The following is a 144,179-nucleotide window of genomic DNA, read 5'->3' as shown; positions in this document are numbered from 1 at the left end:
CGTGGGATTGTGCTGATGTATCAATTGGGCCAGTTGAGAGGTGAGTCAAACTCATCTCCATACTGGGCCTGCCCCACAGTGAGGAGGCAGATGGTAGAGAGAGAAGCACAATGTCCATCAAACCCAGATTTTCACTTGTGTGTTTAGCCATTCAACTCTGAGACCCTGTGTGTTAGGCCAAGCTGAGTAGAGAAACAAATTGAGTGCCACTCATATATGCACAAGAAAGAGCTTTATATCAAAGAGTAATTGTATATTAAGAGAACAGCCCAGCCCAGTCCAGATCAAGTCCATAAGTTTGACATTAGCCCCTAAGTCCAATACTAGGCCATAAATCACTTTCACACTCATGCAGTTACATGCAATGATGCAAAATGTAGGAAGATCACAGGTCAGTGGTGAATCCAATGATGACAGTGCATCTCCAGGGCTCTTGCTGCCATCAGCATGGCTCCATGTGTCAACAGGGATGTGAAGCAGAGAGAGGGTGTGGCCCATCTCCAGAGAGAAAGAGAGGAAGTTCCCAGAATCCTCATGAGAAGGCCACACCCACCAGGAGGCATCATCAGGTTGTGACAGGCTAAACTCCACCCCTTCACTCTATTTATCAAGTTGACATGAAATTATGTAACTACCACACCCTGGTTCAAGAGTATATTGTCAGAGTTTCCAGTGATTCTTATTGAACTCATCTAAGCCAGATCAGGGGAGATGATTCTTCTCCTTTCTCCCGACTGCACCACATTTCCCTGCCACTGGGCTGGAGGTCGCGCATTTCCTGCAGATGGAAGGTCTGTGGATTTGAGTTTCAACATCTGCCTCCCCTGTTGGAGGAACCGTGATTCTTTCCTCAGAGAAGCAAAAGGAGGGAGCGGGGAAGATTGAAACATGACATTGGTTCGCCATAGAGAGAAATGCAGTCCTCATGCACAGCACAGCATCGGTGAACCCCGAAAGCATAGTGCTAGATGAACTAAGTCATTCAAACTATTTTTAAACTACTGTGTGATCTCATGTATACGAAATAGGCACGTGTGTATTCACAGTGGCCGACTTCATTAGTGGTTACCCAGCCTGGGAGGGGGCAGGGAAGGAATGTGAGGTTGAAAGTCCAGCATAGAGGTGACACCTGGAGCGAGCCTAGCCCCTGTCCCGTGAGGTTGGTTCTGAAGAGGATAATACAGCAGAGCGGTGCCCTCCCCCACCAGGTGCCCTCCCCCACCATGGCCACCCTGCCCTGAAAGGGCGATTGTTCTAGCTGTAGCTTTCAATGATTTCCCTCTGATGCTATCTGGCTGAAAGAAAGCACGGGCCTGGAGTGCATTCAGTTTAGCAGCTCAGAGGAGAGCGGAGCATAAACTGAGCAACTCAGAAGTCTGAGACCTCAGGCCAAATGGGAAGCTTCCTGGGGCTGAGACATCAGGTCAATAAAAAAACGGAGTTCTGCGCTGTAGTCCCGAGGAGGGCTTCAGGAAGCCTCATATTTATTTCCCTCTTTCCTGGCTTTCAAAAGGCAGCTTGCGGGTGAGAGAGAACCCCAGGTGGCATTGAGGGGGTGTTCTTCTGGGAAGGAATCGGGGAGAGTAAGGCAGGCCCAAAATTTCCCAGCATTCATTCTGGCAAACATCTGAGTGCAATAGGGCTGAGGTTCTGCCCAGAGCTATTTACCACTCTTAAGCCCCATCAAAGGGCACCAGTAGGATGACTTCTCTTTAGCATTCACTGTCCTTGGGCTTTTTGCTTCTTTCTTTTCTTTTTTTTTTTTTGCAAGGGAGCCCCGGGTGGTGCATGGGCTTCCTGTTCAGCCTAACAGAAAGGCCTGCAGGAGAAAGCCCTGGCATTCTGCTCCAGGAAAGGTGCCAAGCCCCAATCCAACCCACCACAGTCAGATGGATGCCACCTCAGCGTGAGCCTCTCAGACAGAGTACAACTGCCCCACGGGGTTTCCAAGGCTGTAGTCCCCCCCCCCACCCCCATTGTGATTCGAGTGGAATTTTACAGAGCAAACTAATTTCCCATTCAATAATTCATGCACATTTTGCTTTGTGACACTGGTTGTAATTCCCTCAGTGTAAGCACACTCATCCGATTCCCTCCCTGAGTTTACCATTTCCAGTCCTTTCTCCCCTATCGCTTCCTGCCTTCTGGTCTTTACCCTTTGATCCTGTATAGTTGACTGTTCTATGGAGCGCACCCCTCCCTGGTGTTAGTCTTCATCTTATGGGGCTCCCTAACCTTTAACTGAAAGTTGAGCCAGGGTGGTGAGTTCAATGGCAGGCCTGCAGGGTGGCTAAGGGCCATATTCTTGAGGGTTACACCAGTCTCTATTAAACCAGTAAACTTGGTCGTGTGTGTGTGTGTGTGTGTGTGTGTGTGATTTTGAGTTTTGTTTCACATTTCTCTCACACTCTATTCAAGGAGCTCTGATAGCATAGTAGTTACACATTGGGCTGCTACCCAAAAGGTTGGCAGTTCAAAACTACCAGCCATTCCTCGGGAGAAAGATGAGGCTTTCTATTCCCATTGAATTATAATCCAGGTTCAAGATAAACAAACAGAAGTCTATCAGACTGCTATATACATTGGACAAGAGCACAGAAGAGGAGATAAAAGAGGTAGTACTCTTCTGAATACTCAAACACAAACTGAACTATCTAGGGGTATACCTAACCCCAAACCCAAAAGATTTGTATGAGAAAAACTACAGAACACTATTACAAGAAACCAAGAGTGACCTCCACAAATGGAAGAACATCCCATCAGCATTCTGGTCCATCAGAAGACTTAATATACTAAAGATGTCAGTCCTGCCCAAGGCACTATGTAAGTTTAACACTATCCCAATACAAATACCAACATCTTTCACCAAAGAATTGGAAAAACCTGGGTACCAACTTCATCTGCAGAGGGAAGAAACTCAGGATTAGCAGAGAACTCCTCAAGAAGGACACCGTGGGGGGGCTTGCTTTACCTGACTTTCGCACATACTCTACAGTCACAGTGGTCAAAACAACCTGGTACTGGTACAATGACAGATACTCAGACCAATGGTAAAGAACTGAAAACCCAGAAATGAAATCATCGGCATACAGACAACTGTTCTTTGATAAGGGCTCAAATAATATATCAAAATGGGAAGTGGATGTCCTCTTCAATAAGTGGTGCTGGAAAAAAATGGATATCTAACTGCAGAAAAATGAAGCAAGACCCTTACATCACTCCATGCACAAGAATAAACTCAAGGTGGATCACAGACCTTGAGGTAAAATCCCAAACTATTAGGGGCAGTAATGAGGGATTGGGACAAGCCTAAGTACTTTGGCTCAGGAAATCCATAGGCTACTGGAAATAGGGATAGACACAAACACCGAGGAAGCATAACTTGACAAGTGGGATATACTGAAGATAAATCACCTGTGTACATCGAAAGAATTCGCCAAGAGAGTAATGATATTCTACCGACTGGGGAAACATCTTTAGCAATGACACATCAGACAAAGGGCTTATTACTAAAATCTACAATACTCTGCTAGCTAACAATGAGGGAGAGGAAAAAATAGCCCATTGAGGAGGTGGGAAAAGGACCTGAACAGAAGTTTCACAAGAGCGGAAACCCAAATGGCCAGTAAATATATGAGAAAATGTTCCCAATCATTAGCCATATGGTAAATGCACATTAAAACAACTATGAGACACCACCTAACACCCTCAAAGATAGTCCAATTCCAAAAAGAAAAAATCAGAAAGCAGCAAGTGTTGGAGGGGGTGTGGTGAGATAGGTACTCTCATCCACTGCTGGTGGACCTACAGGTATGTGGAGTCCTTATGGAAATCAATTTGGTGATACCTAAAACAAATGGAAATCCAGCTACCATATAACCCAGCAATCCCCTTACTAGGCATATACCCAGAAGAGGTAAGAAACAGTCCACAACCACACATCTGTGCCCCAATGTTCATCGCAGTGCAGTTCACAATCGCAATGAGTTGGAAACAACCTAAATTTCCATCAATGGATGAATAGATTAAAAAACTGTGGTACTTACATACAATGGAGTACTATGCATCCCTAAAAAGTAGTGGTGAATGCATGAAGCACACTGTTGCATGGGGAAACCTGGAGGAAATTATGCTAAGTGAAATAAGCCAAGCACAAAAGGACATGTACAAAATGAATTCACTGAGGTAAGCTTAAAAAGCACAAGGGGCATAGGGGAAAGGTCACTCAATGCATAAATTCCTGGGGTGAGGCCCAGGCACTCTGGCAGGTTCAGACCCCACCCAGGGATGCAAATGGAAGCCAACTAAAAGGGAAGGGAAAAGAAAAGAGAGGACATGGCTAGTGGGGGAACAGGGTACTAACCCATCCACAGGTAGGGAATCACTTATATCTCCACAGGAAAGAGAGAGGGAACAGACGTCAACCTGCTGTGCCAATCTTTGCAAGAAACATACCAGCATGAAGCAGTGAACTAACAGAGAGGTCTGTGGAGCTGGCACCAATCCCACCTGCTACGTTGACCACCTCCCCAGAAGATTGCTCTACAGAGGACAGCACTGGAGATACAGCCAGGGAGAGTAGTGGGTCTGCCCAGACCACGTGGGAGCCAAGTAAGCGGGAGAGAGAGAGGAAGAGATTGGACAGCATCCTGCCCCACCAAGCCCTGAGGATGACACTCCTGTTCAGAGCAGTCAAGGCATGAAGAGGACTGGATGACCAGTCCCACCACAAGACACAAGTCCCCTCACTGACCCACAGCGCTGCAGGGGACAGCACTGGAGACACAGTTCGGGAAGTATGCCCAGTCTGATCCCACCACACCAGGTGAAACACTGAGGTTGCACAACAGAACAGCAAGGGGCCCAAAGCATAAATGTCCCTGATGAAGCCAAAGAATAGACTTCAGACTCAGAGAGCAGGGCTTGGCACCTTATCAGACGCAATTGGAAAACATACATAAGGGTCAGCAGACAGACCAGGAATTATTTATAACGTCCCCCTCCTTCTTCTTCTTCTTCTTTTTCTTCTCTTTTTTCCCATGTCTACCTGTATAAGATAGGCAAGATAAGGAGAAAATAATGGGACTGACAGTTCCTGGGGGACAGGAGAGAAGGGGATGGGGAGAATGGGAGGGACCCCACAAACCCAGGGACAAGGGAACAATAAGAGATTTAAAATCAATGGTGAGGAGGGTGTAGAATGCCTGGTGGGGTTTGATCAAGGGCAATGTGGTCAAGAGGGACTACAGAGAGCCAAATGAAGGTCAAACATGATAGTGGGACAAGAAGAAAGTAAAAGGAAATGATTAGGAGGCAAAAGATATTTAGAGAGGTCTAAATACAGGCATGTACATATGTAAATATATTAATATATAATGATAGGGATGTATGTCTTCTGTACATATATTTATATTTAAGTATTAAGGAAGCAGATGGACATTGGACCTCTACCCAAGCCCTCCCTCAACACAAGAGCATTTTGTTCTATTAACCTGCCATTCTGTGATGCTCACCTTCTGGACACAATCACTGAAGACAAACGGGCGCATAAGCAAATGTGGTGAAGAAAGGTGATGGCGCCTGGCTATTAAAAGATATAGCATCTGGGATCTTAAAGACTTGAAAGTAAACAACCAGCCATCTAGCAGGGAAGCAACTAAGCCTACATAGAAAAAGCACACCAGCCTGTGTGATCACAAGGTGTTGACAGGATCAAGTATCAGACATCAGAAGACCCAAAACAATCATACCAATGTGAACATGGGGAGTTAGAGCAGAAACCCAAAGTCCATCTGTAGACATTGGTCACCCCCTCACAGAAGCGTCACAAGGAAGGGTCAAATCAGCCAGAATGCAGCATAGCATTGAAACACACAACATTCCACTAGTTCATTAATGCTTCCTCCCCACAACTATTTTGACTCCAGTTCAACCTTACAAATCCAGCTAGACCAGAGCATGTACACTGGTACAGATAAGAGTTCTTGACATATAGAATCCAGAACAGATACCCGCCCCCAGGAAGAGCAATGGACATAGTGATACCATGGGGGTAGGGAGAACATGGGGGGAAGAGGGAGAGGGGGAACAGATCACAAAGATCAGCGTATTACCATCCCCCCACCCCAGGGGGACAAACAACAGAAACATGGGTGAAGGGAGATAGTATAAGATATGATAATAAAATTATTTTTAAAAAGATATGAAAAAAATAATAATTTATAATTTATCCAGGGTTCATGAGGGCAGGGAGTAGGGAGGTAAAAAAGAGGAGCTGATACCAAGGGCTCAAGTAGAAAGAAAATGTTTTGAAAAGGATGATGGCGACATATATAGAAATGTGCTTGATACAATTAGTGTATGGATTATAAGAGCTGTAACAGCTCCCAATAAAATGATTTATTTTTTAAAAAGAGTTACAATCCAGGAGAGGTAAATCTATAGACACGGTAACTGGATTAATGGTTGCTTGGGGGCATGGCAGGGGAGGTTGGGGGGAAATGGGGAGCTAATGACAATGAGTACAAGAATGAAGAAAATGTTCTAAAACTGATGGTGGTGATGATTATACAACTCTTCCTGAGGTGACTGAACTATTGAATTGTATGATTTGTGAATTATATGCCAATAAAACTGTATAAAAAGAGGGAGAGGGGGTTGAGGAGACTCACAGGGGCAGTTCTACCCGGTCCTAGAGGGTCTTATGTATCTGCATTGAGGAGACAGCAGTGAGCGGGGCTTATTCAGGACCTTCTAGTATGTTCCTTTTCAGAGCAGTCAGGGGTGGTAGCCAAACACCATCTAGTTCTCCAGGTCTCGGGTTAGTGGGGGTTGGAGTTCACATGGTCCAATAGGGTTATAAGGCAGTGCTTTTCAAACTCTCATGTGCATGTGAATCCCCTGGGAATCTCACGAAATTCGGATTCTCGTTCATGCTGATGTTATTGGTCTGTGGACCACTCTTGAAGTGGCAAGGCCTTCAGGTGGTCCTTGGCTAGATGAAGTGGGGGGTAACCACTGAAGACTCACAGAGCAGAGCAAACAACCTTTCAAACATAGCTCCCTGCCCCAAGCCTTTCTGGAAGCTTCCCTTTGTTATGAGGGCACATTGCAGACACCATGTTATGGCAAGGTGTTGGGTGTTGCCAAGTCAGTTCTCGGCACACAACACATGTTAAAGGCAGAATTGCCCCCAAAGTATTCCCTGGGCTGTAATGTTTACAGTAGCAGATTGCCTGGTCTTTTCTGTCACAGAGCCCTGGCTGAGATTGAACTGCTGACTTTCATCCCGACCGGCAGCTAAGCCCTTAACCATTGTAACACTGAGCCTCCTTGCAATGGAGTTGGTGTGTAGTTGTCAAGCACTGAGCCAATTCTGCCTCATAGGTGACTGCTGAGAGATGGTACTTTCAGGTGGAATTGTTATATCTAGTTCCCTTAGTAGGTCACTGAGATGGTAAGGAAAAACAAGGGACTGGGGCCATAGAACTGACTAGAACCAGATCAGGCCCACCAGTCCTGAAGAGAGTGACCAGCATCCTCTCCCTAAACTTTTGATGTCAGAAGGCACAAAGCACATCTCCATCGATGCCCTCGATGTGGGCCCAATGCCCGCTTTCCCACGGAGGATGTGCGAAGACTCATTCTGATGCTGATTCATGCCCAGATCAACCCCAGTCAGATGTTAGCTACCGCGCAAGAAGACCCCAATCTGAGACCGCCTAGGGCTCAGAGAATCACCGTGGCGACACAAGCTCTGGCACTCTCCTTTGCTTGGTCAACCCAATAAAGCTTCTGTTTGGGCTTTAGTCATTTCAGGTTTCTATGGCTGCACAGAGCAAGACCTGGACACTACAGTAACAGAGGAGCCCTACGTGCCGCAACGCCGTCCTCACGATCACTGCGGTAGCGGAGTGGTGCAGTGTGGCAGTCACTGTGTCAATCCATCTCATGAAGGACCTTGCTCTTTTTCTCCTGCTGGCCTTGACCTTACCCAGCGTGATGTCCTTCTCCAGGGAGTGTGCTTCCCAATAAGATGTCCAAAGTACATGAGATCAAGTCTTACCATCCTTGCTCCCAAAGAGTATTTCAGCTGTACTTTTTTTCAAGACGGATTTGTTTGTCCATGATGTTGTCTACATTCTTCAGCAGCATCATTGAAAGACGTCCGTTCTTCTGTGGTCTTTCTTACTCATGGTCTAGCTTCTGCATGCATACGAGACCATTGAAAAGGCCATAGCTTGGAGTCAGGCACACCTTCATCTTCAGAGTGCCGCCTTTGATTTTCAGCACTTTCAAGAGGTCTTGTGCAGCAAATCTTCCCGATGCAAAACACAATTGGATTTTTAAAAATCACTTTCTTGGGGGCTCATACAGCTCTTATCCCAAACCATCCATCCATCCATTGTGTCACGCAAATTTGTACAGATGTTGCCATCATCATTTTCAAAATGTTTTCTTTCTACTTGAGCCCTTGGGATCAGCCTCTCCTTTTTTCCCTCCCTCCCCCATCCTGCCTCTATCATGAACCCTTGGTAATTTATAGATGATTATTTTTTCATGTCTTGCACCGACTAGTGTCTCCCTTCACCCACTTTGCTCTTGTCTGTCCCCCTGGGAAGGGGCAACATTAGATCATTGGGATCGGTTCTCTGTCTCCCCCCACTTTTCCCTCACCCTCCTTGTATCGCTACTCTCATTGGTCCTGAGGGGCTTATGCCACTTGATTTCTTATGCTACTGCTTCCGTGAGCATTTATTGTGGACCAAAGAAAATGAAACCTTTGACAACTTTAGTTTTTTTCTCCATCTACTATGATGTTGCTCACTAGCCCAGTTTGAGAAGTTTTATTTTCTGTGTGTTGAGGTGTAACTAATTATTCTGAAGGCTATGGAATCCTTGATCTTCATCAATAAGTACTTTCAGTCCTCTTCACTTTTCAGCAAGCAAAGTTGTGTCGTCTGCAAATCGCGGGTTGTTAATGATCCCTCCTCTGATCTTGATGAGCTACTCTGCTCACTACAGTCCGGTTTCTTGGATGATGTACTCAGCACACAGATTGCATAAGCATGGTGAAAGAACACAGCTCTTGACCACATCTTTCCTGAGGTTAAACTACCAGGTTTCTCCTTGAAGACAATCTTATAGTGATCGTCTCACGCTCTATGGACTGGCTCCGCCTGAGCACAATGACATGTTTGGAAAGACACGCTCTTTGCATTGTTGCCCACCAGGTGTTCTGATCCACGTCACTGAATGATTTTGCATAGACAGTAGCAGACAAGACTCTAATTACATTAGAATTATCTCATGACCTTGTTACAAAACATAGATGATAGAGGTCCTTCACAGCCAGGCCAATTAAAAATCACAATCCAGGGTGGGCCTGGACTTTGGTTTCTGGTTGTTGTTTGTTTTTTCCCCGAGTGTATTAATGTGCACCAAGGGTTAAGGACTCCTGCCCCACTTCATCTGGATCTTGCTTAACTATCCCCATTCACTCTCGTGTCGGAATTGATCTTTCAGCTCCTTAATGCACTGCTAGTCTTGTGGCCCCGGGCCTTTGCACATGCTATCACTGGGCGAGCTGCCTCTGTCTTCATATCTATAGGAAGGATCCTCTCCCAGATCTCTAACAGCTACTGCCCACCAGCCCAGCCATGGCTGACTGAATAAGGCAGCACTGCATTGACACTACACCACTGGGCCTTATATGGATTGAATTGTGTGTCTCCCCCTCCCACACCCGGCCCCCCAGATTGTGTTGTAAATCCTATTCCTGTGGTTATAATCCCACTTGGAATTAGGATTTTCTTTGTCATGTTAATGTGACAGCATTCGTATGCTATTGTTGTTAAGTGCCATAGAGTTGTTCTGATTCATAGTGACCCTATGACCAACAGAACGAACACTGCCCAATCCTTCCTTCACCATCCTCAAACCTGTCCATTTGCCTGAGCCCATGGTGACAGCCCCGGCGTCCATCCATCTCTTGACGGCCTCCCTCCTCTCCACTGCCCCTCCACGTTACCAAGCATGATGTCCTTCTCCAGGGACTGGCTCTCTCCTGCTAATATCTCTGCAGGGGGCAAGGTGACATCTTGCCATCCTCACCTCCAAGCAATGCTCTGGCCGTGCTTCTTCCAAGGTAGAGTCATTGGTCCTTTCGGAAGCCCGTGGTCCTCTCAGTCTTCTTCACCAGCACCATCAGCCAAATGCATTCACCGTTTTTCTGCCTTCTTTAACATCTAACTCTCATATGCACATGAGGTGTTGAAGATATGACTTGGTCGAGCCCACCTTCTGGGGGGGGTGTATTTGAAGCCCACCTCTTTTGATACATAACAGAGTCACCTTAAACAGAGGTGGGGGAAGGATCGGTGTCAAGCCACCAAGGAACAACAGCTGAAAAGAGACAAGGACCTTCTCCCAGAATGGGCCAAGAGAAAGCCTTCCTCTGGAGCCGGTGCCTGGAATTCAGACTGCCGGCCTCACCAACTGTGGGAAAATACATTTGTGTTTATTAAAGCTACCCGTTCGTGGTATTGCTGTGACAGGACTAGACTAGATCGTCTTCCCTGGGGTTTGGGATGTGATGTGCAGATTGCAGCCTGGTCCGGCTGCCTTTGCTAATTCATGGGGGACCACTGACCACCGTTTCCCACCAAACAGAACAAGAAACAGGAAAAGATGGAAGCTGGGCTCTGGCCGGAAACAAGAGAAGCAGCGTAGGTAATCATAAAGCCCAGCTCTCCCACCTTGAGGCTAAATCTTGGCAAAGTGAGCCTTGGTAACCGTGGTCCTTTCTCGGGAGGAGGGTCCATGTCCAGCTTTCTACAGTTGCCCTTGCAACCTGGACCGTCTAATGTGACCAGTGAAACTCTGAAGACATAGGCAACCTCCCTCCCCGTGTCTCCATTTTTAACATTCACAGCAAACGAGAAGACACTCTCCAAGTTTCAAGAATGAGAGCTTTGAGGTTCTCTTGCTGGTTCTATTTGTAGAGAAATCATCCGCCTTGAATGTCTGCAGCTGTGGCTTCTAAATGGAGGCCTTCTGCCGACTTCGGGGGTGTAATTGCTTGTCTTGCCTGCTTTCTCGTCTATAAAACGTAACTCACAGGACCGATCTCGCCAGATTGCTCTGAGGAGTAACTAATAAAAAGGTTATGAATCATGACACTGGTGTAGAAATGCTGCTGCTGACTGAGTCACCTTCCCCACAGATGTCACCGTGGAAGAGTGGGAAGGCTGGTTGAAATCCCAGCCTATCCACCTGCTCACTGTGTGCTCATCAGTGACTTAGCCCCTGGCAGTCCCAGTTTCGCTCGCTAACAAGGCCTACTTTGCAGGATTTTTTTGTGGGGAGGGAATGGCCTAAGGTAGGACGACACTGAACATATCGTAGATGCTCAAAGGGATGTTTCCTGAAGGTCCCTCGGTGGCTATAATGCTTGCCTGATTCTCTTCCCACCTCCTCTAGTTGGCCCGTGCAGGCATGGGAGGGACAACTCCTGTCCCTGTCCAGCGACCTAGCCCCATGTGATCAGGGTAGAACCCCTCAGCAAGGTCTAAAAGACGGCAACTTTTTGAAAGCAGATTGCCAGACTTGTCTTCCAAGGCACCTATAGGTGGATTCACACATCGACCTTCAACTTCACAGTCAATCTCCACCTGCCGGCACCACACAGGGACTTTAAAGTATATTGTTGTTGTGAGGTGGTGCTGACTCGTAGCCTCTCTATACCGAACACAATGAAACACTGCCCAGTTCTGCACCCACCTCACCAGTGTGACCCGGGAGCCCATTGCTTCAGTCACTGTCTCAAACCATGTCCTGGAGGGGCTGCCTCTCCACTTTATCAAGCCTCAGATCTCTCCTGATCTCACCATCCTCTCTTCTAAGGAGCATTCTGACAAGATTTCTTCTAAGACACCCGTGTTTGCTTTTCTTGGCAGTCCATGAGACCTTCAATATCCTGCTCTAACACCATCATTCAGAAGCATCGATTGGTCTTCAGTCTTCCTTTTGCGGTGTCCGACTTTCGCATGCAGATGAGGTGATTGAAAACACTCTGGTTCAGTCAGGCACACTGTAGTCCTCAAAGTAACAACTGTGCTTATCAATAATTTCAAGAGATCTTGTGGGTGCAGCAGATTTACCCCATGCAAACGCATTGTTGGATTTATTCACGGCTGCCCCCATGAACCTACACTGTGGATCTTATCAAGATGAAATCCTCGACAGCTTTCATCTTTTCTGCATTTGTCCTGATGTTGCCACTTGGTTCAGTTGTGGGGATTTGGGTGTCCTTTACACTGAGCTGTAATCCGTCTTGAGGACTGCCATCCTTGATCGTCATTAGCAAGTGCTTCAAGTCGTCCTGGCTCTCAGCAAATAAAGGTGTGCCATCTGCATCACAGATTGTTCATAAGCCTTCCTCCAATCCTGGTACCACATTGGGTAAGCTATCGGCATGGCTGATGTAGCAAGGACTCCCCTCTCATCCACACCCCACATAACAATCTGTGAAGTCAGCGGGAGCTGTCTCTCTGTCCTGTAGCTCTCTGAACATAAATAGTCCAAGCTGATAAGCTAACTGCATGGCAGTGCACAGCAGACTCCTTCTCTTTTTGCTGCACCATCCGTACTCTGGGGCTTCTAGCTTGTTTAAAAATGGGGATTTTTTCAACTCACTGGAAAGGAAGAGGGACAATGGAGAGTAAGCCCCTCCCCTTTGAGAGTAGAACCTGGAAGTTGTGCACACTGTCACTTCTGCTCCCATCCCACTGGGCCGAGTGAGAGCAAGAATTCTAACTCTGAAGCCCACCTTTTGGGCTGAAATCCCAGTTCTACGATTTACTATTTCTGTGGCCTTGATCAACTCACTGAATGTCTTTATGGCTCTGCTTCCAAACCCTCGTGGAGTGATTGTGAGCATTGTGTAAACAGGTTCATCAACTACCTAGAAAAACACTTGGCTGTAAAACTGTGTAAGTGGTTATTATTTTTATTTGTTTAGCCACAATACCACACATAGCTGCAAGGGTGTCAGAAATGTCATTAAAACCAGTGACTCTAGGTCTACGAAGAATCTGTGGGCGGCATAATTTCTAAGACCTTGGCTCCTAGCCAAAAGGTTGAGAGTTCAGACTGACCCAGGGACATCTCAGGACAAAGCCTTGGTAAGCAATCTGCTTCCAAAAGTTCGCAGTCTTCTAAACCCTGTGGGCTCTGCTTTGCACACAAGGGGTTGCGCCATGAGGGGGAACCAATTCACTGGCCAAGAATAACTAGCTGGTGGTATGTGTCCAACTTAAACTCCACAGCTCCGGGACAAAAGAAGAAGGGCAAAGTGTACACTAGGACACAGCTGGAGTCTCCACCGTGACAAATTGCCACACAAAATACTAAGGAGGCAGAGGAAGACACTGGGACGTTTGCAAACATTAAAGGCAGCATAGTAAACACTGCTGTACACACAATCCTGCAATAATGCTCCACTCGTGCGTGTTTAGGAAATGATGGTGGCAACATACATACAGATATGTCTGATTCAGCCGATGTACGGATTGTTACAAAATCTGTAAGAACCCCCAATAAAATGATCTTAAAATTTTAAAAATAAACTTGTTTTTTTAATGTTTGAGCTCTTTATTGCAGCTCTTTATTGTGTCGATCCATCTTATAAATAGACTCCCCACTTTTTTTTAGGCCTGGCTTAGGTTTCTTTGTACCAATAGCACCAGAGGACACCAACTCCATGCACATAGCAGCCCAGGCGTCACTACGCCCGATTGCTCTGAAAACGAGAAAAAGTGAGGAACAGAACTCAAAACCATGGAAGAGACCAGGCTAACTGCCCAGATAGATGCTGGTGGGAATGGAAATAAACTCACTCCCACATTAGAATCATCAACCCTTTGAGATCAAAAGAGTAGCATTGATCCAAGGACAGAGTTCAGAAGGTTAGGAAGGAAAGAGGAATAGACAGGAAAATAGGGAGGAAGGAGGAAGCACACCAGCCTGTGTGAAGGGATGAGGCCCAGGCATCAAAGAACAAAAAAAAATCATATCATTGTGAATGACGGGGAATGCAGAGTGGAGACACAAAGTCCATCTGTAGGCAACTGGAAATCCCCTTACAGAAGGGCCGTGGGGAGGAGACGAGCCAGTCAGGGTATAAATTATTAAGGGTTCATGAGGCATGGGGGAGTGAGGAGGGAGGGGACAGAAATGAGGAGCTGATTCCAAGGGCTCAAGTAGAAAGTAAATGTTTAGAGAATGATGAGGGCAACAAATGGACAAATGTGCTTGACACAATGGATGGATGTATGGATTGTGATAAGAGTTGTATGAGCCCCCAATAAAATGATTTTTTTTTAAAGGGAGGAAGTAATACAAGCGATGGTACCTTGAAGAGATTATAAGGAATAGGTCGAGAGAGAATATATACAATTTATTGAATGGAAAACTAATGATCTGTTCTGAAAACCATCACCTAATTCACAATATATGTTTTGTAAAAATTGACACAATTCCAGAAACGAGGGAAAAAGACCCGCTGAAGGAAAGTGATTATAATCTCTAATATGTCTTAAAAAACTGATACAAATGACCTTTTGTGTGGTGGGGTAGACCCCCATGCATTCCAAGAGATGGAGAAAGTAAAAAAGTTAATAATATTACGCGGGGTTCTGTCTCAGTAGTCCCTGATGATATTTCAGTTGTCTGAAAATGATCAGTCTTTTTTGCCAAATTACTGCCCCCACACAGCCCTCAGCTCTTTAATGAGTGCTCATGCCGGGGGCTGCTAACCACAAGGTTGGCACTTCAAAACCATTAGCCACTCAGAGGGAGAAGGAAAAGGCTCTCTACTCCCACAAAGAGTTACAATCTTGGATGCCCACAGGGCTGCTCTACCCTGTTCTGTGGGGTGCCACGAGTCAGAATCAACTCAATGGTGGGAAGTTTGGCAGCGTTTCCTGTCTGCCAGGCCCAAGGCTAGTTGTCCATGTGAGTTCTGTTCCCTCTAGTTCATGGTGCTCTCCAGTGATGCTGTGTTTGAGGTTGTCCCAGTCAAGGTTCCAGGATTTCCCACTCTGCAAAGTGCAGGTCCCATTGTGGCTGCCCATCTGCTCCATCTCTCGCAGCCCTCACCCTCGGAGCGTGCAGGCAGCTTTAACCGACTTTGCTGGTGACCAGGTCAGGGGAGGGGAGGAACTGGAGTGCAGGTTGTTATCCAATAATAGCCCCACACTAATACGACTTCAGGAGCCCTGGTGGCGTGGCAGTGATGCACTGGGCGGCCAAGCACAAGGTCAACAGTTGAAAAGAGCTTCTGCAGGCCCCAGTGCCTCCCAACTCCAAAGCAAGCAGAGGCTGCAGCTGAAGGAGCACTGACCCAATTTCTCGCAAAGCACATTGGGAAATGAGTATAAAAAATAAAATAAATAAGGGTGTGGCTCTTTGCATTATAGACTGATAAATAATAAAATTGCCAGAGCAGCCCCATAATGGACTTTACTTTTTGCTCTCAGCTCTTCAAGAACTGAAGCATATACGTAAAGGTAGGGATTGGGGGTTCAAATTTGGCAGGCTGTGTGTGTTTCCTAGTGATCATTCTTAAGCTGAAAACCCTACCCACCTTCCAATTTCTCAGTTTCATCCTCTTTCCTCAAAGAGTTAATCTTTTGTAAGCAAACATTTAAGCACTCCTTGGCTTCTGGGGCTCCAAAGAACCCTCCAATTAATTCTTTCCCAAGTAAAAGAGTACTTGGTGAGCAAATAACCACTCCCTAAATTGCTGTTTAGTGCGTTCCTTTCGGAGTGTCTTCGGGGAAGAACATTACAGTATAATTACAGTTTTTCATCTCTGCTGCTCCGCTTCTTGGTGTTCTTCTGGTTTCATTCTGGAAGGTTCCTGGTGCTTCGCTGGGTGTAGTCAGCTTGGGGGAGGACAGGTCCTTGCTCATCCAGCACCTTGGGCAGAGGAATTTACACGTGGGCGCCCTAATTAATGCTAATGAACAAAGAATGCTGGCATTTGGACCAGCCCATTCAACTTAGTTTGAAGTCTTCCGAAGAGAACCTGCACATTCCATCCGCCCTACACATAGAGCCTGTGGGCTTTGGCCCTTAAAAGCAGAGCTTCAACCCAGTTCTTTCCGGTTCAATCCCATGATGAGAATTTACATTCCCACCCCCAACTTATCTGAATCGGAATCGTATGTAGATTCAAACACAAGAATCACCTGGGGATCTTGCTACAATATTGATTTGGATTCAGTCGATCAGATGTGCACATTCAGCGGGTGGTGGAATGAACAGGAAATTGGTCCCCACCCTCCTCCACTGCCCACCTTGCTCTCTGTCCAGCTCATTTTGAAAGGCCCCTGAAGTCAGTCGAATCCGCCTGTTCCTTGAGGAAAATACTCTCTAAAGCTTGCCACCCTTTCCCTCCTCCCCTCTGTCAAGCCAGCCTGGCAGAGCACATTTCCATCACTGAGGCCCTGGCCTCTCTCCCGTCCTCTGGTAGCTGATTCATTAAGGGGCAATGCCTAGGGAACTGTGTCTCTGACCTACCTACCGTTCACGGCCCACTGCAGGTATTCAATTCATATTGGATCAAGCAGTGTAGCTACGAACTTGGAGGAGTCTATATTTTCTCATTGAAACCAAGCCTTTTGAGCGGAAAATTTTCTTTTGGAATCTTTGAGTTAATAGAATTATCTTAAAAGGTTAGAACCATGAAGGGAGATATCGGACAGTGTACGATAGGACAAAATAAGAATTTATAAATTATCAAGGGTTCATGAGGGAAGGGGGAATGGGGAAAGACAGGGAAAATGAGCTAATGTTTTGAGAATGATCAGGGCAACGAATGTACAAATGTGCTTGACACAATGGATGTTTGTGTGGATTGTGATAAGAGTTGTATGAGCCCCCAATAAAATGATTTTTTTTAAAAAGAACCATGCAATAGGCTGTCAACAAATTAGCTATTCTTATCATGTCCTCTAAAATCTCCGACTTCTAAATAAGCTTATTGTTAATGTTCCTTTATCGTTTTCTAATCTTACCACTCCTTGAAGTCAAAAAGCCCTCCTTGCCCTTCACCCCAGCCATGGATTTCACGTTTATCCTCCACTCACCTCCTGATTTCCTCCGCTACTCCGCCCTCTCCCCCTAAGCTCATTGCCCTCGGAGGGCCCTGCAGAGACTCTTGAGGAGACCAGGAGTCTGAGAAGTCTTCTCCCATTGCCTGAATCAAGTGTCCAGCGGATGCTACTCGGTTGAGGGTTGTTTGACTTGAAGTAGTGCCCACAGCGTTTTCAAGAATGGTCATGAGTTGTCAACATTTTGAAAAATCTCAATGGCTGGTTTGTTCACACCCCGCCCAGAATTCCTACCTGGCAACAGTCAAGAAGCAGAGGCCTGGCTGACCCCTCCCGTCCAGGGCTCGGAGAGCTTTTGCGACAGAAGAGCCAATCCTGTCCCTCACAACTTAAAAAGTATTCGAGAGTCATCAATACATTTTCACAAACCAATGAGCTCACCATGATCTGAATAACCGTTTCAATTGCATTTTCAGTTTTACGTCAGAGTCGCATGGATGCACCAAGAGAGCTGCCTCGGGCCCTGGGGCTGCAGTTTGCAAACCTCCCTATGCTGGGGGACAATCTCACCGCCTGCCCGCACTCCCTTCAACTCGATCCCCCATGGACCACGTTCCCTGTGGAATGAGAAAGCGAAACGTTTGTTCCAGTATCTCAAACTAAAGCAGACCAAGGAAAGTGAGGACCAGCAGGGCCCAAGTTTCCAGAATACATGGAGTGAATTTGTGTAAGTGAAGCACTTCCGACAAAGTCAATATGTAAACCCAAGGCTGTCTGGATCACAAGGAGACAATTCAAGGAGCCATTCTGAAACAGGTCTACGCTGATTCACCTGCCCGTATATACTCGAGTATAAGCTCACCCGAATATCAGCCGAGGCACCTCATTGTACCACAAAAACTCCATTAAAAATGTGCTGGAACACTCGGTTTATACACGAGTATATGGGTAACTATCTTATCAGCCTAACCGCAGGGATTGTTTGGATGTAAGACCGTAGGCAAGTGGATCACAATCTCTTGGAGATCAAAGAGACCCCAGGCCTAGCAGGTTTGGAGGCACTCCAACCAAAACCAAACTCTCTGCCATCGAATCTATTCCAACTCATTGCAGCTCACTAGGACAGAGTAGAACTGCCCCGGTGGGTTTCTGAGACTGTAACTCTCTCGGGAGTGGAGAGCCTCATCTTTCTCACACTTGGGCTGGCTAGGCAGGGCAGAAACAGCCCTGGTCTGTAGTGTGTTATCCTTTGGCCTGCTAACCACAAGGTCAGAAGTTTGAACTCAGCAGCCACTTCACAGGAGAAAGATCAGTCTTTCTACCCTCATAAAGATTTAGCATCTCGGAACCTACTAGGACACGTCTACTCTGTTCTATAGAGTTCCCGTGAGCTGGCATTTCACTGGATGGCATTGAGTTTGGTTTTTCTGGTTACTAGTCAAAAGTTTGATGGTTTGAACCCACCCAGAGGTCTGGAGAAAAGGGACCTGGAGAAGTGCTTCCAAAAGGTCACAGGTTTACAAACTCTACAGAGCAGGTTAGCTATGCACAGTTCAGTTGCCGTCGTAGGAATCAGCTCAGTAGCAACAAGAAACAACTTGTTTTCAAACTGAGACAGTGTGTCAGTCTGGGTAGACCTGAGAAACAAATCCATGAACAGGAGAGAGTTTTATATAAAGGGTAATTGTACTTTGACAAATCATCCCAACCCAGTCCAGTCTAAGCCCCTAAGTCTGATATTAGCCCATATGTCCGATACCAATCTACAAAGTTGTCTTCAGATTCACCCAACACATGCAATGATGCTGAATGTAGGAAGCTCACAGGCCAGTGGGTTGAAAGTCTTTTGGATCCAGTGGCGTTACAAGCATCTCAGCACTGGCAGGGATCTCTATGTGGCTTCTCCTGTTCCCAGGGCTGCATCAGGGTAGGTCCATGTGGCTTCTCCTCAGGGATATCTCACAGGTAGTCAGCCTTGTCAGTAGAGTCTCCAAGGGAGTGAGCAGTTTGAGAGAGAAGTCTCTCCAGACTCCAAGGAGGAAATACCGGAGTTCTCAGAATTCTCAGGAGAAGGCCATTCCCACATAAAGCCCTCATTGGTTATATCTTGATTGACAGACCAGACTCCACCCCTTGACTCACCCTTTCAGATTGACACCAGATTATGTAACTACCACAGACTGGATGCCTGGGGGCTTTGAGAACTGAAATGGGAAAAGCCAGTCAAGCTCCTATGTGACCATCATCACTAGTAATATAAGGAGAGGGGGGGCATCATAAGAGTGGAACAACAACACACCGAATGTGCTTGGAGGCCTGGAGGACGTAAACTACAACTGGAATGGAAGACGTCTATTTTATGTTAACTCTTTGTTGTGAATTAGGCGAAGGTTTACAGGGCAGCACAGGTTGGCAAAAGTCACGCACCTTTTGTTCCAGGTCCTTGTTTGCGGTCGCCACAAATATAGCATATGGCTGGTCCCACTTCCTTACCGGTGTCCAGTGTCCATTCCTTGTCTTCCCTAACGCTCCTGAAGGTTGCCCTCAGGTAGATGATGCCCTTCTGATCTCAAATGGTCTATGATTCTAAAGAGTGAGTACCCCCCCCACCTCCCCCAGCACTATTGTTTCCCTTACAGACCTGTCTATTGTTTGGCTGAAAGTTCAACCATGGGGGTGGAGCTCATTTGCAGATCTGAAAGGTACCTTAGGGCCCTAACCTCAGAGCTTAGACCAGTCTCACCTGAGCAAGGACACCAGATTTTTTTTTTTTTTAATGATTTTGAGTATGTTTCACATTTTCTTCTCCTTCTACCCACGGCCTTTTAATGTGGCCCCTTTCAAAGCAGTTGGTAGTGGCAGGAGGGTACCATATAGTTCTGGTTGCAGAGTTGGGGGAGACTGTGGGGCTAGGGTTCCTGTCGTCCATCCATTGAGGAGCCCTAGTGGCGTAGTGGCTATGCATTGAACAGCTAACAGTCAGCAGTTCAAAACCCCAAGCCACTCCTCAGGAGAGAAATGAGGGTTTTTACTCCCATAAACAGTGACAGTCTTAGAAACCTGGAAGGGCAGACCTACCCAGTCCTATAAGGCTGCTGGGGTCGGAATCAACTTGATGGCAGTGGGGTTTGGGGAATTATTAGAGCATTGAATTGTTTCCATGTGTCTTCCATTTTCTTCACTCTTCTCTGCTCCCAAGAAGGAGAAACCATTAGCTGTACATTAGATGGTTGCTAACCAACAAAGCGAGATGTAGAATATTGCCTTTGTGGATCATGTTAGTTAACCAGAGCACATTCATTGTATTGCATTACATTTCATTTGAAGGCCATCTGAGTTTGTTTAAGGTCACAAAAGGCATAAAAATAATTGCCATAAATCTTTGATGCAGATTTTTCAAATGTTGACATCTTATGTAACTATGATAGAATGTTGTTAATAGTGATACAATGTGGTTACTAATATATTCAGTCTTCACCCAGCATCCCAGTAATGTTCTTTTTCTAGTTTACAATCCAATCCAGGATTTCACCCTGCATTTAGTTGCCCTGTCTCCTTACTCTGCTTCAGTCTGGAACTGCCCCTTAATGTCTCCTCGGTCTCTGCGGCCTTGACACTTCCTACAATCTTTCATTTTTATCTTCTTGATTCAGCTCAGGTTGGGCTTTTGGTGCTCAGTGGCGTGAGTCAATACTGACTCACAGTGACTCTGTGTGCGTTCCCGGGAGACTGTAACTGTCTGCGCGAGTAGAGAGCACAGTATTTCTCCCTCGAAGAGGCGGCTAGTGGTTTTGAACTGCCAACCAGGCAGATCACAGCCCAACCAATAACCACTTTGCTACTACAGAAGTATAGTTTTACCTTTCTCGGGGCCTCATCACCAGGAGGCACGTGATGTCCGGTGATGCTAACTGCTGATGCCTGGTGATCTCCCCACATTTCTCCATGAGAAAGTTCTTGACTCGTCATAAAGAGAAACATACAGCTTAGGTGGAGCTGCTTTGAGCTTATGGAGTGATCCTTTTACTCATACTTTCATCCACGATCTGAGTACTCCTTGAGGGTTCCGGCCTGAAACAATGCTAATTAATGCAAAACAAAATAAGAATGAAGGGAAACGTGGTGGGTGAACCTATGAAAAAACAACAGAATAAACCAACTCCCTGCCGTGGCGCTGATTCTGACTCAGAGCGACCCTACAGGACAGTAGAGCTGCTCCTGGGGGTTGCTGAGACTGAAACTCTTATGGGAGTAGAAAGCCTCATCTCTCTCCTGTGAAGCAGCTGGTGGTCTCAAACAGCTGACTTCATCTCATGTACTTGGGATATGTTGTCAGGAGAGACCAGTCCCTGGAGAAGGACATGGTGCTTGGTAAAATAGCAGGGGCAGCGAAAAAGAGGACGACTTTGGGCATGAGGTATTGACACAGTGGCTGCATCGATGGCTCTAACATTGAATGATGCTGAGGACGGCACAGGGATCAGGCAGTGCTTCAGTCTGTTGTCTATAGGGTTGCTATGGGTCGGTGCCTGACAGCACCAACGGCAGCTCAGTCCAGCCACCAGGTAGAAGCAGCCGAGTGATGACACCAGTCACCACACGTGGAGGAGACACTGCGCTCAGATTCTCGACCCACAGAGCCAAGAGCAAGTCACAGGGTTGTTCTTTTAAACCACCACCATTAAAAAAATATGTAATATTTTGAAGTCTTTATTTTTTTATTAAAAGATCATTTTGGGGGGCTTTTACAATTTTTTTAAGGATTTCTCTTTTTTTAATTTGCTCTTACAATTCTTGTAACAATCCATTTATCAGTTGTATCAAGCATACCACCACCATTTTAGGAGAGTCTCTTCCATTGTAACATATAATCCAAACATACTCAGGTCATTCATATAGTCTCCTTGCAAAAAAGGCATGTACTTGATTTCAGAGTAATGCTTCAGACTTCATTGAGAGGCCTGTGGAATATAAGACGCAGGGACATTTTACCTTTCTAAATAAAAAACCACAGCAGCAAAATCAGGATTCTGAAACCCATCTGATCCCAAGGGTTTTGGAAAGGGACTACTCTTTGTGCTACAGAAATAGGGCTGTCAAGACTTCCTTCCTGGTTTCCTGCTTCTTCAATGTTCCTTCAAATGCATTATCAGTTTTTCCCAAACCAGTAGTTCTCTAACTTAAGCGACATCCCAGTCTCTCTGTTCAAAGACAGCTTCCTATCCGCCCCCCACCTCCCTGGAGTTTCTGGCTCAGTGCATCTGGGGTCAAACTTGAAAACTTTAATTTTGCTACTGTTATGAACTGTAATGTAAATATCTGATATGCAGGATGTATTAGGTGACCCCTATGAAAGAGTTGTTCAACCCCCAAAGGGGCCACAACCCACGGGTTGAGAACCACTGCTCTAGGAAAAGTGTCATTTTTACTTTTTGGTTGTTTTCACCCACAGGCTTCTGGGACTTAGCAAATGGCTCGTCGATCTTCATATTTTCCTATTCTGAATACTTTAAAGTCTTAATTTTTACCCTGCAGGCCCCCCAGGATAGGCTTTAGGAAGAAGAATTCCGTGTCTTTAAGTTAGATTGTATCTTTTGCTCCTCCCTCCCCCTCCCGCGGGCCTCAGGTGGTAGTACATCATGGCTAAAATTTCCCTTCTGACTCTTTTTTTGACCCGTGTTGGAACAGATCAAGCATCCCTGGTGGCACAGTGGGTTAAGCAAGGCCCCTGGATCAAGCTCCCCCGCCCTTGTCTGTTCTTGTAAAGATTTGCAAGTCTCATGACTTTTGTACAAATCAACCATTTCAGGGCGACTGGGCAGCATGTACCTAAGGACAAAGTTCAGAAGGAGGAAAAGGCAGGGGAGATAGTGATGGTGCGTGTGGGGGTTGCCTGAGACAACATGTGCGTGCGCTGCTGGATGGGAAACTGATGATCTGCTCTGTCACTCTTCATCCAATTCATAACAAAACACCTCGAAAAAACTAACACCAAAAGAGTGAGAATCTCAGACATCCTGAGCAGCAGTTCTGTTCAATGGAGCAGTGCTCCTCCATCCTTATCCGGCAGGAACCCACGGGCTGGTTTTGTCTTGGCTTTGTAGCCCATGGGCAGGAAGGCCCCGCTGGAACCTCAAAGAAACAAACCCTCGATGTGTGGCCGATCTTGATGTCCCATTCCTCACAGTCGTTTCTGTGTAACTCGCGTTTCTTGCCGCTCATTCACAAAGCAGGAGGAAGGAATGTTGAGAGGTACCTCTGCAGGGAAGAAGCAGCCCATCATCAACGCCTGCATTTTACAGATGTCGGGAAGGACACCAAAGAGGTGTGGCCACTGCTCACGCTCACTCAGCCAAGACATGCAAGGCCCGCGCGTGGGAAGTTCAGGTCTAACCTGACCCTTTCACAAGCTGCCTCCCTAAATGACTCTCCCTCTCCACCTCCCAGTCCCAGGAGAGCACAGCGCGTCCAGTCACCAAACGTCCTCCGCGCAGCCCACACCTTTCAAGCTTTCTGCAAACCTTTCTTTCCCGGCGAGACGAGAAGGGCATGCCATTTCACCCCGACAACCTCCCTCCTCCCCCCTTCTCTGCCTGTGGGACCGCCCCGAGCGAGCGTCTGACCCCCCCATCCAAGCCAGAGATTAAGTTCCTCAAGTCGTTCCCACGGGGACGGGCAGGAGACAAGGTCGCCGCACTTTTGTGGCGGCCACAGGAGGGGAAGAGCAGGCCGCTGTCCGGAGATTCCCGGCGGCCTCCTCCATCTGGAGTCGAAGGTCCGGCTGGGTCGCCATTTCAGCCGCTAGGTCCCCAGTTCAAGCCATCCCCCCGGCCCCTGCCTAGCTCCTCGCTCCCAGGGCCTGATTCCAGGGGCTACGGAACCCCTAGAGGCCTCGATTCCCGTAGCAAGCCCCGGCCAGGTGGAGGGCGACAGGTCAGCGGCGGTCACACACCGCCGAGGCGGAGCGCCCGCGCCGGCCGGAGGTGGCGGTGCAGGCTGGGAGGGAGTCAGCTCTGGCCCGGAGCCCCTGGCCGTCGGTCCCCACCGCGCCACCCGCCGGGCGGGCTGCCCCCGCGATCCTGGGCGCGCCGTGGGGCGGGGTCGGCCGGCCGAAGCGTCGCAGTCCCCCGCAACAGGTGAAGCGGACACCGGCCCCGCGACGCCTCCGCGGGGCGGTCCTCGGGCTGCCCGCCTCCCGCCCGCCCCTCTCCACGCCCCCTCCCCTCCTCCCGGCCTCCGCCGCCAGCCGGGGCCGCCCAGCGGCCTCCCCGCGCTGGTTCTCCGCCACCGCCAGGCCCGCGCGCAGCCCCGAGCCCGCGAGCCCCAGACCCGGGGGCGCCGCGCACCCGCGGGACAAGCGCCGGCACCGGGCCGTCTGGCGGGCGCCCCCCGCGCGCCGCTCCCCGCGCCAGCCGCGCTCCCCTCCCCCACCCACCCCGCCCCCCGCCGTGTCCCGGGGCGCAGGGCCGCCGCTCCGGCCCCGCACGCGCTGGGGGTCCCCAGGGAAGGGCCGGCCCGGGCGGGGCGCGACGATGGAGGAGCCGCAGCGGGTCCGCGCGCACACGGTCACCACCACCACCAGCTCCTTCGCCGAGAACTTCTCTACCAGCAGCAGCAGCTTCGCCTACGACCGCGAGTTCCTCCGCACCCTGCCGGGGCTCCTCATCGTGGCGGAGATCGTGAGTGCCCGGGGACTGGGGACACGGGGGTGGGGGGGGCGCAGAGGGTGCCCCCGCCTGCCCCTCTAATGGAGCGCGTTCGCGACTTTGAGGGGCTGCAGGAAACTTCCAAGCCCAGCCTTGTCGTTTTTCCAAAGAGTAAAACTCAAAGACCCTCGCTCTGGATGGGGACCAGCCGGCACCCACAGGCTGGCTGGCTGGCGGGTTGGGGCGGGGGTGCGTGTCCGCTCCCCTTAGCGTGCCTCTTGGGAGAGAAATCCAACGTGCTGGACTTCCGTGGCGGCGTATGTCCCGGAGTCAGAATGCCTGCCATGGGGGCACGGGGTTTGTGTTAATACTGGTCACAGGAATACCTGATGTCCACGTGACTGGCGGCCTCCGTGAGAGCAAAGCGTTCCCGCGGTCTGGGGGCGCGCAGGCAGCGTGGAGACAATGTTTCTAATCGTCCCTCTAGCTGTACTATGGAACTGAGTTTGGAGGATAAGTTCACCGAATGAAATCTCCGAGGGCTTCAGGCTCTCTGAGAATCGAAGGCTCTCTAGCCTGGGGGGTTTGCACACACTGCTTTAGGCCGCAGACCTTCCTGGGGAGGAGGCTGGCCAAGTGCCAGGAGGCCAAGAGCCCAAGTGATTGCCTTAGAAGTCGCGCGTCTGTCACGTCTTCGCTGCTGGGAAGGATTGAAGCCCCATTCACAAACCGGTGGTGGGCACCATTTCCCAAGCCTTCCCCTAATGCTCCTTAGAAACCTTGATGCCCACCATGCCATCCGCACAGCTATGCCAGCCTGCTGAAAAGTGCTTTCACTTGTTATTGACGAGAATAAAAGGAAGCCCAGCCGAGGGTGGGATTCGAACTCAGGCCTGACGGGTCTCCAGAGCTCTGCTGGAAATTGTGAAAAGTCGTTCCTTCCAATGCCGGCCCAGTACCTTGCTGCTTCTGGAGTTTTTAAACATTTGTGAAATCTAACTTCGGTTGGGGCCAAAGAATGGGAGCCAGGATGCAGATGGGACTGAGAAGTCGGTCAGTTCCCTTGAGTATTCTTTAGCAAAACCTACTCACATCTCCCAGTAAGCTTCTTGCTTCTGTGGAGTTTCAGATCCCGCCCCAGACCTCCTGAATCAGCCCCCCTCTCCCTCTGTGGGGTGGTTTGTGTGCTCAGAACCTTTGAGAAACACTGGCCTCCTCCATCTCCAGCTGATTGCCTCAGCTGGTTCCCTGGGACAGTGGGGAAGACTTGCTGGTAGGAAATGCGGGGTCAAGAGACCAGTAAAAGGCCTTCAGCTGGAATCACCTGCAAGGATTCCTTAAGGGATCGCTGGAGCTCAGCAAGTGTTTGCTGTGTGAATGCTCCTGGGGAGCAGACCAAAGCTAACATGGCAGAGGAGGGGCTCCTATGGTGGCAAGTATATGCGCAGTCTGTTCTGTGTTACATACACACTTGCTCAGAAATTCAAGCATTGCATCTTTGGAAATATCTTGATTCTACAGCTTTAGAGCATTTGTTCCTGGACTAGGTAATGAATATTTGATTGGAAACTCTTTTTCTTCAAACTTTTGGAAAGTGAAAAAAAAAATAGAGTTTCCTTATGGCTCATAACCTGTTTTCCTTTACTACCTCATGAGCGTTTTTCAAGGTGTCAGCTGTCTTTCATTCTTTGGAGTTTTCTGTGATACGGAAATACCACACTTGAATTCTTCAGTCTTCCGTTTTAAGACTAGCGTGTGTCCAGGTTTTACCAGTATCTTAGCTATACCCCAAGAGGAAAGCTTTAACAAACAGGGGTTTATTCTCACCTCCTTTAGGAAGCGAGTGTTTGATTCCCTGGGAGCAGCTCTAGGGCATGTGTGCTCTATGTTGTCTCTCTGGGAGCTCTGTGGGGAGGGCTTTGCTTCCTCTCAGCATCTAGGGGCCCTGCCTCCTCTGGAGCGCTTCAGTCTTCCCCTAGGTCTAGGAGGGTCTCAGCGCATGGGACCCCAATTCCAAAAGAATACTGTACTCTGGCTCTTCTCTCTTGATGGTAGTCAGGCCCCTCCCTCTCTTCTCATTTCCCTTTTATGTCTTATAAGATGAAAGGTGACACAAAGGCCACCTCCCAAGGAAATAACCCCATTCACATGCGATCTGAAGAAGAAGGATGTTTCAGCTCACTCTAAAATTGCCTCATCCGCATCACCTCATCCCACCACTGTACCACAGAGGTCAGAATTTACAACACACAGCAAGTGGAGGATAATTGTATCAGATCACAGCATGGGGATAATGGTATCCACATGTAACATCCAAGTTACCTCATTACATAACAGCCAAACAACATCACTACTTAACTAACCAAACCACTGAAAACCACGGCTCAGCCAAACCGACACATACAAGCCATGACACCCAGGAGAGCCAAGCGCCACAGAAAGCTTTCTTTGTCCACCTTTCCACATTGAGAAGTTTCTTAGGATAGAGTTGTTGCATCAACATGTAGGCAAATGTAGGGGGTTGTTCCATATTCAAAGTTGTGCTGCTCCAAAGTTCTGCTGGTTTGAACTGATGTCAGCAGAGTAAGTTTATTAAAAGTAAAAACACCTTTTTAAAATGAACTCTTCTAATTAGAAATAAAATTAAACATGCCCTTAAATTATATACTGTTTTATTAACCCTAGGATATCATTTTTGTGTTTTAACACCTGAAATTAGGACATGCTTTACAATGAATGGCTGCTTAGATGCAATGAAAGATGCCTCCCCTGATTGTCTGGGGGTGCAAGGCTCAACGTGATTGCCTTAACCTATTCACACATTAAGATGTGTCCCCCTCACCCACAGCCTATTGAATGCCTTGTTCTTCCCTGTAAGGACAAAATCCCCAGACAAAGAGTAACTAAAGGCCCAGCTTCCTGCTTGAGCCTGGGAGAAAGGAAATAATATAGGAAGTAAAACACAATGTTTTCCCAAATCGCTTGTCAAAGTTGCCAGTGCTGGTTTTCTCACCAGGCTGAGCAGGGAGTAGGTCCTCCAACTAGAGCACTAAGGCTTTACCAGTGTCACATCACATTGAAACCAACGCACATGCTTTCCTTTGAAAGGTTTATCATAAGGCCGCAGCAATCTGGTACTTGACCTGTGAATTGTAAGAAGCTGTGAACCTTGGTGACATAGTAACACAAGGTCAGTAGTTCGAAACCACCACCTGCTGCAAGGGAGGAAGATGAGGCTTCTCCTTCCCTAAAGAGTTACAGCCTCAGCAACCCAAGGAGCAGTTCTGCTCTGTCCTCTAGGGTCACTGTGAGTCAGAATGGACACTGTGGCAGTGAGTTTGTGTTTGTTTGTTTGTTTGGATCCCCTAAGAATGACCAGTAGTTACAGAATAACTGAGTTGGTTACATCCATCCTGTTGGTGATTTCCATGTAATACTGCCAAGTCACCTGTTATTCCCTTACAGTGTCATGAACAAGCTTACTTGGGGCGGGATGAGTAGGGTTTACTGAGAGCTGGAACTTAGATTATCCTGATGAGTTCCATTTGAAAAATAGTGGGCAATTTCTGTTTCATGACAGCAATATGCGTTCTTGTAGAAAAATGTAGATAAAAAATGTATAATCTGAGACCCCACAGTGGTTCCGAGCAGGTATAATTAGGGTTATGTATTTATCTTTGGTGATTGTAACGATTGGAATTTCTCCTGGTGTGTAGTGTATGGGAGCAGTAATGCTGAATGCCCTGAAATCTATGGGCCAGTCCTCGTTGGTGAAGAATTGCCCCATCCTGAGGAACTTTGAGAAAGCTATTATTTACATGTTGGGGTAAATAGATCCAGAATTTTCTCAGTGGTTATATTAAACTAAACCCAACTGGCTGCTGTTGAATTGATTCAGACTCATAGCAACGATAGAACAGAACAGAACTGCCCTGTGTGGTTTCCGGAGAAGCCCTGGTAGCATAGTGGTTATGCATTAAGCTGTGATCACCAGGTGGTCAGTTTGAAATCACCAGCTGCTCCTCAGGAGAAAGGCAGGGCTTTTTCCCCCTTTTTTTTTAATTGGAGGCTCTTACAGCTCTTATCACAATCCATACATTCATCTATTGTGTCAAGCACATCTTTACATGTGTTGAAAGCTTTCTTTCTACTTGAGCCCCTGGCATCAGCTCCTCAAGACAGGGCCTTCTACTCCCATCAACAGTTCCAGTCTTGGAAACTCCCAGGGGCAGGTCTACCCTGCCCTAGAGGCTTGCTAGAGTAGCATGGCCCGCACACGCGGCGGTGAGTTTGGAGAGTTGGCATGCGGTGTCCCAGGCTGTGAATCTACGGGAGCAGATTGTCACATGACTTCCTGGCAGAGCGGCTGCTGAGTTCAAACTCCTGACCTTGGCCAGCAGCTGAATCCCACCAGGGGTTATTTCTCACTGCCGTCTTTCTCTGTATCCTGGAGGCTGACCTCTCGCAAGTGCCCCTCTGGTATCCCAGTGATCCACCAGGAATGGCGTCAACAGGAAGGAGATAGGGTGAGAGGAGGGCACGGTGTGAGTACCCATGCCGGGATTCCTCCCACCTGGGTCTCGGCACAGTAGCTGTGTCCCTCTCTGGAAGTCTGTTCCCTCTGGCTCTGGTAGCTATTCACGCCCTCTGCCCACTAGTGCCCAGGTACTGCACAAAAGCCCACGTGGTTTTCCATCTCTCGGTTTCAGAAACAAGACCCTGTTAAAACTCTATAACAATGATCTAATTGGGATGTGCCCGGTTCCCTGCTGAGACCCTCTTACCTTTCCACGTCAGTGATTCATTTCTTAGCACATTCTTCAGGGACAAAAATGTCCCAGCTTCTCCCATTCAACATCCTGGTCATTGCACGTCTATCTTCCTACAAACCATCCTGTCAGCTAATTCTTTTGCACTTCAGTATTCTAACAATGAGCGCTGACATCGAATGAAAGGGAAGAAGAGCTAAGAAACCTATTTCTGAAAAGGCAGCTGTTGGGAACCTGCCGGAGCACAGCTCTACTCTGACATCAACCAGGTTGCCACCAGTCGGAATCACCTTGAAGGCCAGTGGTGACTGACACCTTCGTTAAAGCCAGGCTTATTGTGTATCCAGTAAAATCCACCCTCATTAGTGTAGTCGCTGATGACTTTTGGCACATGCTTTCATAACTAATGTTTTATGGAGATATAACTCACGTACCATAAATGTGGTGTTTTGAAAGTGTCCCGTTGTCTTAATACTTCTTCACAACAAGGCGCCATGAGAGCATCTTTGTTTCCCTCAAGAAGACTTATCAAGTCCCCCCATCTGGGTTCACAAAAGAGAGTCAGCATAACTTTCTAATCTGAGCTCTCTGTGTTGAGCTTAACAGGTCCAGCCGTTCCTGAAAAGCAACTGTTTGGATGGAACTTTTCTTTTAAGGCCCCTAACTGAGGCTAAGACAGGTGTTCCGAGAACTTGTTTGCAGCCATTCACTTCTCATAGAGATGTCTTTGGCGTGTTGATTTAAAATACCATATATACTTGAGTATATACGGTAATTCCTTGCATGTATGAACAGGAATCTTAGCAGCAATACATTTGAACTTACCCTAGCAAACAATCACAGGATATTTAATATATTCACAGAATTGTACAGCCATCACCACTCTCTAGTTGTAGAATATCTTGGTCATCCTCAAAAGAATTGCCCATTTCCTTCCCCTCTCCGGTCTCTACCAACCACTAATCTATGTGCACTTTCTGTGAACTGGTCTCTTCTAGACATTTCACATAAATGGGATCATATCATTTGTGGCCTTCGTGTCTGACTCTTCACTGACCAGAATGTTTGTAAGAGCCCTCCATCCTGTAGCATGACTTCTCAGTACGTCATTCATTAGATGAGCCTCCCACCCCTTCTCCCCATCCCTGCACCTCCAACTCAGAGCAAGCCTATAGGACAGGCTAGACCTGCTCCGTGGGGTTGCCAAGGCCAAAGAGCTTTACGGAAGAAGCACAGAGCCACGTCTTTCTTCTGTGGAGTTGCTGTGGGTCCGGACCACCAAACTTCCAGTTAGCAGCCAAGGCTTACCTAAACCACCAATGCCCCTTGTTGGATGAGTACCTTCCATATTTCATTTATGTTGTTGTTGATAGGTGCTCTCAAGTCAGTTCCGACTCATGTCGCCCCATTGTACAACAGAATAAAAATATCGCCCGGCCCTGCACCATCCTCACAATTGTCCTTGTATTGAGCCCATTCTTGCAGCCACTGTGTCCATCCATCTCCGTGAGGTCCTTCCTCTTTGTTGCTGCCCCTCCGCCAAGCACAATGTCCTTTTCTTCTTTATTTTTATAACAGTTTTATTGGCACTTCACCCACATATCAGACCAATCAGAGCAAGAAGAATTGTACAATCAATTTTACAACATTTTCTTCTTTGCACTCATTGTTATTCATGTAATCATTATTTTTAATTGTGGGAAAGATAAACACAAGACATTCTCAAGTCAACAACCTCTATAAATATAACTCAGTACCATTGGCTTTACCCTTCGTGTTGTACAACTATTACTGACATCCTTTCCCAAATGATTCCACCACCATTAACGTAAGCTCAATGCTCCCTAATTCTAACCAAAAACTCTCCTTCCTTCACCTATGGTAACCGTAGGTCAAGTTTGGCTTCTTCCTTTTTTTATTTTCAGTAGTTTTTGGATATAATATTCACATATCAAACACATGCCTAGTTAAATTGCTTTCTCGAAGAATTGTATACACATCATCACTATCAGTTCTAATGCTCACTGATGTCCTTCTGCAGGAACTAGTCTCTCCTGACAATATATCCAGAGTACTTGAGACGAAGTCTCTCCACCCTGGCCTCTGAGAAACATCCTGGCTGTACTTCTGCCAAGACAGGTCTGTTTGTTCTTTGGGGAGTCTGATATTTTCAGTATTCTTCCCCAGCACCACAGTTCATACGCACTGTGTCTTCCTTATTCCGTGTCCACCTTTCGCAGGCTTGTGTCCACGTGCACATGAGGCAGTTGAAAATATCACGGCTTGAGTTAGGTGTACTTTAACTACCTTGCTTTTCAACACTTTGAAGAGGTCTCAGGCAGCAGATATACCCAATCTTTTCATCTTTTGGCTGCTGCCTTCGTGAGCATTGATTGTGCATCTAAGCGAGGTGAAGTCCTTGACAACGTCAATCTTTGTGGCCTCCCGGTGCAGTTGTGAGGATTTCGGTTTTCTTTACAGTGAATGGTAGTCCGTTCAGAAGGCTGCAGTTCTTGAACTGCAGACTGCTTCCAGTTCTTCCTTCCAGCGAGCCAGACTGGGCCGTCTGCGTGCCTCAGGCTGTTAGTAAGCCTTCCTCCAATCCTGATGCCACGTTCTTCTTCCAATCATCCAGCTTCTCTGATAATTTGCTCGCTATACAGATTGAACAAGTAGGTCAGAAGTTACAACCCTGATGTACACCTTTCCTGATTTTCAACCATGCCATATTCTTTTGTCTGTTTGTACACCTGCCTTGTGTTCCAAGCACAGGTTCTACATAAGCATAGTCAAGTGGTCTGGGATTCCCATTCTTCTCAAGGCTACAGTTGATGCATTCATCCATTAATCAAAACTGTCGTTTCTGCGTATTGACCATTATGAATACTGATACTGTGAATGTTCACACATACATTTTTGTGTAAACTCTTTCCATTTTCTTAGATATTTATAAGAGAATCGGATAGCTGGGTCCTATGGAGACTCTAGGATTCCTGCAACCTTGTTGCCGATGTTTTGTACCTGAAGGCCTGGTGGTTGGCTTCTATGAAGATAATAGCCAAGAAAGGTGTATTCTACTCTATAAAACACGGGCTCCCAATGAGTCAAAACGGGCTTGATGGTAACAGGTGTGGAACAGCCAAACTGTGTTCCACAGTGGCTGCACCATTTTACGGTCCCGCCAGCAGTGAATGGATGAGCGTTTCCACTTTCCCAAATCCTCAGGGACACTTGTCATTATGTGTCTTTAATGATCACCACCATCCAAGTGGGTGTGAGGGACATCTCGTGGTTTAGGTTTGCATTCCCCTCACACTGATGACGTGTGTGTGTGTGTGTGTGTGTGTGTATGCATGTAACCTACCATTTCTTAGGTTGTCATTTTATTGTTGAATTGTTAAGCGTTCTCTATATATTTGAGATGCAGTCCTTTATCAAATATATGATTTTCAGATCCTGTTTTCCTTTTCGTGGGTTGTCTTTTCACATTTTTGAAAGAAAACAAATTAATTCTGATAGTGTCCAATTTATATATCTTTCCTCTTTTACTTGTGTTTTGGTGTCATATCTAAAAACCCTATGGTCAACCCAAAGTCACAAAGATTTAAAAGCCTCTGATTTCTTCTAAAGGAAGCTGGGTTACATATGGGTTACTAGTTAGACTGCTAACCACAAGGTCGGTTATTCAAAACCACCAGCCACTCCAAGAGAGGAAGATGAGGCATTCTGCATCTGTAAAGAATTAAAAACTCTGGTTTCTCTTCAGATCATATAAATCTTTCACCTTTGACTACCGAAGTAAAACCCCAGAAACCCAAAGGGACACCTCTGCTCTCCGATAGAGCCACTTTGAGTCAGGATTGGTTCAATGACTCGGAGTTTGGTTTTCGTTTTAGCTCTTAAATTTAGGGGCTTCAATCCATTTTGAGCTGAGCTTGCATACGGTGAGAGGGAGGAGTTCAGCTTTGTTCTGTTGATTGTGGAGCTCTGTTGACTGATCCTGGTCATAGGCTGGTGGTGGCTAGTTTTCACCATTGAATTATGGTGCCCTTGTCAAAAATCAGTTGATCATTGACATTAATGTAAGTTTACTCCTGGATTCTTAATCCGATTTCATTGATCTAGTAGATATCTATCCTTGTGTTATCATCACACTGCGATGATTACTGCAGCTTTATAATAAGGTTTGAAATCGCAAGTATTAATTTTCCAGCTTTGTTACTCTCTTTGGTTATCCTGATTCCCTTGAATTTCCGTAGGGATTTTGGAATTAACATGTCAATTTCTGCAGACACACACAAAAAAAAAAACCAGCTGGCTTTTTTTTTTTATTTTTTTTTTATTTTTTTTTTTTAACAATTTATTGGGGCTGATACAATTCTTTACACAGTTCATACATATACATACATCAATTGTATAAAGCACATCTGTACAGTCTTTGCCCTAATCATTTTTTTTTCTCTTTTCTTCTTTTACATTTTATTAGGGACTCCAACAACTCTTACCACAATCCATACATATACGTACATCAATTGTATAAAGCACATCCATACATTCCCTGCCCCAATCATTCTCAAGGCATTTGCTCTCCACTTAAGCCCCTTGCATCAGGTCCTCTTTTATTCCCCTTCCTCCCCATTCCCCCCTCCCTCATATGCCCTTGGTAATTCATACCTCGTTATTTTGTCATATATTGCCCTATTCGGGGTCTCCCTTCCCCCCTTCTCTGCTGTCCCTCTCCCAGGGAAGAGGTCACATGTGGATCCTTGTAATCAGTTCCCCCTTTCCAACCCACTCACCCTCCACTCTCCCAGCATCGTCCCTCACACCCTTGGTCCTGAAGGTATCATCCACCCTGGATTCCCTGTACCTCCAACCCTCATATGTACCAGTGTACAGCCTCTGTCCTATCCAGCCCTGCAAGGTAGAATTCGGATCATGGTAGTTGGGGGGAGGAAGCATCCAGGATCTGGGGGAAAGCTGTGTTCTTCATCAATACTACCTCATACCCTAGTTAACCCATCTCCTCTCCTAAGCCCCTCTATGAGGGGATCTCCATTGGCCGACACTTGGGCCTTGGGTCTCCACTCTGCACTTCCCCCTTCATTTAATATAATATATATATACACATACATATATACATATACACATATATACACATACATACACACACATATCTTTTTTTTTTTTTTTGCATGATGCCTTATATCTGGTCCCTTGGGCACCTCGTGATCGCACTGGCCGGTGTGCTTCTTCCATGTGGGCTTATTTGTTTCTGAGCGAGATGGCCGCTTGTTCACCTTCAAGCCTTTAAGACCCCAGACACTATCTCTTTTGATAGCCGGGCACCATCAGCTTTCTTCACCACATTTGCTTGTGCACCCATTTGTCTTCAGCGATCCTATCATGGAGGTGTGCAGTCAATGATATGATTTTTTGTTCTTTGATGCCTGGTAACTGATCCCTTTGGGACCACTCGATCACACAGGCTGGTGTGTTCTTCCATGTGGACTTTGTTGCTTCTGAGCTAGATGGCCGCTTGTTTATCTTCAAGCCTTTAAGACCCCTGTCACTATCTCTTTTGATAGCCGGGCACCATCAGCTTTCTTCACCACATTTACTTGTTCACACACTTTGGCTCCAGCCGTTGTGTCGGGAGAGTGAGCATCATAGACCAGCTGGCTTTTGATACTGAATTTGTTAAATCCGTACACATCGATTGGGGAGTACTGACATTTTCTCGATCCTAAGTTTTATTGTCCAGGCATGCCAGTTCTTTGGTCTTTATTTTAGCATATGTCGCAGTTTTCAGTGCACTGCTTCATGGGAGGCTAAATTTATTTCTAAGTGCTGTATTCTTTTTGATCCTATTGTAAATAGAATTTCTTTTTTCAAAATCATTTTATTGGGGGCTCATACAACGCTTATCACAATCCATCCATCCATCCATTGTGTCAAGCACATTGGCACGTGTTGCCATCATCATTCTCAAAACATCTGCTTTCCACTGGAGAATTTATTTCTTAATTTCACTTTCAACCTGTTCAATGAAATGCTACTAATTTTTTTAAGTTTTTTTAAGGTTTCTTTTCTTTTTTAGGTTGGAATTTAATACACATAGCCTGTCATTCCAAATGTTACTGAATTTTAAATATGGATTTTGTATTCTACAATCCTTTGAACTTGTTTATTCTATTTTTTCAAAACTTTTCCATGTATGTTTTTAGCTTTGGCTATTACTGCCAAGCTGTACAGAGAGGTTCGTACCAATTTACATTGTTCTCTAGTGGCGTTTCAATGTGTACTTGGATTTGTTTCTGCAGATATTAATACTTTCTTTTAAAAGTCTGCCAAATTGATCAGAGTAGGAAGGAGGATTTTTGCGTTTGCTCTTTAAGAAAGGAAAAAAGCAATACCTGTTGGGCATGGACACAAACTAACCAGAGAGGACACGGTCTAGATAATTTTCATCTAATCCCTGGACATGTGAAACAAGCAAATTGTGTTTAGCTGCTCTTCTGTGCTTAGTAGAGCCAAACATTTAAAATGTGCTTCTTCAACAAAGTCCACATGGAAGAACACACCAGCCTGTGTGATCGAGTGGTCCCAAAGGGATCAGTTACCAGGCATCAAAGAACAAAAAATCATATCATTGACTGCACACCTCCATGATAGGATCGCTGAAGACAAATGGGTGCATAAGCAAATGTGGTGAAGAAAGCTGATGGTGCCCGGCTATCAAAAGAGATAGTGTCTGGGGTCTTAAAGGTTTGAAGGTGAACAAGCGGCCATCAAGCTCAGAAGCAAAAAAGCCCACATGGAAGAAGCACACCGGCCAGTGCGATCACAAGGTGCCAAGGGACCAGGTATAAGACATCATGCAAAAAAAAACAACGATATAAGTGTGTGTATGTATGTGTATATATGTGTATATGTATATGTATATATATACCATATTAAATGAAGGGGGAAGTGCAGAGTGGAGACCCAAGGCCCAAGTGTCGGCCAATGGAGATCCCCTCATAGAGGCGTTTAGGAGAGGAGATGGGTTAATTAGGGTGCAAGGTAGTACCGATGAAGAACACAGCTTTCCCCCAGATCCTGGATGCTTCCTCCCCCCAACTACCATGATCCGAATTCTACCTTGCAGGCCTGGATAGGACAGAGGCTGTACACTGGTACATATGAGGGCTGGAGGAACAGGGAATCCAGAGTGGATGATACCTTCAGGACCAAGGGTGTGAGGGACGATGCTGGGAGAGTGGAGGGTGAGTGGGTTGGAAAGGGGGAACTGATTACAAGGATCCACATGTGACCTCTTCCCTGGGAGAGGGACATCAGAGAAGGGGGGAAGGGAGACTCCGGATAGGGCAAGATATGACAGAATAACGATGTATAAATTACCAAGGGCACATGAGGGAGGGGGGAAAAGAGAGGGAGGGGAAAAAAAAAAGAGGACCTGATGCAAGGGGCTTAAGTGGAGAGCAAATGCCTTGAGAATGATTGGGGCGGGGAATGTATGGATGTGCTTTATACAATTGATGTATGTATATGTATGGATGGTGATAAGAGTTGTATGAGTCCCTAATAAAATGTAAAAAAAGAAAAGAGAAAAAAATGATTAGGGCAAAGACTGTACAGATGTGCTTTATACAATTGATGTATGTATATGTATGAACTGTGATAAGAATTGTATGAGCCCCTAATAAATTGTTAAAATTAAAAAAAAATAAAATGTGCTTCTTGCTTGAGTGGAGAGCAGATGCTCTGAGAATGATTGGGGCAGGGAATGTGCAGATGTGCTTTATACAATTGCTGTATGTACATGTATGGATTGTGATAAGAGTTGTATGAGCCCCTAATAAAATGTTTTTAAAATGTGCTTATTAGCATTTATCTATCCCTTTGCCAATTGTCTTTTTTCCCCCTCTCACGATTTAAGAAAATATAACTATTTTTGTTTAAAAATATGTTAAAGATACAAAAGGGGGTGTGGAAACATTCATGAAAATTAATTACCTCCCAGGAGGGAAGAAAGGGCATCAGAGGAAGGGGTAGGTTTAAATAGGGAAGCTCACTTTTTAACTCCTTATATTTCTGCATGGTTTCATTTGTCTTTGTTACTTTTTATCGTGAATTAGGTGGAGGTTTACAGAGCAGATCATCATTTTTACATCCAACAATTCATACCCATTTTGTTTCGCTCACCTGTTGCAGTTGCCTCCGAGTGTTAGGACGTATCCCATCCTCTCCCATTATTTTCTGTTTCCATTCCTCTTTCTTCCCTGACCCTCTGAACTTTGTCCTGGGCTAAATGCTGCCCTTTTGGTCTTAAGTAATTGATTATTTTAACCCAGGGGTGATTTCATTTCTCGACCTGAAGAGGCTTTGACCAGAATGTTCCGCAGTGATAGCTGGGCACCATCTAGCTTTTCTGGTCTCGCTGCAGAGGAGGGAGCTGCTCACGGGGGCAGTTTTCTATATCTGCTCCCTCCCCTGTTGCTCCAGGTCAGTAGAGACCAAGTGCTTGCCTTGCATGGCTGCATGCAAGCTTTAAGACCCCGGCACTGCACAGCAAACTTGGAGAACGAAGCACTAAAATGTAGTTTTAGGCCAATTAACTGGGGCATCCATGAAACCATGGCTCTAGGCCTCCAAACCAAGGAACTAAATGTCAGAGGGAAGGTTGGCTTGTAGGTAAACAGCCTCAGCAGCTGCTCTGTTTTGTTTTGGGGGGGGGGTGGTATAAATATATCTATATACAACTTTTTCCAGGTGTACAACTTATTGACAGCCAGTACTTTAATTGGTTTTGCCACCCTACCTTTAATCAACTTAAATTTTCCACCGCCGTAAGGCAAATCTTGGTTCTCCACAGTTCCTCCTTGCCTCCAGCTCTTAACCAACCCCCAACCCACTGATATTGAGTCATTCCAATTCATAGCCATCTCACTGGGCAGAGTAGAGCTGCTGCTCGGAGTTTCCAAGACTGTAAGTCTCCTGTGGAATGGCTAGTGGGTTTGAACCACCAACCCTGTGGCACCACCAACGCTCTTTCTCCCAGCCCTGGTTACCACCACTTCTTTGCTAGTCTTACTCACTTGTACTTACAGATGAATTTTAGAATCAGTGTTGTTTAGGCCCCATGGCTCCGCTGACTGAGATCGTTTACCATTGATAAATTTATGAGATTGAGACTTAGTCTTTAGGAATATTAAGGTCATTTATTTAGATAATTTTACATTCTTAAAAGCCTATGGTGTTTTCAAATGAGCTCTTGTATCTCATAACAATCGATTTCATTATTTTCAATTTTGACAGGGGGATTTGGTGCGAATGGGGTTAGGATAAGGGTCTCGGTCTTAAATCTCCTTTCACTATCTCTTTGAAGCGACGGCTCCATTGGCTTCTAGTACTTGGTGCTGCTGATAGTACAGTCTTTTTAGGCTCTGCCTCTCCTGTCTTGAAGATTTGGAGCCTCACATCCGCATAACTTAGTTGCAGCCTGACTTTGTTGAGCAATTGCCCCATGGTAGTATAGGAAGACAGCTCCTGGTGTTAGGGCAAGAAGCCTGAGGTGGAGTGCCATTGGTAGACTTGGGGAAAGGCTCATGGAAGACAGATTCGTCACAGGACAAAGTGATCCGACTGGCGTTTCAGGTCGATGTGGATGGGATGGAAAAAAAGATTGGTACGGTGAAGGCTCAACTTTTGAGATGTTGATTAGTCATTTAACCTGTTGAACATAAAAATGATGCTCCAAATGTAACCCCCTTCCCAACGTACAATAATCTTTTTAAATTAAAATTTGAAACAAGAAGATTGGTAAACCCCTGCTTGGGAGTTACCTGAGTCCTGGTAGGCTCTCTCTCTGTATGTACCTGGCGGAATGTCCTCACTCCAACATGGGAGCACCAGAAAACCCTGAAGCCCAGGGCCTGATGTTCCTGCTGTTCTCTCTCTGCGGAGCCCCTGCCCTTTGCATATGTTGCTTCCACGCTGGTTCTCGGTAGGGATCAGGTTCTCATTTCCTTTTAGATAACCAAATGTGTTCTCTCTGCAGCTGCTGCCGCTCCTCATCCTCCGCTTCCTCCCCCTCCTTCAGAGAAGCCTTTAGACCAGTGCTTCACAGGGGTCACCCGGTTCATCATAGTAGCAAAATGACAGTGATGAAGTAGCAACGAAGATAATTTTATGGTTGGGGGGATCACCACGTGAGGAACTGTATGAAAGAATTGTGGCATGAGGAAGGTTGAGGACCAGTGCTTTAGACAGTCCTCCCGGTCTTCAGAAGTCATGCACATCACCACTGTGTGTCTTGAAGGTGATCTCTTTATTCATTTTCCTCAGTGTTCTTTGCATCTTTGAATACAATTAAGATAAAAATATCCTCCAGACAGGGAAGCCTATTTTGTGATTCTAATTCTTTTCTCTTCCAACAATTATCTTAAAGTTTTTTATATAAATTGTTTTATTGGGGGCTCTTACAGTTCTCATAAAAATTCATACATGATGTTCAGCCTTCATTTGGGTTTCAGTAATTCCTCTCAGTTACATTGCCCTTGATCAAGCCCTACCTGATAGTGGTTGTCCCACTAAAGGGAAATAGAGGAAAGAACTAGGAGGCAAAGGGCATTTATAGAGGTCTAAATACAGGCATGTATACATGTAAATATATTTTTATATGATGATGGAGAAACAAATATATGCATATATTTATGGGTTGGTTTAGTATTAAGATAGCAGATGGACATCGGGCCTTTACTCAAGTACTCCCTCAATGCAAGAACACTTAGTTCTATTAAACTGGCATTCCATGATGCTCACCTTCCCAACATAATCACTGAAGACAAATGTGTGCAAAAGCCAATGTGGTGAAGAAAGCTGATGGTGCCCGGCTATCAAAAGATGTAGCGTCTGGGGTCTTAAAAGCTTGAAGGTAAACAAGCAGCCATCTAGCTCAGAAGCAGCAAAGCCCATATGGAAGAAGCACACCAGCCTGTGTGATCATGAGGTATCAAAGGGATCAGATACCAAGCATCAAAGAACAAAAAATCATATCATAGTGAATGAGGGGGAGTGCAGAGTGGGGACCCAAAGTCCATCTGTAAGCAACTGGACACCCCCTTACAGAAGGGTCGCAGGGAGGAGTCAAGCCAGTCAGGGTGCAGTGTAGCACTGATGAAACATACAACTTTCTTCTTGTTCTTGAATGCTTCATCCTCCCCACTATCATGATCCCAATTCTACCTTACAAATCTGGTTAGACCAGAGGATGTACACTGGTGCAGATAGGAACTGGAAACACAGGGAATCCAGGACAGATGATCCCTTCAGGACCAGTGCTGAGAGTGGCGATACTGGGAGGGTGGAGGGAGGGGGGCGTAGAGAGGGGCAACCGATTACAAGGATCTACATATAACCCCCTCCCTGGGGGATGGACAACAGCAAAGTGGGTGAAGAGAGACGTCAGTGTAAGATATGAAAAAAAAATTATCAAGGGTTTGTGAGAGAGGGAGGGGGGAAGGGGGAAAACAGACCAAATTTCTGTTCTCAACCTGCCTATTTTTCCTGCTCTTCAGCCTCAGCTAAGAAGCGTTTATAATTGGTGGTTTTGATTTTCAACATTTCGACAGTCTTTGTTCTCTCTAGTCACAGCTCTTTTTGTATGGAATCGTTTGAAGACTGTTCAGTAAGTTGAAGCTCTCCTTTGTTTGTGGAGGGGCCGGCTTTTTTAACTTACTGAATCCATTTCTTCTCATGCAGCCGTTTTCCTTACTCCATTGGAGATTGCTGGCTGTCCGTTGGTGATAACAGATGTGTGTCCTGGGAAGTGGTTTGTCCCACCACCGTGAAAATCCCCGTGCGTTGGCAGTGAACACAGGTTCTCATCACAGGATCTGCATCTGGTAGTTTGTCAAAGAAAGGGCAATGCCCACACAGGTGGTGCTGGTGGGCACGGGATTCCAGCCTGAGCTGCCCTTGCAGTTTTATCCGGGGGCCCTTTCCAGAGGTGGCTGCTGGGGGCTTGAGGAGACTGTGCCGCTTCTGAGCTGTTGGGTTTCCTCCTGAGCAGATCTCCCTAGTCTCTTCTCCCCTTTCCCTGAGGACCTGCTCGTAGACTCCACTTGTCAGTGGGCCTCAGTTTCCCTGCCCAGTGCTTCCTGTCCGGAAGCTGCTCTGGCAGGTCCCAGGAGTCCCTCGCCGCTCTCCACTGTGCTCGCCGGTCTCCCTCCAGCTGCTCAGAACTGTGATGCATTTGTTATTTTATGCTGCTGGGGGTCATTTTGTGAGGTTTCTAGAGAAAGAAGTCACGCCGAAGCCTGGTTTGTAATCCAAGTGAGTTTTTATGGAGCATGGGAGACGTTTCAGGGTTTCCAGTCTCTAGAGTACCCGCTATCTCAGGGCAACCTCGTGGCACTGCGCGCCCACCCTGCGGGACAGAGGCCTTGGCATGAGCGATGCATCGGGCGACCCCTATGAAAGGGTCGTTCGCCAACCGCCCCCTCCCCCCCAGGGGTCGTGACCCACAGGTTGAGAACCGTGAGTCTGACCAGGAGCAGGGTAAGAAGAGACCGGCCTTCCCTCTGCCAGGGTATTTCAAGATTCTGGTTGGGTGGGATCATGAGCCTGGGCCTAGTTTGGGCCACCCAGGTGTACGGCCCACCTGGCTTAGGGCTTGAATTTGGGCATGCCCATTTCCAGAGTCTTCATGGGTGGCTGATGCTGGCCTGATACCTTCCCAACTCCTGTATCCAGCACCTTCACAGGCATGGGAGGGACAACCCCTGTCCCTATCCTGGCTGCCCAACAATTTCAGTGGGATTTGAGGGGAACAGAGAAGTAAACCTACCGGACCAGTCAGCTATGGTAAAAGAAATGAAAAACAAAACAAAAACAACACACTGCCCAGGAGTCAATTCCGACTCTTCCTGCTCCTGCAGGGCTGGGTAGAACTGCCCCTGTGGGGTTCCCAGACTCTCTATCACCGGGGTGGGGGGTGTAGCTGGTGGTTTTGAACTCCTGACCTTACAGTCAGCAACCCAGCACAGAACGACTACGTCACCAGCTATTTAAAAAGTTCACTGTTAAGTATTTAAATAGATACAAGTATAAGGAATGTTACTGTGTATTGCAATTTCTTTTTCAGCTTTTCATGCTTTAATCTATTTAGGGTGATTTTTATTTCCCAAATCTCTAAAATTTAATTTAACTACGGATATCAAAACTTGAGACCAAATAGTAGGCTGGTCCAGAAAATGTTGGACTCCACCCAAGGATCCACAAGAACAAAGTAGCTGTGGGGCAAGGCGGACAAGGGAGGCAGCAGACCCACCTGCCACAGGGCTGGCTTATTACAGCCCTGCAAGAGGGAGTCAGAGGGTCCCCAGGGTCTCCACCGAAACGGGAACTCTCCATGGGAGCAAATCGCCTCATCCTCTTCCCATGGAGAAGCTGGTGGCTTTGAAACGCTCACCTTGCCCAGTGCTTCACCCACTGCCCTGTCAAAGCTCCTTAAATGAAGACTTAGATTTTATGAATGTATTGGATTGGGACAACCAAGTAGACATTTGGATACCAAACTACTTGAGTCTAACGTATTTTGTGCCAAGATAAGCGCCAGTATTAAGGTTAAATATTAAAAAGAAAGAAAAATATTAAAAGCTTTGTAGAATGAATCTGTAATTAATTACATACAGTTTTGTTAGTGAGGTAATATAATCTGTCAGTCTTCTTTTTTCCTACCTTTGGTGTCATGCATAAAAAGTATTACTAGGATATATTTTAATATGTAATAGGGTAGCGCCTACTACCTCAGCCATTAAATTTCCAGGGTGTTTTTTTTTCTCTCCCATTTTTCACTTGTTTATTTTTCTGGTTGACCTTTAGAATTGCTGTTGTTTTTTTTTTTTTTTTTAGAAGTTGTACCTTACTTTGTCCCCACTTCCCTGTCAAATTATATTGGCTTTTGATGATTGGATTTTTACTTAATGCATACATTAATTTATACAAAAGGAACTGATACTGCGTCCTTCGAAAAACTCACGCTGATTTCCTTCTAAAGGAACTCCTAATTGCTCTTTGGTCTCAGTATTGAGTTCTGAAGCTCTACGAGGCCTTTTAAAATCCATCTAAAACACTGTGAGTCTTCACTGTGGATTAATCATTCTGATCTTGCTTACTCATTCATCAAATATGTTCACTGTGGGCCCTTGTCTCTGTCTAGTGCTTAGGAGATAGTGGTACATGGCACCTGGCAAGTTGTGTTTGAGCAAATGATTAGGAGTTGTAAAGCTACAAGAAGGGGACAATGCTGAAACACTGTAAGTAAAAAGATTCAAGCTTTGCCCCTTGGAGTTGAACTTCAAGAGGTATTTATTTGTGGTAGGCGTTGATCCTTCCTTCATCTCACAGAGGTAAAGCTCAGATGGAAGAGACCAAAAATACATTTTGTTTCCCTCTTTTACCAGCATTTGTGATAGGAACCATCCTCGGTGTGAACATTTTACCCTTTAAAGTACAGTCACTTTCGTCATCTCACTTGGTAATCAGCCAGCCTCAAATTTGGGAGATCATTCTCTCTCTCTCTCTCTCTCTCTCTCTCTCTCTCTCTCTCTCTCTCTCTCTCTCTCTCTCTCTCTCTCATGTCCTTTTCGTGGAACCATAATTTGAGAACCCTAACGAACCGCACCCAGTGCCGTTGAGTTGATGCCCGCTTCCAGCGACCCTCAGAGCACAGAGCAGGGTCTCCGCAGCGGCCGTCTTTACGGAAGCGTACCACACGCATCACCCTTCGGTTGAGTGGCGGGTGGATTCCAGCTGCCAGCTGTTCAGTGAGCAGCCCAACCCTTAGCCTACTGTCCCTAAACCCTACACCAATGCGTCAACCACACCTTTGCACGGGGCAGCTGATCCCATTTGACCACCCATCCCTTCCGTAGCCTCCCTGCAGACCAGCCATGCCTGTCAAGGTCACCACCCTGTAGCATCTCCCTCCCATGGGAAAGTGGGATATTCCTTGTCCTGGTCAGGGTTCACTTGCAGAGGACAGAATTCCCTCACTCCTGCTGGTGGCAGTGGCATGGGACGCATTACCCAGCATTGGGTGGCTTCCAAAATGTGGGGCAGGAGCAGAGGAGCAGGCTCTAGGCTGAGCTTGGGAAACACCTCCCCGACTCACACCATGGAGCTAGCCTTTCACAATGAGGAAGCTGAGCAAGCAGCTGCTGGGTGCTGGCCCTCTCCTGTGGCCACTGTGACTCAGGGCATCGAATGGTTGCCCTTGGCTCTGCTGCTTAACACTGACAAGTCAGGGCTCAGACACTGGGATTGTAGTTAAGGCTGCCACAGAAAAACCAAATATAGATTTAGCTCTTCTTCCCGCAGAGGGTCCTGTCTTGGTAGGTTGTTAATTCCACTCACATAGGGCTGCCTGTGGGATGAGCAAATGGCTGGACCTTCTAGTGAGTTTTCATCCCCCAAGCAATGAGTTTGAGCATAGCATTTAGCTTCTCTGATACGCATGGGGTCAGGGTTAAAAACAAAACAACAATCAAATGTGTTGCCATCAAGTCGATGCTGACTCACAGCGACCCTATAGTACAGAGTAGAGCTGACCATCTGAGTTTCTGAGACTGGAACTCTGCAGGAGTAGAAAACCTCTTCTGCTAAGCAATCCGTGGTTTTGAACTGCTGACCTTCTAATTAGCAGCCCAACTCGTAACCACCATGCCACCAGGGTTAGGGTCAGGGTCCTGTTTTTGACTAGAGAACGTTTAAGAAATATTTTGAGAACCGGGAAGGCCTGTTTATTTTAACTTTTTTTTTTAATGATGATTTTGCTGTAAGTTTACAGAGTATTTTTCCATGGAAGTATTTTTCCATTGCACAATTCATACACATTTTGTTTCCTAACATTAATTGCAGTCCCCTCAATGTCATAGCACTCTTCCGGCTTCCTCCCTGGGTTCCCCTTGGGCTTTGTTTGGGGATGGGTGCTGCTTTTCTGGCCTCCTGGCGTTGGTTGCTGCCAGGAGCGTGCTCTTTGGCACGTTCCTGCTCATGTTATAGGCCTGTCCGCTGTTTGATGCAAAGTGATGGGGATGGTGGTGTGGAGTCAGATTTGAAGGATGTCTGAAGGTCTCAGGCATCCCAGCCGTCTCAATCACAGCAGTCAGTGTCCTGTTTATGATTTTGAAACTAATTTTTAACATGGTGAACTCGTTCAGACTTTTACTAGAATGAGCTAGCCACTGTGGTGACTGATGGCAGCTTGGGTAGGTTCTGTGGGAGGATTTCATTGACTTGTGCGCCTGTTGGAGACCTTGTTCAAAGAAGACTTTAAAAACCCAAGGTGTGGGGTCCATTCTCCTGAGGTCCAAGTTGAGTGGCATGGAGAACATGCAGAGGTAGGCACTTGCTCTTTGATCTTGCTTTGCCCTGGTGGCATGATGGTGTTTATGCTTTGGCTGCGATCCCAGAGTTTGAAACTTCCAGTTGCTCCAGAGGAGAAAGACAGAGATTTCTACTCCTGTAAAGTGTTCCAATCTTGGAAGCTCACAGGGGCAGCTCTGTTCTGTGCCCCCATAGGGTCTCTGGGAGTCAGTACTGACTCAGTGGCAGTCCGTTGTTCATCTATCCAGAATCTAGTGAGAAGCGGGACCACTTTCAGGGGGGAAGGGAGGAGTCAATGGAGAAACCTGCTTTGTTTCCAGAAAGGACTTGAGGCAGGGCAAAAAAATCTTTAAATTGAGGTTTTTCGGAGGCCACGGGAAATCTATATCAGCAAAGAACTGGCAAGCATCAATCACTGAGAAACATGAGAACTTTATCTGGAGCATGAAGACTTACGCACACTTAAATAACTCTCTTGAAAAGGATTCTTAAGAGACAGAATGCAATGGCTGGGTCTCCTGATATCAACGGGACAGTTGAGGGGAGAGAAGATTGAGAATTTGTCATCTTTAGTTTTACTTCAGGGGATTTTATTTTAAAGACGGCATGCTTTGGGGATCTGTCTTTCTGACTGCACAGCCCCAGAAATCTCCTTAGAAGTGGAGATCTTGGAGGGGATCTGAAATAGCTGCGTGCCATAGTCTACTGGCTTCTACTTTGAAAATTATGTCCTAAGGGTCCTTCTGCAACTGTGACATGAATCCTGAGCGGGTTGTCCTTCTCATTCACATTTCAAATCACAAGCATCTGTTTGCAGACTGTTCTGGGAAGCTGATGTTGGATTTTTTTTTTTTTTAACTTTCCTTCTTGGATTAAGTTGATTTAGTGAAAGGTGAACGACCAGAGCTCAGTTAACTAGGTCACTGTTTAATACCAAATTGACTTAACAGATAGCTATGGAAGCAGTGCTCAGATGGAAGTTTGTGTTTGGATTTCCCGGCTTCTGAGGCGCTCAGAGGTGGAACTACAACTGTCGAGTCACTTCTTGCATGATTGGGAAGTAGGGAGGTACGTTCTGGAGGCCTTGAATTTGCCTCCAGAATGAAGATTCCATCCTTTTGGAATCCTTTTCAGAGGATTAAAATTGAAAAGATTTTTAAAGTTTAGAACTTTGGGGGGCAATATCACGCAATGTTAAACCCTGTACACAGTTTAAGAACAATGACATGAAAAGCTCACGCCAACCACCGAGCTTAAGAAGTCAGCCTATTCTTACCAGAGGAAGCACAGGGCACTGGGTTTTGGTGTATTGATCCCTTGATTTTCTTTAAGGTCATACACAAACACACACACACACTCTATATTCTATAAAATGCAGAATAAACTTCAATTATTTTATATTTGTACAATTCCTTTAACTTTTCCAAATCTGCTATGATCCTCATGAGTCTCATTTTTGGAAACGTAGTAAGCTTAGTTACTTGATGCTGGATTTCTATCGACCAGGACTGAAGCTTTGGAAGGGTTTGGTTCTATTGTCTGCTTGTACTGCCGTCCGCTATGCTGTCTTGCTTTCTGGTGGGGTGTGTGTTTGTGTGTGGGGATGTGTGTGTGTTGGGTTTTCTTTGTTAGGATGCGTAGCCATGGCAATCTGTGCGGCCTTCCCAGAGAGGACTGGCATTTGCTTCAGCCACTTGACTGGGGTCACTACCCTTTTGGAGACACCGCATACCAACTCTCCACTCGATAGTTCATACCGCCTGGACTCAGACCCAAACAAAGAGTGTGGCGGAATGTGGCTGTCAGTGGAAAAGACGATTCCCCCTCTCTAGCCCTGGCTAAGACTGAGGTAGCTAATTCATCTTACAATTCCCTCTGGGAAATAGCTTCATTCTGATGTTCCCCTTGTATTAATATAATAGGCCTTTAATTGTTGGTATGGGAATTACATGCTAATAAAACTGCTTAAAGGTCCTAGTGCTTTGGGAAGGGATTCCTTGTGGCCATTTCATCTTGGGTGGGCTTTGGAGTTAATTGCTTTCTACCTTGTAGAATCAAGATGAAAGCACAGCAAAACACTGAAACACACTTTTCCAAAAAGATGTCTGAATGGCCATTGAGCACCACAAGATGCTCAAGATCATTAATCGTTCCGGGGAAACAACTCACTGCCATCAAGTGGGTGCAGATTCTTGGTGCCCCTATAGGTCCGGGGCACTGCCCCTGTGGGATTCTGAGACAGTAACTGTTTACGAGAGGAGAAAGCCCCATCTGTCTCCCACAGGGCAGCTGCTGGTTTCAAACAAGGAACCTTTTGGATTATGGCCCAGTGCACAACCACTAGGCCACCACGGCTCCTGCTCGTTAAAGTGTCAAGCAAGCCACAGTCTGGTACTATTTCACACCCACTACAGTGGATATTATCGAAAAGGGACTAACGCGTTAGCAAGAAGATGGAGAACCCATACATATTGATTGCTGTTGGGCTTGTAAAAGGTGGAAAACGATCTGACAGTTCTTAAAAGGAAAAGCATGTCTTAAATGGAAAAACTCAACCATTTCATTCCCTGGTAGACACACAGAAGAATGGAAAACATAGGTGCCTACAGGAATCTGTAGCTGAATGTTCACAATAGCTCAAAAAAATACAGAAACAACCCAAATAGCTGGTGTATATGTTTGTGTGTTTGTAGTTTCATTTGGGTAGATGCCTAGTCTCTCACCATAAATTTAAGGTAGAACCCCTTAAAGTTGTTTTTTTAATTTTAAAAGCTTTCATATGGTTAAGGAACGTTGTCAGGCCAGTGAATTTCTTCATCCTTTTCCTTCGGTCTCTCACTGTACATATCCTGTTTCTCCTCCCTTCCCTGTCTGCCTGCCTGCCTCCCTGTCTACTCAAGACCCCTGTGGAACTATTTGACAGTAGGTTGCGTGCATTGGGACCCCAGATACCACAAATATGCATCTCCTAAGGGCATGAGTAGTTTGCTTAACCACTGTATAACTATCAAGCTTATCCTTGATACGAATACAGTCCATAGCCATACACTACCTAGTATCCCAATAATATCCTTTCTATTTCCCCCCTATTCTAGAAGGAGCCCTGGTGGCATCAGGGTTACAAGTTGGACTGCTAACTGCAAGGTCAGCAGATTGAAACCACCAGCTGCTTCTTGGGAGAAAGATGAGGCTTTCTACTTCCTTAAAAGTACAGTCTAGGAAGCCTATAGGGACATTTCTACCCTGTCCTACAGGGTCCCTATGAGCCTGCATTGACTTGATGCAGACAGCTATTGCTTTCAGGAAAGGGATTCTGGTTAGCATCCTTCACCACAAGTCACACCCAATATCTGGGCCACCAATGAGCTGCTCCAAGGAGGACACAACAAGGTCACTTCAGTGCTGTCCCCTGCCGACAATTCACAGGTCAAATCTACTCTCAAAGGGCATGTCAGGAAGGCCCATGCTGAGAAGCATTCCACACAATAACCTACCTGGAACCTTTAAAAAAGTCTAGATCACAAAACACCAGGAGAGACCCAGTCACTGACAAGACATGACAACTAAATGCAAATGCGATCCTGGGCTGGATCCTGTCACTCTGTCCAGTTGATGCCAACTCACTGCAACCTGCAGCGATGAGAGTGGTGGCTTCCTGAGCCAAATGCCATGGAGTTTGGGGCCAAACAGATCTGACTTTCAGCATTATTACTTTCAAGGGCCTGAATTTTTTTTTTAAACAATTTATTAGGGGCTCATACAACTCTTATCACAGTCCATACATATACATACATCAATTGTATAAAGCACATCTGTATATTCTTTGCCCTAATCATTTTCTTTTTTTTTCTCCTCTTTTCTTTTTTTACATTTTATTAGGGACTCATACAACTCTTATCACAATCTATACATATACATACATCAATTGTATAAAGCACATCCATACATTCCCTGCCCCAGTCATTCTCAAAGCTTTTGCTCTCCACTTAAGCCCTTTGCATCAGGTCCTCTTTTTTTTTCCCCTCCCTCCCCGCTCTCCCCTCCCTTATGTGCTCTTGGTAATTTATACATCGTTATTTTGTCATATCTTGCCCTATCCGGAGTCTCCCTTCACCCCCTTCCCTGCCGTCCCTCTCCCAGGAAGGAGGTCACATGTGGGTCCTTGTAATCAGTTCCCCCTTTCCAACCCACTCGCCCTCCACTCTCCCAGCATCGCCCCTCACACCCTTGGTCCCGAAGGTATCATCCACCCTAGATTCCCTGTGCCTCCAGCCCTCATATGTACCAGTGTACAGCCTCTGCCCTATCCAGGCCTGCAAGGTAGAATTCGGATCATGGTAGTTGGGGGGAGGAAGCATCCATGATCTGGGGGAAAGCTGTATTCTTCATCGGTACTACCTCGCACCCTAATTGACCCATCTCCTCTCCTGAACCCCTCTGTGAGGGGATATTCATTGGCCGACACTTGGGCCTTGGGTCTCCACTCTGCACTTCCCCCTTCATTCAATATGGTATATATATATGTGTGTGTGTGTGTATACATAGATATACACATATATATGCATACACACATATATATACATATACACACATATATCTTTTTTTTTTTTTTGCATGATGCCTTATACCTGGTCCCTTTGGCACCTCGTGATCGCACTGGCCGGTGTGCTTCTTCCATGTGGGCTTTTTTGCTTCTGAGCTAGATGGCCGCTTGTTCACCTTCAAACCTTTAAGACCCCAGACACTATCTCTTTTGATAGCCAGGCACCATCAGCTTTCTTCACCACATTTGCTTATGCACCCATTTGTCTTCAGTGATCCTATCTTGGAGGTGTGCAGTCAATGATATGATTTTTTTGTTCTTTGATGCCTTATAGCTGATCCCTTTGGGACCACTCGATCACACAGGCTGGTGTGTTCTTCCATGTGGACTTTGTTGCTTCTGAGCTAGATGGCCGCTTGTTTATCTTCAAGCCTTTAAGACCCCAGTCACTATCTCTTTTGATAGCCGGACACCATCAGCTTTCTTCACCACATTTACTTGTTCACCCACTTTGGCTCCAGCCGTTGTGTCGGGAGAGTGAGCATCATAGAGTTCCAATTTAATAAAAGAAAGTATTCGTGCATTGAGGGAGTGTTTGAGTAGAGGCCCAAGGTCCTTCCGCCACCTTAATGCTTAACCTATCAATATAGACACATCGATCTATTTCCCCATCCTCCTATATATATTTGCATGTACATGTCTTTGTCTAGACCTTCATAAATGCCCTTTGACTCCTAGCTCTTTCCTCCATCTCTCTTGACTTTCCTCCTGCCCCACTACCATGCTTCATCGCCAGCTGGGCTAGAGTATACCTCTTCTCTACGCAACCTTAGCCTTGATCATTCCCTACCAGACCTGCCACTCCCCCCTCTCTACCTTTTGGGGTCCCATATTGTTCCCTTGTCCCTGTGTTTGTTAACCCCACTTCCTTATCCCCCCTACCCCCCCACCCAAAGTCCCCCCGGAACTGTCGGTCCCATTGTTTTTCCTCCAGATAGTTCATCCAGCCTGTCCTATTCAGACAGACCTGTGGAGACACTAACATGCACAAAAAGAAGACAGAGGAAAACAAAGCAACAGTATACAACCAGACAACAAAACAACAACAACAAACCACTGACAACAAAACAGAACACTTCACAAGAGAAAAGCTTGTAGTTAGTTCAGGGATCATTTGCTGGCCCTTAGGATCGTTTTCTAGTCCAGTCTGTTGGGGCACCACGCCCTGGCCCCAAAGTCCACTTTCAGCATTCCCTGGGGACCTTGCCACTCCATTCCCTTGCTGTTCCACTGCACTCCCTCAGTGCTTCGCCTCGGTGTGGTGGGATCAGGTCAGGTGCAATTCCCACACTGTGTCTCCGGTGCTGTCCCCTGTATCGCCCTTAGTCACTGAGTGGCATCATTTCTCATAGTGGGGCCAGCCATGTTGTTCTCTCTCTGAATTTTTTTAATTGTAAAAATAATACAGCATTTCCTAATTTTACTTAGCCTGGTGGTGTCATGAGCCATGTATTGAACTGCTAACCGCAAGATGAATGGTTCAAGCCCACCATCTGACATTTTTTCCTGTGTACAATTTAGTAGAATGAGTGACATCAATCATGTGTCAATTGACCGTCACCATACACAGAAACTCAGCAGTCCCTACTCAGGAGGCCCGTTTCCCGCCCTCCCACCGTGCGAGCCGCTGGTCAGCCTTGATCCGCATACATTTCTTTGTTCAAGCCTCGCCTTGTGAAGGAGATCATTCAGTATGTGTCCGCTTGTGGTCGACTCTCTTCACTCACCAAGGTTCCTCCAGGTGTAAGCACTGTCATCTTGAGCAAAAGATGTCATCTTTTAATAGCACCTGTACAACAAGGCTGGCAATACCCACCTCTGGGGATTGTTGAAGGCATTGAGTAAGAATTGATGTCAGTTGCTCAGCACAGGGCCTGGCCCGTAGTCAGGACTGGTCATTCTTGTTTGGGCCGGGAAGGGGAGGCAACCCAAGTGTCCCGAAGGCCTATCTGCCCCTTGAGGTATCCGTGCAATGCTTCAGAATCTCAGTACTTCTGTCTGAGGGGCCTAACAGCTTCCCATATGGTTCTACCAATGGCCAGCGAGTGAGTGATCTCCTGATTTTCTCTGCCTTCTTACCCGCGCCCCCTTGCCTGGTGCTGTCGTCCACCCTCCCGTGCTCATAAGACACCTGCTCACCCCGAGTGTCGGGTTGGTGTTCCATACAGACCCTCGATGGGCCAGAGGAGCCTGGTGAGCGCCAGCCCCCCTCCCACTCTGTTTTCTTCTCCCCTCTGGGGATTGCCTGTCCCACTCACCTCCCAATGCTTTGTCCTCGATGACAGCAGAGAAATCTCTACAGCTGCTGCTGCCGAGCTTAACCTCTCTCCGTCCTGGAGCCGCGTCACAGGACAAAAGCTCTTTCATAAGATGGGAGCCACGCTCCGGAGGGGGTAGGTGCAGATGGGTGGCACCTTCTTTTCCCGGGCCTGATGCTTTGCATCCTGTTCCTGGTGCGACCTGTGCAGCAGCGAGGCCGTGATATTTCTTTTATCTTACCTAGAGCCAGCCGCTAGCATGTGATCTGAACCTGTACGGGCAGTAGCTTGCTGGAGGCCCTGGCCTGGTGATAATTAGAGTCGTTGCCTGTGGGTAACTTACCCCAAGCCTTTATGTACAGGTTTTATCAGAATTCTTGGGGAGAAACATGGCCGCAGCTAAGGATGTGTCACGTAGGATCTTGGTTTGATGTGAATTATAGTGACTGTGCCCAAGCCAGTGAGGCTGTTAACCAGCCTCATCAGTGGGTCCCACAAAACGAACAGCGGACGTTATAGCTTCAGCATCTTTCATCCACCACCTCCCACTCCTTCTCCGAGGAGCTGTCTGTGGGTGAACTTGTTTGGCGAGGCTTCTGTGAAGACCGGCGGGATACGTTTGCCCACTTCCCGTTTTGGCATATGCAGATGCTTGTCTGGTCCAGCCCTCTCTCCCGAGAATGTCTTCCATCTGGACAAGGAGGGAGAGACACGGTTCACTTTGTAGAGGCCATTGGTGTCCAGGGCAGCCCTGGCATTTGGGTCGCAGGCTGATGACCTCGTGGTTGTGGCTGCCCCTGCTTTATGCGGTTGGTTGTAGTCAGTTCTACAGGGAGTGGGACCTGCCTTGGGGAGCACATCTGAGGGTGATGCAAAGTCTTAAAAGATTGTCTGAAAAGACAATGAAAGGTTGAGCAACTGGTCTAGATGTAAGAACTGGGGAGAAATGTGACAGAGAAATGTCAAATGTCACCCTGGGTTGTACCTTCTTACTCCATCCAGTCGCTGCCAACTCTTAGCAAGTCTGCACACTCTGAGGGTGGAATACTTGCCCTAGGTCCCCAAACTCACAGCACTGGGATTTAGACTCAAAAGTAAAATTGTAATGACTTAGGAAGAAAAACAGAATTAGCAAACCATACCAGGAACATCTTCGCACCATTTCCATCCTGAATTAGACATTTGTTCTCATGAAATGTCTTTGCTTCAGAGACGCCTGGGGAACAGAAATCACACTGGCCCCAGACCAGCTGTGTTGGCCTGTGCCATGTTGAAAATCAGAATCCGTTGTCAATCTGTAAGGGACAGGAAGTCCTGGAGGAAAATCTGGATTTATTGATTCTCTTGAAAAATGAGACACGTGTAGGACACCGAGCCCACACCCCCTCAGAGCAGTCCAGAAGCGATTGCCAACTTCATTGACGACCAGAGGTCATGACACAGGTCTGACTGTTAAGTCAGACACCAAAATGAGGGACCTAAACAAGATAGAAGCTCAGCCCCTTCATTTGCTAATAAAAGCATTAGTTGCTCAGGGCAGATAGGGTGGCTCCGGGGTGTCTGAGACCCAGGCTGCTTCTGTCTCCTTTCTGTCTTCTCCTGTGGGTTTTGCCTAGTGGTCCATGATGATGCTCTGTTCTCCACCATCAGGTCTGCTCCCGCCTATTGTAGGAAGTCGGAGAGGAAGTGGGGGATGTATACCTTCAACTTCCAAGTCACACGTGCCACTTTCTCTCACATCTCATTGGCAGGCACACAGGAGCATGGTCACCCACCTCTGGCTACAGATACAGGTGGGAACATGTGGTCTCCGTCTGAATGGCTATCACCACGTGAATGACTGAAACCCAGCTCTTACTAAAAGGTGAAAACGAGAATGACTCACATGCACGCCCAGCTTTCTGTTGCTGCAGTGGGCCACGCACCTCCTTGCTTGTTGAAGACCCCAAGTTCTCTTTAATCACCTTTGACCACGGCCAAGAAGCTCTGTCATTTCCCCCATAACTGCCCTGTTGTAGTCAGTTATGTTACCTGCTTGGATCCTGTGGACATTTGAGGTAGCATTGTTAGCTGTGGCCTGATTGCTAACTGTAAGATTGGTGGGTCAAATCACCCAGCCTCTCCGGAGGAAGATGAGGCTGCTTGCTCACATAAATATTTATAGTCTCCAACCTTCCATAGGCTCACTGTGAGTTGGAATTGACTAGATGGCAGCGGGTTTGCTCTGCACTTACTATTTCCTCTGCTTGGAGTTTTCTGTCCTCACACTCCGACTTGGAAACCTTCTCATGATAACTGAGGCCCCTCCTCACCTGGCCAAATTGGGGCTGTGTTAGACTAGGTTGACTAGAGAAACAAATCCTAGGAGACTTGTGTATATATAGGAAAGAGCTTTAGAGCAAAGAGAAGTTATATGTTGAGAAAACATCCCAGCCCAGTCCAGATCAAGCCCATAAGTCTGATATTAACCCACATGTCCGATACTCGTCCATAGATTCCTCTTCAGACTCACGCAGCACATGCAATGATGCTGAATGCAGGGAGAGCACAGGCCGGTGGGTGGGAAGTCCTGTGGATCCAATGGCGGTGGCTGCGTCTCGGGGCTTTGGCTGCCATCAGCGGGGCTCCGTGTGGCTTGTCAACAGGAAGGTGAAGCAGAGAGGGAGTGTGTCCCACTTCCAGGGAGGAAGAAAGGAAGTCCCCAGAATCCTCTTGAGATGGCCATGCCCACAGGGAGGGATCACCTTGCTGGGACCTGATTGACAGGCTCTACCCCTTCGTTCTCATTTATCAAGTTGACATGAAATTGTGTAACCATCACAGGTTCCCTCTCCTTTGTTCTATCCTAACATATTGCTAATTTAACATCATAACTTTTTTCCCCCTTCAGTTTTCCTAGCTTTATAGCCTCTCTGCCCGGCTAAGCAGTTGATGCCTAATAGACCAGTAATGGGCACCATTTGTGGAGTGTTTCTCCAGGGAAAGACACGTACTAGAATTTTACCCACATTTTGAACACCTCACAGCGACCCAGGCCTGTCTCAGTTGTGGCTAAAGGACACTTCATGCAGCCTGGCGTCCACAGCACCAGAGGAGCACCACTCACTGGCTCTTGGACCTGAGAAGTCCTGATGTGAGTCTAGCTCTAGGTCTGGCTAGAACCAGGAGCTCAGGTGTCATCAGACTAGCTTAATCTCTGACAGCTTTCCTCCCCAAGTCTTGGCTAGCCTTTCTTCTGTGTAGGCGTCAGGCACAGGGAGGTTTTCTTTGCCTGATGACAGAAGATGCCGCCTATTAGTGTGTATTAGCCTTATCGTGACTGGGCAGAGGAATCCCTGCCTTCACATGGCAACCAAGTCCGGGCGGAAGTCCCTGCTTGGTTTAGCTTGGGCCGCATCACCAGCCTGGTCTAATCAGTGTGGCCAGAGGGATAGAGTAACCTGGCCACGTGTGGGCCGCCTGTGCCGCTGCAATGCAAGTGCCGTGAGTGGGTGGCTCTACAGAACAGAAATTTATTTTCTCTCAGTTCCTGAAGCTAAAAGTCAAAACCAGCGTCTTGCCCTTGTCAATTCCGTCACTGTTGAGAGCCCCAGGTGTTTTTCCGTTTCCCTGATTGGTCGACAGTTGTCCCGTGATGCCTGTCCGCCCCCAAGGGTGCTGTCTCTGTTTACTCTGGACTCTTTCTACCTTGAGAAATGATTAGGTGTCCGATCGACCCGACACTGGTATGGTCCATGAACACAACAGAAGGAACATGTCCAGGGGGATCACAGTGGCAGGTACAAGAGCCAGAAAGTCGACGCGTCCTGTAGGGGACACAGTCTGTTACGGATAATGTATGTAATGTGATTAGCAACGTAGTTAGACATTGTAGGTTTTCTTTCCCACTCGTGAGTCAGAGTGCGGGTGGGGGTCCGAATGTTGGTCCTGGGGGAGTTTATTGAGAGGGCTTTCCATGCTGGCTGCTTGGGCTGGACCATCAGCTGGCCAGAACAATCCAGTGTGCTTCACTCCCACGACTTTCTTCCCCCTGGGGAGCCAGGGGCTCTGGCCTGGCTCGGGAGGCTCTGAGGAGCAGGCACAGGAGACCTGGGTCAATCCTGAAGAAACAACAATGAAGGATTCCACACCAGCTCTCAAACACGCTTCCAGTTTATGGACAGAGGAGCAATGCTGTGGGCCTAGTGAGGTGTCTTCAGGCTCTTCCCCGAAACAGTTTGTATGGATGTTTTCTTTATAGTCCACATCTTTCTCAAAAGATTTTGTGGTTGTGAATCGGGCTGCCGTGGTGTCATGGTTACCCGTCAGGGTGTAGTCCGCATGGTCAGCAATTCGAAGCCACGGGCAGCCTAGAGGGAGAAAGAGGGTGTTCTCGCAGACCCTCTGGGTCGGACAGTGACAGTCTGGGAAGCCCACAGGGGCCCCTGTGGGGCAGCAGTGACCTCACGGGGAGCCATGCTGATGGCACAGTGGGTTACAAAGCGGACTGACTGCTAACTGCAAGGTCACTTTGAAACCACCAGCCGCTCCGGAGCTGGTGAATCTACTCCCATAAAGGTTCTGCCTTGCCTATAGGGTTGCCCTGAGTTGGAATCGATTAGGTAGCAGTGAGTTTCATTTTGATTGATGTTGTGTAAACCCATATTAGAACATGCACTTAGATTTAACAAACTACAGGTGAGAAAAAAAAATCTGTACCGACCTGGCGTGGCCAGGGGAAGCAGCTACGGTAGAACAGAGGGTGAGGACGGAGCCTGAGGTGAGGAATCTCCACAGCCTGAAGCTTTCTGCTACCCAGGAGCAGTGGGCACGGTTGTGCACCTCTGTGTTTCTGCATCTATGTGTGTCTGTGCATCTGTGTTGTGCCGATGTGTGAGTGCATCTGTATGTGCATGTCTTTGTACGCGTGCCTGGGTATGTGACCGTCCGGGTATGTTTATGTGAGTCTGTATATGTGTCTGCATGTGTGCCTGGGTGTCTATGTGTCTGCATGTCTGTCTGGGGGGGGGGGGTGCGTCCTTCCTCTAGATAGCTGCACCCCTCGCACTGGCCTTCCCCCCCCCCCCCCCCCGCTTTAGTCCTTTAGTGATCTTCTTTATTGAACAATCCAAGTAACTGATCATCCAGCATGACTTTAAAAGTGGGCAGGCGACATGTAGTTGAAATTGGAGATGATCTGTGCTGCTTCCACCACCAGCCTGTGATCATAGCTCACAAAGGGCATGAACTGTGTCTGTTTATCTTGGTACGCCTGTACCTGGAAGGCAGAAGGGACTCCATGAATATTTTATTGAATAAATAAATGGTGTTACCGTTCTCCTTACCGGAAAGGAAAAAGCCTATCAGTTATCCTGAGGGGAAGTCGTTCCCCCCCCCCCCGCCGCCCCCCTCCCTTCCCCCCTTGCCCCCCCCCCCCCACCCGCTGGCCTCTTTTACGAGGTCCTCCCATCAGCATCGTTGGCTCAGGAATGTTAGGGGTTGATTGTTGTGAGTCTTGTTCGCAAGAAGAAATGCAGGCACGGGATTTATGTGGCCACTTGGGGAGGGGCCTGTTGAAGAGCTGCCGTGGAAGGACAGACAGAGGTGGATGGAGGGCAGCATGGGAGGCCCCCGTAAGGTGTGGGTACCTTCTGGTCATCTGACCTAATCCTAGAACTAAGTTTAGAACCCTTAGGAGAGGCTGGGTGTCAAGGTACCGCCCCCCAACAGTTGAATGGGTCCTTAGAAAATAATATATATTGACAGCGAGTGGGGTACAGGGCCTCCTTGTCCTTATGTCAGGACCAAGAGAGGGGATGTCTTTTCCATTGGCTATCTCTAACCACAGCGTTTAGAGATCTTTCAAAAGGCATACGTGTAATACAGTGACCATATTACACAGTCCATCAGTAATATCATAAGTGGGTAACAGAATACACAGACAATGAAGTGAGTCATCGTCCTGACCTCATGCTAGTTGACCCCAGGTGCCTGTCAGTCCTCCCCAGGAGAGCTGTCTCTGATCCATATCAGAAGAGAGTTTGCTCCACTGTAGGGGGCAGGCCGTCCCATCCGATGGCACTTATCTACCGATAACCCGCAGGCCCAGACGAAGTGATGAAACATCTTCATGGTAGCTCCTTTATGACAATTCCTTTATTGGGGGGGCGGTATTGGAGAGACTGTGTTCAGTCATGAGAATGTGTATTCAGATTTATTTCTATAAATAAACCGGGAGGGCTTTCCCCCGCCAGAGTCAGCTTTCCAGACCCGTAATTATGAGTATAGAGAGTTTGTTTACATTCTCATTCAGTCCCTCAGTTTCCCATGGTTGGGTGAACTACCTTAAATCTCAATTGCTCTCAGAGCAGCTGAGGGTCTCGGAGGGGGGGATGGATTGTAGCAGTAAAAACAAGTGTGTTCTATGTTCTAGTGCTACTCGGACAGAGATCATCCTACCAGTGGGTCACTGTAACAGCAGATTCGTTTTCTGATCATTCAGGAGGCTAGAGGGCGGAACTTAAGGCCCCAGCTGTAGAGGCATGTTCTCTCTCTGCTGCAGGGCCTTGGGGAAGGCCCTGTCTCTCTCTGCTTCTGTCCCTTGGTTCCATGGTGTAGACATCTACAAGTGGCATCCCCTTCCCCATTCGTCCTTGCTCAGTTCTGTGTCTCACCTGCTCCCTGGGTACCTCAACAGTCGTTAGTTAACCACCCAAACTACACTGATGGGGCTTCCACAACCTAGCAGAGAAAACTCTTTTCCCAATGGGACTGCATCCATAGGTTTAAGCCAAAACCAAGCCCACTGCCAGGGAGTCCGTTCTGACTCAGCGGCCCCTCTAGGCTGTAACTCGTTACGGGAGTAGAAAGCAGCTGGTGGTTTCGAGCTGCTGACCTTGTACTTAGCCATCGTAGGCCTACTAGTTCACCACCAACGCTCCTCTTCCATAGGTTTTGGGGATAGAATTGACAACAGGTATTTCCACGGGACACAGCTCAATCCCTAACAAGCAGGGACCTTGCATAGAAGTAGATCCCACGACATACTGCCTCCACGGGAGTCCACGCGAAAGGGAAGGGCACGCACCTAAGCTCCGTCGAGCCTGTAGCACAGTGTGCCACGTCTGTTTCCAGGTGATGCTGCCGCCGGGGGAGCTGGGTGATGGCTGCGTGAGACTTCTCCGCACTGTTTTTGCAACTCCTGTGCAACGATGCCACGATTCACTACAAATCAATTGAAAAATTAAAAAAGCAGGGACCTTGCCCTCCGAGCTGGATTCAATCCCGTACTACCCAGTGTGAAATGATTTATCGCCTTTCTTCTTCCTCGAGTTACAAACGCTCCTTGAACAGCTTTGCCGGCAATTCGTCCGCATAGCATGCGATTCAGTAGTTCAATCACATCAAGCAGAGTTGTCCAGTCATCACCACGATCAGTCTTAGAATACTCTCCTCTGCCTTGTACTCATTGTTATTTGTGTAATTTTTTTCACTTGGGGCAGAAATGTATACAGCCAGACATTCTCCAATTCGACGACTTCTACCTGTGCAGTCAGAGCCATTGTTTCCGCCCTTTGTGTTTACAACCAATTACTGACCTCCTTTTCCAGGTGACTCCACCACCAGTGACATAAACCCGGTGCTCCCTAAGCAAAGCCTCTGCCTCGTTTAACCCATGGTAACCGTAGTTCAAGTTTGGTTTCTCGTTTTGCTATTTTTTGTAGTTGTCTTGATATAATGTTCACACGTCATACACTTCCATCGTTAAATCACCTTTTTAAAAGAGTTGTATGTTCATCACCACAATCAGTTCTAATGCTCCCTCCCCCTCCTGCATTCATTGTTTGCTCCCCAAGTCTCCTCCCCATGCCCCGCTCCTAGTCAAAAGCATAAACCATGTCTGTTTTGTCGCTATTAAACCCTCAATACCAAGTGCCTGGGACCCAATTTTTATCATCAACATGTTGCCTGTAGAAATTATTATTGGCAAAGGTGACTTGAACTGAGGCTGTTTTGCTCCTACTCCAGTGAGGATCATGCCACCTTTCCAGAAGGTGGTATCATGGGTTAAACATTGGGCTCTTAACCTCAAGGTCAGTGGTTCTAATCCACCGGCCTCTCTGCCAGAGATAGATGAGGCTGTCTTCTCTGGTAAAGATCCATTGTCTTAAAAACCTTGTATAGGATCAGTATGCATCAGAATCAACTCAGAGAGAGAGAATGTGTTGGGTTTCTGCTATGTTTGAATCAAGGAGTTCCCAGATAACATGTAATAATCTAAGATCATCTCCCTTGTTTTATACACACACACACACACACACACACACACACACACACACATGCTATGCTGGTCACTGAATCCAAAATTTTTCCTCAGTGAGGTACTATGAACCAGAGTCATAAATTAAAATTAAAATTTTTGCAAATTGAAAATTTTCCTCACATTTTGCTTTTTTAAAAATCCCAGATACTTTCTTTTTAAACCAGATTGGAGATCAATGTGATGTTGCCTTTACTCTTAAAATCACGAGACATTTCAGCTGTTAACACTCCTAGTAGGTGAATTCCTTTCTTAGTGTTCAAGTAAAGTTAGTATGGGTTGAGTGGGAGAAGTTGAGTAGTAGAGTGTTTTATTTTGTGTTTGTAATTTAATAGGAATACTCGGCTCACTGTTATCAAGTCGATTCCTACTCCGCCTGACCATACAGGACAGGGCGGAACTGCCCGACCTTGAAATCTTTCCCATAGTGACAGCCTCATCTTTTTTCCTTCAGAGTAGCTGGTGGGTTTGAACTGCTGACCTTGTGGTTAGCAGGTCCATGAATAGCCCACTGTGCCACCAGCTCTGCCTTCGTGGGAATATAGGATGCATCAGTTCAGAGAAGGTTCGCTTGACGGAGATAAATCTTCAGTAGAATTATGGCCGTGGTTGTCAGCTGTCAGGGAGTCACTGTCCGCCTCCACAGCCACCTCAATTCATGGCAACCCACACATCACAGCACAAAACACTTCCTGGTCCCATGATCACTTGAAGAGCCATGGGGTTGTCATAGGCGGATTTTGGGAAATAGGCCATTTAGCCTCTCTCCCTACTCTGTCTCAGTCTGGGAAGGCTGCTGCCACTGTCCAGCATCCTAGCACTGTGCAGTCCTCCCCTGGCAGCTGGGTGGCTGGTGGGCATGAAGAGCATTGGCCACGTCCAGGTGATGAGTGGAAGGTGAGAATGCATGACGACAGCACCTGTACATGCTTGCTGGGGAACGTTCAAACCTGACTGGGTAGAATCAGCATAATGGTTTTAGAACATTATTCTTTGAATAGATACTATCCATATTATCCTAGATATTATCCAAACTTTATGGAGATGGTTAAATTAAAAAAAAGATGGCAGAAGAAATGTTGTCTCAGACTTCGGTTGCAAATGAAGAAGGTATTAAAATTATATGGAGGTGGTTGGTAGAATTAATCATTTAGGGAAAAACCAGAGAAACTGACATCTCACCTGACTCTCACAAAGCAGTATTCCATGCTTGAAGTCTGGCAATGAGTGGGACGCTCTGTCCGTGGATTTTTTTGAAAAGTATTTCTAAGATCCCAGCTCACGTGACAAATGTTATTTACCAAACATACTTGCTTATGGATCATCAAGCTAAAGTTCTGGAAGGCTAAGCCCCTTGGCAGATACATAGCTCGGTCTGGGATCTGGGCCCAGGTGGCTCAGTTCTGTGACCATCCTGCTCTGACAGCACCTGTGTCTGTGTTTTCAGAATGTTAATAGAGCACCAGGGGGTGGTCAGCAGTGTGAAATCAGAATGTAATTACTTAGTGAGAAGCTGACTGATACATGGGGGTGGGGGGGGGCGGAGAGGGTCACTAGCTGCCGACCTACGGATCTTAGGATGTAAGCTTGCCAAAGTCCCTGACCTGCCACCTGATGTGTGGATTTTCTACCTGCCAGCCCCATGGTTTGGGGAGTCAGTTCCTTGAAGTAAATCCATCTCTCTCTGTTCCTTTCTTCCTGTGTCTGGATAGCTTCGCTTGGGTTCTCCAGATGAGAAAAACCAGGGCGACGTGTATGTATGCTCCTCTAGAGAGCTCAAACTAAGATAATAACAATACCTGCAGGGAAGTCAATGTACCGTCAATGTGTTGGCAGTGAGAAAGCCAGTTTGTGCTGGGTATAAAGAAAATGTGGACCCGTCCACCAGAAATGTCCCGTGAACGTCATCCTTAGAAACAGCCCTGCCACGCAGATCAGGAAGCTTTCCCTGCAAAAAAGGATGCTCATCATCCCCATTTTAAATATAAGTAATAGGAGCTTTAATCAAATAACACTTAAAAATAATTTTATTGGGAGTTCTTATAGAAATTATAACAATCCATATAATTCAATTAGATCAGTCATAATTGTATAATTGCTACCACCATCCATTTTAAAACATATTCTTTCTTCTTGAACTCTTTGATATCAGCTCCCCTTTATCCCCTCCTTCCCTCACCCTACACCCCAGGAGCCCTTATTATTATATATTGTTGTTAATATTTATATACATGTATTTTTGCTGTATCTTATACCATCCAGTGTATCTGTTCACCTATAATTTTGTTATTCGTCATTATCTCCTTTTTTAATCCTCATTCCTAGTCAAGGTAATAAGACACAAAGATGAAAGAAAATGTCATTACTCATGGTCAGTATAATTGTCTACATAGAAACCCTAGTTCAGTGGCTCTCAACCTTCCTAATGCCGCAACCCTTTAGCACCATTCCTCATATTGTGGTGACACCCCCAACCATAAAATTGTTTTCATTGTTACTTCATCACTGTCATTTTGCTACTGTGATGAATCGGGCGACCCCTGTGAAAGGGTCGTTTGACCACCAAAGGAGTCGCGACCCACAGGTTGAGAGCTGCTGATCTAGAGGAATCTACAAATGATTAGAATTACAGTACCCTGCAAGGTTTCTAGATAGAAGATCATAAGACAAAAATCAATTGCAGTTCTGCACATATGCAATAAACAGTTTGTAAATGTAATTTTTAAAATTTCTAATCTACATGACCTTTATGGCGAAAATGATGAAACTCGGTTGAAAAATAAAAATCTAAATAACTGGAAAGCTAGACTTTGTTCAAGAATGGGAAGCATTATTAATATCAAGATGCCAGCTCTCTTCCAAGTCAATAAATTCAGTATAAGTACAATCTCGTTAGGTGCTGGGCTGCCACCTGCAAGACCGGCCGCTCAAGCCGCCAGCCACTCCTTCCGAGAAAAGCGAGCGTCTCGGCTCCCTCAAAGATGCGCAGTCCTGGAAACCCCACTGGAGTTTCAGGGAGCCACAGCTAACTTGCTGGCAGTGGGCCGGTGAGATGTGGTTTCTAGCCTTTATAAAACAAAACCGTGCCAACAAAGTGAATGGTGACTTATGACATATGTTCTTGAAATAGGCACAAACTAGTGTGCCTATTTGGTTCCAAGCATTGATTTATGAGCTAAACAAACCTCTCTGCCTTTGTGGAGATTGTGTTCATTGTGAGACGCAATGAAAAGAGGGGAATGATTGAACAGTACATGTAGATCCATCTACTTTATATTCTCTTGGAAATCCTATGGCACTACCTTTTAAGGTGATGTTCACATCTTTTCTTTTTTTTGCAGTATTACTTAATGACTACAGGTGTCCTGGGATCAGGATCAGGGATAGCGTCATCCTTAGTCCTAGCAGCTCCAGAAGGACCTGTGCTCTCTCATCTCTGCTTCCTGTCTGTGGAGCCTCCCCCAAACCTAGTGCCACCCAGACCAAACCTACTGCCACCAACTTGGTTCAGACACGTAACAACCCCAGATAGCATTTCAGAAGCTATACATCTTTAGGGAGCAAATCCCCCAAAAATCTCACTGCCGCCGAGTTGATGACCCTTAGGACAGGGTAGAACTGCCCCTGTGGGGTTCCCAGACTGAAACTCCTGACAGGAGTCGGAAACCTCATCTTCTCCTGAGGAGTGACCATCCAACACGTAACCCCTGCACCACCGGGACTTCTCCGTGGGAGCAGACACCTTCGTCTTCCTTCTGCAGAGCAGCTGCGGGGTTGAACCACCAACCTCGTGCCACCAGGGCTCCAAGCCTCTTCCCAAAACTCCCTGCTGTGGGGTCACTTCTGACTTCTAGTGACCCTGTGGACAAGAGTCCAACTGCCCCATGACAGAAGCAGAGCCGCATCTTTGTCCCATGGGGGTGGAGTTGGGGTGGGGGCTGGAATTGCTAACCCTGCAGTTCGCAGTCCAATAGTCATCCAAGCCTGGTAACATGTGTAGACTTATTAACAGCTCCCTGCTGCTCAGGCCTCTCAGTTGCTCCTCATGACCTTGTAGGGAAGGTCCAGATTCCTTCTGTAGCCCCACCCTCCTCCTCAGCCTCATCTGAAACGTGGCTACCCACCCCCTCTTGCATCCTAGGCTCTGGCTCCTGTGCACTGACTTCCCAGTTCCAGAATGCCCCATGCTTTCTCCTCTCTGCTTCTTTGTTCATGCTATTCCATCGGCCTCGTTTATGTCCCTTGCCACCCCCAACCAGCCATACTGGCACACCCTTTTGGTGTCACTTAGCTGTCCTGCCTCTCCTCAGGGCGTCAACAGATCCTGCACGCCAGGCTTCTGCCACCTCACAGGTGAATTGCTGATTTACTTCTCTGACTCTCCCTCAACTTCAAATCCCCCTGGGACCAGGGATATCATCTTTCTCATCTACTGATATATCTGTAATGAGTGCCTGGCACAGTGATGGTCAATACTTACTGGATCCATGTTTGGAGAGGTTCACCTGTGCACAGGTGGATAGGTGAAACAGGTGGGTTATGCATTCCTGGTCCGATTTGAGCAGCCTCGTGGCAGCCCAGGTGGGAGGGTGTGTACCATTGGAGGAGTCCAGAGTCCCGGGGGCGCTCCCTTGAGGCAGGCAACGCATTGCGTTTGGGGTCTTATCACTTACTCTCCCGAGACAACGCTCCAGTGACCCCCGGGGATGCAGTATTGCCCAGCCCTGGGGCTCTGCAGATCTGTTTCCCATAGGTATGGCATCGCGGAGAGTTGTGCACGCTGCCCACTCTACTTCAGGTGATCCCACTGGGTTTGAGAGTGTACGGATAGACCCTCTGCCTTTTACACCCTTTTCCCTTCCCCTCCTCTTGGTAACCAAAACCAAACTCACTGCCATCACGCAGATTCTGACTCACAGAAACCCTGTACAACAGGCTAGAACTTCCCCCAGTGAGTTTCCGAGACTTTTTCAGGAGTAGAAAGCCTCATCTTGCTCCGAGGGGATACCTGGTAGTTTTGAACTGCTGACCTGATGATTAGCAGTTCGACCACTGAAGGAAAGAAGCCAGCATGTGGTGGTGGTGATACTTATGCAATCCTGTAGAGGGCAGCAGAGATGCCCAATACAAGGTGTGCTTTTGGATCCTCTTCACAGAATCTATCTGTACCTTTTCAGCCCACTTTCCTTGTTTGCTCTCAAAAGATGGTGTTTTTTCTGGAAAATTATAGTCAAGTTACTGAATCAAGGCTGCTCCCACATATGCCTCACCTTTCATGGTGTGTATCAAAGATGATTTTTAGGAAAATGACCTGTAATTTTAAAGAATTCTTACTCATCTTGAATACCTAAGCTTCAAGGAGCCCAGTGGGTTACCTGTCACCTCCAGGTTATCAATTCGAATCCTCCAAGGACTTCTTGGGAGAAAGATGAGGCTGTCTACTTCCATAAGGATCTACTGTCTCAGAAACCCAGAGGGGCAATCTTCTGCTGCTCTGTAGGGCCCCTATCAGTCAGGACAGCCTGAACAGCAGTGAGTCATGTCAGCTTTTAAACTGGGTCATTCTCTTCCATGAGCCAACCTTTGTGGCTGGAACTCACCCTGAGGAGTGAACTTGCCTCACACTGAGAGTGCTGAAGTGTGAGCTCTGTTGGCTGCCGGGGGGGGGGGGGGGGGGGGCGCGGGGGGGCGGGGGGTAGACACGCCCAGGCCCCTTCTGTCTGTCTTCCCAGCAACCTCCACTTCCGGACACTGAGCCTTCCACTTGGCAGCTCATGCAAAACACTGATGGCAAAAGATAACAAGCTCTCCCATGGTTCATCAGCCCTATCTGCAGGCACATTTAATTACCACCTTGTGAAAGTTAAGGAAAATAAGGACCTTCAGCTTTCGGGGGGTGGGGGGGGTGGCAGTTGAAAATGCAGGTGTGTGGTGGGCTGGGCCCGGGGTGGGGTTTGGGAAAAGGTCTGTAAAAACTAACAAGACAGGCTAGACTCCCAAAGAATCCCGATGCATAAGGGTTCCATGTGTGACATAGCGTTGTAGTTTGTACATGGTTCTTCCTTACTACTTTCATCGCATCTAAAAGTGTGTCTATTTCTGACAGTGGTTAATTACTATTCGGCGTTTCCCAAAGTGGCTGACACTGCCTCCTGTGGGGAGGAGGGAGGCGCTGGAATGGGGGGCGGGAGGGGAGGCTGCAAAAGCAGATGTTTTTGTTGTCAGGGGCCATCGGGTCGATTTTGACCCATAGCGACCCCATGCACAACAGAAGGAAACCCTGCCCAGTCCTGCGCCATCCTCACAATGACGCCTGGGCCTGAGCCCACAGGTGCAGCCACTGTGTCCATCTGTCTTGTTAAGGACCTCCTTCTTCTTTGCTGCCCCTCCACTTTGGCAAGCGCGATGCCCTTCTCCAGGGGCGGACCTCTCCTGACAGCCTGCCCAAAGTATATAAGTCAGGTCTCTCCATCCTAGCCTCTAAGTAACGCCTGGCCCCGCTTCTTCCAAGACAGATCTGTGTGTCCATGTAGCAGTCCGCAGAAGCAGATACTTACATGTTATCCTGGATTATGGGCCGTAGCACAGAAGTTTTTACTTATGGCAGGGGTGGGGGTGCTGAATCATTTTTTTTCCTCTTTCATGAGAAGGGGGCCAAATAAATTTGGGGGGAGGTGGGGGCTTTGGGGGTGTGGGGGGAAGGGTTTGGGACCTAGGCTGAGTACTAACTGAAGTGCTGATGTCCGAGGCTGCCCCGGAGAACAGTCCCTTGAAAGTCGCAGAGGATGGAAACCTCAAGGGCAAAGGTAGCGAGGTCTGGTCGGTGGTCTTACCGCGGCTTGATGGTGACAATCATAGAATTCTCGCCGAGCCTTGACGGTGACCCGACCGAAAACTCCATAAATCGCTGAAGAACTGGAGTATGAGGAACTGCTCTGCTAGACACCTGTGCCTTTGTTCACTTGTTTACTTTCTTTTGGGGAAGCCTTTTATGTTCTTAAGAATTTGTTGTTTTCAGAATAAGAATTTTAAGTCCGTGTCCAGGGAAATCTTAGCTGCAGAGTTTCCCTGCACCCAGTTCTTCCTGCTTATTAAATGAAGACCATCTTGCTGTCCTATTTCATTTGCTCTCCTATCAGCCAGCCCCTCATTAAATCCTTGGGAGCTCTGGTAGTGAGTGCCACAGTGGAAGCAGTCTCTACTTGCAAGGTTCAGACCCACCCCTCCGTGCCTGGGCAGAGAGGCCTGGTGGTGGGCTCTGTACACAGTACCCAGGACAGCCTGGAAATGCCTAGGGGTCAGCCCTGCTCTGTCACGTGAAAGGCACCCAGCAGCAAACAATTCACCCGCTCAAGAGTCCAAAAGCATTTGCATAGACGACCGTCTGGGCTCCTGTTGCCCTGCTGTGTGATTTGAGAAGATGTCGAGACATCGTTTGAAAATGTAAACTTTTACCCTCCAGTTCCCTTTCCCATCGGATCAAAACACTGGTCTGGGTGGTCGTAAAAGGAGGAAAAGAAACATTGAAGCCTGCCCCTCAGTGCTCTTGGAGCCCGGGCTAGTTTCAGACAGGGTAAAAAAAATAATAATAAAATAAAATTTTAAAAAAAAGAAAATGTAAACTTTTCTGCCTTCTGGCCCCTCCTTTTTAGGAGAAAAAAAAATTTAAACGGAAAACTCGGTTTGAACCTGAGACAATATAGGTTGGGGGCACCCTGTAACTCATAAGCCCGCGCTGTACTTTGGCTAATCCTGGGAAGGCCGGATTCCAGCTCAGAGCAGGGGAAGGGTTGTTGGGCTAGGCTGCTGCGAACAGAAGCTTTGTCTCTACAGGGTTGCTGACTCCAGGGAACGCCATCACACGCTGGCGGGAAAGACTTTTTAAAGAAAAGCTCTCCAACACTTGGAAACAAGGCAAAAGGGGCTTCTAAGTGCCCTCTCAGCGGCAGCCTGCTCGCTGCCGGGTGCTGTCGGGTGGGATCGGACTCAGAGACGGCATGCACCACGGGATGAAACGCCGCCGGGCCTGCACCACCCTCACGACTGTTCTGTCGAGTCACGCTTACAGCCCTTACAGCCCTTGTTGCTCGCCGAGGGTCTTCCTGGATTTTGCAGACCTCTACCAAGTGCTTTCCTGGGGACTGGTCTCGCTTGATAACGTGCCCAGAGCATGGGAGACAAACGCCTGTTCGTCCTTGCTTCTAGGTAGCATTCTGGGGGTTCTTCTTCAAAGAGAGATCGGGTCTTCTGCCAGTTGGTGGGACTTGAGATATTCTTCTCCAGAACCCCCGTTCAAAGCAGGGCTGCTTCTGCAAAGACAAGTCTTCCTTTCTCACTGTGCAGCTTGCCCACGTGGTGCGGCGACTGAAAACACCGTGCTTGGTCACGGCCACTCTAGTCCAGTGGTTCTCAACCTGTGGGTCTCGACCCCTTTGGGGTTGAATGACCCTTTCACAGGGGTCACCTGATTCATAACAATAGCAAAATGACAGTGGTGAAGTAGCAATGGAAATAATTTTATGCTGGGGGGCGGGGTCACCACCACATGAGGATGTGTATGAAAGGGTCGCGGCATTAGGAAGGTTGAGAACCGCTGCTTGTCCTCGGCATGAGGCCTTTGCTCTTTGATACTTTAAAGAGATCTTTTGCATCAGACTTGCCCAATGTCATACTTTGATCGCTTGACGGCTGCTTCCATGAGCGTTGATACTGGATCTAAGTAAAATGAAATTCTTCACAACTTCAATCTTTTCTCGGGCTATCATGATGTTGCCTACTGGTCCAGTTCTGAGGAGTTGGGTCTTTTTTTTTTTTTTTACACTGACTTATAACCATATTGAAGACTACAACCCTTGATTTTTCACCTGGAAGTGCTTCAAGTCCTTCTCGCTCTCAGCAAGTCTGTGTCATCTGCCTGTGCCCTGAGGTCACACTGGGCGCCAGCGTTTCCCTGGGGCTTCCTGCACTTTGCTTGCCTCTGCGTCCATCTTGCGATCCTGTTACAATTCATGACTTTGGCTGTTTCCCTGACGAGTGACAGTGAACCTTTCTCCATCCGAAGGGCAGAACTCGGCTAGTAATACCTGCAGCCCGAATGTGGACACACCCCTCCAACCAAGCAAAGAAAACCGTCTGAGAGCCAGTCAGCTGACTTCATCGGCCAGAGTGCTCCAGAAGACTCTTCCCTTGCCCCCTGCCCGGGCTATGAATCATCCCGTCGCTTGTGGCTCAGAGAAGCGGATTTTGAGGGACAAAGTCTACGCTGTCTTCCTGGGTATGAGTACTCAACAGATGCTTTCGCTCTTGTCCACCCCTGTCTTGTGACTGGCTTACTGAAGATCAAAAACAGCAGCTTGTTCATAGAACACGTCTAACAAGCCCACCAAAGGCCGCTGGCGCTCTAAGGGCAGAAGCTGATGAATTTGGAACAATGGCAGATAGTGGTGTTTCCACACAGTCACGGCTGCAGCTCTTCACCTCTGTCATTGTGGCACGAGAGCCGCCATGGACAGCGTCCCTGTAACATGCGCCTGCCGCCGGTGCAGTTTTGCTTATGGACACCGAAAGGATGATTTCATGTGGTTGTTCAAGGGTGCTGTTTTCTGCCCTAGAAAACTGTAGCTTCTTTTGTATCTAGTTTTCAATGTCTGTTTTCCCACTGATTCCCGCCCCTCATTTAGGGTTTTCGTCGCCTTCTTTGAGATGGCTTTGTCATCCTGCTGAATCCCTCGTTAATGGGTTGAAGAAAACTTTGGCACATGGTCATGGTATATAGTTAAATGAGAGTCGGGTGTTTGACTTTTTGAAAATCATAACTGCATGACCAGTTAAAAAGCAGTATGAATGTCTTAAATAACGCTCTTATCAGATTCTACCTGTTTTTAAAACCAGGAACAGGGAAGTTCAACAAACCATTTCATAGAAGAGTAAAGTATTTATACCTTATCTTTCCATTATGCCCATTGAGTACAGGAAATGGTCAAGGAAGAGTGGCGTGTGGGTGGGGAGGTTGCCCTGGGACTTGTTGAAATTTCATGTCATTTCCCAAGAATTATTTTAGTTCCCACCCACAAGTTCTTCGTGATTTTTTTTTTTTTAAAGAATGTGTTCTTTTGAAGAAAATCGTTTTTTCTGGTAGGCATCGGAGTCCGGGTGACTCAAATGGTTACCACATTGGCTATAAATGTGGTGGGTCAAGTCCACCCAGACATGCCTCAGAAAAGAGATCTGCTCTGGTTCGGAAAAGGCAGCCATTGAGAAGTCTGTGGAGGCCAGCGCTGCCCTGACACGCCTTGGATCACCAGGAACCAGAACTGTCTCGGTGGCGGCTGTTTACTGAGTCCTCAGTGTGGACCTGCCACATGGTTTACTGGGCAACACTGACCTGGGAGTTGAGGCGTTCCTAGTTAGAATCATCCGTAACCAACGATCCATGTGACATTAGGCAAGTCACGGCACGTTTGTTTTCGTGGATGCAAAGTAAAGCGTTTGGGCTCTGTAGTCACTAATATTTCTTCTGGTGGAATTTTATAACAAAAAGATCCAAATTCCTTTTGGTAGAGTTAAGAGTGCTCTTGATGGGGAGAGAGGGGAAAAAGAGGAACTGATACCAAGGGCTCACACAGAAAGTAAATGTTTAGAAAATGAAATGTTAAGACACACACACAAACACAAAAACAACAGTGTTCTTGATTCCCATTTTTTATGTTCCTAAATAAGGATGCAATAGTCTTTGTTCAGAATCTAATCTTTGCACTCAGACATCCAGGTTCAACTTCATATCAAAGAGGTAAAGTCATGACTTCTGAATTTGTTCTTCCTCTGGACAAGAAGCAGTGGTAGAAGAGGGTAAACGAAATGGCCTGTATTTACTGTCTGGTTTCCAATGTCAAGTGTATTTAGTAGAACCATTCTGTTCCCTAAAACCTAGGTTCACTTCTCTGCTCAAAGTTCATTTTAAAGCTGAGAGGGAAGGTTCTCTTGGCTAAGGGATGATGAGGCAAAACAAGGTACCCAAATTAGGCCTGTTGGCATCCTCATGAGGCAGAACAGTAGTGAGAAAGATGGGTAGCAGACAAGGAAACAGAGGCCTATTGGAATGTAAAATGTATACTACTGTACTATGCCCTTACATAAAAAGAAAAGAAAAGGCAAATGAACAGAGGTAAAAGTTCATTAGGGTTACAGAGGCAGATGGGAGAGGAGAGGAGAGGAGAGGAGGTAGGGGGTGTAGAAGGCTAATCATAGAGGGAAAACTGCATTGATTAAGAGTAGGATTGCACAACCAGTGACTATCAATAAGGTGTGTCCACCTATGCAAAGGTGATTGTCCAGAGTTGTATGACAGGTCTACAACAACCCCCAAAGGGGCGGGGAGGAGCAGCTGCTGAGGGTGCTCGTGGACAGCCAAACACGCTTGGAGGTTTGTAATCCTGTTTCATGAAACCTCCCAGTTAATTTGAAAGTGCTTTGAAGCTGTGCCTCAGAAAGCTGCCAGAGACGCAGGCCGGTTTCTGAAGAGGACGTGGAACAAGGGGTATCATTGCTGATGTCAGCGGGAGCTAGGCTCAAAGCAGGGACTATCAGAAAAATGTTTACTCGTGTTTCATTGACCATGCAAAGGCATTCGACTGCATGGACCATAATAAACTGTGGACGGCCTTGAGAAGAATGGGAATTCCAGAACACTCATTGTGCCCATCTGGAACCTGTACATGGATCAAGAAGCGGTGGTGTGAACAGGACAAGGGAATCTTACCTGGTTTACAGTCAGGAAAGGTGTGCATCGGTGTTGCATCCTCTCACCATACTTATTCACTCTGTGTGCTGAGCCAATCATCTGAGAAGCTGGATTCTGTGAAGAAGAGTGTGGCATCGGGATTGGAGGAAGGCTTATGAACCACCTGCGGGATGCAGATGGCACCACCTTGCTTGTTGAAAGAGAGGAGGGATTGAGTCACTTGCTGATGAACATCAAGGATTATGGCCTTCAGTACGGATGGCAGCTCAATGTCAGGAAGACCAAAGTCCTCACAACTGGACCAACAGGTAACACAATGAAGGGAGAAAAGTTGAGGTTGCCAAGGATTCTATCTTACTTGGAGCTGCAATCAGTGTTCAGGAAGCAGCAGTCAAGAGAGCCAAAGACATGTTGCTTTAGGTAAATCTGCTGCAGAAGACAACTTTGGGGTATGAGAGCAAGGATGTTAACTCTGAGGACTGAGGCACACCTGACGCAAGCCCTGTATTCTCCATTGCGTCATATGCATGTGAAAGTTACCCATAGAATAGGACGGCTGTGGAAGAACCGCTGCATTGGAGTTGTGGTGCTAGAGAAGCGTATTGAAAGTGCCATGAGGGGCTAAAAGGACAAACCTACCTATTGGAAGAAGTGAAGCCAGAATAAGCCTCCAAGGATGGCCAGGCTTCCTCTTACCTACTTTGGACATACTGTCAGAAGAGACCAGCTCCTGGAGAAGGCCGTCGTGCTTGGCATAGTGGAGGGGTGGCGAAAAGAGGCAGGCCCTCGAGGAGATGGGTTGCCAGGGTGGCTGCAACCATGGGTTCGGGCCTGGGAATGAGTGTGAGGCTGGTACAGGGCCCTGCAGTGTTGTGTTGTGCGTTGATTGCTTTTGGTGGAGCCTACTCCATAGCATCTAACAACAACGGCCCAGTCAACTGGACCAGTAACGTGTTTAGCAGTTCTGTTCTACCTTGTAGTACGTAGTGTGCTGCCTGGGATCTTAAAGATGTTCTCCAAGGCACACTATTGGTCGCTCTTCACCTGGAACAGCAAAGGAAGCAGTCAAGGGCAGCAGGAGGAATATGGAATATGTGACTGATTGTCTCCATGAACCACGCCTCCCTTGCCATAAGACCAGAAGAACTAGGTGGTGCCTGACTACCATTACTGAACACTATGATCAAAGAGGACTTAGAAAAATCCTGACCAAACTGGGGGAAATGCAGAACAGAATTTCAATTCTCAGGGATTGTAGACTTCCTCGGGCAGGGAGGCTAGTGAACCCCTGACACTATTGCCCTGGAATAATCTTGATTTCCTGAAGTCATCTTAACATTGAAAAATACATTTAGCTTACTAGTATGCATCTATTTTCAATGCCGTAAGCATTATGCTCTTTTAAGCACTACCTGTAGGGGATTGAATTGACACCTGCAACTCTGAAGATCAGTTAAGAACCTCAGGGACAGTGAGTTGGTTAATGAAGGAGGGTGGGAATGGTTACACACCTGGAGGGTCAACAGTGTCACGGAATTGTTCACTTAGAAGAGGTTGGATTGGTGTATGTTTTGTGTATTACTCTCAACAACACGAAAAAAATACTTGCAGGTAACTGAAATTCCCAGAGTATTTCTAGCGCGACAACAAAGTATCGGTGCTTAGCCTTTTCTGGAAGATTGGGAATTGGCTAAGGATCCCAGCTAAGACTCCGTTCCTTCTTAACAGGTGCAAATGAGTTCTGAGTTGGATCTGTCATTTGAGGCCCCTGGCCTGAAAAGATTGACTTGTTAAGGTTGAGCCAAGGAACCAGGAATGCTTGTTTCGAATCCTATTCACTTGGAGGAGGGAGCTGGTCCCAATGGCCCTGTGTAATCATGTTAAACCAACATTGTCCCTCTAACTCCCAAGCCAGACAAACACTGTGTGTTCTTCCCTTCACAGTTCATTGTTCTGGATCATTCTGATAGGAATTCTTCACCGATTGCCCCCATTGCTCAAGCCCGGGATCCCAAACCAGCCGAGGCTGTGGATAAAGAAGGTTATCTAAACAAAGCTCAGTGGCTTCTTCTACGTTGCTGAGAATCGCCGCTGTACGCTGCGTCGGCCTCCGGGGAAGCAGGGGTTTATCCTGTTCTCTTGGGAGCAGTTGTGTTAACGAGGTACAAAAATCACTTTCAGGCTGTGCTTGGAATTTATTTAGCATGCGCTCGGATTTTCAAACACAAGGATCAGAAAGAGTTCCTAGGATCTTTCAAGAGCTCAGCTACACCAACAGTTCTGAATTCAGTTCGGGACGATGTGGGTCCTGGGTGTTTTGCTTGTTACCCGAAGCCCACATGGTGCTGTGATGGCTACTAGCCGAGAGGTCAGCCGTTCAAACCCACCAGCTGCTCTTCCGGAGACAGATGAGGCTCCTGTAAATAGATACTGTCTGGGGAATGCAATTAGGGTCTCTAGGCGCCAGAACCGAGCTGATGGCAGTGACTTTGAATGCTTTGCTTCTTCCTTTTGACACTTCCAAGTACTTCAAGCAGCCCAGGCTGCTCGACTCCCCTTCACGACCCCCACCCCCACCGCCACCCCCATGATCTGTTTCGGAAGCATTCTGACACGTTTACGTATTGGTAGTAACAATTCTCTACCTTTTTCTCTCGAGCCGTCGTAGAATTTTCTGCTCTGCAGGGCGGTGCCGGACAGGGCAGCATCGGGTGCTGATGTCCATGGGGCTGCTGGGAGTCCGCAGCTAACAGCCGGTGAACAAAAATGAGACATGTTTTCCCTTGGTCTCTCCCACAGAGAGATCGCCAAGGCAAACATTTGTCCGGAGCACACAACCCGCAATGAGCGCGGCGAGTCGGACGAGGTCATGAGAGCGCGTGGTGTGTGCACAGGACCAAGGGGCAGCGCGCCTCCAGCGTGGTTCCGTCTGGGTCTCCGTGTCCGGTTGCTCACGCAGAGCGCAGGATCGGCTCCAGCAGTGCAGCCACGGTGCGGGCATCGAGAAGAGTCAGGGCAGTGCTGCTGATTTACAGGGACCTCAGAGGGAAGCTTTGCAAACACAAGTCTCAACTCAAACTTAGAAGGGGGAATATTCCCACATGGATGGGAGAGCTCACGTGAATGTTGTAGCTCATCTTCCCCCCTGGGAGGCCTGGTAGGCGAGGGAACCATCTCGCAAGGGGGGGAATGTTGGCCACCTAAACCCTCCTTGAGCAATGTTGTATGTAGAACGGGGTCATTAAATAACCCCGGATATTGTGTGTTTCAGACGCTTTCAAAGAATCCACCAAGCCTCTTAGAACTATGGCATTGTGTCGTCCAGTGAGCGCTTCACAGCCACGGTGTGTGTGTGTGTGTGTGTGTGTGTGTGTGTGTGTCCACACGCGCATGCGCGCGCACACACACACATCCAAACACCAAACTCACTGCCATCAAGTCAGTTCTGACTCATAGCGACCCCACAGGCCAGGGTAGAACTGCGCTGTGGATTTCCCAGACCATAGGAAAGAAGCCTCGTCAATCTTCTGAGGGGAGGCTGCTGGGTTCCGAACTGCTGACCTTGTAGCTGTCACCTGTTGTTCCTCTATTTTAACTTGGGTTAGTAGGCAAAGGGAGCCTAGTGGGTTTTACTGTATTATCCATTGTCCTTGTAGACATGAGTTGGCAGTGCCCGCGGGTCCCAAACTGTTGGACAGTGTGGGCTCAAAGCAGCACTGCAAAGAGGAGGCGCCCCTGTCTGCTGGAAGTTTGTCCTGAAGCCTCTGCCATCAGTCGTGGCTGAAGGTGAACGCCGTCTATATGCAAGGGCAGGTACTGAGCACGGGCAACCACCTGTGGGGCTGTGGCATTAGAGGGTTACCAGAGGGTGGCAGTTGGACAAGCCTAAGGAGCGTGCTTACATAACTGACTGCCCTGGGGGTCCTTGAATCCTGGTCATGTGTGCTGAGATGCTTATCTCTTGGTAAACACCCTCAAACCACAACTGGTTCACAGAAATGCTGGGCCAAGCCATTCGCCCGGCCTGAATCTTCCTTGGCTTCACCCAGTATCAAGGCAAGACTGGCCGAGTTGGAAAGGCATGCGCGTGCATGTACGCTCAACCAGTGTCCTCCTCTGTCCCCACGGAGGACTTACGAGCTCACTAAGTGCTCAAACAGCACAGTATCTTACTGTCGACTTGATCCTGACTCATAGCTCATTGCCACAGGGTCTCCGAGGCTGCAGGTCCTTTTGGAAGCAGCTTGCCTCAGCTTCCTCCCAAGAAATGCTGGTGGGTTCGAACCTCCAACCTTTCTTGGTTGGCAGCCAGCATCTCACCCAGGGGTGGAGAAAGTCTGGCCAATGGGCCATATAAGGCCCAAGAAATCATTTCCAGCTTCCATCACACACCTTATCCAAGAGAAAGCAGTTTTAACAAACAGACTCACTGCCGTCAAGTCAGTGCGGATTCACAGGGCTCCTGAATGACAGGGTGGAACTGCCCCTGTGAGTTTCTGAGACTGTAACTGTGTACGGGAAGAAAAAGCCCCATCTATCTTCCTCTGACCTGCTGGTGGTTTTGAACTACTGACCTTGTGGGTGGCACCCCAACGTGTAGCCATGACACCACCAGGGCTCTAGCCATCACATTAGGGGGTGAGTTCATTAATATTTGACCACTAGGCCCTCAAATGATACCGTAAATATCTAAACAACCCTTGGGGTCAAAGGTTCCCCATTACTAGAACCAGCACACCACCAGGGTGCTCTAGATGGAGCATCTCTCCCAAACACCCACTGCCATCAAGTCATGCCAACTCATAGCAACTCTATAGGACAGGGGAGAGACTGGGAGTTTGGGAGACTGTAAGTCTTTACAGGAGTAGAAAGCCTCATCTTTATCCTGTGGAGCACCTGGTGGTTTTGAACTGCTGACATTGTGGTTAGCAGCCCAATGCATAACCCACTAGCCACCAGGGCTCCCAGTAGCTCATTTCCCCTCTGTTTCTAATGCTTGTGGCCATCCCTCTCCTCGAAGGGGGGCTTTGAGCCCTTTCCAGCATCCAGCGCGAGTGATCGGAGCTGACCCTGTCTGTGTTCTCTGTGTGACTCCCAACACCAGGGGGAGGAGCATGTGTGCACGGGACCCGGGCACTGTGGCGACTGAGCAATTGTGGTGAAAGTCGGCTCACCCTCCTGGGACCCGTGACTGTCAGTGCTCAGTCCCCTTGACCTTGCTTAGCGGCTGTGTTATCCGCAGAAACGTCTGGGCTTCTCACGGCCAGCCTACATTTCCCCCACTCAACTATTGGGTGGGTGGGGGTTGTGGGACAGGGAGCAAATTAAAGACATCTCAAAAAAATTAAAAATAACTAAAGAAGACCATGAAAAAAAAACAGAATAAGACAATTCATCTCCTTTATTTTTGCTATGCAAAAGCCACACGAAAGCAAATAAACAGGACAGTTGATGTTGAATGGATTCTGCCTCTTGGCGACCGCACATGTGCTGTCAGAGCAGAGCCATGTCCCATAGGGTTTTCCGCTCATCAGAAACAGTTTGCCAGGCCTTTCTTCCCAGGCACTTTGGGTGGCCTCATACCTCCAACTTTTCAGTTAGCCGCCAAGCACATTAACCATTTGCTTCCCCAGAAACTCCTTAAGTCACATATAGAATGTAACTGGTAGAATTTGGGTTTTTTTTTTAAGTGTGTGTATGTTTCAATAAATCAAATATCTCAAAAGGCTAACATGCAGCTTTAAAATGAGGTGCCACTGTGTGTGCAGGGGGGGGGCGGGCAAGTCTGAGAGACGGCTTCATTGGAAAGAAGGCCTCACCAGAACTCTATAGTAACAGGGATTTTGCTGGCAAGGTCAGGCTGCCGCTGAATTTATAATCCAGTCATGTTTTTGCTTCAGGAAAAAAAAATACATCTGAGCTGTTGGGTCTGCTGTCTAGAGGCCCTTTTAGAAATCTCCCATCTAGTAAATAACATCTTAATCCGCTGCCTGTGCTTTACCTGCGAGGGGCCAAGGAAGAGATGGGCTTAATGGAACCAGGTCAGACTTGAAAGGAGCCACCGGAGGACGAAATGCTGCTGCCCCCTGGGTATCAGCCTCTGTGGGAATCTCTTAGCCTCCCGTATGGGCACAGGTGCCAAAAGATGGCCTGGTGACTTAAATTCAAGGTGTAGCAAGAAAATTTGTGAAGCCACATTCCAGATCTATCTACAAACCACTAACATAGGAAGAACTCTGGCTTGTTAGGTAAGATCATTGTGGTGCATACAAATATAAAGAATTATGAAGAGTGGGGGGCGGGGCAGGATTCTACTCTCATGAAGAGTTACCGTGTCAGAAACTCACAGGGGCAGTTCTACCCTGTCCTGCCGGGTCGCCATGAGACGGATTGGAGTTGATTACAGGGGTGGGAGTGAGATATAGTTCCCCTGTATTGTGAAAACACAGTGGTCGAGGTAACCTGAGGCCCTGGGCCGTAGCAGGTGATTGTGGCATAGCAACAGTGTGAGCATTGTGAATGATCGAGATGCTCAGACGGCTGACAGAGATGAAGCTCGGGCATCAGCCTGGGGGCGTCAGAGGAGTGAGTCCACTCCCCAGCCACAAATGCCACATGGGTGGGCCCCGCACACCCAGCGTTCCCACTCCCCACTAGGGTCTGGGGAAGCACGCAGAGAACAGGTTAGGTGAGTGCAGGGTTTGACCAGCCACTCGGCTTCTGGAAGGGACCACAGGGTCTCTTAGAATAGCCGAATGACCGTAAACAAGGCTGGCTCTGGCTGAGCTGGCCTTTAAGGGAAAGTGAGATGACAAGACGTTCCGTGACAGGAGTCACCCAATGGGGGTCCCTGAGCGTTTCTGTTTGCCGTGAGAGGAGCCCTCCAGTCAGTGATGCTCGGGAAAGGCCAGGTTAAACGTGCTTCATCTTAGTGCTTAGACACTCGTTTGAGATGTGAGACAGCCTACTGCACACTCATTTGACCGAAAACTCTTTCTTCCCTTGCACAGGACAGGCTTTGGGAAATGTGGCTCAGGAAGAAGTGACACAATTATCAGTGGTTTCTGGGGTTAGAGTTTTAATTCTCTAAAATCTGGGATTGATAATTTTTTGTTTCTTTTAAGAACAATACCCCTCACTATTTTTTTTTTAATTTGATGCTTTGAGCGCAACTCTTGACATTCCTGGAAATGACTTAGGCGCCCTTTGGGAAGTGACAAAGGAAATCATTGTCATCGAAAATGTTTACCAATATGTTCTATGAGAAGAAAAAAAACCCTTCCCACCTGTTCCTGGCTTCGATCTACCCACGAGATGAAGCAGACCTGATGAAGTTGTGGACGTTGTCGTTCGTCAAAAAGTTCCCTGAAGCCTAACTCAACCTTCCCCAGAGGCCCCATGTTCACGTGGTGGGGACCGAACCTGACAGATGGGCCGTGTTTTCAGAGCAGCTTAGGAGACAGTTGACAGGAGGCATGACAGGAATGTGACCTTTACTAGTGACAGGCTTGTGCTGCGTGGCAGGCCTGCCAGCCGGGATGCATCTGGGCTGGGACGCTACGCCACTTGCATGTGAAACGAAAGTGGGACCGGCAAGTCCTGCTTCCCAGTGTTCGCTGCTGCTGTTTGCCAAGACGGGAGTAGCCATCTCACTGGCGACTTGCATTTGAGAGGAGTGAAGTTTGGGGCTGAGGCGGGAAGGCACGTAGCATGAGCTAGCTACCTGAGTCAGACGCACCGGTTGTACTCACATGCGTGGTGGGGCAAGAGGACCCCTTTGGGCTAGGTTTCTCATTGGTCTTTTGCTTTTAAGCCGTATGCTTTCTTCATGCAAAGTGATATTTGCATCTTTGAAGTGTCAGGGGCTCAGCAAATGGCCCACATCCCGGCCTGTCAGTGAGTCTAGGTGTGAAACATGTTTGCAACATGGTAGCGACGTTTCCGTGGTCGGAAAGGCTTTCTTGTGCAGTTTATTCTGAAGACGGTAGGCCAAGCCAGTGCTTTAACTGAGTACTCCACCCCCACCCTGTGAAGAGGGGCCCACGGTCAGAGGGCTGGCAGCTTGGGATTGAAGTGAGGACGTTAGTAAAATGATCGAGCGTCGGAGTAGGGAACCTCTCTTCTTTTTCTGTTAAGGGCCATTGGATGTTTACGACATCCTTCTCGGGCCCTACTGGTCCCACGTTTGACCCACTCGCCCTCATGTGGCGGCTGGAACAGCTTCTCAGGGGTGAGGTGTGTGATGTTAGCTGGTATGGATTTTGTGGGCCTTGCACGGCCCTCAGGCCAGACGCGCCCCCACCCCATGATCTAGTGGGCTATAGGGAGTCTCAGGCTGGTACAAATGTGCTCGGCTGCAGACCCAAAGATTAGAGGGTCAAGTGCCCCCGAAGGCACGGCTAATGATCGCCTTCCAAAGAACCCGCCACTGAGAAGCTGGGGAGTGCAGTTCTGCTCAGACACACACGGATCCCTGTGCCGTGGAATCCCCTGGGTTCACGGGTTCCTCGGGGCCAGGCAGGGGAGGGAGTGGGTGAAGCTCTTCCGAGATCAGCTCGTCGTTCCAAGGTGTGTGTCCGGAAGACCGCCACTCGCTCTTGGGCCGCCTCGCTCAACTGCACTCAGGGTTGGTGATAGACGGGGCCTCAAAGCTCTGTGAGGACGGAGCCGGTCAGTGCAGGGCTCGGGGTCCTGCTGGGCCCAGGGTGGCTGCTCGGTAAATGTTCGTACATTTTCATCTCAGTACAGGTGGGCACCACAGTGAATGCGCAGCATCTGACTATATCCACAGGCCAGGACGCCCAGGCCTTGGGGTACCAGACCGTCACCCTAAGGTGGGGGCTTTGCTTCTGCCCAGCTACCTCACTCATCAGAAGCCACCTCAGCTGTGGCCCTGGAGGCCCAGACCCAAACTCCCCCTTCCCTCCTGAGACCCAGTGGAATCCCTACATTTGCCTGGTGTGGTCCCAGAGGACACTGACAGGAAGGTGTGAACCTTGGCTTTGGCGCCCTCAGAGCCTGGGCCAGCATGATCCCCTCTGTGAACAGTCTCATGGGCAAGTTGGCCTTCTCAGCAGCTGGCTTAGAAATGGCAGTGAGTAACGGCTGGGCATGCGGGCATCTACAGCGGGCGTTGCCCAGGCTGCACACAACAGACGCTTCCAAGTGCTCACTGAAGTGTCCACAGCAGCAGCAGTGGCCAGTGGAAACAGCTGTTCACACAATGTCCATGTCACAAACGGTCCTGTGGACAAAAGGTATTGTGGACATTCAGGGAGGCATACTTGTACTTAAAATGTGGAGGGAACCGTAAGTAATTATTCGTTGCCGGGGGCTAATGAAAAAGAAGCCAGCCCTCCATGAGCTAGATCAACACAGTGGCTGCAACAGGGCGCTCAAACATAGAAACAGTTGTGAGGATCAGGCCCGCAGCAACAGGCTTGTGATTAGTTTTCTAAAGATGCTTCATGGTCGACCTGGCTCATCTTACTTTCAGCCCTCTTTGGGAGGAGGCTACGCGTGGTCATGACAGGAACGGGTGACTGCTGAAGGAGAAGATGTCAGAGATGGTGACTCCTGGGTCCACATTTTATTTTTACATGGTCACAGGTTGTTGGTGGGGGAAATAACCATTCCGAAGGGCAACTTAACACCAGGCACTCGATGACCAGTGCACATCTCCCTGGACCCAGGAGTGACCTTCCTGCTTCAATGCAGGCTCAGCTAGTGAATGGCATTGGTGCAAGGCAGTCCTTTTGAGCCCTGTTGGCAATAGCAGGAGACAGCCAAAAGTGTCCACCAGAGGAGATGAGTTGTCCAAGGACGGTGTAATCAGTTCAGCCCTTGGAGAACCCCCGGTGATCTTCGTCTACATAACCAGCCACTGAAAACCCTACTCTGCCACGAGGGGGCACCATGCGTTGGAATCAACTCAATGGCCACTGGCTGTGGGACACTAGCGCACTGGGGGTGGGGGGGTGGGGAACTGTGTGTTGCTGTTGACGTCATTGGCGCCATTCACTCACTTCCAAGCCCTGGTGAGCCTGCTCCAGAGGTCGTCGGGTCTGTGACCCTTGGGAAGGAGCTCACGGGGCCTGCCTTCGCAGGTGTTACTGCGCCAGGGTCCAGAGGGCCCCAGGAGACCTCAGAGGGTCCTTGCTCATCTTACTTAAGAATAAGCGGAGAGAGTGTCAAGGGTTTATTCGGGCAGTTTGTATTTTTTACTTCCAGGAAGCAAGCAAGCTTGGGGCAGGTGTCAGGCCGAGCGGCTTCAGCACCTGCCTCCCTGTGGAGGGGTGCACAGGGATTCTTAAGGGGCTTTCAAAACTCAGTGCTGTTGCGTCAACTCACAGTCGCCCTAGAGGACAGAGTAGAACTGTCCCCGTAGGTTTCCCAGACTGTACATCCAGACGGCAGTAGAAAGGCTCATCTCTCTTCCACGGAGCGGCTGGTCGTTGCTAACTGCTGATCTTGCAGTGGGCAGCCCAACCTATAACCTACAATGCCACCCAGGGCTAAGGTGACAAAGGCCCACATTTGTTTATTCACAGGGTTTCGAGGGAAAAGGCGGCATTTGTTAGGAAAGGGCTGGGTCATGCTAAGGAGCATACCCGTGCAGCTGTTCTTCAAGATGGAGTCACTTTGGTCAAGGGCTATGTTACGACTGTGTACACACATGACACCGTCTGCACCAAGGACCCAGGTTCAATGCTCTGCTTGGGTCTGGTTGCTTACCGTCACCACCCCAGGAGAGTCTTCTAGCTGTCAGTTCCATCCTCACTGTGCATGCTGGGCCTCTGCTGCTTGAGGTAAACAACTATTTGAAGGTTATTTTTAACAACCATATGTCTTAACAGTTTCTGTGTATCAGTAGTTTGACCTGCTCTGCGTTTTATGATTAGGCTGGGCCACGGTCACTGTGTCCAGAGTGTCCAAAAGCTACACAGGCCCTCTGCCTGTCTCAAAAGTACCTTTAAGTGGATTTGAACTGCCCACCTTTTGTCTAGGAATCAAATGCTCAGCTGTTTGTGTTTGTTGGGTTTAGATCTCAGAAATGTGTAGTTTTATTTATTGTGGGAAATTTACATGAAAATAGAAGGTTGTAACAAATGTCCATTTACCCATCACTCAGCTTTAGAGATGATTAACTTTAGTTCCATCTTTTTCATCAGTGCCCCTGCTCGTCCTGGTCACTTGAAGGCAATCTCAGAAGACATGCTCCATCTCTTGGTATTTCAGTTTCTCACTCTGCCTTAAGCTGGGCTTGCTAGAGGAGCAAAACCAGCAAAGTGGATCTGTATAAATGTATATGTCAAGGAGGTGGCTCATGGGGTTGTATAGGCTGGCAAGCCCTAGATTTGCCAGTCAAGGGTCAGGCTTGAGGCTTCACCTGACGAAGGTGGTTGCAGGAACAGGAGCGGACAAGCTCACAATCAGGAAGTCAGCTGTCAGGCTGCTGGCTCAAAGGGCTGTAGGAGCTGGCGATTCCCCAAATCTGCTGGTCAGATGGCAGGCTGCTGGCTCATGTCCCAAATACCAGAGGTCAGAATCTGATACATGGTCAAAAGAAAGCAAGCTTTCCCAGAACACATACACAACATAGAAAGATAGATAGATAGACAGATAGATAAAATATTATATATATTATATATTGAATGCAGGCCATGCCCTCTGGAAAACTCCCTGTTTAGTGATTTGCATCAGATCACAAAAATAGAAGATTACATATTAGCTGAGAAACCACTGAGAATCCTGGCCTAGCTAAGCTGACACATAACCTTAACCATCACATTCTCTGAAACACGGGAATTCTTTTTAGCTATTTTGAAAACCTTACATTTTAAACTATAAATGTTTTATCTTAGATTTCACTTCACTCTCAATTGCTACACACACCCACACACATAACCACAATACTTTTGCTCTTGAAAATTGGCCATAATGGATTGTTTTAAAATAATAATAATACTCAGCCCATCCTCTTGAAAGGCTTGTTCACTTTACTCACCATTTCACTTTGCTTTTCAGAGGCTTTTCAGAGAGACTTCCAGCATCTCCTCTTAAATTTGGTCTTGTCAATGGAACAGTCTAGTGACTTCCTCTTGTGAGCCTGCGGTGAACAATGTTACCACCAGCATCACAGTTCCACTTTGCCATTTTCCACTCACTTTGCGAGGCTAACGGGGGTAGAGAGCAGCGGGCACCCAGCACGTGTGCATACGAGCGCTGGCAGAGCTAGCAAAGCAGCCCTGGAAAATCAGCTCTTGGCTGAAATATTGGTTTGTCAGCTGATGTCAGAATGCTTACATAAAAGGCATTTGGGGGGTTGCCATTGTGCAAAAATTCAGCCTGAAAGTTGAGGCTCTTGTATGTCTCTACACACAGGTACACAGGGCCTCGAGCAGAGTGTGTGTGTGTGTGTGTGTGTGTGTGTGTGTGTGTGTGTGTGTGTGTGTGTGTGTGTGTGTAAGAGAAAGAGAGAGAGAGAGAGAGAGAGAGCCAGCTCTGGGTCAAAACCTCTGTTGCTCTAGACTGGACGTCTAGTGGTTCTATTTCTTCAAACTCTAAACCAGGGATTGGCTCAGTACGCCCTTCGTGATCTAATCAATCGCAAATGTAGTGTGGGTAGATCGCATGGCATTAAAAAAATAGATGTAAGCCTATCATCAATCCCATCACTTAACTGATAGACAGCGCAGCCAATCAGATGCAATCTTAGTTGTCAAACGCATGCGCAAACAACTGCACAAAGTGCAGCAAAACTGACAAACTAGGTTATTGCCAATCTTCAGACCCTGTGTTTTTTCTCTTAAATGTAAGAAAGGGTATTAAAATGAGTGGGGGAGCCAGATCAAGTAAAACAAAAATGTATCACTTAAATACAGAATGGGAGATTTTTAAAAATCATTTTGGGGGGGCTCATACAATTCTTATCACAATCCATACATGCATCCATTGTGTCCAGTATATTTGTACATTTGTTGCCATTATCATTCTCAAAACATTTACTTTCTACTTGAGTCCTTAATATCAGCTCCTCATTATTCTCCTTCCCTCCCTAATATCCCATCCCTCATGAACTCTTCCTAATTCATAACTTATTATTATTTCGTCATATCTTACACTGTCCAGCATCTCCCTTCACCCGCTTTTCTGTTGTCCATCCCCCAGAGAAGTTATACGTAGATCCTTGTTATCAGTTCCCACTTTCTACCCGACTTTCCCTCCACCCTCCAGGAATCACCACTCTCACCACTGGTCCTGAAGGGGTCATCTGACCTGGATTCCCTGCGTTTCCAGTTCCTATCTGTACCAATGTACATCCTCTGGTCTAGCCAGATTTGTAAGGTAGAATTGGGATCATGATAGTGGGGCGGGGGTGGGGGTGGGGAAGCATTTCAGAAATAGAGGAAAGTTGTATCTTTCATCGTTGCTACCCTGCACTCTAACCGGCTCATCTCCTCCCCCTTACCCTTCTGTTAGGGGATGTCCAGTGGCCTACAGATGGGCTTTAGGTCTCCACTCTGCAATCACCCTCATTTACAATAATATGATTTTTTGTTCTTTGATGCCTGATCCCTTCGACACCTCGTGGTCACACAGGCTGGTGTGCTTGTTCCATGTGGGCTTTGTTGCTTCTGAGCTAGATGGCCACTTGTTAATCTTCAAGCCTTTAAGACCCCAGATGCTCTATCTTTTGATAGCCGGGCACTATCAGCTTTCTTCACCACCTTTGCTTTTCAGGAAGGTGTGCATCATGGAATGCCAATTTAATAGAACAATGTGTTCTTGCATTGAGTAAGTACTTGAGTGGAGGTCCAATGTCCATCTGCTGCCTTAATACTAAACCTATAAATATATGCACGTAGATTTATTTCCCACCATCCTATATAAATATATTTACATATGTACATGCCTGTATTTAGACCTCTATAAACACCCTTTGTCTCCTAGTTCTTTCCTCTATTTCCTTTTACTTACCTCTTGTCCCACTAGCATGCTCAGCCTTCATTTGGGTTTCAGTAATTTTTCTTGGTTACCTTGGCCTTGCTAAATCCCTATCAGTCCTCTCACACCCTCCTTACCACTAATTTTGGATCACTTGTTGCTCCCCTATCCCTGGGTTGGCCAACACCACCTCCTTACCCGGGCCTCCCCCTCCCCCATGTCCCCCCGGAACCATCGTTCCCATAGTTTTCTCCTCCAGACTGTTCATGCAGCCTATCTTATCTAGATAGATCTGCAGAGATCATAATATGCACGAAAAACAAGGCACAGCAAGACAGAGCACAAATGAGAACACAGCGATGACAGCACAAAGGAAAACCAATGACCCAGAAAAGAAGAAATTAATTTAAAAAGAAAGAAAAACCTGTAACTTGGTCAAGGTCTGATTTTTGAACTCTAGGCGAGTCTGATGGGGTGCCACGCTCTGGCCCCAGGGTCTGTCCTTTACATTCCCTCAGGGGCTCCCTGCTCTGCTCCCCCTGTTGCTCTGCCACAGGCCTTTAGTGTTTTGCCTCAGTGTCGTGGGGGGGGGGGTCAGTCTGGGTCAATCCTGACACTAAGTCTCCAGTGTTGTCCCCCAGAATGGGGGATTTTTATACTACAAGCTGACATTCAGCGCATGAGCAGTTCTGGAACTTACTGGCAGAGGGAAAGCACCCAAACATGAGGAATTGTGCCCCCTCCTTGACTGCATGATTCGGCTCTACTTCTTTATGTGAGCCGGCCTTTTCCCACGTAAAGATCATTAAGTCCCAGTACCATTCCACCATGACTGATGATCCTTTGGAAGTGTGCTTGAGGCTGGCTGTCAGCAGCTACTGTCCGCATTATGCATCCCTGGCTCATTCCATTCAGTGCAAGTCATCAGAGTAAACTGAGGTCATGACCAAAAATATGCATAGTTAGTTGTGTTGTGCAATATGGACTCATACGTTATTCAATGTATATCAACATACATTGTACATATTAAGAATTGTCTATGCATTTCTGAATAAATATAATACAAATTAAAATATGTTTTGCATGTTTGTAGTTGGGAGATCATGTTGGCTTGATCATTTTATAAGTAGCTCGCCTGCTGAGACAGGGTGAGCACCCCTGCTCTAAACCATAGTTCCCAAACTTACTTGATCTACCATCCCCTTTCCAGAGAGAGAAAAAAGTCAGCATGCAGCGTCCCTCTCGCAAGTCAAAATGTTTGCCCTCCAGCACATAGTCTAGGGTAAAGTGGAGGTGTGTGCTTTGGCGGACCCTGGAGGGGTCCAGCACCCTCCCGGGGATGGGGAGGGGTAAAGTGGAGGTGTGTGCTTTGGCGGACCCTGGAGGGGTCCAGCACCCTCCTGGGTCTGGGAGGGGTGGGGTGTGTGAGACCGCCCACTTTTGGAATCACTGCTCTGAACTGATTTCAAACCAGGAAGCTCCCTCAGCTTCTTAGCAGGCTTCCCTTATGCATCAAAGTAGGATTTGATGAAAGAGATATGGCAGTCGACGTCCCCACACCAGCCTGTACCTGAATGTTCTTAGCAGCAGTATTCTTTATAGCCAAAAAAGATGTAAACAACCCAAATGTCCATTCACTGATGGGAAGCGTGAACGGAATGTGTGCTAGATCCATGCAGTGGAATATTATTCAGCCATCAAAAAGGCACGGAGGACTGCTTGTGCTCCAATGTGGATGAACCTTGGAAACTGGGTCGCTGTGAGTGGGATCCAGCTCGACAGAACCTCAAAGCAACAGTGGAGACAGGAAGTAGATTCTCTAGACAAGAGCAGAGGGTGAAGTGGGGATGGGGGCTGCCCACAGATGTGCCCGGGAATGTCTTCAAATTGGCCGTGTGATGTCTGCACAAGTCTGTGACTGCAGTACGATGAGTTGTGTGACTTAAATCACTATCACATTCACTGTTAAGTCAAATACTATCTGTGATAAACACATGGGATTTCGTTTACCCACGATGCCTTAGAAGATGACTGTTCTTTCTTCGTTGGCAGTTTTTCCTGGTGTCTGTGTCTGTGTGTGTGTGTGTGTGTGTGTGTGTGTGTGTGTGTGTGTGTGAGAGAGAGAGAGAGAGAGAGAGAGAGAGAGAGAGAGAGAGAGAGAGAGAGAGAGAGAGAGAGGCGGGAGGTGTACAGCAGAGTCAGGTGCTGTGGGAGGTCAGGGAGGAAGGACAGTGGCATTTTGCCACAGTTGAAGCTTCATGTAAATTTATTTTGTTCTCAAAACAAACAAACCCACCCCTGCCCCCAGAAGGCAGTGGTGATGGATTGGAACCCCGTTCCTCTCAGCCCTGCATTTGGGTTCTGACCACTGTTCCTTTAGAGATTAATAGCCCCTTCCTTCTCCACCCCTCCCCCAAAATTTAGTGGGCAGCATCTTTAGATGACAGGGGGCAACAATCTGTCACTTTCCCTCCTTTTCTGGAGTTTTCCTACCTGGGAAATCACTCTGGTCTTCACAACACAGTGCTGCGATTGGCCCAAGTCAGGCCCTTTCATTTCTTCAACCCAACAGGAAGACGCTGTTTAAAAATAACTCTCAAGCCAGGATGCATTTTCCTACCCATGGAAGAGCCAGTGCTGCTCCAGTATTTTTGGCCCCGGGAAATGTGGCTCCAGGACTGTTTAGACAACGCCGGGGACTCGGATGAGGCTGGGGCGTGAGCCAGCCTGCTCGCTGGAAAAGCTTGGGCAGAGGCTGCGGGAAGAACCCAGTGCAATGACCGTGTGAGCGTGTGCTGTGAGCACTGACCCCACACGTACCTCCATGAAGACGTGTGAAGGGAAAGAGAAGGCAGATCCTAGTTTGGGGTTGGGGGGGGGGCTAAGTAAATTTTTAAATGGTAGAGGAGTATGCCCTCGGGGCCAGGGGGAGAGGCTGTTATATGGTCCCAGTCTTCATGTGATAAATGGATAAACTGTCTGCTAAACCAGAGGGCAGCAAACTGCAGCCCAGGGGCCACATCCAGCCTGGAGCCTGGGTTTGTAAACCGTTCCCACAGACCGTGCCTTTTCACTCACACATCGACTGCTGCGTAAGCTTAACCGCTGAGCTGAGTGGCTGTAACCGTTTTATTCTGCGAGGCTTAAAATACTTACTGTCGAGCCCTTTCGGTGGCAGAGCGGATTTAGCCGATCAGACCCACCAGCTGCTCTACTGTGGGAGAAGACACCAATTCCGACTCCCAGCGACCCAGAAGCACAGGCCCTGTGGGTTTCCAAGATGGTGCCGCTTTCAGGGAGCGGAAAGCTTCATCTGTCTCTTCCCAGCAGCCAGTGGGTTTGAACTGCTGACCTTGTGGTGAGGGTGACGTTCAGTCCTGCGGAGGAATGCCGGCCCGGAGTCTTGTCTGTCTGCCTCAGGGGTACTAGCACGTTCCCCGCCCCCCCGCCCCCCCAGCGGCTTGTCCATCCACAGACATCTCTCTCACACACATACTGCAGCAAAACTAAAAGTTTCGTTTAAGCATAGCATGGATGCGTACACTTCAGAAGAGCAGAGGATCCCGTTCAGGAGGTGAGAAGCTCAGATGGGACACACTGAGAGCGAAGGGTCCCCTACACGAGTTGAGAGGGACCCCGTCTTGGAGACCGGGTCTTGTGTTCAGCCTCAAGGCCAGGATGTCACCAGACCTGGCGTTGGGGTCATGGTTCCGGTAGCAGGCAGAAGCCCCTAGTCAGTCCTCAGCACCGGGTAGATAGTGGTTCCAGAAGGACTCCGAAACCTGCTTCCATCCACACCTGCTTTCCATTGTCCCTTGAGAGAAGCGTTCTTTGGCCCTTTCCCTCACAAAGAGAACAGGGGTTTGGTGTCCTGAGGACATGCTGGGCGGGATTTATCCGTCATGCGTCCGGTCCCAGTTGTGGGGCTCAAGGTGGACGCGGGGTCACCGGGCATGCCGCCAGGACCATCCTGTCAGGGGTTACTGCCAGTTGCGTCAGTCAAGTCCCTCGTGGGTTTCTGGGCCGGGGTGGTGCTGTTGCCGGTGAGTCTAGCTTGGCACAGTTCATGAACCGTGTCTCGGTGTTCCCCCGCTGCCCTGATCTCTGGCCTGCTCCTGGAATCCCCCTTGATCTGGCAGCGACCCCTCACTCCTCCCGGGAAATACCATCTTAGGCCCGTGTTTCCATTTCATTGATATGAGAGTTATAGTTTACCTTTAAAAACCTCATTCCCTCACAAATGTGTACCACCATGTGAGGAGGCTTCAATGAGCTCCTGGAAATTTTGCTTGCTTTTTTTTTTAATAGATCATTTTATTGGGGGTTCTTACATCTCTTATAACAATCCATTCATCAATTGTATCAAGCACATGTGGGCATAGATCACCATCATCCTTTTCAAAACATTTTCTTTCTACTTGAGCCCTTGGTATCAACTCCTTTTTCTCACTCTCCCACCCTTGTGAACCCTTGATAAATTATAAATTATTATTTTCATATCTTATACCGCCTGCTATCTCCTTTCACCCACGCTTCTGTTGTTTGTCCCCCTTGGGCATGGGGACTAGAGGGTGGTGTTTATATGTCGATTGTTTGATCATTTCATTGCTTTTTTTTTAATTCTGTTTTTCCATGAACCTTTGAGTGTGTGGGTGTGTAAGTGTGAGTGAGTGTGTGTGTGCGCGCGTGCACGGGTGCCTGCCCTAGCAGGAATCAAACTGTGGAATTACGTGCCTATGTATATTCGCGAGCCTCAGTGAATACTGTGGATGAAAACATGAAAGCAAACCAAAGACTCCGTGCTGGGCCACTCTGAGAACCCCATTTCCTCCGCAAGGGAATGATTACCGTAAAACACACTTCAGGAAAAGGGGGCAGGGGTCTTCCTGGGACCCTCTTGTCCGGATCGGAGCTTGGTGACTCCTTGGACATGATCAGCTGGTTCGGCAGCAGTGTCTTGTTTGGACTTTGATGGGATCACTGATTGGCGGCTGTCTCCAGGGGCTCTTTGCAGTCTGTTTACATGGTGAACTAGACCCAGGGGCTCTGAGGGTAACTGGATTATAATTTTTTCCAATAGTGGGGGTGCATGGTTAGCAGCAAGCTTACAGATCAGAGAATAGGCCTCTAAGAACAGACTTGCTCCCTGAGCAGGGGCGGAGCTGGGGCTTTTTCTTAAAGACTTAGTGGAAAGGACATTTCACAGTAGGTGTCTCAGTGCATGAGCCTTGTTTCTCTGAATCGTGGCTTATTGCTATTTTTCTACCAAAAGATCCCAAACTTCAGAGAGTGAATATAATTCCTAGGTCTTTCTTTAAGTCGGGTGCTTTATTTGTAAAATTTCTGTGAGCTGTGATCGGCTCCACCATGTTGAGGGCTTTCTCTTCCAATGACATCTGAGTTTTTATCCAAGACACTACTTGACGTCTCCCTCATCTCCTCCCCATGCCTTTGAATGAAGATAACGTGCCGCCTTCCCACCTTCTGCATGGAGTCGGGACTAGCTGGGAGCTGCCTGGGAGGCCCTCTCCTCCATCAGAAGTCCTGGAGGAAGTGCCTGGGTGCCAGTGGCTGACCCTAACATGTCTGGTGGGGCATTTGGCTCACCCCGCAGAGAAGGGCTACCCTCCCTGGTGTGTGTGTGTGTGTGTGTGTGTGTGTGTGTGTGTGTGTGTGTGTGTGTCCTCCTGCATGCGCGCATTAGCCATCAATGGCATCCAAGGAGAGGGAGATGCTTTCTGGGACTTGTAAAATAAGCACGTGTGGGCGATCTGATTAGAGCCTTATCATGGGAAGGCCAATGCTGCTCCCAAGCCAGCCGGGAGAGAGAGGGCTAGAGGTCACTGGCCTTCCAGGCAGCCTTGTTTTGTCAGATGGCCACAGGTCAAGTTGGACTCAGAATCAGCTGCCCCGTAGGGTTTGTATTGTGTCTGGCATCAGGTGGTCAGGTCTTTGTCCCACAGAGCCACTGCCTGCGTGGGTTCCAGTCCCCACCTCTGTAGGAGTGACCGAGCACAGAGCCATGTTCACAGCTGGGCCGCTTCACGTGGAAATAGATCTTTCCAATCGATGGCTGGCTGGTCGTGACTGGTTCTCCCCACACGGCTGTTTACAAGGGAGATGTTGAAGACAGAACTCGGAAACACGGATGCCAGAAGAATTTTCCTGAAAGACTCCGGCTCCATCTTCACTTGCCCATTAAGGACCATCTGAACTCCTAAGCCTGACACCCCAAGCTCTCCACAACATGACCTCCTTCCTCCCAACCCCTCCACCTCGTTCCCTGAGTGTTTCCAAGCGTGGGTGATTCTCTGGCCTTCTTCCCCATCTACATAGGAGGTCGGGCCAAGCCTCGTGCCTGCCTGGCCTGTGGCCACTCACATGCCGGCCTTCTTGAATCCACCTGAGCACCCAGGTCTTCTCTTGCTCCCTGCTCCCCTGATGGAATCTCGGCGCGTTTCTGGGTAGGATCCCGTTTCCTTGGCGCTTCCCCTCGGCTTTATTGCAGTGCTTGTCCTCAGTTAGTTTTAGCACCCTGGCTTCATGGGACGTGCTGCAGGGGATGAGCTGTGTGTTTGGTTGTCCTGCTGTCCAGTGACCTCAGTGACCCCCATTCAGCTGCTGGAAGAATGGAAAAATGTGGGGTAACTGGGGTGTGCTTTCTACAGATGCCATCAGGAAGAGTCAAGTTTACAGCAAACTACCATCTACCATATATACTCCTGTATAAGCTGAGTTTTTCAGCATATTTTTTATGTTGAAAAAGCTCCCCTCAGCTTATACGCGAGTGAGGGCCCCTACTTCCCTGTTCTCTGGTGCAGTGCGGGGGTTCTCCGGTCTCCTGCTCATCTGCAGGCACCTGCAGCCTCTGTGGGTGGTCGATGACTGCTGATATCACCGCTCTTCTTTCTCCTGCACGCAGGCAGCCTCTGTGTTGTCCTCGCCGTACTGGGCAAGAACCTGGCCGCTCCGTGTGCTGGTACCCGGGGCGCTCCGCATCCTTGTCAGATGATTGTCGGATGCGGCCGCTCTTCTCCGGGGCTGTGACCAATGATGTAGCCTTTACAGTCTTATCTGTGCTCGGTCACGCCCCCTTGCTCTGCCCAAACATTGTTGAGTACCGGTCTATCTCTGGTCTTGGATATACAGTACATTTATTTGCGTAGTTAGTCTACTATATTTTATTTTCTTATTAACCCCTATCTGGACCCAGTCTTGATTGTGCTTGCAGTGAGCAGCCTGTGTTAGGGCTCACAATATACACGCTGTGTTGTGTACGCACTGTGTTACGGCGAGCCCTAACAGGCTGCTCTATGCAAACAGTCCTGTCATCACATTCTGGAATATCATCAGCCTGAGTTGGGCTTCAAACTCTACAAGCTGCGTGTGTACATGCGGTGAGGCAGCGTGTGTAGCAATGCAGTGCATGCAGTAACAGCGTGTGTAGCTATTGTTGACATCATATTGCTTTGTTGACCCTCTTTTCCACTTAGAGAGCTAGTTTACTGTTTTTCTTTGAAATAAATATTCAAAAACATTTGACCTACCGATGCCGCAATTAATGTAATTTTATTGGGATCCATTTTTATTTTGAAATTTACCAGTAGCTGCTGCACCCTAGGCTTATACTCGAGTCAATAAGTTTTCCCAGTTTTTGTGGTAAAATTAGGTGCCTCATCTTATATTCGGGTCGACTGGTACTTGAGTATTACGGTAAATGGGAAAGTCAGTCTTCTGCTCAACAGGCTTGTAGGAATGCCCTTCTGATTTCTCTGAGACTTTCAACATGAAGTTTGACTTAGATCATCTTATAAGAAGCCGTGGTGACACGGTGGGTAGAACGTTCTCCTGTGAGCCAAAAGATCGGCCTTCCAGTCTGCCAGCCATTCAGCTGGCGGAAGATGGGACATTCTGCTTCAGTGAACAATGTTCAATCTCAGATTATGTACCGTGACTGGCTCTGTCCTGCAGGGTCCTTATAAGTCAGAATTGGCTTGTGACAGCAGTGGGGTTTGGTAAAATAACATCTTATAGGGAAAAGGCTATTAAAAAATAGTGGTATTCTCCAACCTTACTATGTTTATGTTTCTAAAGGTATTAGAAGGGAACTATTGATGACTGTCACATTCTTACAGCTCCATAATGAAAAGACAAGTGACCCAACTTCGAAAATGGCAAAGGCTCCAAACAGACACTTCCCCAGAGAGACTTGACAAGTGGCCGGCGGGCGTGTGCGGGACCCAGCAGCAGGAGCCCCCGGGGAAATGCACCTTGACAAGACTGCAACGCTTGGCGGGAACAGGAAGCTTCCTCTTTCTCCCGAAGGGCAGCTGGAGGCACGAACTGCTGACCTTCCGTTAGTAGCCCGATGTATAACCCAGGGTGCTCCTCGGGTGCCACCACTGCCAGCAGTGGACCCTGACCCACAGGGACCTGTAGAGAGTAGAAGGGCCCCTGTGGGATCCAAGGCCAGACAGAGATCCTTATGGGAGCAGAGAGCCGCCTTTTTCTCCCTCGGAGAGGCTGGTGGGTTTGAACTGCCGATCTTGTGGTTAGCAGTCCAACGTGTAGCCTACTACGCCACCAAGGCTCTTCACGGTGACCTCATAAGACAGAGTAGAAATGTCCCATGGGGTTTTCAAGGCTATAGTCTTTTTTAAATCGTTTTATTGGGAGATCTTACAGTTATTGTCACAATCCATACATGCACTGTGTCAAGCACATTTGTGCATATGGAAGGCTGTAGTCTTAATGGAAGCAGACAGCTACATCCTTCTCCCAAGGAGAAGCTGGTGGATTTGAACGACTTTTGGGTCAGCAGCCACACAATTTTAACAATGCGCCACTAGGGCTTCCTAGAGTTACTGTTTGACCTAGCAATTCCCGGTGAAGGCATATACCCAGGAAAATTGAAATCATATGCCTACACAAAAACGTGTACAGAAATGTCCTGGCACTTTTACACTAGCCAAAAACGGGAACCCACCAAGTGCCCCTCCACAGATGAAGGGCGAAACAAAATGCAGTTTATCCGTATGATGGACTGGAATTCAGCCCCAATAAGAAACGAGGTGCCTATAATATGAGGCAACTTAAAAAAGTTCATGGAAAATGGAATGGCATTTCCCTATGAACTATTTGAAGCCCCCTCATGAGCCTTGAAAACATGACGCTGAGTAAAAGAAGCCGATTTCAGACGGCCACTAAGTGTCTGCTTCTACCTACATGGATATTGGACTTGGCAAATCTGTAGACCCAGCGCTACCTACACCGAGGAGAGGGGTTTGTGTTCCATTGGGCACATCTGCTGTACAAGCCCTCTTTACAGTGTTAAAGAGCCTTTTACGTCATTGTATTTTAAATTGCTTCGCATACCCGTGAAAGCTGGACCATGAATTTGAACTACGGTGTTAGTGAGAAATATCGCGGCGCCATGGCCTACCAGAACAAGCACATCTGCCTTGGAGTAAACGCAGCCAGATGCTCCTGAGAAGCAAAGACGGCAAGCCTTCCTCTCCATCTTGTGGACATGGCATCAGGAGAGACCAGGCCCCGGAAAAGAGCATCGGGCTTGGTAGAGTAGAGGCAGGCCCTCCGTGCTCAGACCTGCGCACAATTGTGAGATTGGTGCAGGACCGGCCGTGCATCCTTCTGTTGTGCTTTGGGTTGCTGCGTGCAAGTCGGAACCAACAACAGGCTTAAGTGGGGACCGCGTGAGGGGTAACTGCTGGGAGAACAGAGAGTGGCTGCTACCAGGGACAGGCGGTCTTTTTGTCGTATTGACACTCTTTTAAAATGAACTGTGATGGTTCACAGTTCTGAATACTCTAAATGTCATTGACTTGCATACTTTAAAGGCGTGGTTCCATGTGATTGATATCTCAAAGCTGTTCCTAAACACTTAGTACATTTGTCCAATCTGTGATTCCATCCTTGGAAACGTTTTTCAAACTCCTCTGTTTGGATGGCTGACAGCACCTCTCGTTTTTTTTTTTCTTCACCTCTTTTATGTCGTCAAATTGCTATCCTTTCATGTCCCTCATTATTCATAGAAACAAAAAAGAAGTTTCATGGAGCGAGGTCAGGTAAGGTGTGTGGGCAAGAGAGAAATGATGTTTTATGCCAAAAACTGGTGCACTGAGATGGCTGTGTGAACAGGTGCACTGTCATGGTGGCAAAACCAGTCAGTTCCCCGTCTGCCACAGACCAGGCCTTGTTTGTCACCCACTGATATGCAATCTTTTCAGAACCTCTCAATAGAAAGCTTGATGAGCAGTCTGATTTGGTGGAATGAACCTCAAATGCACTGTCCCCCTTACATAAAAAAACAACAAATGAGCATCGTCTTGATCTTTGATTTCATTTGATGAGCTTTTGGGGAGCCAGGTGATGATGGCGACTTCCACCGCCTTGATTGATGTTTGCTTTTCGGGTCATAAAAATAGCACCATTGTCTCATCACCAAAATGACCTTGACAAAAACCGTGGGTCGCTTGGTAGCTGTTCTTTCAAAGCACAGCATGTTTCCAGTCAGCACTCTTTATTCTGGTCAGTCAGAACCCAGGGCGCGAATTTCTCATCCCCTAATCTGTTAATATTCACTCCCTCGGAGACATCGGGCAGTGTAAGATATGACAGGATAAATTAGTACATTTATACATTAATTATAAATTATTAAATTTCTAAATTACCAAGGGTTCATGAGGGAAGGGAGAGGAAAAATGAGGAGCTGATACCAAGGGCTCAAGTAGAAAGCAAAGGTTTTGAGAATGACGAAGACAACAAATGTACAAATGTGCTCGACACAATGGGTGTATGGATGGATTGTGATAAGAGTTGTACGAGCCCCCAATAAAATTAGTTAAAAAAAATTCGCTCCTCCAAGCTCCGAGATTGTCCAGATAACTTCCCCCTATCTTCAGTGGTCCATCATCAGTCTTCAAGCACGAGTGCACAAATTTTGTTGACAGTTTCATCCGTTCAGGAAGGTGACAGACATCCTGAACAAGGTTTGTCATTAATCGACATTTCACCTTTTTGAAACAAGAAAACCACTCGTACACTTGAGTTTTTCCCACAGTGCTGTCCTTGTAAGTAAGTATTCAACATCTAACAGTTTCTGCAGCACTTTTCCTGAGCAGGAAACAAAATTTCACAGCTATATGCTGTTCTCTTAAATTGCCTATCACAAAAAATGAGGTTGGAGCAAAACTGCTTTTAGGAAAAATCTCCCTGTGCCCAGAAAGAACCTTCCCGGGCGATGCCACTGGGTGCACTACCTCAGAACGAGTTTCTCGGTGCTCACCTAGCAGGAAAAATGCGTACTATGAAAGCTCCACACAGCGGAGCTTTTTCTGGGTCTTGGGGGGTACCCCCTCATATTTTCATCAATTGGATTGCAGTTAATGAACATCTTTAAGTGGTTGGGTGCACTGCTGAATGACAGATGACCGCCCTGAGGAACACTTGTCCCAATAATTGGGGGTCCCTTGGAATCCGAGACGCAGCCGAGGAAGGCTGGGCAGCGCACACGAGGGCAGTGTCTGAGCCATTGCTCCGTCCACCCTGGAGGCCCCGTTGCTTCCTGCAGCCAAGCCAAGGCTTTGCTGAGCTTCCCGTGTTGGTTGGCAGGTGACGCATATGAGACGGGAGACGTGGATTCAGCCTCTGGCTCGATGCCGCCTAGGTGTGTGATTGGCATGTGTGGGGAAGATGCCGTGGTCGAACATCACACTATCCTTCGCCCCGAGATTCCAGATGCCTTGGCGTGCCCCTGACAACTTAGTGTGTCCCTTTGGCTAATCAGTGTCTCGGAGTTTCCGTTTGAAGTTGAGTGAGCCACTGAAGAGAGAAGCTTGTGGTTTCCGGTTGCTTCTGGGACGTGGTGTTTAAGTGAACACCAGATGTCTGTCTGCGTCTGAAAATATAAGGGCTTGTTTGAGAATTCATTATCAGTTTTATACACACACACACACTCCCCCTACAAACTTTGTGTTTGAGCCAGCTTTCTACGTTCATGGCCCAGAGGTTTTGGTTTCTAAACTTCCTGGAAGGAAGTCTGAATTTGAAAGTGCCAAGCACAATGGCAGAACGGAGCTCCTTGGGTTTGTCTTGCCTGGAAAAGAGTGGATTCTGCAGAAGAGGTGGTTTGGGAAGGAGGATGGGGGTTTCCACTCCCATCTGCAGAATTGTGTAGGCTGTGCTGTGACCCTCCTAGGGCTGGCAGGTCATAAGGACATTGGCGTAGAATCCCTTGGTAGAGGAAGCAGCCTTGACAAGCTTCGGTCGTGTAGCAGATTGGCCTCTCCCTCCTTGCAGATGCTGTTTCCAGCACATCAGTCAGGGAACCTCTTATTCGTAACTACTGCCCATCTGTCACGGTGTTGCCCTGTGGTGCTGCTGGCAGCTGCGGGGTCACCCAGCACAGTCAGGCTTTAGCAGAGCTTCCAGATTAACACAGACCAGGAAGAAGGGCCGAGAGAAAAGTAGCCAAGGAAAACCTTACAGATTTCAACAGACCCTTGTCCGTCCGTCTATCCACCCCGCCCCTCCAGCTCCAGCTGCGACATCAGAGCTCTCCCTCAAAACAGGTAAGAGCCAAGAGCATGAGGGGCTCCAGGAAACAGCAGACACACAGACAGAGAGCTGGCGAGCCCCCCACCCCCACCCCACCCCAACTCCATTGCAGTGATTCTCAACCTGCAGCTGCGTCTTATCAAGCCTGGCAGCTATGCAGGAAGCACGGGGCGTCTTGGTGGAGGGAAACCCAAAGCCACAACCGCTGCCATTGAGTCAATTCCAGCGCATAGCGATTCTTATAGGACAGAATCTAAGGAGGAGACCTGGGGGCATAATGGTTAAGTGTAGGACTGCAATCCTCATGGTTGGCAGTTCAAAACCACCAGTAGCTCCTCGGGAGAAAGACTGGGCTTTCTACTCCTGTAAACAGTAACGGTCTCCGATAGCCACAGGGGCTCCCTATGAGTGGGTATTGGCTCGGTGGCAGTGAGTTTAATTGGGCTTTTATAGGGTGTTTGAAGGAGCCCTGATAGCGTAGTTCTTAGGCATTGGGCTGCTCACCCCAAGGTCAGCAGTTTGAAGACAAGGCTTCTGACCCCTGAAAAGAATGAGTCTCTGAAACCCACAGGAGCAGTTTGACCCTGCCCTATAGGTCAGCCTCAGTGAGTCCTAGCGTTTCTGAGACTTCGGTAGTTGGGGGAGCAGAGTGCCACCTCATTCTCCCTCACAAGCATTAGCTAGTCATCATTTCCATGCCTTTGAGACTGGCACTACAGAACTGCTGCATGACCTGATCCCCTGATGTCCATGTGAGTTTTCAGCACGGTCTCAAGTGTTTTGCTCTGATTCCCCCCCTACCCCCCCACACACACACGCACCTACTCCCTGTGCCTGAAAGTAAGAGGGTCACCCCATGAATAGATCCTTCGGGGGACCTGATAACGAGGCACGGGCACAAAGTAAGGCCTGTGCCTGCAAGAATTTACTTTGACCTCAAAACTCAGACCTGACGATGCCAGGGCTCTGCCTGCTGGGTAGAATATGGCTTTAGACCTTGAGGCCCCCGTTCTACGATGGGGGCTTTCACATCTACCCCGTGAGGCTGTGGCCTCTTGGATGTGAGCGGGCCCTGACTGGAACACCGCGGGGCCCATCGGAATGCTGTCCTCGGGCAGTCTCCAGGGCTGCGTGTCCCAGAGGAGCTGTGAAGATGGGTTATAGGGACTCACTTCCCCTTCCCTCTTTCTCACCCTTTTTTCCCATCAGCTGTCATCTCTCTGCTTCTGTTCCTTAACACGCCATCCTTTTTCCTTTGGTACTGCCCCCACGCTTCCTTGCCGTGTCAGGAAGCCAGCATTCACAGGAGGACAAGAGTTAGAAGTGGGATGAGGACAAAGGTCAGCGTGGCCCCACCAGTGGCCCCACTCACGCACACACAGGCAGCCGGGGCTTCACTGAGCCAGTGCCTCCCAGTGCGCATCATGGCGACCGTGTGGTTGTTCCACATTTTCTTGTTCATTTACCTGTTTGTTTTTCTAAAAAACAAAACTCCAAGCTGTACTGCTCCGTGGCTGACCTGGGGCCTGGGGAAATATTTTTCACAGGCCCTTCGAGAAAGTTAATATGTCTACAAGGTCTTTAATCAGGTCATGAGCATCCAAAATCTTAAGCCCCTGAGTACCCAGCCCACCGTGGAGAAGAAGGAAGGGAGATACAGTTTTTTGAATTGGAGTTGTATCGAGGCCTTGCTCAAAGTCACTCTTGGGCCCCTTCTCCGGAGACAGGTTCAGTCGAACTCGGTTAGGCCCTAGGTGCCCTGGTGGTGTGGTTACGAGTTGGGCTATTAACAGAAAAGTCAGCAGTTCAAAACCACCAGCCGCTCCTCAGGAGAAAGACAGGCTCGGAAAAGAGTTATAGGCTCAGAAACTCACAGGGGCAGTTCTGCCCTGCCTATAGGGTCACTGTGAGTCCGCATTGACCCGCAGACAGGGAGTTTGGTTTGAGTTTGGCCCTGAGATTCTGCATGTGACCTTGAGGCTGCCGGTCTGCAAACCATACCCTTCGGAAGCAAGGCTCTGGAATAGCACGTTATGTCCCCGCTGCCAGACCTGCGTGCTGCTGTAAGGTGGTTTGTTTGTTGGAACCTAGCGACTCCTGCTCCTGTGCACACTGCTCGGGGCGGTTGTCACGTGACACTGGCACAGCTGCGTCACAGAGTCCATCTGGCCCCACAGCCTCAAATATTTACTGTTTGGGCTTTGTAGTCAAGCTTGCCAGCACCTACTAACACCAGAGGTTCTTCCGAGAAGTGCTCATCATGGGCCCTGACCCCCCCTTTCTGTCTCTGGTGAGGGCAGCAGGCCCTGAGGCCCTGCATCAAGTCACATCTCCTGGGACAAAAAACCTGAGAAATGTCACCAGCGCCGTTGCCTTGGATCTTTGCAGATCACTAAACACCGTCAGGCTGCAGGCTCCTGGGGGGTGCTGCACCCCTCTTGTGGAGGTCCAGCCAAACTGGAGCTCAGAGGGGGAGCTAGTGCCCGGGGACTGGGTCACAGGGATTAATGCAGGCCCCTGTCCTCTCACTTCCACTGCCTCTGTGTACACGCTGACGTTGGATGGAACTCGGTGTGTTCATTAGCCATTGTTGTGGAATTGTTTACCCCAGGCCTGCGTAGCTTAAGACGGTCATAACTACGATCGCGCACGGTTTCTGTGGGTCAGAAAGTCAAGATCCACCTGGCGTAGGTCGTTCCGGCTCGGCTGCTCTCCTGAGGCGCGTCAGACGTCAGGGCTGTGGTCTTTTAAGACTGGGCTGGGGCTGTAAGTGCTATGTTCATGTAGCTGGCAAGTTGCGCTGGCTGTGGGTGGAGCCTCGGTTCTTCTCCTCACCATGGCTGTTAGATCAAGAGACTCGAGATCAAGGGGAAGCCGTGTCCTTTTCAGGAGCTCGAATCATTTTCTAGACCCTCCTGTAAGTCATTACGTCCAGTGTACTTTTAAGACCCGGTGGTGTTAGGTACCTGTGAGTCACTTTCATCCTACTCCAGCAGAACCGATTCTGCCCGGTGCTACATCGTCCTCATAATCGTTCCGGTGGTTGGACCCGTAGCTGCAGCCACCGTGTCAGGCCATCCCGTGGAGGGAGAATCTCCCTCCTTTTACGACCCCCTCCTGTGTCCTCCAGGCCTGCGCCTGCCTAGTAACATGCCCCAAGCCCGTGAGACGCAGCCTCGTTATACTTCTTCCAAGACAGAACTGCTTGCTCTTCCAGTTGTCGATGACAGATACTTGAATTCGACCTTTTGAAGGGAGGGTGGTTAAAGAATTTGTGTTTGTATTTTTAAATCGTGATTAGACCAGTAAGGAGGTTTCCCTCCCATTGCCTGATGGGAATAGCCAGGGCCTGATGGTGTCGTGTGCAGGTTGTGTATTGGCCTGCCAACTGCGTGGTCAGCAGGTTGAGCCCACCTAAGCGAGAGATGAGGCTTTCTGCTCCCCGTAAAGATGGACAGCCTCGAGAACTTCCTGAGGGTAGTCTGACTGGTGCCTGTAAGGTCACTGCGAGGCAGCCGGCTTGACGGTAGTGCAAGTGCGTCATCTCTCAGGGCGGGTCTTTAATTGAGCGTAGATTGTCAGGCTAGTGTCCAAAACAGGTGACATTGCAAGTAACCAGGCACCTAGGTGCCAAGCTTTGTTCTGCTCAGAAGCACCTACGGGCTGGAGGAGGGGTTGGAGAGGGCCGGAGGAAAGCACCCACCCTCATGGTATGTTTAAAAGTGGGAAGGAGACCAAGCGGTTGAAACCCTCCCCGGTGATTCGGATGTGGCCCACCTAGGGCAGACCCTGTACCCCGGCCTGAGCCCTGCAGCGAACCATACCCTCCCCGTTTCCCAGACTTAGAGGCAGAGGCCCAGAGAAGCCGAGTGCTTAGAGAGAGACGAGGTCAGAGGCCCTTTGGCTGCACGGGCCAATGTTCCACAGCCTGCCTTGCCGGGGATTAAACTCACGCCAATAAGACCTTTGCAGGGGCACGAGGAGGAAGCTGAGCTGGTAGATTCAAGGTGCCTTTCCAGGTCTGTTCATTCACCTTTATCTCAGCCAACTGGCCGTGTGTCTTGTCAGAGCTGTATCCCAAACCACCTCTGGTTCCAGGGGAGAGATCCTAGTATATTCTTTTGTCTTGCCACCTCTCTGGAAGGTTGTGGGTTTTTTGTGAGTACAGGGACTCAGCCCGACAGATGGTACTTCGTGGAACTGCACAAGTACCCTGGCTTGGGCGCCTTGATCGATCATCAGCAGTGTTTGGACCCCCTCTAGTGGACATGTGGAAAAGGTTGCCAAGTCTGCTAAACCCACCCGAGAGGTTTGGCTTCAAGATTCCCTGGGCTCTGCAAAGAAAATACTCAGCAGATGTGGAGAGCAGCCAACTAGCTTGTTCACAGATGTGGTCGCCTCGTATATCCTGTTATCTTCTCCGGCTCGATGTGGTCATTATCTGGCTTATTTCGAAAAGGGCAAGGAACAAAAAGAAGGAGTGCTGTATATCCCGGGGTAAGTCCAAAGGATTTCCCCTGGGGCTCCAGTCCAGACAAGCGCAGGTCTACTCCAAACAGAGTGTGTTCCAACAGGCTTGCGCCACCGAGCGGCTGTGGTTCTACACTAGCCCGTCACATGGCTACTGAAGAGGTCTGCTGGGCCAGTGACAGTCAGCAGAGAGGTCAGCTCAGCAGGTTACGGTGACTGCTTTGGGAGCTCCCCCAGCCAGGGATGACCCTACCCACAACCCCTGCGCCACCTTCACAATCATGTTTGAGTCGTGTCGCAGCCACTGTGTCAAGCACGATGTCCTTCTCCAGGGACTGGTCTCTCCTGACCACATGTCCAATTCTCACTGCTCTTGCCTCTAAGGAACATTCTGGCTGTACTTCACTTCTTCCAAGACAGATCTGTTAGTTCTCTGGGGAGTCCGTGGTACTTTCCGTAGTCTCCAGCACCACAATTCCAATGCATCTCTTTCTTCCTCAGTCTTCCTGATTCAGTGTCCAACACCCACATGCATATGAGGTTAGTTAAAATACTGTGACTGGGATCTGACACATCTTAGGCCCCTTGCTTTTCAACACTTTCGAGAGACCCCGTGCAATAGATTTTCCCAATGCAATCTGTCGTTTGATCTCTTGAATGCTGTTTCTTTTTTTTCGTATCTCACGTCCTTTCTATACAAAGCAATCGCACTACCAGGCATCTAAGGTACAGTACATAGTGTTTGGTCTTGTCAGGTTGGTATCCATGCATAACCCTATGCACAACAGAACAAAACAATGCCTAGGGCATAGATAACCTTGAGAGTTATAGTAAACACCACTGATGTGTGTATTGTACTACATGAAAGTAGTATACGGCCATGTAGGCTTCAACTCAGTGTCAGTAGCCTCCAGTCTCAGGTACCACACATCTTTTGGCTGGTGTAATAGTCTCTCTCTGCCTAATTTTTTAATTGTTTTATTAGGGGCTCATACAACTCTTATCACAATCCTTACATACATTGATTGTGTAAAGCACATCTGTACATTCTTTGCCCTCATCAGTCTCAAACCATTTGCTCTCCACTTAAGTCCCTGGCATCAGCTCCTCATTTTTCCCCTCCCTCCCTGCTCCAACCTCCCTCATGAACCCTTAATAGTTTATAAATTATTATTTTGTCATATCTTTCCCTGTCCGACATCTCCCTTCACCCACTTTTCTGTTGTCCATCCCCCAGGGAGGAGGTCACGTGTAGATCCTTGTAATCGGTTCCCCCTTTCCAATCCACCCTCCCTCTACCCTCCCAGTATTGCCACTCACACCCCTGGTCCTGACGGGATCATCCGCCCTGTGTTCTCTGTGTTCCAGTTCCTATCTGTACCAGTGTGCATCCTCTGGTCTAGCCAGACTTGCAGGTAGAATTGGGATCATGATAGTGTGTGGGGCGGGGAGCATTTAGGAACTAGAGGAAAATTGTATTTTTCATCGTCGCTACATCACACCCTGACTGGCTCGTCTCCTCCCCGAGACCCTTCTGTAAGGGGATATCCAGTGACCTACAAATGGGCTTTGGATCTCCACTCTGTACTCCCTGCCTCATTCACTATGGTAAGATTTTTGTTTTGATGATGCCTGCTACCTGATCCCTTCGACACCTCGTGATTGCACAGGCTGGTTTGCTTCTTCTATGGGCTTTGTTGCTTCTGAGCTAGATGGCTACTTGTTTAACTTCAAGCCTTTAAGACCCCAGACGCTATATCTTTTGATAGCCGGGCAGCATCAGCTTTCTTCATTGATTGTGGATCCAAACAAAACCAAATCCTTGACAGTGTCAATCTTCTCTCCACTTATCATGGGTCCCGTTGTGTGGATCTGGGTCTTCTTTACATTGCACTGTAAGCCTAAGTGAAGGCTGCAATCCTTGATCTTCATCAGTAAATGCTGCAAGTCCTCCTCGCGTTCATCAAGCAAGGTTGTGTCATCTGCATCCCGCAGGTTGGTAATAAGCCTTCCTCCAATCTTGATATCACATTCTTCTTCATATAATCCAGCTGCTCCAATTATTTGCTCCACATACAGGTTGAATAAGTATAGTGAGAGAATACAACCCTGATACACACTTCTCCTGACTTTAAACCATGCAGCCACATCGAAGCCTCTGATACTTTTAGCAGAACCTCATCACCTCATATGCATGTGACATGTGGACAATGAAAGAGGAAGACTGAAGGAGAAATGAAGCACTGGAATGGTTATTGGCAAAAAATAATGATTTTGTCATGGACTGCGTGACAGCATCGTGAAACAGGGAGAAAAGATTGACGTGGTCAAGGATATCATTTTTCTTGGATCCACAAACAATGCTCATGGAAGTCGCCATCCAGAAATCAAAGAACATCGCTCTGAGGACCAACGTGCCCCTGATCCAAGCCAGGGTGGTCTGTCACCTCATCTGCATGTGAGAGCTGGACACGCAAGAAGGGAGAATCGATGCACGTGGATCAGGGTGTTGGCAAAGAATAGTGAAAGGTCCGTGGACTGCCCCAGGAGAGAGCAAGTCCGTTTTGAAAGAAGCAACCAGGATGCTCCTCAGAAGTGAGGCCGGCAGGACTTCGTCTCGCATACTTTGGCCATTTTATTAGGGGAGTCCGGGCCCTGGAAAAGGGCATCCGGCTTGGTAAACTAGGTGGGCACCAAGAGGAAGGGCCTCCATGGAGTGACCCGGTGACGGCAGCAGCAGTCCCAAACAGCGTCAGATGGCACCTGACCGCACGCGCGGGCTTGCTCCTGTTGTACTTCGGCCGATTGGACGGCACCTGGCACCACCTAGACGGCCAGAGAGAACCAAGTCCGTCCTCGGGGCAGCACACGCAGAATGCCCATGGGTGTGAGGAGCGTGGTGAGCCTTCGGCTCCTGCACTGAGTACGTCACCAGGGAAGACTGGTCTCTCAGAAGGGACACAGTACTCGGCAAAGTAGAGAGTCAGCAGAGACCGGGAAGCCATCTGTGAATTACACTGATGCTCTGCAGCCACAACAAGCGGCTCAGACTTCCAATAATCGTGGTGACGGAGCAGGACCCGGGCAGTCTGTCACTCGGTCACAGTCGCCGCACATTGCAGCCAACAACTCACGGTAACGCTTTGTGCCCAGAGGCGGTGACACTCAGAGTCATGCCGCATGCCCTAACACCAGCAAGGAGACAGAAACAGCCATTTTCTTTATCATGAACAAAGGCCGCTTCACCACTGTCCATGGCTATTCCTCTGGGCAGTTTCACTGGCTCCCAAATTCCTCTGTTTCTTCAGTGATTAATTATAACAGCAATTACCCTGTATACAGCCTATTGTCTCATTGTGTGGGGTTTAGACAAGAAATACCCCTGTGCTGTAAATGAAAATATATATATATGCATGTATCTCTACATCTATATCTATAATTGAGACACAGAAAAGCTAAAGGATCCGAGGCCGGCTAGTGATACCACATAGCACAGTGGTTATGAACTCTAATTCTTGGACCCCCTGTACCTCCATGCACAGCTGTGACAGTGAAAGTGACCTCCAAGAGCGGCCGTGGGGTGAACTGATGTTTTACAGTGCGACGAAGCAGACACCGTGCCATCGCTGTTACCCAGGTCTCCGTACCTGCTCCCAACTCACCGCCAGAGTCATTCCCAACTCATAATAACCCTTAGGCCAGGGTACAATAGCCCCCTGGGGGTTTCTGAGACTGTAACTCTTTTTTTTTTTTTAATGTTTTATCGAGGGTTCATACAGCTCTTGAAACAATCCATACATCATTGTATCGAGCACATTTGTACATAGGTGGCCATCATTAATTTCTAGACATTGACTTAATATTGAGGCCTTGGTATCAGCTCCTATGCCCCGCCCCCGCCGCCCCTGGAGACTGTAGCTCTTTAACTCTTTCTACAGCCTCATCTTCCTCCTGAGGAGTATTTGGTGGTTTTGAACTCCTGACCTGGCTGTTAGCAGCCCAACACATTACTACTCCTTGGCCAGGGTTCCTCTAGTGCCCAACCCCAGTTCTAGTGACCCACTGTCTCTGGAGACAGTAAGTGTGGTGCTGAGGTGGAGAGTCAGGCGCTGAGGGTGCCCCACTGGGCAGGAAGTACAGAGCTTAGGGGGTCAAACGTTTCCAACTTGAGGTTCACTTAGTCCCACGCATGTCTTGAGAGTGTTACTGCTCATAGGGGAGCCCTCTCGTCCATTCCTTGTATGAAGAGACTTGAACAAAAGCAAACCTGATCCAACCCCTGTTCCAAAAAGTGTAAAAATATTGAATGATCACAAAAAGGAAGCTTTTTATCTGAAAAGTAAAGGCAAGGATGGGGGGCCGGCAATGTGGAGAGAACGCTTAAGAATCACTTTGTAGAGCCTGGTGATAGCGTTAGCGTAGTAATAGCTGACACTGCCCCTTGTCTATCTTGTACCGAGCGTGTTGTGCATACTAATTACCTAACTCACGGTGTCCTCCACAGTCCAATGAGCACAGTGTCCGTATCTCCCTGTGACAGGTTAGTGACTGGTTACAGTCCTTGATCTTCACCAGCAGGTGCTTCAAATCCTCCTCACTTCCAGCAAGCCTGATTGTGTCATCTGTAACCTCAGGTTGTTAATAAGTCTTCCTCCAATCCTTAGGCCACATTCTTCACATAATGCAGCTTCTCTGACGTTTGCTCGGCATACGGATTGAACAAGGACGGTGAGAGGATACAACCCTGATGCTCAGCTTTCGTGATTTTAAACCATGTGGTGTTCCCTTGTTCCATTCACACAACGACCAGGCCATGGTGCATCCTCCCTTGGAACTGGGCTGGTCTTCCTGTGTCAGGTCAGCCCCTATAGGAGACCCCAGTCACTTCCACCTCCATGGAGTGTCTCTCTCACAGCCTTTGCATTCTTCTACCAGCCTACCGTGACCCAAACCATGGTCGTTTCCGTCACTTCGTATGCATGTGAAAGCAGGATCGTAGCGAACAGAAGAACTGACGCATCTGAACTGTGGCTTGGTAAAGAAGACTGGCCAGACCAGGAACTTTCAAAAGAATGAGCGCACCTCGCAACACAGGGACTCCAGGACAGATCAGCCCCTCGGGACCAGTCACGAGAGTAGTGATGCCAGAAGGGTAAGGGAAGGTGGGGGAGACAGACAACAGAAAGGTGGATGAAGGGAGACAGCGGTCGGTGTAAGACATGAAAAAAATGATAAGTTATCAAGGGTTTGGGGCAGGTAGGCGGGGGGGGGGGGGCGGCGAATACATTGATACCAAGGGCTCAAGAAGAAAGAAAATGTTTTGGAAATGACGGTGGCAACCTATGTACAGATGTGGCTGACACCAAGGATGGATGGATTGTGATAAGAACTGTAAGCCCCCAATAGAATGATTTTTTTTTAAAAGAATGAGCACATCAGTCTGAGAAGCAAGGATGAGAGACGTTGGCCCACTTACCTCGGACATAACATCAGGAAAGGTCAACCACTGGAAAGGGACATTGTGGTCAGCGGAAACAAGGGAAGCCCCAGTGGGACAGATGGGCCCAGTGGGCTCGACCTCACCAGCCACCCGAGGAGAGGGGGCGGCGTTTTGCCCTGCTCTCCAGGTCACGTGACTCTGAGCCGACCAAAGGCAGCAGCAACCGCCACACCTGTTCATCAACTTCCATCTCAGACGCCCTCAAAGGTGTTCATAGCCTTGCAGACTTGGTCTGCACTTGACTTTCACAGCCTGGTCCCATCAGCCTAGTCTCCTTTCCCAGAATTATCCCAACTTCTGGTGAAATACTAACAACGCCGTGTCTGCTTTAACCGCCACCGCTCCGCGAGGATGCACAAAGTGAGATTCCGGATGACTTAAGATCGCCACGCGTGTCCCTATTGAAACACATCTCGGGGGACGAGCGGCGAGCCGTGGTAATGAACGCCGCGTGGTTTTTTAAAAGCCTCGGTCCTCAGCGCGAGGAAGGTCCATGGTAATGACTGGAAGTCCGAGGAGATGGGGCAGAGATCCGCTGCGCTCACACCAGCCAGAGCCGTCCAGGAGCAGCTGCTCTGTGGCTCGTGGGCCACCTCGAGCATTGTCAGACGTCAGGGCTCTGGTGCTCCTTCTAGCAGAGGCTGCAGTCAGGCACGGGCAGCGTTCCTTCCCTCCTGCTGGCTCCACGGAGGAGCTCGTAACGGAGTGACTAAGCGAGCCCCTTGTCACACACTCAGGAGCTGCTTCCTGGGCGCCGGCAGGACTGGTGGGCTTGCCTCCCCCAGGGAGGGCCTGGCTGGCACGCTTACTGTCTCTGTCAGTGAAATGATGACAGCTCACGACACCTGCTTTCTGCCGACCGTCATACAGCTCCACTCTGGGGCACCCCATGCGTGCGTGTGGAACTGCTCCCTGGGGTTCCTGAGGCTGTGACCTGGGAGAAGCAAGTCTCCAGGCAGCTCTGGGTGGGTTCACACCGCCAACCTTCTGAGTCCTTCGTGGCACCTAGGCGCAAGATTAGAGGAAGAGAGTCGTGGGCGGGGCTGGGGGCTTGAAGTGGGCTGTGTACACAGAGGGCAGAGGAGGGTGTTCGAATCCACTCCCTGGGAATCACAAGAAGCGACAGCTGGTGCTTTTCAACAATTGGCACGTTGACCACAAATGTGGGGTGCCATTTAGAGCAGCGATCCCGCCCTACAGTCCTACGGGAAATACTGATGTCCGCAGCAACAACCGGTTTAGCCCTTGCAGGAGCGGAGTGGGTGGAACTTGTGCCCCGCTCTTTGTGAGCAGGAAGGAGAAGGCGACCTCACAGAAAAGTTGAGATCTAGCTGCACAAAGACCATCTCTCCCCCACCAACCACAGCCCTCACCCCAAGGTCCGACACCAACGTGCCCAGTGAAGGCGCTGCCGTGAAACAGCGATGGTCAGTGTCCCTTCCGGCCCGCGCAGCTATTCGAGAGAAACGGGGGGGGGGGCACACATCTTGGCGTGCATCCCAGCTGCCCTTATTACAGCGACATGAGTGGACTAGTCAACCCTGTCATTCATGGTCAACCCCCCCCACACACACACACCCCTGCATGCCTTCAGAGGCCGGCCACCCCCTCCCCAGAGACAGCCACTCAAAATGCCTCTGGCTTTCCCATCCCTATTTCTATATTACGGGTGTCCCGCCGTCTTCTGATTAAGTTTTACATGGTAATCAGTGACTTCCTGTTATGTTAGCATCCCCACCGTTCCCTCCCCTCTCAGAACGTGATGAAACCTGTGTTCTGGGCCACTGTGATCTAGGGACTAAACTTTCAGACGGATGACAGACAGGGAGCAGGAGATGAGGCCTGAGCGCCTTTCAAAGGCTATCCCACCAGTCCTCCTCAATTTAGACACACGCCCCTTCCCTCCTAGGCCCAGGGGCATCTCAGCTCCCTGTCACCAGTTGATTCCGACTCAGACACACCCTGCAGGTGGGTAAGAACTATCCCGTGTGGGTTTCTTTATGGGAGTAGAAAAATGCCATATGTCCTCGGGTCAGTGGTACCCCAGAGAGGTGTAACATCTCGCTGGGACTCCCCCGAGGAAGAGCGCCCCATTATCTCGCCGGTGATTGCTGTTTCTCCGCTGTTCATTCAAAGCCCCGCTGACCCTGTAGGACTTTGAATGTTTGTTTACTCACATCTAACCAATCAGAGCCGTCCTATGATGTGTATCTTTGAATAAGCCTTTTAAGGACCGTGTGTGAAGGATGTGGCATGAGTGGATGTCATCTGGTCAAGCCTGACTAACAAAAGGAGGAAATGCTATGAAGCCTGACATAGAGTTAATAGCAAAGTGGGTTCGAGATGCATGGGGAGACATTCCAGAAGACATGGTGCGACGTGCCTTCCAGAAATGTAGTGTTAGTAATGCTATGGATGGCAGTGAAGACTGCGCTTTGTATGAAAATGACAGCAGTGATGGTGATGACGGCGATCTCAGTGAGGACAGCGTCTATGATGACCTCACACCAGCTGAAGCTCTTCATTGGGGTACGGATGATGATGAGGAATTCAGTTTTGAAGGATTTTAACTCTTTACATTTTAGCTTGGTTGCTGATTGAGCTCAGGTAATAGTACTCTTAAGGTGTCGTTGTTGATACCTTACTGTTTTTTGTGGAACCTATTTTCCACTTACTGTGCTGGTTTACTAATGTTAAAGGACTTGTTCTTTTATTTATGTTTTTCATTTAAAATAAATATTTAAATACATTACCCCACTGATGTCTCAATTTTTAGTCATTTTATTTGTTTTGATTACTGAAACTCACCAATAGCTTCTGCATTGTCCACCCTAGGCTTATACTTGAGTCACTCAGTTTTTCTGATTTCCCAGGTAGTAATTAAGTATCTTGGCTTATATTCGAGTATATACGGTAAGTCTTCCTCCCATGGAGCAGCTAGTGGATTTGAACCGTTGGCCTTGCAGGTAGCAGCCCAACACATAAACCACTACACTACCAGGGCTCCTCAGAGGCACGTAGTGCTATGAATGCCTGAGTTTCTCCAGGGGCCCATTTGGTTCATGACTTTGTCCCCTTTCCTGTTTACTCCACCATCAGAGTAATTTTAAAACAGTTTGGGGAGGGGGGAAATTGGATGAATGTGCTCAGACTGACATCTGACAATAGACACTGCCACCTCAAATGCAGTCTCCTTCTCATAGTGGCCTGGGTAGGGTTTCTGAGGCTGAAACTATTCAGGACCCTCATCTTTCTCCCTCAGAGCAGCTGATGGACTTGAACCACCGACCTTGTGGTTAGCCATCCACAGCTTACCCTCCAGCACCACTAGGCTGCGAGTATCCGTTTCCATGTTCATTTTCCTGATTGGTGGTAAGAACAGTAGATTTGCTTTTCCAGGTGATGCAGTGGTTCAGGTGCTTGGTTACCTCGGGAAAGGTCAATGGTTCGAACCTAGCAGCTATTCCGCAGAGGAAAGACGAGGCAGTCTCGGGAATGCTATCGAGTCACTATAAGGCAGAACTGACTGGACGATGGCGGGCAGATTAGAGTCTTATTTCCTGACAGGCTTAAAGGTCATGCTCTTAGTGATTTGCACGAGGTCTTTGGTCACAATTTCCATCTAGCTTTACTTTTGAACGTTTTAAGTTCATAGTTCATTGGTAACTTTTTAGGTCCTCCTGTATCCATATCTGTTTAAGAAGGTTTTCCTCTTTAGGAAGGTTTTTCTCAGCACGAGATTTTAAAGGCATCTCTGGCAATTTGCTTGTCATTTTATATGTTCTGATCTTTCATCCAACTGGGGTTGGATTCTATGGGACGAGGGTCAATTTTCTTTTTCTCTTGCAAATAGTCGATTGATCAACATCACACCGGGGTGACTTCTTAAATGCTGGTTCGTTTGCTGGAACCCCTCTCCTATCCATTCATCTGTTCACTGCTGTGCCAGCGTGTAGATCAGGCTGCTTGGTCGTCTGTCAGGGGCTGGCGACATGAATGACAGTGCACTGGGCAACAATCAAAACTGGCATTGATCTGTCTGCAGTATCGAGGAGGGGGCCCTCTGTATTATTGCTAACCCAAACAGCCAGGGATCAGCCATGTGTGGGGCCGATCGTGTTGAGAAAGGAAGAGGAGAAAGTGACTGGCATAAAGGCAAAGAAAGGTAGGCAGAAACTCGGCAGTGTTGGTTTCTGTTGCGAATTTAGCCCTGATGGGTAGGAAGCAGAGCTGTTTTTCGTTATGTACTTCGGTAAAGTATTTACTCTCTTTTTAATTGTCTCCCCTCCATTTCATCCGTGTTGCTGTGTTGAGAATATACACAGCAAAACACATACACCAACCAAGCAGCTTCCATAGGACACTGCCTACATTCTTTGAGCTATGCCCCCATTCTCACCCTTTGGTCTCCAAGTTGTCCCTCCCTCGTTATGGATTAACCCTTTGCCCCCTCCCTTTTTCCAGCTCATCTTCTGTTACCCCTATCTAATCTTTCATTGCGATTGTCAATGACACTTGAATTGTTAAGTTCTAGCGTCATATCATTCAATAAACGTCTTCAGCTAGAGAAATGCTTCTCGGGGGGCTAAAAACAAGCAATGTCGTTCTACTCTAAGCAACTAAAACCCAGATTTGTCGCACACAAGAGGTGCATGGCTTCCCTAGAGTGATTGTCGTCTGTACGGGCTGCGGCAGGAGAGGACAGGCTGGCTTCTGGATCTATTTCGGGTACCCAGGAAATAAACTTGGTTAAAAGAGTTCTTTTCTTGACAAGGGCATGTCTTTGCCTGGGTCCCGTGATGAGGTCATGCGTCATTCCTGTCCTTGGAGAGATGAGGTGGCTCGGTTTCTGATACTGCCCCGTGTGCAGGAGGTGACCACCGCCAGCCCCTTACACAGAGCAGCTCGAGACAGAGCTCCTCTTGCTCCAACGCTGAAAATGGTTTTGATTCTTTCTGTTTTCTTTCGTGGGGACCCACTGAAAGCCCAGAGCTGTCTGTGAACGCACCAGGCTGGTCTCCATCCTGTGCCAGAAATCCCTACACCTTGCCCCTTGTCTGGGATGCCCTGTCACTCAACTGTTAGCTTTCCCGAGTAAATCATGAGCCAAGGGCTCCTCCAACCCTTTCCATTTGAATCAAGAAGCTGTGAGGTGGTTTCTGAGCTTCCTGATCTAACAGATGTCAGGTACACGTGGACAGATTGCCTGTCCGTTCTGAGACTTGACACAACACTATCCGGAATTAACATCCCGTTTTGTGCAGCTTCACTTTCGATAAATGCCGTCGCTGCGGATGTTAGTACAAAAAGCCTCTTTCCTGTGGACTTCGTGGACAGGATCAGGGAGACAGGGAATGCCAGCTTCCCACCTGGGAGGAGAGTGAAACAGGGACATGTAGAGGCTGCTGCCTGTCCCCCTGCACCTGGGCATGCCCCCCAGGACAGAAAAGTGGACTCCTCTCAAGGGCAGCGTAAAACACCCCTGGGAAAGCTGTCTGAGGACATCAAATTATCCCGACAGTAAGTCGTCTTTCATCCGAGGGGTGGACTGACCTCTCCTCCTGCAGTATCCACCTCTGGTCTCTGTCTGGGGGCTCCTGGCTACCAAGCTCTTGCATCTGCCCCTTTTCCATGATTTCAGCTGAGTGAGCTACTCCCTAAGGAGTCCCGGGGTGATGGAAACACCTCACCACGAACCCCAAAGCTGTCAGTCCACGCCCACCCAAGGGTGCCTGGAAAGAAAGGGCTGGAGATCTACTTTCCGAAAACCCACCCACTGAAAACCCAGGGAGCCCCGATGGCAGCAGTTGGGGTTTGCGATCTACTCAGTCGGTGTTCCCACAAACAGTATACGCCATAGCCCACGTGTCAAAGGCTTGTCTCCGGAAATTTGTCTGGAATTCAGCCATTCGTCAGTATTCACTGTCGCTGTCACCAGACTGGTCTCATCCCATTTGGATGGTTGCAGGAATCTCCTCACACCCACCCTTCACTCCACTCTCCAGGCCGCCAGGGTGCTCCCCTAAGCTTAGCCTGATTGTGGCATCCCCTTGCTTTAAGCCCTCCTCTCAACCCTTAAGGTGGACCTCCCAGGCCCCCACATGCTGACTGTAACCCACCTCTTCAATGTGTTACACCCATGACCTTCCAGAAAACAGCAAAGCCCTCCAGCCCTGTACCCCTGCTGTGCTCTGCTGGAATACTGTGCTGTCTTCACTGTGTGGAAACACCCTGCTTCAGCATGGCCTTCCTGCTGCTTTCTGTTCTCACTCACAAGGTTAAAAAGAAAAAAAAAAGAATTGCCACTGAGTTTACGCTCACTCACAGCAAGCTCAAGTGTAACCGCGGGGTGTTCGTGGCTGGAGCCTTGGTGATATAGTGGTGTTGGGCTGCTAACCGCATGGTCAGCCATTTGAAACCAACAGTCGGTGGGAGAAAGATGAGGCTTTCTATTCTTCAGTCTTAACCCTCCCATAAGAGGTACACCCCATACCGACGGTGTCTGGCGTGCTGTGGCATTGGACGTCGCCTTATCCCCAGGGAGATGATTGACAATGTTGTGCTCTTTTGCTTCTGTGGGGTTGTTTTTTCCTGCCCTTGGTTTGTTTTTGTTTTGCTTTTCATTTGTTTGCTTGTTTGCTGGTTAGTTTGTTGCCATTGGTGGTGTAGTTGGATCTGATGGGGTTTTGATTTTGTCATAATATGACTGCCACCGTGGACAAGCAGATGGATTCTGGGCCCCCATTAGTTCCGATGACATGGCCCTGCTCAATACTCGCCTTCGTGAAATGACCACTGAAGTAAGGGTGCTACGGCAAAGTGTGGTAAAGAGAGAAGATGGTGCCCAGCTATCTGGAGTCTTAAAGGCTTGTTTTCAAACAAGCAGACATCTAAGTGAGGAGTCAACTAAGCCCACGTGGAAGAAGCACACCAGCCAGCATGTGTGACCCAAAGATGAGAATAACAAAATCCAAATATGGAAAAAGTATAGAACTTAAATTGTGAACACCCAATTTGTAGAATGCTGTTAAGCAAGGACAGTGGGAGCTCAATACCCATCTGTAGATTGTCTAGTCAGATTAAGCCCCGGACAAGGGTCTCCAACAGCTTCACTATCAGAGATTATTATAATCTTGATTATGCTGGATCCAACTTGATACTTGGTCAGTTGACTTCCTTCTTGTCCCAACCTGAATTTTTTTCTGGGGGCAAATATTTCTTGCTTGTTCCCTGACCAAAAAAAATTGTCTTCCCCGTCTTTTTAAATATTGATGGTGGTCTTTTCTTTCTTACTCATTATCTTTATTTTTATCTTTATATTATTTTTTTATCCTTACCACTTTATTTGGTTTTTGTCTTCTTTTGTGTCTGTTGGGTTTCCCAGTTTGTGAGGCACAGAAGGGGTGGATGCACAGAAATAATAGCTGATGCCAGGGCTTACAGGGGACACAAGGAGGGAAATAGGGAGGGAGAGGGGATTTGGGGAGCAAACAATGAATGCGGAAGGGGTGAGGGAGCATAGAACTGATTGTGATTATGCAACTCAGTTTTTAAATTAAAAGATCATTTTATTGGGTGCTCTTCCAGCTCTTATAACAATCCATACATCAATTGTATCAAGCATGTTTGTACATATGTTGCCATCATTTTCTAAACGTTTACTTTCTATTGAGCCCTTGGTATCAGTTCCTCCCTAATGCCCCCCCCAACTCATTTTAAATGTAATTTAGCCAGGGAAGTATATGATAGGTGAATACTACATCAAGAAAATCATGGGGGGGGGAGACCAAACTTGACCATCGTTACCCCAGGTGAAGGGGAAAGGGTTGTCCAATCGGGGACATTGAGTCTACGTCAGTGGTGGTAGAATAATCTGGAGCAGGATGTCAATAGTGACTGTATAGCATGGAGAGGATAATTACTATCACAGAATTACACAAGTAGAAACTGTGGAATTGGAGAATATTCTGTTGTGTATATTTTTGCCACAATTAGAAAAAATAATAATTATTATATGAATAATTACAAGGAAGAAGAAAATGTTCTAGAATTAAATATGACCATTGTACAAATCTTCTAGATATGTTGAATTATTGAATTGTATGACAGGTACATAAAGTACAAATGAAACTCTTTTTTAAAAAAAGATAGAGCTACTATTGTTAATAATCTTATTGTTGTTGTTGGGTTTTAAAAAAAAGAGAGAGACAGACCTACATGGGCAGGTCTGCCCTGTCCTGTGGGGTCTAAAGGAGTTGGAGTTGACTTGCAGGCAGCAGGGTCATGAAGATGATGGAGCATTTTCAATGTCTGATAGAAAAGTACATCACTAGGCCTTTCTCCCAAATTGGCTCTGGATGGACTTGAACCCCAAACCTTTGGGTTAGCAGACAAGCACATTTACATTTTGCATCATTCGGGGACTCCATCAACAAGGTTGGCTCCTCCTGGAATAGATGCTGATTGCATCTCTCATAGCATTTCCCACGATGGTAATTAGATATTTCTCCCCTACTGGACTTGAGGAGCCCTGCTGGTGTAGTGGGTCCTCACTGGGCCGAGTTCCTCATGGCTGGCAGTTTGAAACCACCATCAGCTCCTCGGGAGAAAGAATGGACTTTCTACTCCCTTGAACAGTTACGACCCCACAGGGGGTCACTGTGAGTCATCATTGACTCAGTGGTCATGTTCCAGGCAGGTCTGGTCAGTTGCCCCCCACTGTGCTCTGAAGGCCTCAGGAAGGAAGCCTGCCATCTTATAGGCTTGCCAATATTCACTGAGTGAATCAATTCATCTCCCTAGCTTTGTGATTAGAATCACTCATTCTCTTGACCCACTCTGCCACAAGTGAAAGGAAAACAGAAATGAAATCCTGTCGGGCCCTGCAGCCTGGCCCACAGTGCTGTTTCCTGCGGATGTGGCTCAGATCCTAGCTTGTCCATGGTTTAGGAATGAAGCCCTCCCACTTCCTAGAAGGTGCTGGAATGCAAGACGCACACCTTGTTTTGCTCTCCTTTGTCCCAGAGGACAAAAAGCACCTACAGTCGAAATCCATTTCTTAACCCTTCTGCCAGAGCCCTCGTTTAGTCAGCGCTGACACTGATGGACACTGGTGGTGACGCCATGGCGTGCCGGGATTAGATGGGCGATGCTGAGTGACGAGGTCTGGCCTGGAACCTTGCTCTTCCTTCCATGGAAAGCACCCTCAGGCCACGTGCTACCTGTCATCTGTCAGGCGGGCAGCATTAGCGGGGGAGACCCTCACAGGCACATCCTTCAAGAGCAGGTCTGCCCCAGGGCCCCCATCTGAGCGAGCCTGCAGTCTTGTTCCTTTGACTAGTATGATTGCCTGTAAGTAAATTCCAGCCACAGTGGGTGTTCTTTTGCCCTGCCAGGTGTCTTAAAAGTCCTGATCATTGCCAACATTTAAACATCCAGATTATTGTGTGCAAACTTGAGCTCCTGTATTCTCCTTGGGTGGGTGGGTGAAGGAAGAGCTGGAAAAACCAGCTCACAATATATCAACAATGGCCTAGAGCTCAGTAGAGACGTACCCCTAACAACAAGATTCAGGTGTTCTTAACTGTACCCCATTCTGCCTCAACTCAGCAACTCACTGGCCTTGAGTCGATTCTGATCCATAGCAACCCTACAGGACAGGGTAGAACTCTCCCTGTGGGTTTCCAAGACTAGCTCTTTTCAGGAGTAGAAAGCCTCTTCTTTCTCGCTCAGAGCAGCTGGTGGTTTTGAACAGCTGACCTCGAAGTTAGCAGTCCAACGCATAGCCCACCACCCCACCCAGTTTGTCACTGTTATTGAAGTCTTAAATGTACTAGTTTTTAACGGTTTTAATGGCACACAGTCCACATTATCATACAACTCCAAAGTTCAATCATGTATTCTTAAATTTAATATTGTATTCTTAAAGGACATAATGTAATTGGCACTCCGTATAATTATGATTTTCTTTCTTCTTCCCTGTATCCCCTCTTCCCCCTCCCCGCTCCTCCCTCGGCTTTCCCGCGCTCGTTGTTGCACAGGTGCTGGGGCTGCTGGTGTGGACACTTATTGCCGGAACTGAGTACTTCCGCGTCCCCGCATTTGGCTGGGTCATGTTTGTAGCTGTGTTTTACTGGGTCCTCACCGTCTTCTTCCTCATCATCTACATCACCATGACCTACACCAGGATCCCCCAAGTGCCCTGGACAACAGTGGTAAGGAAGTCCCTGGGTAATCTTGCCCATGGTCCACTGCCTAGGATGCCATCTCCCCCTTCAGTGATCGATTCTAGGTCATCTCTCTGCCAGCAGAGAATGTGGCCTAACCAACGGAGAACCCAGTGCAGCGCATTATCACAACATTACCCAGTAGCCTCTGGAGTGTTTTTCACCCCAGTATGAAATTGGGCCTGTGGGAAGTTCCAGAAATTCCTTTCAGCCTAGTCAACCAATTCTATGCAGGCAAGCTCGTTCTCTTAGCAGACCCGTGGGTAGCCAGTGTCAACCTGGAAACAGGTGTGTGAGGGCACAGCCTCCACAGACCTGCCTCCCCCCAGCCCCTCCTGGAGCTGTGGCCGTAACCCTTCGCTTCTCAGAGCTCTTGAGGTGTGGAGCGTGCTCCGTGCAGAGTTGGAGTGGAAAATGAAAACTGATGGTAGAACAAAGAGGTGTCCTCCTATGTGGAAGCAAGAGTAGTCAAAGGTGATTGAATTCATGCCCTGACTTTAGGCAACGTGCTGGATTCAGGCTACACAAAGGACAAGTCACAGCATCTGATATGTAAATTCAGTCATACCTTACGATGTGTGCTGGAATCCCTGGACAAGGCTGATAATTCACACACTAACCCAAAAGTCGGCAACTCAAGTTCACCCAGAGACGCCGCAGAAGACTCTTATCACTGGAAGTCTCGTTTGGGGAGTTGACTGAAGGGGAGTGGGCGGGGACAAGCTAGCCATTGAAAGCCCTGTGAAGACAGTTCTACTCCGACATACATAGGTCACCAGGAGTCCGAACTGACTCTACAGCAGCCAGTTTGGCTCGTTGGTTATGACAGTTTACTACAAAGTATCCTGGAAACTGTCGCCCACAATGTGGGACAACTAGGAAAGGTGGAGGCATCCGATGACCTTGTGGCTCCATCGTACAGCGAGAGCATCATGTCCAAAGTAAAAGTCATCGAGATGAGCGCGTTGAGCCTCAACGCTTTTCATTGTGCTTCACACCGTGGGCCGAGTGACTTCGCGTCTCCAAATCCGAAGACGAGGATTCCCCAGTGAGCTTCTCCAGACTGTGTCCCAAGTTCTGAAAGCAGTTCCCCGCGAGGTGCCCCTCAGTATCCCAGGCAGCAGAAGCCGCCACTCTCACTGCCATCAAGTGGGTCCGACCCTCGCAGTCCTGTGGGACAGGGTAGAACTGCCCTGTGGGTTCCCGAGACGGTAACTCTTTACAAGAGTAGAAAGCCTCAACTTTCTCCTGAGGAGCAGCTGGGAGTGTCAAACTGCTGACCTTGTGGTTAGCAGCACAACCAGGAATATCACCCTGCCTCTGGGTAATCTCGGTGCTCTGCTTCCTTGTTGGGAAATAGGAAGCAAAAACTCACTTGGATGCTGGATTTTTTTAAGAGTAGCACCTTGAAGTATTGGTAAGATTGTGACTATAGGCTGAGGGTGACTGTAATGGAAGTGAGATGTGGAGATGCTTAGAAGGTTGTTTGGGGGAAGATGAGTCTTCAAGTAAGTATTGAAGAATGTCACGTGACTGTGAACTTGAAAGAACTCAATGCAGTGGGAACCAATCATTAGGATGCAGATACGAATAGCACCTGTAGTTCCGCTTTTGTCTGAGGTTCAAGTCCTAGTCACCTGGTCTAGAGAAGAAGTTGGCACACCTTCTCTGCAAAGAGTAAGATGATGCTGATGGTTGGCTTGAGCGGCTGTGCAGTCGATGTCGCAACTGCTTGTCGCATGAAAGCACCATAGACAATGTGTTGAGGATCATGCGTGACTGTGTGCGGCTTTACGCACAGAAGCAGATGGTGGGTTACATCTGGCATGCGGGCCCTAGTTGGATGACTTCTGGTCTGTGTCATATAGACCTACTCCTCACTTGGTCAGCTATTGCGTTGTCCCACATTTTGCATGCACAATAAGAGTAAAAACATAATTCTATCCCATGACAGCATTCAGTAATGAATGCAGAGATGCTAAGCAAGTGGTCTAGCCAAGCCCTAGCATTGTTCAGACAAGACCAATCTTCCCACATTGTGAAGTGTGGCTTCCAGGTGTGTAGATATAACTGACAACCAAACACTCGCTTGGATTTACATATCTCTTCTCTAAGATTAGGGCAGTGGTTCTCAACCTTCCTACTGCCGCGACCCTTTCATATAGTTCCTCATGTGGTGGTGACCCCCCAACCATAACATTATTTTCATTGCTACTTCATCACTGTCATTTTGCTACTGTTCTGAATCAGGCGACCCCTGTGAAAGGGTCGTTCAACCCCCAAAGGGGTTGCAGCCCACAGGTTGAGAACCACTGGATTAGAGTGAAACCAAGGTTGAAATCAGTTCCCCGGGTGGTAAATTATTACCTATAATCTCCTTTTTATTTTTAACTATTTGCTTCTAGGGCAAAGGAGCTAAAAGCTGCATATGTCCCTCCATATTGGGAACCGGAAGGTTAGAAATCTGTGGGGTCTGTCTTAGGACAGGCTCGCTCCCAGCTTTGTGTTCAAGGGGCATGAACTTGGAGGGCTGCAGGGCCACAGCTGAAGGGACTCTCACAGTGGGGCTGCTGCTGCCACTTCCCTTCCTGAGCCAGCAGGGCACAGCTGGCATCTGGGTGAGAGGAGGCCTCCACCACCAACTGGCATTCACCAGTGAGCATCACAGCGCTGTGCACAGCAGGAGCCAGCCCAGGGACCGCGTGCCCATCCCCAGATGCCTGTGGTCCGTCCATCAGGGGCATATGAGAGATGAAGTCCAGACACCTGCTACTGCATGGTGAACTTGAAAACATTTGCTGAGTGACAGACATCAGACACCACGGGACAAATGTACCAGGAATGACAACGTGATGGGCTTTGCCCACATGTTTTCCCCACGTGTTGCTCCCCCTCTGCGGGCTCGCTAGGAAAGGCCAATGCCTACAGACCAAAACAGAGTAGATCAGGGGTCCCCGGGGCGGGGTAGGAGGGGCAGTGAGATGCCATTGTCTAGTTGGGGACAGAGTTTTTGTTAGAGACGATGAAAAAAACATTTTTGGAAAACATTTTGGACGATGAATTCTCAGGAAGGCGAGTTGAATTTGTATCGTGGGATCGTACCGTTAGATTGGTTTGAATGATGAAAGCCATCCTGTGGTTTACGACACCCCAAACGCTGCAGGGCACGTTGGCCAAGGGGTAACACGGTGTGGGCCTTGTGTCGGCATCAGGACGTGCTACACAAAGCTGGTGGGGAACCCTCTGGTCTTGTCCTCCTCCCAAGGGATAGGAGCCCTTCCCCCCCTCACCCCCACCGGTCCCGTCTGCCCTGACCAACCCCGGAGGGGAGAGCAGCTCTGGGCATGGCTGAGCTCCGGCGCTGCCCAGACCCGGCACCCACACCTTCCCTCTGCCTCCCCAGGGCCTGTGCTTCAACGGAAGTGCCTTCATCTTGTACCTGTCCGCCGCAGTGGTGGATGCTTCTTCCGTCTCCCCAGAGCGGGACAGTCACAACTTCAACAGCTGGGCCGCCTCCTCGGTGAGTAAGGACCCCCCTGCCCCCTCCCGGCCCCAGGGACCACGTGCCGTCCTGGCCTCGCTGGCAATGGACAGATCTGTGGGCAGAGCCTCAAAGGTTGCTGGGACTCCAGAGGCAAGGAAGGAGGATGAAGGGGAACGAACGGTGGACACCGGGAGGAGGTGGGACAGCTGCTGCTCCAGGGTGCGCATGACGACCAGGGTGGTGGCACAGCACGGGCCCCAGCTGCTGAGGGTGCGGGTGCATTTGCCCTGTCGGCGCTCACCCAGATCGCCACACCGAGTTGAACCAGAGACCAGTTGCCAGGTGTCTCTTGGCCTGCAGGGCAGAAGGCCCGGAGCCTGGGCTTTGAGGGGCAGCTGTGTAGCAGGAGGGGACCAAAGTCTGCGGCTTTCAGAGAGAAACTCGGGAGTGCTGCTGTGGGGGACCGGACACGGTGGGGGGCAGTCTCTTCCCAGGCTCTGGCCTTGGGGGATCCCCAGAGTGCAATGAAGGACTTCTGCTTAATTTTTAACGTGTATCTTTCTGTTCTGCTTGCACTTTATAACCATCAGAGTGTGTTATGATCCTAATGCACATTGTAAGAGATTCTCTGAGATGGGCCTTACAGTGTTCCAGCCTCAGAAGGAATAAGGCCTGGGGGGCGGAGGGGGGAGGCATCCAAATGATGAGAGTACTGAAGTTGCTTGACCAGTCCATGTAGCTCATTAGGTACTTAGATGTGTCCATGTGATCGCTTTTGCTTATATTCGTACTTGAAGATCTCTATTTAAAAGCAGAGGGTGTGGGTGCCCACAAGATTACAAACCAGGAGTTTGGCCACACTGGACACTGCACGAATGACAGACACCAAGCTGCAACAGCACCCATGGAAGGGGCTGCCGTCTCCTGGCCTCTGCCATTCCAACCACGCAGGCTACTTGTGGATGCAGGGCTGACTGAAGCTCACTGGAATCCTTTGTGCCCACGGGTCCCGTGGCTAGCTGACACTGCCCCCTGGTCTAAAGTCACCCACATGCAATTAGAAGTGCTGCACCGCCGTCACCCGGGCCTCTGGGCCTTTCAGACGTGTCCCACCAAAAACACAGACTACAGAACCAGAAAGCGTTGGGCAGGGAAGGTCATTGAACTAGTACAGTAGTTGAGCTGAGAAGGCCAGGAGTCAGGGGCATGCTGGGATCGCACGAATCAGTGGAGGTGAAGCGGGAACCGTCTCTAATTAGAACGTGCCCTGAACCCCCACCTATTCTGCTTTGTCTTCCCCAGTTCTTTGCCTTCCTGGTCACCATCTGCTACGCTGGAAACACATATTTCAGTTTCATAGCTTGGAGATCCAGGACCATACAGTGATTTGCCATTTTGATCATGAAAAGGGGAAAAAATAAAATAAAGGAGGCTCCTCCCTGTAAAAGCAGCCATCGTAGGTAAGCTGTGTATTCCCGGAGACTTGGATGTAACCGGTGTTTTTATCAGCGTGGTTAAACGTGCTCCCAGTGGCTTGTCACAGTTAGACGGGACATGTACCCAAATGATGAACCCTTCTGAGACTATTGTTGCTGTCTTGATAGACCTTATTTTCTTAGATAATGTATAATAAATAAGTAAATGACTATTGTTAAGACTGTGTCAAGTTTGTAAAACCTAATTATTAAAATGCCAGACCTTTTGTTTTGTTTTCATTAAATATTTCACGCAAAAAAAAGGTGTGCGGCTGCTGTGTCTGATTTGGGAAAAGGAAGCCTGTGATGGGATGCTCTCCAGCTTCATCCTCACGGGTCTGCCCGGCTGGGAGAGTGAGCAGTGGGTGGGAGAGTATGCCTCCCACCTCTGCAGAGCCTCAGTCTCTCGGGACGACACTGGCCTAGAGGTTGTAGTGAGCCTCTCTTGACTGACAGTACCACTTGAAGTAACTGCTGTGCGAGACGCAAATATCTAACTGTAGGTTTGTTTTATACATATTAAAAAGGACATTTGCATGTGCCTTAAAGTAATCTAGATGACTGCAGGTGTCAGGTACACCATATCGCAGTGTGGTACGTCGCTTGGCCCGCCTGAGATGGATTGGACACACTGGCTTTGACCGTGGACTCCCACATGGGAACCGTGCTGAGGACAGTGCTGGGCCAGCCTGTGTTGTGTGCTGTTGTACACGGGCTGCTATGAATCAGAAGACATTTGCCAACGTAGCCATCGCCCTCCGTGTCTGTCATGTATCATGAATGTTAGCTTCCATTCCGTTATCCATTCCATGAGGCAGGCAGGCTTACAGTGGGATATGACCTTCGTTTCCCTGAGGCTGGTCTGCATCCACTGTACAGTACAGTACAGCCCCGGGCCTCAAAGGGTTCTAGAAGGAGCATCGAGATGCGATGCAGTTGAGTTCTGAATCAATTTTCCCATCAGAAACAACTGAAAACAGATTAATCTGTTCTCGGCCACGAAGGTTTTACCCTAACCTTGCCTCTTAATACAACACATTCATAGAAGTTTCAAAGTCAAGAAGTTTAGAGTTAAATAATATAATTTAAATAAGAAACAACAATATTCAAAAAGTTTTAACAACTACAGTGTGGCCCATACCTTGAGATTGATGAGGATCTGGATCTGTGGACACGGATGTGGAGAGGAGGGGTGGAGAGAGAGTCATTGTTTGGAAGGGGGATCCCCATCCATCAAATCAACTGGTAGCTGCTTTTCAGGAGTTTTTTTCCTCTTCTTTGCCTTTTTCATTAGGAACCTGGCTGGCTTTCTATTAAAAAAAAAATCTGTCTAATGTGGTCTGCCATTGGCATTTCCTTAACTGTTTTCTAAAAGGGTTTACTAAATTATCACCAACATCGATAACACGGTTAACCAGTTCCTTATCATGATGATTCTTTAAAAAAAAAAACAACTCACTCTTAGGACTCATGATTTTTATCTAAAAACTGTACAAAACCTAAAAAGCATAGCAAAACGTTTGGAGCACAGCTGCAAAAGACTTACACCATGTGTACTAACAACGCTAATTAACACCGAGTGACCGAAACAGGAACTGCTTAGGTTTACAAAATTCACGAGCATTGGGTCAGATTCTGATGTCTTGTTCAAGCTCCAATGCAAATTATTTTTAACATTTCGCATTGAAATCCGAGTCTGCCAAGTACCGGGCTTCTACTGCAGATGAATGCTCTGGCAAATTTCTCTCCTGTTCTGGATCCTGCATCTGGCTCTTCTCGGGACTTGAGTACCAGCCTATTGTCTCACCATTCACACCAGCTTTGCTGAAGCCTCTCGAGCCAGCAGCCTGCCTCTGACCTGCCAGTGGGATTCGTCAGTCCCTGTAGCCACGTGAGTACAGAGAATCCTCTAGACCAGCAGTTCTCAACCGGTGGGTCGCGACCCCTTTGGGAGTCAAATGGCCCTTTCACCAGGGTCACCCAATTCATCACAGTAGCAAAATGACAGTGATGAAGTAGCAACGAAAATAATTTTGTGGTTGGGGGTCACCACTGCATGAGGGTCACAGCGTGAGGAAGGTTGAGAACCACTGCTCTAGACTGACAATGAACCCACAGATTTGGAACTTGCCAGCTTCCACAACCTCATGAACCACTTCCTTGGAGGTTTGTGAGTTCTGTGAGATGTTGCGACAAATTAGAAGACCCTGGTGAAGCTCTTGGGTCAGCATTCACTAAGTCAGCGGTTTAAGCCCACTGACCACACTGTGAGAAGAAGATGAGCTGTCCGCTTCTATAAAAGTTAACACAGTCTTGGAAACTCCATACAGAACCGACGTGATAGCAGTGAGTTCGGTTTTAAGATGAGTTCTGAGGTGGGGGGTTGATGTTAGAGATGATGGAGTAGTGCAGCAGTTTGGGAAAATGGAGCGTTTGAGCTACCTTTAACCTCTGCCTCATAAGGCTGCTGATTCTTCTCTCAGAAATTATTTATGCACATTGAGGTAGTTAGTTTATTGTGCCAGCCTGCCTAATAAACACGTGGGGTTAGTTGAAGGGCAGAGGGATAAATGGCTCAGTGAGCCTCGCCTTTCTACTTCTCTTGTCTCGTGCCTTCTGATGGTTGGACCAGGGTGCAGCTGCCTTAGCCAGTTCCCTGCTTTAGCTGGGAAGACTCACTTCCTCTAGACATCCCTGAGGAGAAGCCACATGAACCTACCCCATTGCGGCCCTGGGTGCTGGAGCAGCCGTGTGGAGACCCCTGCAAGCTCTGATTTGCTTATACGTTCACTGACTCGGCTTTCCTCCTACAGTCGGCATCATTGTGTGTATTTTGTGAGATGGAGGAGGACTTTGTGGATTGGTATTGGACATATGGGTTAATGTTGGACTTGTGGGCTTGGGCAGCACTGGGTTGGGATGTTTTCTTGATGCGCACTTAACCTTTATATAAGACTCTCTCTTGTACATGAGTTTCTGTGGATTTGTTTCTCTAAAGTACCTAGACTAACACACACATATTTTGTGGGAAATACTGGACCCAAAAATTCTCAGTATCTTAAATCTCCAGGGTTAATATTTTGTCAAGGGACAGTGGTGGTTCATTGGTAAACTTCTTCTCTTTCAGGCAGGAGATCTGGGTTCAAATCCCAGCCATTGACCCTCATGTGTGGCCATCATCCACCCATCAGTAGAGGCGTCCATGCTGCCGTGGAGCTGAACGGGTTTCACCAGAGCTTCTAGATTAAGACAAAGTAGTATGAAGAAAGGTCTGGCGGTCTCCTTCTGGGATGAGCCCAGGAAACCTATCCTAACAGTCTAGTCCTGTCGTGCATGGGTCCTGTGTTGGGCTGGGTTGGCTAGAAAAACCAATCCAGGGATACTCCTATGTGTGCATGAGAGAGGTTTATATCAAGAAGTAAGTATACATCAATAAAACATCCCAGCCCGGTCCAGATCAAGTCCATAAATTTGATATTAGCCCACGTATCCAATATTAGCCCATGAATTCCTTTTCAGACTCACGCAGCACACGCAATGATGCCGAATGCAGGAAGATCACAGGCCAGTGGGTGGAAAGTCCTGTGGATCTAGTGGCAGTGGAAGCATCTCCAGGGTTTTTCTTGCCATCAGCTTGAATCCATGTGTCTTGTCAACAGGAAGGTGAAGCAGAGAGAGAGAGAGCATGCGGCTGTCCCACCTCCAGGGAGGAAGAGGAAAATCCAGCATCCTCATAAGAAGGTCCCACTCACAAGGAGGCATCAGTCGGACTATGACCTGATTGACAGAATAAGTTCCACCCCTGTAACCTGTTTATCAAGTTGACATGAAATTCTGTCCATACCACAGGTCCCCATGAGTTGGGACCAATGTTATGACTGCTAACAACCACAGATGCTTTGTAACATTTTTGTCATATATCTGTTGATAGGAATAGCTCAAACCAGCCATTTGCAATTGAGTGGCTGTGGTTGCAGGCAAGAAAGTGCTTGGTGGTACCTGATGTAGCTCGAGTGATATTTCAGCATGACCTTCTTGGGTCTGGTTGTGCCACCTTTAAAGGAACAATGAAGCATGTTCTTTGGTCCAAAGACGTAAGGGGGAGAGGCAGCAGCCACTTCCACCTTCTCTCACGTCCATCTGTGAGTGAACGATGCCCATCGCTGCACTATACAGCCTGACGTCACCCCCGCCCAGCCGGGGTGGGAGGGGTTCTTAGGTGCCTTAGATTGCCATCAAGGTTGCAAAGAGGCATAAAACCAGGATCTCTATGTTCCTGGGAACAGTCACAAAGCGAGCAGCCTGCATTCAGAGAGAGAGTGTGTGTGTGTGTGTGTGAGAGAGAGAGAGAGTGTGTGTGTGTATGTGTGTGTGTGTGTGTGTGTGTGTGTGTGCGTGTACACATGTGGCTTTGCTAGTCGTGGCTAGATTCTCAGGAAGCAACTTCTGGGAGGAGAGGGACCAGCATCCGCATTTAGAAATGTTCCCCCATGGGGAGGGAGGGGAAAAAGAGGAGCTGATAGCAACGGCTCATGTAGAAAGAAAAAGTTTTGAAAATGATGATGGCAACATGTGTACCAGCATGCTTCGGACAAGTGATGGATGGGTTGTTGTGAAGAGCTGCGAGAGCCCCTGATAAAATGAGTTTTTTAAGAAAGAAAGAAATGTTCCCCAAAATAGACGACAACTTTGGAACTTTCTTGAACCGGCAGCACCAACAGATCTATTTTAGGCGGACAATGGCCCTTTGTGTCTACTCTATCCAGGGGCAGTCTCTGTCTTGTCTTTATTTGTATGGGGGTGGGGTGGGGCGGAGGGTCTAGGAGCCCAGCCCTTTGTGCTGCCCTGAGAGTTCACCAGAAAGCACACACACAACAACAAGGCATTGCTTTCTTGCCCCGCTGAAAGGGAGTGATTCCCACCTGGAGACTGAGAGACTGGATTGATGAGCAGTGGCTCACGCGTAGGTGGGTTTTGAGACTACAGGATTCGCCCCAGCGTTCAGATGAAGCTGTGAGTTGTTAGCTGGATTTTCTCTAGTTATTTTCTCTATAAACAATAGGAGGCGGTGCAGGGGCCCCACAGACAACACAGCCAACATGTTGAGAGAATGCGGAGGTTTCTGAGGGCTGGACATCTGTGCTGACGGGCAGTGCCCAGCACAGCGTGCTGCCACCGGCAGTCACCACCCGACTCCTCCCAAGGCCTCGTGTCCCCCTGCAGGGAGCCAGTCGGGTGGGTTTTCCATTTGATGCATTTGTCCACCCACAGCGCATCAATAAAATGTTTTAGGTCAGCGCTTCTCAACTTGTGGGTTGCGACCCCTTTGGGGGTCGAATGACCCTTTCACAAGGGTCGCCCGATTCATCACAGTAGCAAAATGACAGTGATGAAGTAGCAACGAAAATAATTTTATGGTTGGGGGGAACTGAGAAACTGTATGAAAGGGTCACGGCATTAGGAAGGTTGAGAATCACTGTTTTAGGTGATTCATCTCTCGCTATTGCTGTCTCCAACTTATCCCTCCCAAGGACAAAGATTTAGCAAGTATTTGAAAATTATTTTAAAGATCTAGAGACAAGGATATTCTATGTCAACTATTGCTTTCTGTAGATTTTTTTAAATGTCCCCTTCTGAAGAAAACCCCCCTAAAGAATCAGCTCTCGCACACTCTCTCTCTCTCTCTTTCTCTCACACACACACATCAATTTTAAGAACAAACTATCTCTTTCTGTAGCTCAGCCAGGCATTTAAAAACACTAACTGAAGGTACAGCTGGGGGTAGAAAATCAATTGAAAATCTTTATCTCTGGCCACTACACATAATTATTTTAGCTGAAAGGATTGTGTTCATGGATCATTTTGGCATATAAATCTAGGCACAGACACACTATTGTTGGCAACATGAGAAGCAGTTGTTAACTTGGTCCTCCATCCATGTGCTCCGGGCAGCATTCTATTCGATTTCCCTTCTCGGTGACCTGTAAGGCGGGCGGGCTGGCGGTCCCGGTCCTGGTGCCATGGAGGAGTGTTAGGGGCAAGTGATTGGCACTTACTCTCTTTTCAGTGGTTCTCTACCTTCCTCATGCCACAAACCTTTCATACAGTTTCTAATGTGGTGGTGACCCCCAACCATAGCATTATTTTTGTTACTACTTCATCACTGTCATTTTGCTACTATTGTGAATCGGGCAACCCTGTGAAGGGGTCATTCAAACCCAAAAGGGGTCGTGACCCACAGGCTGAGAACTGCTGCTTTTGAGCGTTGGAGATACAATGAGCAGTCGCTGCAGAACGCAAATTGTTGACGGTGAGTGGAAAGGCTGGCGGTTTGGATCCACGCAGAGGAGCCTCAGAGGAAAGGCCTGGCAATCTGTTTCCATCAAGGTTCCAGCCAAGAAGACCCTGTGGAGCTCAGCTCTACTCTGGCGGCTGCGGTCCCCGCAGTCAGAATCAGCAATGACGACAGGTGTGGTTTGGGGGCAATTGTACAATGGAGGAAAGTGGAGATCAGGAGAACGAGATGCGGAACAAACGTCCCTGGATGCATCGTTGAGCCATCGGATCGGTTCTCCCGTGGCTGCTTCCAAACTCTGAACACTGCAATTGCACGAGTCTCTCCACTGAGGCTAATCGCCTCAGCATGTCTCGGACAGTACTCGGGGCATCCTGCAACCACTTTGAAGTCAAGGGAGGCAGTCTGGGTTCCCGTGTAGTTTCTAACAGTGTGAGGCTTCTTGGGTGGTGGGTGAGACCTCGGTTCTTGGCTTGCACCAGAAAGAAGTCCCACCGAAGCCTGCGTTGTGATCTAAGTGGGTTTTCACAAAGGACAGAAGAAGTTTCAGGGTTCACAGTCTCAAAGGAGTACCGGGAAGCGTGCCAACCCGCACATAAGCTGCGCCGGGGCTCACAGCGGAACATGGGCAACTTCGTGAGACCGCACGCCCACACGTGATGACCTGAGGCCAGAGAGTGAGTGGTCAGCGTAACTTAAACCTCTGCCTGGGGAGGCGTAGGGGGAGGTATAGGTTGACCCCATTGGCTGAATTAAGCCCACCTGGGCCTAGTTTGGGGTGCCCAGGTGTACCGCCCACCTGGTTTTTTTGTGTTTTGTTTTTAAGTAAATGCCAGGCCTTCCTTTCTGGTCTGTCTCAGTCTGGAAGCTCCACTGAGATCTGGTCGCACCATGGCAGCATGCAAGCCTCACTGACAGATTCTACTTGAGAGCAAGGCTCATGCTTTCCTCAGGCTATGGTGAAGGGTGGCAACAGTGTCCGAAGGTCCTGGAATGAGAAACCACCGGAAGAAGGAGTACTCAAGGCGGTCTCATGACTGGTCATGGCTGTGGGAAAGCAGGAGGGTATGTGACCAGGGAACAGGAATGACCTGGCTTCGGTTATTTTGATTTATAGTAAGATCTCTACCTTGTTGTATCTAAAAGACAATCCGCCTCAAAAAATGGCTTCCTTTTTGAAGTAAGTTGATGTTTGACCAAAGAACCAGAGATTGAGGACTCAGCCTAAACTACTGGCATTTCAGAAAAAGCACAGAGGGCAAAAAAAGGTACATCTTACCAAATGAAACCACAATGAGATACCACTTGGCACCTGGCACTCACTGCTGTCAAGTCCTCCGTGTGTTTCCAAGACCGTAACTCTTTGCAGAAATAGAAAGTCTCATCTTTCTTCCTCCGAGTGGCTGGTGGTTTCAAACTGCTCACTTTGCAGTTAGCAGCCCAACGTGTAGCTCACTACACCACCAGGGCCCCTTCACATCCTCCAGATGGCTAAAATTGGAGATCTTGACAATACCAACTGGTGGGGAGGCTGCACAACATACGGAATTCTCGCCCCCTGCTGGTGGGAATGTAAAATGATTCTATCACATTAGCAATTTCTTAGGACCTTAACTATTCTTATTAAGCCAAACGGGGCCCAGCACCCGAGAGACATTTGTCCACATGAACATATGTGCAAAAATATGCATAGCCACTGCTTTCTCAATGGACCAAGTTGAGAGATGTATTAGGGGTGAATGAGGGAACAAATGGGAATCTAGTCGTCCCGTGGAATACTACGCAGCACTTGAAGGAAGGAATGAGGACACATAGCCGTGTGGATGAATCCCCGAAACATTATTCTGAATGAAGGAAGCCAGACCCAAGGTAAGAAGTTCCATTCCATTAATAGGAAGGTACAGACGTGGCCAAGCAGATCTGTGATGGCAGGTTTCCTGGGGTTGGAGGTAGGAAGGATGGTCCAGAAATGGGCACAGGGAAACATTCTGAGGTGATGGACGCCTTCTGTTAGTGACTGTGTGGGTTTAAACAGTTCTCAAAAATCACAAATCCATATACTGGGTGCATTGTGTTTTGTGTAAATTGTACCTTGATACAGGCGATTGAAAAGGAGAAGGAGACAATGTTCCTGACCCCAGTGACAGGCAATGTGTAACCTCTCATCAATGGGCGCTGGTGCGTCACAGGTGAGCGTGAGGACAGGACGTAAGAGCTGGGAAACCGGTACTTAAATCACTCCCCACTTCCTAGTGGGGCGACCCTTTCCAGTTTGTCGTCTCTGCCTCCATTTCTTAGGTTGTTCGAACAGTACCTATTTTATATGGTTTCTGTGAAGATGAAATGTTTGTGTGCTAAGTAAGTATAGTTTCTAACACAGAGTAAGATATAAATAAATATTCATTGTAAACATGGTTAAAAAAGAAAAAGCAAAGGGGAGGCAGGGCGTTCTAAAATGTGCACGCTAGCCCTGTCTCCATCTGCCCCGCTGTTGCATCGTGCATCTATCTTCTGTTTCCTTTCTGGCTGTGGCTGTTCAGAGATTTGGGAAGGTGCATTGCTCATGTCCAGCTTCCTCCGGGGTTCAGCACTGTACCTAGAACAACCTAGTAGGTGTTCCATGAACGTCACCACCATGAGGAGACCGGGCAGTCACTGAATAGTTTTGGAAAACCTGAAGGATCCGTGAGTCATAAGCCAAAGATGATGGATGAAAGCAATAGAGGGCAAGTCTGAGGGGGGTCGGGGAGACCTGTGCTGGGAGGATTGGGGGCTGCAGAGGAGGTGTCCGACGCGAGCCCTGGTGAGTGCAGGATCTGTGCTTTACAGGGAAATGCAGCACTGAGCCGGGGCCGGAGATGGAGGCGAGGGGCTGAGACGGAGTGCTGGCCAACAGATGGTCATAAAGGCCCACCATGAGTGTGAGCTGCCAGCAGGTGAGTAAGCTGGGTCCTCGGGAAGGCATACAACTAGCTGGTGGTTTCTAGAACATATCCAAGACGTGGGAGGACCTAACAACTTCTGGCCATTTATTGACACTATTAGTTTGAACCATGGGAATTGCCACGATATGGTCAACAAGCATGACTGTTTCAGATGGCTCAACCTTCAGTGTTGTCCTTGACACGTTTGTTTGCATGGATGGCAGCAGGTGACCCTCAAAACCTTTTGCCACCGATAGGGCAGGTGTCCACGTCTCACCAATAGAGCGCCATGAGTGGTCACCATGGGTTTTTTTCGATCCTGATCCCCAGCACCTCCAGCCCAAACCAGAAGAACCAACTGCTGTCTAATCGAGTCCGACCCCACAGGGCAGAGTAGAGCTGCCCCTTTGGGTTTCTAAGACTGCAATTCTTTATGAGAGTGGCAAGACTTGGTCTTTCAACACATTGTCGGGAGCGGCCAGTCCCTGGAAAAGGACATCAAGCTTGGAAACGTGGAGGGGCAGCAAATAAGAGGAAGGCCCTCACCAAGATGGACGGACACAGTGGCTGCAACAATGGGCTCAAGCCTGGGGACAGCTGGGAGGACAGCGCAGGACCGGGCAGTGTTTCTTTCTGTTGTGCAAAGAGTCGATAGGAGTTAGAAGAGACTCGATGGCACCTAACAACAATCTTTTTAAAAATATATATTAAATAAATTTATTGGGGGTTCTTACAGATATTACAACAATCCATAAATCAAGCAAACTATCATCAAGCAAACTTATGCATTGTGGGGAGCCGATAGCCATTAAGACCCTGGCCTCAGCCACGTAGCAGAAACTTGGCCGCTTTCTAACAGCAAGACTTTGTTTCCTGCCCAACTTTGCCCCCACATTCCAAGCTACATGCTCAGTAGCACGGGCGGTTGTGATAGCTGACCTTGTTGCCATTAGTCAAAGTACTGAGCACCCATTGGACTGCAGATATACCATATTAGGAACATAGTGATAAGATCACCCGGTAAGCCTTGATTTGCATGCGGACGTCACCACGGACGTCTTTGAGTACTGTTGCGCACCCTTTGTACCTTCTTGGGAACATGTGGCTGATTGGTTGTTGTACAGTGTGCGGTTGTTACACAGTGTGCTTCATTGGAATATGTGCCTCCCACTTCCTTCTCTGTTGTGAATATATACCCAGAGTTTTGGCAAAATAAACAGGCTTGATCAGCACTTGTCTTGCCCCATGTCTCTGTGTCTTTCTTCCATCCAGGCTCGTCACCCCTCCGGGTCACCCCATGAGAGTCTTGCTGGACGAGACCCTAACAGTGCATATGTTGCCATCATCATTTTCGACATTCTCTTTCTACTTGAACCTTTTGATATCAGCGCCTCTATTTTCCCTCCCTCCCCCCCACCACCACCCTCATGAACCCTTAATAAAGTATGTGTATATTTTTTTCATATCTTACACCAACCACTTCATCCACATTTCTGCTATTGTCCCCCCTCGAAGGGTTATACATCTATCCCTGCTATCAGTTCCCCCTTCCTATCCTTACCCCCCTCCCTCCCCATACCCTCATGGTATGCTTACTCCCATGATTGTTCCTGAGAGGTTTATCTGTCCTGGATTCTGTGTCCACAGGTCTTATCTGTACCGGTGTACAATGTCTAGTAGGATTTGTGAGGTAGAAGTGGGGTCATGATAGTGGAGGGAAGAAGCATTAAAGATCCCGAGGAATACTGCGTGTTTCATCAGTGCTATGCTGCACCCTGAACTAACCACAATCGTTACAGGAGCAGAAAGCCTCCTCTTTCACCCGCAGAGTGCACTGATGCCAACCTAGTTGTTAGCCTACCACGTAACCCACTGCACCACCGGGCTTCCTTGCCTCCAGGCTGGCACACTGACAACATCTAAGCTGTAAGGAGAGAAAGCAAGGGAATCAATGCGGAGTGGGGTGAGCAAGCAGAACATTTCCCAAAAAGTACTTGGCAATATATATATATATATCCAAGTATATATATATCCAAGTATATATATATCCAAGTATATATATATATATATATATATATATATATATATATATATAGAGAGAGAGAGAGAGAGAGAGAGAGAGAGAGCGCTTTGGTGCATACAGTGAACACTCTTAACTGCTAACCAGACAGTTCAAGTTCAAGTCCACCCAACAGTGCGTGGTAAGAAAGTCCTGGAGATCTATTCAGGGAAAGAAGGGGGAAAAGTCACTGAAAATGCTCTCAGTCAGTTCTGACTCACACTGAAAACACTACCCAGCCCTACCCCATCCTCACAACTGTTACATGTGAACCCATTGTTTCCGTCACTGTGTCGATCCCTCTTGTCAAGGACCTTCCTCTTTGTCACCAAGCATGCTGTGTTTTCCCGGGGACTATTCACTTCTGACAACGTGTCCAAAGCAGCATTCTGCCCCAGGAACGTTCTGGCTGCACTTGTTCCAACACCAAATTCTCCAGCAGCGCCGTCATTCAAGTACGCCAAGCCTTCTCTGATCTTCCTTATTATTCATTGCGCACCTGTCACGTGCCTAGGAAGTAATTAAAAATACCACGGCTATTTGTGCACAAAGAGGTTAATCCTGGCCCTAAGTATGATGGGAAATGGAGTCAGCCGAAAACCCTACCAACAGAAGACTAGCTAGTTTTCTATGATCTTCTGGTTTCATCCAGATTGAGGTTTTTCTGTGTTTTACTTTGTGGTCTTTGTTGGGGGTTTTGTATGATTTTCATTTATGAAATCCAGGCTGGATAATCCATAGAGACCGTAACTAGATTAGTAGTTCCTTGGGGCAATGTCAGGGGAGCTTGGGGAGTAATAAGGAGCTAATAATAATGGCTTAAAGAATAAAGAAATGCTCAAAAACTGATTGTGCACAACTCTTTTTTAATGTATTTAAACCACTGAACTGAATGGTATGTGAATTGTGTGCCAATAAAGCAGTTAGGAAAAAAATAATTCATTTGATAAGCTTTTGGCAATAATTGTTGGGTGTCAGGCGAGATGATTCCTGTTCATAATGGTCCTGTAGAACCGAGTAGAACAGCTTCACAGGGCTTACAAGGCTGTAGTCTTGAGGGACCGCCTCATCTTTCTCCCAAGGAGCAATTAGTGGCCCTGAATCACCAACCTTTCTGTTACTGGCCAGGTGTTTAAGCGGGCTCTCTCTCTTTTTTAAAACAGTTTTATTGGCACATAATCCACATATCATACAATTCAACAGTTCAATCATATCAAGAAGAGTTATATAATTGTTATTTTTTAAAGCAATCCATGCGTTCCAGCCCACCCTTACCCAAATTTATTCAGAATCTGAATTGATTAGCACCATAACTAAAGGTTTTAGCATTGCATTTTTAAAATCATTTTATTGGGGGTTTGTACAATTCTTATCACAATCCGTACATCCATCCATTGTGTCTAGCACATTTGTACATTTGTTGCCATCCTCATTCTCAAAACATTTGCTTTCTACTTGAGCCCTTGGTATCAGCTCCTCGCTTTCCCCCCCCTCCCCACTCCCACCCTCATGAACCCTTGATAATTTATAAATTATTATTTTGTCATGTCTTACACTGTCCAACATCTCCCTTCACCCACTTCCCAGGGAGGGGGTTTTGTGTAGATCCCTGTAATCGGTTCCCCCTTTCCACCCCACCTTCCCTCCACCCTCCCGGTTCGCATTGCATTTTTAACAGACGCATTTCTCAACCTATGCTGTGGTTACAAAATTGGTTATTAAATTGAAGACTGGTTGTGAAAGTACTTCCTTTCCGAATGTATGTGTATAATAGAGAAAAATCCATTGAAAGCTCAAATCAGTGCTGCCACTGAAAACGTTTATAAGGAACTTGTCATGGGAGACGTTTCTGGAATAACTCGAGTTTTACAAAAGGCAGAAAAATTCAAGTTGTCAAGAGAGGCTGGGGGTGGAGGGAAGAGTGGCGGGATTGTGGGTGATTTTTTCTTCTTCTGAATTTCCCCCAATTTTCTACAATGATCTTACAATTCATTCATAACAGGAAATAACAAATATTTCAAAAATCAAAGCCCAGCAAAGGAACTGATGCTAGCAGATCGGCAGACCGGGAGTCTCATTGTGAGCGAACAATTAACATCCTGGTGCCCCGTGCTGGACAAGAGAGACACTGCATGAAAGCCATCTAGGGGACATCCCACCTGCCCTTCGAATCACCTTGGACTTCACTTAACTCATTTGTGAACAATTTTATGGGTAAAGTAGGAGAGAGAACTAAATAGGAAAAGAGATGTGGGTTTTGGTTTTTGAAGGGTTCAAAATGTCTTACCACCTGCTGTCAACTGGGAAATGTCTTCAAAAACCTTATCTGATAAAAATCTACTCACCAAAATACGTATAAACTTCGGCAATTTGCCAACAAAAAAGATAACCCAGTCATAAAATGGACAAAGGACTTGAAGAGACACTTTACCAAAGAAGTCATGCAAACGGCCACCGAACGCATGAAACTAAGCTCGGGATCACTAGCCGTCAGAAAGATAGACGATGAGAGACCGTGTAATTCCCACCAGGCTGGTCAATGGAAAACAAAACAAAAACTGAGTGAAGATGTGGAGAAACTGGAACATTTTCCCATTGCTGGTGGGAATGCAAAAATGGTGTAGCAGTGGTGGAAAACAATGTGGTGGGTCCTCGAACAACCGAAAACAACGTTGCTATATGCATCTGTGATTCCACTCCGAGGTCAACATACCCAAACCAGACTCACTGCCACTGAGTCCGTTTCCACTCATAGTGACCCATATGGTGACTCATAGCATAAGGCAGAACCACCCCTCTGGGTCCAAGACTCTAACTCTTGACAGAAGTAGAAAGACCTCTCTCTCTCCGGTGAAGCAGCTGATGGTTTTGGCTTGCTGACCTTGACGTTGGCAGCCTAACACATAAGCACTGTGTCACCGGGGCTCCCGACTCTTAGGTGTATACCCTAAAGATTTGAAAGCAGAGACTTGAAGAGAGACTTGTACACCATTGTCCATTGCAGCACTGTTCATAGTAGCCACTGGGTGGAAACAACCTAATGCGTATCAATAGGTATTGAATGGATCAACAAGATGTGGGACACGCGTACAATAGAATACCACTCGGCCAGTAGGAGAAATTAAGTTTTGATACATGCTAGAGTTTAGATGGAACTGAAAGACATGCTGAGTGAAAAGACAACTGTGGAGGAAACAAAAGGTGTAAATGATGACTAGGACATTAGTCATGCAGATTAAGGGCACAGTTCTACAGCCAGTTACCATCATTGCTGTCAATAAGTTGTATACCCATAAAAAGTTGAATTGGTAAGTTGTGTGATAGATGTAAAGGGTCTTCCAAAAGCTCTTGGACACTTTTCATTATTCATACCATTTTGGGGTGAACTTTCTGAAATTCCCTTGTATACGTTAATAACAGCCGGAAAAGGAGAAACAGATCACCTGCTCAGGCTGTGTTATGGATTGAACTATGTCCCCACCAAAATATGTGTTATAAATTCTAGCCTTTATGCCTATGGTTAGAATCCCATTGGGGAATGGGTGGTCTTGGACATGTTAATGAGACAGGCTTAATGTAGGCTGTCTTGAGTCAAGAAAAGAGGTTAACCAAGCAAGCAAATGAAGCAGAGATGGAGAGAGAGGGGTGCCAAGCCACACGAATATTGCTCAGGAGTAGAGCTTAGCATAACCAGGACCTTCCTCAAGAGCCAGGGACAGAAATAGTCTTCCTCTAGAGCAGCAGTTCTCAACCTGTGGGTCATGACCTCTTGGGGGGTCAAATGACCCTTTCACAGGGGTCTCCCGATTCATCACAGTAGCAAAATGACAGTGATGAAGTAGCAACAAAAATAATTTTATGCTTGGGGGGGGTGGTCACCACAACATAAGAAACTGTATTAAAGGGTCGCGGCATTAGGAAGGTTGAGAGCCACTGCTCTGTAGTCAGCATTACGAATTTGGACATCTAACCTCTTCAATTGTGAGAAAAGAAATTCTTATAAAAACCACCACTTGTGATTTTCTTTCATAGCAATACTAGAAGGGTGCCTATGTGCAACCAAAACCATCCGGACGTTTCCATCTCTTGGTTTGGAGGTTACATCATGACATCATGGGCATCACAGTCAATGGGGCTACTAACATGTTTGGTGCTTCTGTTCAACCTCTTAGTTCCGTGTATCGTATCGGGGTCTTTAAAACGTACAAGCCAGCCCACAAAGCACAAGGTTTGGCTTCTGTTCATCTCCAACAACAGAGGAAGAAGGAGCATCGCAAATAGGACAGGGGGTGTGTGGGTAATGCTCTCCATCAACCGCTGCCTCCTTTGCCATGAGACCGGAGTTACCATTGCTGAGCATTTTGATCAAAGATTTTATAGAAGATCCAGATCAAATGAGGAACGTGTGGGACAGAATTTCCAGTTTCCATAGACTCAGGTATTCTTGGAGTCATGAAGATTGGATGAATTCCAGAAATGACTGGCCTGAGATAATCTTTGAAATGTAAACTAAAAATACCCTCGGAAGCTTTCTTAAAATCAAACAATAATTTCATTTAACTGGTAACAAATGCCTGTCTTGAGCACTGTGCTCTGTGAAGAATTATCCATAGGGATCAAATTGGCAACAGCAGCGGGGAAGGCTAAAGAGGAACATCCGCGGCTGTGAATGTGTGCTAGTGGGGAAGGAACAAGCCAGGAAAGAAAGTTGGAAGAGCGGTGCCACACGTGAAGGGCGCAGTCACTGCCCCACTGTCGCTGCAGACACGGTTGAACTGATATGGCGGTTGTGCATATTATTAATAGCAACATGAACTTTACAAATGTTAATGTATTACTATGCATCTGCAAAACCCACCCGGTCTACAGAAGGCTGTGGATGACAGTGGAGCCCAAGATACATTTGTGGGAACTACATAGGAGATCAATCTCCAGTGGTCTCCCTCTGTCCAGAATTGAGGAGTCGGAAGAGAGTGGTTACTAAACAGAGAGCACTGGAGAGATGAGTAGAGACGATCAAAGGGATAAATCTGACTTGAACAGTTAAACCTTTGTCAGTTGATCCCCCCTCCCTCTGATGCACACTCTAACTGATCTGGTTTCCAACATTTTCTGTGTTTTTGTGTTCTTTTGTTTTTGTTTGTTCGTGTTAGGGTTATCTCAGGGGTGTTATGTCATTGGGAGTCACCCTCTTGAAGTTGTGTCACATGTCTTCCTGTCTTTCGGTAGATGAAACCCAGGATTGATGGACCTACAGGGGCAACAAGTAGAACAAGAGTTCGGGGGTGGGGAGAGAGGTGGTACAGAGGATGGTAGGTGGTAAGTGAAGATGATGTCAGGGAGTCCAGGAATAATATAGGTATTAACTCAGAATTAATAATAAATTTTAAAACACACATGAGAGCACAGGTGAACATGGAAGACATTTTGTCGAGTGAAATTAGTCACAAAAGGACAAATATGGTAATATTTATATTATAAAAAGTTAAGAAAAGGTTTTCACGCTAAAAGAAACAGCATTTGACGGATAGGAGGATGCAGCAATGAAGGGGGTGAGTTCCATATACATAAAATATTTTCAGTAAAAAAATTAAGCAACAACAAAAACTCCAGCAACTGCAACAATAAAACGCAGAAAATTTTCAATCCAAACCTTAGCAAAATGAAGTAAACACCGAACAAGTTGAAAATTAGTTCAAGGGAAAAACAAATGTAAGATATTAAATTTTACCCTAACTGTATCTGCAGTCAGGACACCTGGTGGCATAGTGGGTACATGTTGGGCTGCTAACCTCAAGGGCACCAGTTCAAAACCACCAGCTGCTCCCTGGGAGAAAGGCAGGACTTTCTACTTCCATAAAGAGTTACGGGCTCTGTGGCAGTGGGTTTGGTTTAGTTTATATCTGTAGTAATTCATACTCCTATGCACTCAGTCTGTGGGCAAGACTATTCATATCCTATGTCAATCGTCCTAGAAAATTTAATGAAGACTTAGCACATGCGGGGGCTCTGTGAGTGGATTTTGAGCTTCCAGTGTCTTCCGTGGCCTTCTGTAAACCAAATGCTCAAAGTTTAAGCTCGGGTAGAGTCTCCTCCTCTGATCTTGGATTTTATTGTTACTGCTTTTTTGATCACGCAGTTGGTGTGCTTCTTCTGTGCAGATTTAGCTGACACCTCACTTACATGGCTACTGGCTTTAAGACCCCAGACAGCTCGGCACCACTTGGTTGATTCACCACACTTTGCTGTAGCACCCATATTTTCAGTGATCTCTTCATGAGGGCAAATATCAAATAGGGCCACATCATGAAAACTAATTTTCCTTATACTAGGGCTTAGGAGTAAATGTGAGTTCAAAATAAATTTATATATCCATAGTTTATATATAGCTCTGTTCCACCAGAGACAGCATTATCATTTTGTTGGGGGCTATTATTAAAAAATCTCCATGAGCATAGTAATTCTATTGATAGTATCATTAATTTAGCCAATAGTATAGGATTTAAGATATTGGGTTTTTTTTAAATAAATCATTTTATTGGGAACTCTTACAGTTCTATGACAACCCATACATCAACTGTTTCAAGCACATTTGTAAATATATTGCCATCAACATCATCATTTCCAAAACATGTTCTACTTGGGCTCTTGGTATCAGTTATTTTTTCCCCTTCCTTCCCCGCCCTCCCACCCTCCTGAGCCCTTGATAATTTAGAACTTATTTTTATTTTCATATTTTACACCATCCACTGTCTTACTTCACCCACGTTTCTGTTGTTTGTCCCCCTGATGGGGGCGTACATCAATCATTATGATTGCTTCCCCCTTTCTCCCTCTTCTTCCCCCACCTTCCCCTTATCCTCATGGTATCTCTACTCTCACTATTGGTCCTGAGGGGTTTATCTGTTAAAATATTGATGAGAAAAGGAAAGTGCGCATGCATAGGACAACTTTTTAAACTAAAATACGTGGATTGTTGATGTGTACAGATGAAAAACGTAAGTGGCCTGGACGCCATTTACACAGACAAGAGGGTGAAGCTTTCAGTCAGGCTCATTCACTAAGGCAGAACTACACCTCCTGAACTGTCATGTCAGCAAAAAGGCAGAAAGGCAAAGAGTAAGGAAACAGCAAAGCGTCTGTGAAAATCATAAATATATGGTAGTCTCAAATAGCCGATATCGGGCACCCTCAAAGCTAGTGAATGAGACCAGAGTCCATTGACTTTCAAACCCACGGCCATGGGAGAGCAGTCACCCGCTCCTTCTCACTCCGGTTGCCAGGATTTTTGTGTGCATTTGGGGTGGCACCTTCCAGAGCAGACATCAGGTCCCCTTCTGTTGCGACACGTGTTACTCCTTGTTAAGAGAGAATGCATCTCTCTACTCATGCAGTAGACGTGACCATTCGTTACCAAGGATCCTTTAGAATATCAGGGACCAACTTGGAAGAACATGTCTTCAGTATTTTAAAATGGGTTCACTTAACTGAAACAGTTTAAAAGTACATAGGTACATTGGGATGTTTGTGCTGTTTTAAGAACGTTGGGTGGTTGTTACCCGGGACCAGTGTGTGGCGATATTCGGGCATGCACCCTTGTCTTCACACCGAATGGTCCCCACCTTGGATGAGAGCTTTGCCTCGTAGTTGGGCTAGGAATGGAGAATGGGAGTCCACTGTGTACTCTTCTTCCAACTTTTAGGGCATTCTATTTGGAGTTGCTTTTATTACCCCTCCAATAACCACTTACCGTTATATATATATATATATATATATATATATATATATATATATATATAATTTGACAGCCCTTTAAAAAAGTGCCCTGTGGAAAAACTATTCAGAACTGATGAGGCACACAATGTTCCTCTGGTTCCTTGAGGCTTCTTCACCCCCCCACTATCATGACCCCAGTCCTGCCTTTCACTGCAGGCTACACCAGAGCACTACACAGGTACAAATAAGAGATAAAAGCTCACAACACATGGAATCCAGGAACAGGAATGGGAGTAGCAATACCAGGAAGGGAGGGGAGGAAGGGGGAACCGATCACAATGATAGACACATAACCACCCCTTCCCCCAAGGGGACAAACACCAGAAACCATGGGGGAAGGGAGACAGCGGTCGGTGTAAGATATGAAAACAATAATTATAATTTATCAAGGGGTCATGGAGTGGGGGAGGGAGGGAAAAAGAGGAGCTGATATCAAGGGCTCAAATATAAAGTAAATGTTTAGATAATAATGATGGCAACATATGTAAAAGTATGCTTGATATAATTGATGTATGGATTGTTATAAGAGCTGTAAGAGCCTCCATTAAAATTGTCTTTGAATTTTAAAAAATTATTAATTTTTCTAGTTGGAATAACAAAGCCTTCCTAAAGCAAAACAT

At 47.8% G+C, this 144,179-nt stretch overlaps 1 protein-coding gene and 1 non-coding gene across 2 annotated transcripts; both read left to right on the top strand.

Moving 5' to 3' along the window:
• Positions 1 to 24,368: 24,368 nt before the first annotated feature.
• On the top strand, positions 24,369 to 124,754 carry CMTM8 (CKLF like MARVEL transmembrane domain containing 8). The gene is made up of 4 exons (XM_075548936.1): positions 24,369 to 24,796; positions 119,361 to 119,534; positions 122,950 to 123,066; positions 124,333 to 124,754. The coding sequence occupies exons 1-4, from the start codon at positions 24,650 to 24,652 to the stop codon at positions 124,414 to 124,416; spliced, it is 522 nt and encodes a 173-aa protein (XP_075405051.1). The 5' UTR covers positions 24,369 to 24,649; the 3' UTR covers positions 124,417 to 124,754.
• LOC142447702 (small nucleolar RNA SNORA61) lies at positions 68,541 to 68,661 on the top strand. The gene has a single exon (XR_012784362.1). It is a non-coding gene; the product is annotated as a small nucleolar RNA SNORA61 (small nucleolar RNA).
• Positions 124,755 to 144,179: the final 19,425 nt, after the last annotated feature.

Source organism: Tenrec ecaudatus, chromosome 4, assembly GCF_050624435.1.
Source record: "Tenrec ecaudatus isolate mTenEca1 chromosome 4, mTenEca1.hap1, whole genome shotgun sequence".
NCBI classification, from domain to species: Eukaryota; Metazoa; Chordata; class Mammalia; order Afrosoricida; family Tenrecidae; genus Tenrec; species Tenrec ecaudatus.
The sequence above is the reverse complement of the archived record's forward strand: the minus strand, read 5'-3'. Positions and strand labels throughout refer to the sequence as shown.

Excerpts from the sequence above, each read along its gene's own strand:
- CMTM8 (XM_075548936.1), top strand. The coding sequence starts at position 24,650 with ATGGAGGAGCCGCAGCGGGTCCGCGCGCACACGGTCACCACCACCACC. Across the intron at positions 24,797-119,360 it reads TCCTCATCGTGGCGGAGATC|GTGCTGGGGCTGCTGGTGTG; the intron begins GTGAGTGCCCGG and ends GTTGTTGCACAG. Across the intron at positions 119,535-122,949 it reads AAGTGCCCTGGACAACAGTG|GGCCTGTGCTTCAACGGAAG; the intron begins GTAAGGAAGTCC and ends CTGCCTCCCCAG.